Source organism: Clinocottus analis, unplaced genomic scaffold (assembly GCF_023055335.1).
Source record: "Clinocottus analis isolate CAN_PGR_092001 unplaced genomic scaffold, fCliAna1.0.p SCAF_25, whole genome shotgun sequence".
NCBI classification, from domain to species: domain Eukaryota; kingdom Metazoa; phylum Chordata; class Actinopteri; order Perciformes; family Cottidae; genus Clinocottus; species Clinocottus analis.
The window spans coordinates 6,790,534-6,933,471 of record NW_027175987.1 but is presented as its reverse complement, the minus strand read 5'-3'; the positions used below and the strand labels follow the sequence as shown (position 1 = coordinate 6,933,471).

Sequence of the window (142,938 nt, the reverse complement as noted above, 5' to 3'; positions counted from 1 at the left end):
CACACCAGTACCAGTTTTTGTGACACAGGCTAAATGGCAACAACTGATCTGTTTTCCCTGATTGAAAGCAAGTTCAGACTCTTTGTTTTTTGTTATTGCCTGATTCACTTCAGCAGTAGTATTTATTCGGTGACGTGTACGGAAAACACAACACAATAAAGCTTTGAGGTCCCAGCGCTGATGTCAACGTATAATCTCTCCGACATCCCGAATGCTGTGAGATCTTTAGAAGTCACACTGAATTAACACAAACCTCCCAAGCAATGTGTGTGTGTTTGTGTGTGTGTTTGTGTGTTTGTGTGTTTGTGTGTTTGTGTGTGTGTGTGTGTGTGTGTGTGTGTGTGTGTGTGTGCGCGCGTGCGTGTGGGAGGGAAGTCAATGAAATTACCAGATTATTTTATTTTTCCCTCTTCAGTTGTGCCCTTGTTGTACTTTTACTGACAGATGTGTCAGCTCCCATTGATGTTTCTTAAATGCGCAACCATAAAGCGACGCATTAGGAAACACAGCCTAGCGTGTTCACCAGAAGAATGCATGAAAAAGCACCGTGCTCCAAGAAGGGTTCAGTCCAGCAACAGTTAGTGGTAGAACTTTCAGCTGAGAAGGTTAAAAAATAAAATTGTATATATTTAAGATCATTAAATATTTTGCACCAATCAGGATTCAGCGGTATGGAGCTAGTGGGTTGTTTGCTTTTTGATGACAGCGCTGTTAATCAAACGTAACGCCCACATACGTTCTCGATGGAGAGTTTCTGACTCTTATTGTAGAATACATAATTCATTTGTCATGATGATTTAATGTTACAGATGAATCCTGTTTTCAGGGTCTTTGAGGTATTCTATGCTGTTATTCCTCATGCAGTACAACATCGAGACAAAAACCTCTCAAGAGAGTCCTGCAGTTGCCGCAGGTGTAACGTGTCGTAAATGACGAAGCTAAATGAAAAGAATATCCTACAATGCTGGTGAACGAGTTGTTTCCTGAGCCAAAAAAAAAGAAAATCGCCTGCTGACCAGATGCAACATTGAGCACAGAGTAACGCCCCTCTGAGCTGAATAACGAGAGCCTGAAAACTGAACTGTGGACGAAAAAAAACAGAAAAAAATAACTAAACAAAAAGTCACAGAAGGTATAATCCCTGTACTGTAGGAACGGTGGATTAGCGGATTTATGGATTCCTCACAGTCTTTGCCATGTGCTGCTGTAGCTACACCTTTACAGTCCCTCCCCAAAAAGACGCTTAAATCCTTCAGTCAACTAAACCTCATCAGAGAAAAGAAGAAAGAAAAAGGCTCCTTCAACCCTCGGTGAGACGATGTCCACCTCAAACATCAAACCTGTCCCCGCCGTGCAGTGGATGAGGACCTTTAGTAAAAAATAAATAAACTTTTGCCAATCTGTGATTCCGTGACAGCAAGTGGACACGTCTAATATTCCCAAACCTGTTTTCTGTGTTTTCATTCTGTATCGCAGCTATTGAGCTGTTATTTGAAAATGTTGAACACAGCTTATCCTCCACTGCCGCAATGTGCGCCGCACGTCTATCCCCTCATTCAAACTTCTATTGGGTTCTGGCTCGGGGGACATAATCCCTCTCCCCGGCTCGCTGGCTGGCTGGCAAAGCCAAATAGAATCAGCTCATCAATAACACTTTGTTTACCGAGTACAGATGACTTTGCCCGAGAATCTCCTTAGCGCAGCGCGAGCTGCAGAGGAATGAATGAGTGTAAGCTTGTGACGATTTTCATCTGAAGCCTGTTTTTAATACTTGAGCTACCATTTAAGCAATTGCAGCAGACAGAGATTTTGTGCCATTGTGTCCGAATCATTTGGGCTCGGCCCCGATGAGGGAGGCGGACAAAAGAGTGTGTTCCCCCCTTTTGTCTCGACTTACAGTTATTGCTGCAATTGTGCACTCTTTTCTTGTGGGACTCAGTTTGCTGGCGGGCACGGTGAGCGCTTCCTTCACCCTCCTCTCTATGCTTACTGTGGGACCACGGAGACATAACAGTGAGCGGCTTCAGGTGCAGAACTTCATCGTGCCACATCGAGCCGGAGTTTCCTAATGCTCTCTTTAAAGCGCTCACAATATCAGCGACTAAGCTCATGGCAAGGTTTTTAGCCGCTGAGGGAGTGGGTCAGTATTCAACACAACTATCGGCGCGAACAAGATGGAGATCGATTACAAGTTTATAATCTGCATTTTAGGAGTCGTGGAAAACATTTCCACGACATGTCATGCATCAATCGTCCATTAGACCAGAGGGGACCTTATCAAACTCCCCTCTGATCTATGTATTGATGCAAGAGATGTATTGTATTAGGTGTATGAATGGGTGTGTAAACGCAAAAGTAAGCACGTACAGATTTCAATTCAGTATTACAATTAGCATCTTACATTATGATCCTTGATTACCAAATGTTTTCTATATCAAAAAACTAAAACAATGGACATTATATGGACGAGGAGGTGGAAGAACCCGGTGTCTCTGATGGGAAACACCAGACTCAAGCAAATTAATATATATATATATATATATATATATATATATATATATATATATATATATATATATATATATATATATATATATATATATACATACACACACACACACACACACACACAAACAAATAATCAATAAGTATATTTTGTGCTCATTAACACACTGTATGCAGATCTGTTCATGAAATAGACATTTTCGTCTCGTAATTTTAAATAATAATAATTACTACAAAACTAGTCACGGAGACATTATTACAATATCCGTCAAAATGATGTTTGACGGAAAGACACACCTGAAAGCTATTATATGATCTATAAAAAATATTATTAAACTATTAGTCAGGACATTCTCATTACATTCTTGGTCGACTTATTACACGACAGAGTTTTATTACATTTTCGATCAGGTTAAGTAAAATGTTTCTCATGTATTTGGCACCTCAAAAGGATTTTAAGACCTGATTCTTGTCTCCCTAACTTTTCCAGTTTCAGGCACTGAAATCTCTCCAGACAATGTGCTCCAGGTGTTTAGATCAGAGAAAAGAGGGAAACCGTTGTAACCGTCATCTGGGTCGCCTTTCCTTCACCACCGCCTCTCTGTTCTGTATGCTCTGTTAAAAAATACTGGACAGATATTTGCTGACAAATGCAGGTGCACGAGATTACAAACAGCAGATGTCCACATGCAGCGCTTCCTACTCAAACCATCAGAGAGATTTGCTTCATTCCTACAGTTAACAGTGTGATTTGATTATTTAGATTCATCACACAGGGATTTTCCTCCACTGCAGATGAAGACATTAGCTCAGGGATTTCTTACAGATCGCTTTGGCAAACATATCACCGCCCAGATGTGTGTTGTTGTTTTTTCAATGTTGAAACATTCTTAAAAGGCCTTGGTATAAGAACAGAATAACTGTAGGTGATTGTCTAAATCTCAAAGATTGAACACATTTGGACTTCCATGATTCAACTGCGGATCACTGCTTAAAAAATAAATCAGATCTTTGTCAAACCCCTGAAGAAAAACAAAAGTGCTAAAATCCTGCTTGGCCAGCCGTATCTGTGCAGCGTCAGCGGGCCGGGCGCCTCTCCACTGTTCACGCTGCTGCTCCGTGACCCTCGGCAACCCCCAAAGACAATTATTTGAGAGGCAAAGTTAAACTAGTTGTTTTTTTGCAGGGCTTTATCCTTAATTGACTGATAGCTGTTGCTGTTTACGTGTCTCTGCAGCTTAGAAAAAAAAAAATCCAAACACGTTCACTGGTCCAGCTAAACATCCAGCCAGGGGTATCTGTGTCGGCCTCTTAATCACTCTGGGGTCGCCTTAATCTCTCCATCTTAAGCGTGTCTTATTTACTTGTTTTCGCCTCCTCACTTTCCTTTCAGAAACTGATCGCGGGCAGCTCAGCTGAGTATCATCCCGCGCTGTGGTTTGTCATGGAAAAGCTGTAGTAATTGCCCGAGAGTACTCCTTCATCCTCAGTGTGTAAACACGCGGCCTGATAGCCGCACATCAAACATATCTGCCGAGCTGCGAACAAAAGGCTACAATTGGTCCATCATGTGCCGGTTCAATACACCATTATCTTTCCATTGCCATTGTTAAGGCATGTGGCACCGGCTCGGGCGACAGAGCAGCATTGATTCAGTGGAACAGACTCACGCTCAGTGTTTGCGTTCTAAAAGTCCCTGCGCCAGACATGAAGGACCCATGGATCTGCTTCTGGATGAAAATATACTACGGCTACACAACTATCATGTGAAAGACAATCCGAAGATTTTTTATCATTTTTTTTAACCTTTTCTAGAGACTTTAGGAGTTTAAATCAGGTCAAAAGAATTCATTACAAAAAGCTCAGAAATTGTCCACATTAGGTTCATATTAAAGAAACACAATGTGAGCTCCAAACAGAAACAGTGTCTCAGGTGATGTTTTGATGAACATATCCACAAGAAGTGGATTATGTAATTGGACTCGGCGAACGCATTCCACCGTAAAGGGCCAATCACACAGGACGGGACTTTTTAAAGCGCTGCCGCTTAAAAAACGCCTTGACAAAAACGAGGTGGTCATTTTTTTTAAAAAATGTGCCGGGTGTTATTTTTAAAAGGCCGAGTGTGACAGTGATGAGCTGCGCGACTCCGCGCAGCGAGCTTAAAAGTTGAGAATATTTTAACTTTTGAACGCGCTGAAAAAACGCAAGAAAAACGCGTCGCGCAGCGTTTAAAAAGCGCGCATGAAAGGCACGTCATACCATGGGGAATCAATGGTTTTGCTAGCAACACGTTTTTTAGAGTCGCGTCTGGTGAGGAGAATGCGGTAACTGAGGAGAATGCGGCTGACCGCAGCCTCAGCCGGGATAACTGAGGACAGGGGGAGGCTTTTTTGGGGATTTTGTTTTTGTAATCACTTGGATTTTCATGTAGTTTATGTATTCACTATTTATTTAACCTTCAATTGATACTTTCGTTTTGAATGTTTTTCCTAAACTCAAAGCGCAGTTCAAAGTCTTTATAGAGTCATTATTTCAATGTATCACTTGAATATTAAAAGTTAATTGCAGTATGTTTACACTGTTTTAATTGTAGAATTGTATGAGTTGCTTAAACAAAAAAACAACAAAACATGCCAATATTTTTAACAGCCAAATTTCAGGCCTCCAAGGAAAGTGGAGTGTTTTTAATACCGAATGTTTTTTTTGGAGGCTGGAGAGTTTTGGGGGACAAAGAAAGACAGTATAGAGAAGGAAAAAGAAAGAAGAACTAGGCAAAAAAGAAAAGAGACCCTGTGGCATGACTGCACTATCAGCCAAATGTGATGATGATAATGAGTCACAGTCCCGTGATAAAAGATGGCACGGCGCAGCCATCCGTCCTCGGCCTTTGTTGTGCAGTGCTAAAACTCTTCACCTCGTTGTTCAGCATCATTATTATTGCTTTGTCAGTCATTTGTTCGAGACCGTCTAATCAGGCCACACGCGTTAAGTTTGTAAGACGCTGTAATCACTGAAGCTATGTAAATATGGTATCTGAATCACAACACTCAAATCAGACTCAAATCCAAAGCAGCTAAAATTGTCTTCAAACTCATGACAACACCGCCAATCTATGCAGATAGACATTGTGTCTGAGCACATTAGCTGAATCAGTTCGACATCCTGGACACATACTTCAAACATATATGGTAGACCCTTTCTCTTTTGTGCAAACATTTTATAATTTTCCTTGAGGAAGTGCAGTTAGTGACAGTGTGGGCTCCAAGGTAACGTAGCTCAGACAGCTTGAAGGCGTAGCAGCTAGACGACATGGTCCTACACAGCGTCTTTATGATACATCACGTGGGTAAATGTTAAGAACTTTGAAAGCCATTATAGCTTCATAGTCACGACACAGAACAGAGCTGGATGGCAACTAAGGCCTTGGACCGCCAGAAACATCTGTAATGTTTAATGTGAAACTGAGAGTCACGAAACAAGACGCTGGAGGATTACCTATCATAAATCAATTTTTTTTCTCTTTTATGCGAGCAAAACAGACAACATTTAAGATGGCATTTTGCAATGCAAGCATAAAAACAAATAAAAATAGCTTTGGATACAAATCTACGTGGATCTTTTCTCTCAGTCCTGAAAGCCGTTTTAACACCAACAAGCTGTTGAGATTATCAGGTTGGAAAAGCTCTGAAGAAAATGTGAGCTACACTGTGAATCATGAATACCTTACATATAGTGTGCTGCTATTGGGTTGGACTTAAATGCATGACTATTGAAGACAATATTTCCTTAAAACATTTTTTTTTTTTTTTTTTTTAAAGAGGCCAGGATTGAATTTCCCTGACAGTCGAGCAAACATTGAAGGATTTGTCCACTTACATGAAGCCCTTATATGACGAAATGAGTCAAGGAAAGCCTTTTGGCCACAGCTCTAGTCCAGCAGAACAAAGAGTTAAGTATTTTAAATTCTACAGTGAAGCTAAACTGTTCTTGAAATTCAGCTGGCAGCCAGTCACGCGTCGATTTGATGTGTGCTTCAAGAATCTGGCCCAAACAGACAAACCGTGAGCCAGGAATCCAAACAAACAGTGTGAGAAACCGAGAACCATCCTTGGCAAGTGGAGTTTATACCATCACTGTGGCCCAAGCATGAGAGGTTTTCCCCCGTCAGTCCCCCTCTGTGCTGCTGTGATGTTGACTGAGGAAAACCAAACTTCTGCGTTCTACTGCCTGACCTTAAAATGCCTTTGCTGTACACGTTCACGCAGCACGTTTGTGCACGTTGCTCGTGAATCAGAGGAGGCGTAGACTGTGTGAACATGCGTACAAGGATGTGTGGTGTGTAAGGTTGTTGGTAAATTGTTTTTTAAGAGCTGCTCACATTTCTTCCAGCTCAAAAGGTCCCTCAAGGGTTTTGGAGTCATTTAAAGAGCAAATAAAAGATGGAACGTTTGAACCTCACTGAATAAACAGCTTATAAAAAGGGCGTCGCCTAGGCGTTCAGTTGACAAAGTACAGACAACGCTTCGATTGGTTGCCGATGACAGGATTCCGCATGGGTCGCGTTGAGGGTGATGTCACGGCAGTTATCCAAACTAGACCGCAATGTCGCCTCACACAGCCACTGAAAAAAAGCAGCTGAGGCGCAATCACAAGAACAACCCGTGCTCTGATAAACACAGAGTTTTGCACCCCAATCAGTTCATAAAACACGCTACGGTGGGGTGTTTTTTTTTGGTGGTGGTGGTGGTGGTGGTGGTGGTGTTGGCGGAGAGGATTGTGTCTAATAATACTTATCAAGGCCACATTTTTGCCGACTCTTTTGTCTGCCCTATATCTCAGGGCACAAGTAAGCTGATTATTACTAGAAGAACTAAAGTGTGCTAATGAAAGCCGTAGCAGGGAAGGAAGCTTCTTGTACCACCTGTTCAACATTTTCATATTCAGCGAAGAAGAGCTCAGGTTCCCATATGAGCACCCTGCCATCTGTTTTTCAAAAAACATATCACATTTTGGTTTTCAACCACTGGGCATGCTTTGCTAAACTTAAGTGCCTCAGAGCGCGGCGATTTCAGCGTCTGCCTATACAGTTATGAACAATGTGCTGTATGTTAAATCTTCTGTGTTTAATGCAAGAGAAGCAACTTCAAAGAGGGAAAGCCGACTAAGTGGAGTTGATCTAAAAAGGTGTCCGTATAAATGTCAGGGAGGGAAAACAATAATCAAGTCTACCCTTCATGAGAATTTAAAATTCATGACTAGTATCTTAAATCAATTATAGCAAGCACCATTAGTGCTATCGCGACGCACAAACACAATTTTGATCCCCAGTTAAGGGAGTTCTCAGCATCTTATCAGAAATAATGCCAACAAAGAGTCTGCTAATCAGAGAGAAAGACAAAGGGATCGCTGCAGGCTTAACTAATGAACCAAATGCATACTTAATATGCAGCAATACGCTCTTCAAGTATGAATTCATTACAAACATACATTTATTTTGATAAAGTCTTTCTTTATACTTAAAAATGTGAGTAGTCGCTCCCATTTTATTTTATTTTGTATTTGGCATTGACAGACCACCGCAGCATCAACCTCACTCAACTGGTCAGTGCAATCTGATCAGGTATGAATTGGACACAGGAAGTGGCTGTAAGAGTGTGGAAAGACACATTTCATTTCCTATAAATGCTAACAACGCATTTGTCTTTAAATTCTTCGCGATCAAAGTCGCCTGTTATTTTGTAATTTAAAAGCATTTATTTTGAAAACCCGGTAACGTTGAAGGGTTTTTTTCGGGCTTTCCACATTTTTTGAGCCTGCGTCATAATTTCTGGAGTGTGTGAAGATCAGAAAAGGTCCCAAATAGTTGACCGTGGCCCAAAGCGCATCACATGACCTGGATTTTTGACTTTCCCTTTTTGCAACGAAATCACGAGGTACAGGGTAAAATGTACCCCGCACTCGTTTAGTCTTGAAGTTCAAAACCTACGTTCCAAACAATAAAGCAGCTGCGATGCTGGGGGCAGCAGGACTGTGGGAACACTTCCACAGAGCTGCAGGAATCTGGCCTCCGTCTATCAGCAGAGGAGCGAGCTGCACAAAGTTGTATTTGATTAGAGAACTGTTGTGTTTTCCCCCATGTTCAATCAAAAACACATGGCTTGCTTTTCTCATAACCGAGCCTAATTGAATAAATTAAGAATGCATCACGGAAACACTTACTGCACGTCATTAGGACAAGCTCCAGCCCTTTGGCCAACTTTCTGTGACGCAAATGCGCCGCAGAGGCAGAGGAATTCAAGCTGCAATCAACTACTATGGATTTAAAACAATATGGATTCAATTCCCACAGGACAGAATCAAATAAATACATAATTATATAATGAAGAGGTAAAATACCAATTCATTTTGGGCTAAGATTCAATGAAAAGGGGTACTGTGTTTAATTATCATAATCAGATACACACAATTTCAAATTGTGCAGAGCCTGAGTATTATGTGTGCATATTAAATTCACGGTTCACTTCCAGTTCACTACGTCAGTATGGCGGGATTTAACGACACTTTGTCGGTAGTAGCAGCCAGGAGGAAATGACTTTCAAAAAGGGACCTTGAAATCAGAACAATACTTCCCATTCAGCAGCCTTTGACGATGAGGGAAAACAGATTCTGGGTCAAAGTGATCTGTTTCTGGAGAAACGTCTGCACGGCACTGCAACATCACAATGTTTTTTATGGCCACCGCTGACATTAACGACCCATACCATTGTGTTTAGTTAATACGCGTTCACACACAAACAACTGAGTCAAAGCAACACGTCAAAGCATCAAATAGCATCAAATGAATGTGATCACTGCAATATTGAAAACAATATCTAGAATTTTTTCTTTTTACATTTTGGTTCTCAAGTGTTTTTGACAGAAGTCAAGTGGAATTGTGTTAAGAAAATGTTTTGTGATTACTAGTTTATCTGGGAGACGTGAATGTGAGGCAGCCCAAAAAAAACGTCTTCTTTTATAAAAAGGTAAAATATACATTAATATTGTCTACGAGGAAAAAAAACATGAAGAAACTAAAGAGACTTAGAGGAGTTGCAACAGCAGTGTTCATGGCCTGTGAATATATACAGTAACCTGCTGTAGGATGGGAAATTAGGTCGAGTAACTCACCCAAACTGTAACACTAAGCGATGGCGGGAACCACAGGATCAGACACCTGAAAAGAAACACAACATGGTCATACAAATGCGAAAGCCAGGCAGCAGACGGCCTGCACGAGGACATCCCTTTGGGCCCAACGGGTCCGGACGGGTTCACTCAAAGCGCCCGGTCTCCGGCTGCGGCCGCCACTCAGCACCGCTTACTTCCACAAAAGTTGGCATTAAAAGTACAGCTCCGACTCCCAAAGTGAAACCCCAACTTTTGACTGCAGGGGATACATTCAAAAATGATAATTGTGAGTGAAATTTCTATTTCTGGTGCTGTGAATGTCCTACATTCTGTTTAGATATACAGGTAAGGGTGGGGGTGGAATGATTCCCGTCTCCAGGGCCCCCGAAGATGTGTACTCCTCTTGCTGAGGAATTTGTTTGTTCTGATAAATTGACATTGTCAGCTTCCCCACGTTGCCACAGTGTGGCATATACTACGGGGAGCAGTGGTGGGAACACAGATGCTACATGCGACTGGCGTCAGTCAATGTGACAGTTCTTGTTTTGTCTTTTCTTTTGAGAGAGGGGTGGGGGTTCTATTTTTCTAAATCTGAACTTCCAAGTCGGGGGAAGCAGGAAGGAATAGGAATTAATACACCTACACTTCCCTTCTCCCTTTAGAATGGCAAAAATCTCTTTGTACCCACATCGTAATTACTGGTGGGCGCCAGTTTGGGATTGTTATCTATGCCTCCTTCACACTTTTTGGTTGTTTTTTTTGTTTGCAAGTATAATCCAATGTTTTGAGAACATGCAGCCGACAACTAAAGTCTTTTCTTAACTTCACTTCAGTTTCCTTGCGCCACGCTAAGTTAAGGAACCAGTACAGCTTGAAGTGGCATCCCTTGTTCTAGCATATGCTCCCCTATTTCTTTATTTTTCAGAGTGTGGCGTTTCAAAAAACGAGCACAACGAGATAGCCAGCCGCGCAGGGAACCAGTAACCAGCAGCCGGGGTGCTGGGGACACGTTCCTCCAGAGAGATGATGTTGATGTTGAGACTATTTTGGTGTCGTTTCATGCGGTCTGACACTCTTTTTAAATGCCTCAATTACGGAGTGATTTTTTTATGTGGTTACCTCGAAAAAAGGTTTTACTTTTTCACTCATAATGAGCAGTTTTAGTGTCGAACATTATGTTACCACAGAAAGAGATGGAGATGTAGTAGTAGGTTCGTAATAATCCAATAAAGTGCAAACTATTTCTTGAACTTTTCTAAAATCTAAATGATCAGCCGATAATAGAAAATTAATCTGAAATTAATTTTGAAAATCAACTAACAAAGTGTTCTCTGCTTTGGCTTATTTTTTTGTCATTGTTAATTGAAAATCTTTGATCACACATGAGAATATATTTTTTCTCCCATTCATTTTATGAATCATTACTCTGTTTAATGAAAAACTGAATTCAAAGAATATTCAACAATAAAGAGTCTAGATCTTAAAATGAATAAAATGTGTTTAAATTCAACAATCAGTGATATTTAGCCTGAACAACTCTGTTGATGTGTTGGAATATAATGGAATTGAATTTGTTGTTCACAAAGCACATAAAAGGTGACAAAACTAGAAAACTCTACAGAAACATGCCTCTGCAGGGACAAAAGGCCTCAAGCAGGAAGATGTATACAAATTCATGTCCTCTTATGTTTGTATCCAGGATGTGTTCTCCTTTTGTTAGTACCCATTGATTTCTAGGATTGGCCAATGTTCTCTTTCTTTCGGCTCCTCTCTGAGGGAGAACATGTTACTTATGGTCGAGAGCGCTGTTTCCAAGACAAGGACAAAAGCATCTCCTTTCCACAGCCACATAAATTTGTCCAATACAATTTGAGGAACATAAAAAATGCACGATCATCAACTTAGATTAAAATGTTTTATCAGAACAATTATTACGAGTGGATTATTACATCTACAGGCAAAATAAATGCTCTGAGATCACTGAAACCTTGTTTAGCTCCTACTTTCACACTGGTCTTACATTTTGCTGGAACGCCAGTCACAAGTGTACTGTACGTTTATTTAACGGTGCTTCAATTTCAACACTTTTTTCTTCTTACAGCCTTCTTTTTTTCTTTTTTTGGTGGCATCGCTTCAATTCTTGGGCTTGTGCCACAGTATTTACACACAGCACAACAGCTGCTTGTGTAGAGTATTTAAGGGCCATACCCAATGCTGGTAATAAACAATCTCCATCACGCCTTCAATTCTTTTAAGCAGTGGGATTCACCATTTGGCACACCTGGGTCAGGCCCAGTGCGGGGAATACTTCACAGAGCTCACGGCCAATAGTCTTCATTGAGACGCCGTGGGAATCTCCACTGGGGAGCGAGACACAAGCGGCGCAAATGCACTCTGTCACCGATCCACACTGGCTCCGCCAAGAGGGGAGCAGGCAGCAGCCCGCGGATCTACCGTCGATCAATCAACGTAAATATGGTTGAAAAGTCGACTGACGTTTTCAAGCCTTGAATTCAGCATTTTGGCCGACACCATCTTGGTACTTGTTCCAGAAATGACACAAGTGGGTGGAGCTATCTGTCCAACTTAACGCTCAATAAGACTTTTGAAGCGATTCGAATGTTTACTTTCTTAAAGAAAAAAGGACCACTGCCAGAAGGGATGCCAGGGTAGTGACCTGTCAATCACAAGGGGGGCCCGCCCTGAAGCATATCTATACTTCAAATTTCACCCAGAGTAGATTTAGCAACTTCTTAAGCATGCATGTCTTGCACATGTAGTTCCACAGACCCACCCTGGATTCCTCCTGATGCAAACAGCATTCAACCACCACAGCAAGGTGAACTGGCAAGCATTTATAATCATAGAAATCTGGGTATTAGATCCAGCAATTACCTCTCCAGCTACGAAATCAGAGCGAAAACGAGTTACCAAACCAGAAGAAATATCTTGATACACAGTAGCAGCAATATCACTTTAATTCTCCTCCCGCCTCCTGAAAGTGAAACATATCTACTACGTTTGATTTATCTTAGTCTCACAGTCTCTGCACTACATATCCAAACACAAACAAAAGGGCTCCAGCACATTCTGTGCTACAACATCTGGGGACCGAGCCCATGCAGAAGAAGTTGTGTAATATAATGATCCAGCCAGAAATGGTGGAAAACACAGGTCAGATGAGCTCATGGTTTTGTGTTCGCCTCTCAGTGGCCAACTGCAGCCAACCTAATGAGTTAAAAGCTGTTTTTTCTTTCTTTTTTTTAAACCATTGATAATGCCGGTATTCGCATGGTGCCTCCAAGGCAGCGGTAATAGCAGCTGTGCGAAAATCTGGCACTGCAGCAAAAAACATTTTTACTTTTGAAGCAAACACCAACATGTACATGTTTTTACATAAATCTACAGTAGATTAAGTAAATCCCAATGAATCTGACACCTCGTGCTGCCCCAAACACGGAGCATCTACACTGGAGCTGCTGTACAATCTAATGAACTCACTGAAAATATAACACAACTAGCTAACAAAATTGACTTCAGTCCATTTTAATTCAACCACTTGAGGCTATTTAATAGTCACAGATTTTTGTCTCATGAACACAAATATCAGGCAGTGTAATGATTCTCAGACATTCTGGTGTTAAAGATGAGCATCTTTTTTCCGATGATTTCCAAGCAGATTTATGAACATGCATCTATTAATGATATCCCTGGAATATGCAGGTCATATTGAATCTAAAACCTTGCTTATGTCGTCTCTATGTTTTATTAATTTAGAGGTTTTTTTGTTGCAGATTACGGCCATCAGGCAGTCGCAATCGACACGTTGTGTGCAGACACTGCTGCAGCTCCGACTTCTCACAAGTTCAAAGCGGGCCACACTGGCAGCGACGTTTCTAGGACACCGGCATGCACCTGTACCTTCCCCCTCAGCATTCATCGCTATGAATTCAGCTGAACCAAAGCCACTTGTAGCTTTCTTGAGTAGTTGAGTACAGACCTCATACAACTGCATCTAAAGCGTGAATTTCCTGCAGACGGCGCATGTATTTCACGTTACATTAAAGTGGATATTTATAAACATTCATCGGCAGTGCTCAGGCGTGTTTTTTAAATTTTTTTAAACAGTCAAATAAAATGAGCCAATTTCACTCGATGCCAAACCCATTACGATAACTTAGGTTCAGCTACTTTCAGCCACACAATGAGTTAAATACCCAAATTATCAGAGCTATTAAACATTCAGATGGAGCAATTTGCTATCAAACACAAATGATCATCCAAGTACATTAGACCATTAACACATTTCTAAAGACCCGCAATCTGTCAAAGAAACGCAATTTAGGCGCTGAAAGGGGTCTTTATTTATCAGGTTGTGATGGACAGGCTCGAAAGAGACTAAACACCAGAGAACAGGCCCTCTCTCTCTAACCTTCATCCTGGTCCTCATGCGGCTATTTTTATAGGCTGCATATGATGTATTCGAATACTCATGTTTTTTTCTTTTACAAGAGCTGACCCAAACATTACTCTCATACAGACCTGCCAGCCGAGGAGCAGCGGGGTCCTACTTCCTCTGTGGACGCATGCTTTTTAAGTGCTTCTACAATGGACAGCTTGATTGGGCCTTGATGTTTACAGCCTGAAAGGGGAGTCCAAACCAATGAAAAATAGATATCCCTGAAAAACATCTCACCTCACCTCCCTCCCCTTCTCGGCTTTATAGTGTATTTAAAACCACTCCTTTACAGCGGGCGCAGCAAAGTGAAAGGCGCGCTTTGAATTAAATTAGTGCGCGTTACTTTTTCTGAGCGTGGTACAGTGCAGCTCCACTGGGCTTAAAGGAATCTGCCCAAGGGACCGGCTGGAGTGCAGGAAATACCCTCGCCAGGAAGCAAGTGGCGCCTCCGGTTTACACCTGACCTGCAAAACGGCTCCTGAGAGCTTCACCCGGACCAGGAGAAAAAACAGCCGGCTCTCACTCAGAGGTGAGCGGGGTCCCGGGCCGAACAAGGCAGAGTAACTCTCGGAGCCCCCAGTTTGAATTCTTCGCAACGCCTCTTGTCGATGTGAACGCACGCGCAATTTCATGGCGGGGAGAATGATCCCCAACATGTACTTTCTATGAGAATTCAAAATGCCCTAATAACACACCGCACGAGTCGTTGCATTAGCCTTCTGGTCAGTACGCGCTTGAAATATGGAGCGGAATTAATTTCTTCTTTTTGTTGAATAAGCTATAAAAAAAACGGATGAAAAAGAATATTTTAAAAAGAAAAGGGAAAAAAATGTACAATGCCATCATAATCAATAAAACCCATTACTGTAAATGTACAGTAGTAAACATTGCTTGTGCGAATAAATGCATCCGTTGTACAGTTCATTTGGAACGGCATTAACAAGGCATCCAGAGACAGCCTCTGAATGGGATGTATTGCACATTTGCAGCACACAAAGATAAAAATGAAGCTCCTTGCCAGTCAAATGCTCCGGATTCAGGTTTTAATCTCCCCACTGCAGGAGCACGGTACTTGTGTATCATCTGCCCAAATCCTTTTCGGGTTTTATTCTTCAGGGAGTCATTCCTCACCTGGCCACAAGTTGCCTCGACTGAGTTTCCCCTGACCCAGCCACCTCACCGCCCGGCCTGTACAACGGCTGCTGCAACAGTAACACACCGGCCTTTCCCCATGTGCCTGCTCATGTCCCAGCTCTGTGTTGCCTGCAGAATTTCCTCTGTTCACTCTGTTCCGTGGGCCAGTTGCTCCTCGGTTGACCCTCAGACTTTGACATTCATGTCTGATAAGCGTGTGAGGCACGGCGGCTTGTCCCACGGTGAACACGTTGAGTCTTTGAGGGCTCTCGTACAGACACTTTTAATAAGTCTGCAGTACTTCAGGTGTCATCTGGGGCTTCTGAACCCTCTGGCACTCCAGAAGAGTCTCTAAGAGTTCGACGTCACTCAGTCGGTTTGTTACTTTAATACGTCATTGGCTTTTATATTTCAACACCATAAACGTAGTCGATGTGTGTTTTTGTTCGCGGAGACCAGGAGACCTCTCTCTCTCTCCCTCCCTCTCCCCCCCCCCCCCCCCCCCCCACACACACACACACACACACACACACACACACGTTGACGGCAGTATCACAAAGAGGAGAAATTGTGAAATATAATTAATATAATAAATGACATTTTCCAGGTTTTAGTCCTTGTGTCGGTAGTAAAAATCTGACATTCTACAAAATCCTCATTTTTTCCTCTTAGTTGAACTGATGAAGCATTTTTGATGACTTTTGATCCCGCACTTGATACAAATTAGTTTGCTTAATCCTTGTAAAAACCACACTTGACCAGCAGCTATCGGCGCAACAGCATGACGTGTCACGATAACGAAAATGTTGTTTACAACATGAAGTTCAAGTAACTGTGCTTGTGTTGTATGGTTACCTTATTACCTCAGTATATGGAATGAGAAGATATTATATTCAATTAGAACAGATTCATTCAAAATATCTCGATAATATTGAACTGATGCACTTCTAGAGGAGATCCTCAAGAAAACCATGTGACAAAGAAAATAACAAAGCATCACGCTTAACGAAACAGCAAAGTCTCATCATGACATAAACTGAAACCAAGACTCGACAGTCACTGCTTCTCATTGAGATCTAGTTACTAAGTTTCTAAGTGTGATAGAAAGACATGCCCGGGGCTTCTTAATGCTTTTATCATTAGTGCGAGGGAAGTGAAGGACTACAGCACGGAGCACGGCTCTGAGATAACAAACGCGCTGCCTGAAAGGTGGCAAAAACAAATCCAGGGCTTTGCTTCGGATGTTTCATCGTAATTTAGATGCTGCAACAAATGAAAGTTGGGAAGGATTTAAGAGATTAATGTATCTCATGCACTGGATCTGTCAGATATTACCACAAGTGACCTCAAACCTGACACGTAAGGTTCCCTCAGCATTAAGCCCACATATGCAAACCAAAACAAAAGCATGCGTGGAGCTCAAACAGAGAGTGGTTGCACTATGATCCACAATGCACGCCACATTGTGTACAATTGGATAACCCGGTAATAAAACAGATTCTGGGGCAGAGTGCTAAGATCTAGACCGCAGCCTTCAACCGCCAATGTACATCGACGCGACATGAGAACAGTGCAAGTAAATGCACATGTGGAGAACAAAGAAGCTTTTTCCTCGATGCTGTGACAGACAGTTTGCAGCAGTCCCCTCCACCTCTTCCTATACACTTGGATTTAAAGCCTTACCAGTGCTTTAAATCGTACTGCATTAGTGCTTTTAACGGCACAAACAAAACCTGAAGTTAAGCCTCTGCATTTTTATTTTTTTTGTTGGGATGTTTGGGGTCCTATACCCTTCTTGGAATCACAGACAATACAATGCAAGAGAAAGGCTCTATGTCGAGGTGGCTCTTCCACAGCAAGCCTCACCTCTGGTTCTCCGCACATACTGTGTATTTCTCTTGGTCGGCACATTGTTAGGAAACTGAAAAATCCGCTGTTTGTCAGGCTGCCGAGGCAACAATAGTTAAAGCTGAATGGACATCCGTTAAAAGATGACGCTGACGCCGTTGTGTTAGCTTTGTTCATAAGAGACTCAAGCTTTGAGAATGGACGGATGTGTTTGTACAATATTATTACATAATAGAACTTGATTTTTCTCCGAAACACCAGAGCGCTTGCTTACAAACAAAATGAACTGTGAAGAAGAATCAAAAAGACGACAAGTGTAACTTATAGATAAACTCATTTTAGTGAAGGGGCCACATGCTGTTCCTTTTGATCTCAAGTGGGCTGGATCAGTAAAATCACAGGATATTAACGCATACATAACGATAATATTTCTCTATGTTTAAATTATTGGTAAAGGTTTTTGGATGATAAACTCTATTTTAACGTCTTTCAACAATAAACTAGAAACACAAAGACCAAAAATTAGCCCACATGTCTATCCTCTGCCGATTCCCTCTCTTTGTGACGTGTTTGTGACGCCACTTTCATGATGTGATCCATTTTTAACGACTTGAAACACAATGCCTAGTGGTGAAAAATACAGTGAAATGTCCAAAAACTTTATCCTCCATTTGCAGCTTGGACTTTCTCCCAGAATTTCGTCCCAACGTCTGTTTTTTTCCCGATCATTTATGGAGTACTGTTTGTAGCTCCACTGATAGCACGGGTCCAGTCCACACTGACCAGGTCCAGGTTTGTAATCCTCTGGAAAATCATATCTCGTATTCTTGGTCTACTTTATTGTCTTTATATAACCCCTGTAAGAAACATGTCAAGAATTATATGCATTATAAAAGACACAAAAGGTTGAATATCCTCTAAACCACTATAGATAGATAGATTTACACATACATATATAGATACAAATATATATTTTTATTTTTTAATACCCAATGAGGACGGCGCGGGCTATGAGCGAGGCGGCTCGGGATACATCGTATTCCATCATTTTGTTATTGTGTCGTTAAGACAGAAGTGAATCCTTTCACACACATGTGCCTTAGATGCTGAGAACAGGGAGCTTTGAAAATATGGAGGACCTGGAAAAGCTTAGCAAAGAGGTATGTGAGGAGCCTTTAGCTCAGGGCATGTAAGAGTTAACCGGAGGCCTGTCTCCACTTTGACCTGAAAAACTTGAGCGTTTGGTATTCGAGCAGCCTGAGGAGCCTCGTCCGCCAACGCCCTTTTAAAAAATAGTACTTTTTTTGTTAGTTTGTTTACTTAAGCAGGTCACTGGGGTCTAATCTAAGCTTTGTTCTGCTCATTACTATAAAGAGTGTCTGATTATTTGTGAATTCTCTACAGCACTAAAATATACTGGAATCTTTTTGTATCTTTAATCTCGACATTCAAGTCACTTTCCTTGATAATTCCAACAATGGAAAGTCAATGTATTGAAAGTGGTTGTAATTCCTATACGTCTCATTGGTAAGTGCGTCATTTTTCTTCAGGACACAGACCACGACGAGAGTGCTCAGAGGAGTGTTTGTTCACATCCTCGGCGTCATTGAAGACGATGATGCGGTCCACATGACCAAACGTGGCCGTTGTGCTACAAGGCTGTGAATGTTAACGGGAAAGCAAGGTTTCACCCGTGCTACAGCATTGTTGCTCGTGTAAAACTCATTTTCAACCCTGAACGGCCTTTTCCGGAAAAGAGACTCACAGAATTTGTGAACATGTTTTCCGTTCACAATAGGGCAATATGCTGCGTTTCAGCTATCCAACTATCAATGAACTATCAAGTTCATTGATAGTATGGTCACTGGCATGCTTAGAATGACTGCATTTGCATACACTTTTAAAAATGAAATAGAAACTGATCTTGATATTTGTTGGGGGTACAGAATATGTGTCCTCCATTTGTGGCATTATGGGTATCTCACATTGTTTTGAAGTGGTTGAGGCTTCGTAAAATGTATTTCTATAATTCAGTCTAGAAGAAAATCTTTTTCATATATGTTTGAAATCAAGGACGGATGGATCTCATTGTGTACCTCATGTTCACAAGAGGAAGAAACAACGTTTGAGCTTACTTTGAGCTGTGTGCCCTTTTGTATTTTTTCATATGCTTACTGAGGATTATTTTTAATAATTTTAGAAAACATACAGCATTGAAGCAAGAATTTCATTTTTAGCCTCACAAGAATATTTAAGTCGGCAGAACTTAATTTCCTTTATTTGTAAAAAAAAAAAAAAAAAAAAAAGAGAAAAAGTTGCATGTCACTGAATCAATAATTATGTGTTTGTTCAACACAAATAACTCTGTTAAAAAGGTAGAAATACATGGCATTAAAACAAGAATTCTCAAAGCTATTCATTTATGTTTTACATAATGTGCAGTGTCCTTTCTTAAAGTTTACTTTTGCATTTACAGCACACTTGTAATTCACTGAAAAGCTACTAATGTCACCCAAATACAGGTATTGAAAAGATGCAGCTTTTTATATGAAACTTGTTGTAGCCTGATTTCTGAAAGCACCTTCTCGATAAAAAGTACTTGAGATTTATCTGACTGCTTGTATCAACAAGACACCCCGAGGCAACAACATCTTTTTTCACGCACTGGTCAATTTAGAGATTTTGGACTTTTTTGCTTTCATGACACGTCTTCTTTTTGACTAGTGGAATGAAAACATCCAAAATACACATGCAGGTATTTATTTCTCTACTTTGACATTTTGCATCTGTAGATTTTTCCAAAATTCACCAAAGGTTACCATTAAATAATTCTTATATTTAAAACATTATTTAAAAAAACTTGCAGTGGTGAGCAGTGGTTGTCGCTGGTTCGATTCCTAGTAGGTTTGCAAAGTGGCGGAAATTTTCCGGAAACTTTCCACAGGAATTTTGGCTCGGGAATTTTGGGAAGAGTAGAGGCCAAGAGCGGTATTGCAGACAGACAGAGATTTCAATTATAGCTTGCAACATTTTGAAAAAAATAACTGAACTAGTTCATTTTTCAGAGCTGTGAACTTGGTTCAAAATTTTGAATTATGAACTTTGAACTGAACTAGTTAATGTAGAAAGTGAACTTTCATTACCTAGCATATTGATTACTTGGTTAACTGAAGCTATGTTCATTTTAATACCAAGTTTATTTGTATACAGTCCTTTTAAAAGTTGTATTATAAATGTTTGCCTGCATGTCTGAATACAGTTAAATTACCCCAAAATTTCAAGTTTATTCCTGTAAATTCCCGTTAATTCCTGTGGAAAGTTTCCAATTTTGAATAATCCCGGAATTTTGCAAGCCTAATCCCTAGCCCCGCCAGCCCCCATCGATGTGTCCTTGAGCAAGACACTTAACCCTAAAATAGCTCCGTAGCGACAGTGTATGACATTCAGATAGTCCTGATGTGGCACCCTGCATGGTAGCTCCTCTCATCACTGTGTGAATGATTCCTATGCAAAGCATCTTTGAGTATTCAGAAAAGCACTATGTAAAATTAAAGTATCATTATTAGAAATCTCCACTTCAGCTATTTCTTACACCAGACGTTTCATTCCTCTTAATTCTGAAGTTCTTTACTGAGGGCTTTATGCATATATCATTCAGTCTGATTTGTAAAACATTGTATTCCTAAAAACATGGTAGAAGTTCTGTTTTTTAATTCATTGCTGTTAAGATTTTTTCCCTATTTATATTGTCATAAAAAGAGATATAACAAATTCTTTGAGTTGAAACCTTTGACTCTAATAGGTCAACAAAATGAAACAAGAATGAACCTAACTTCATCCAGTGTTCAGCTTTCTGTTCTGGAAATGTATGCATCATTCACATATTCAAACTCATAAATTGTTGTCTTCATGTTAAGTTCACAAGTTTCATGGCGATACAATTTAGTTTAAGTTTTTACCCTCTTCACCTGTCATGTCTCCCTTAATCTGAGCAGAAAAAAAATACAAAAAGTAGCCATGTACTTACTGAGAAAACTTCTCTGTAACATCTTGTGTTGAAGACAACACCCATGATGTATGTTTTCACAGTTTAGTTGTGGAAGTTTACGACACATTACATGTTTTCTACTATCCAAGAATATTGAATCCCTCTCACAATTTAAATATCAAAGTTTAAAAGACTTAAAAGTGTCTCAGTTTTCCTTATTTGAAATGAATAGTTTGAATGAGAAAAGCCTCTGTACCAACTGGACTCATTCAAAGTAGATCTACATCTATTCCTGAAAAGAGGATCTACCCCTTAAAATCAGAGGCTAAATCCCTGAATGTTTCGCACACACATCAAATCCAGAGACTGCCCTCCACGTACGGCTTGCATGGAGGGGTGAGCGCGAGGTTAAGTGAAGCCTTTGTCCCAGGTGTAACGCTGCCAGAACAGACAGTGACTTTCAGCCAAGAGGATGATTTGGGTCAGTAGGTAATTGCATTCCTGGACCACAGGGGACTTGCTGGCAATTAATTCTGCCAATGAGCCACGTAAAATATGCACTTGTATACAGTGTGCCAGGAGTCTAATGAATGCAGGCACTGTGAGCACGGCTCCTTCCAAGAGTGATGGGGTAAAAAAAGAAAATCTGCCGCTAACACCGGCAAGTGTCACGGCTACAATGACGCAATAAGATCGTGGCAGCACAAAAGTGTGTTGTGCCTGACGTAGCACAAAAATCTAGAGCACAATTTAGCACTACTATAACATGTTGAACGCCAGCACGAAGCTCGGAAAAAACACCACCACCACCATATATCTAAATTCTCCAAAAGCACTACCTCGAAACATCTGCTTTCATAAACCCACATTGTATCTGACCAGGAGCATCCCTTTTCTTTCATCAATCAAGATCAAGAGGAATCGCTGCCAGGTTAAGAGTTAACTTCAAGGTGACAATTCACCCCTGAAGTCAAATAGCAGCAGTCCTCAAACACTTCTCTGGTAATGGCTGATATTCCATTACAGCTCAATTTACAGTGTAGCTGTTCTGTCAAGAGTACTCTGTGAAAGCTTCCTGTGCATCCTGGAGACTTCTAAAAGATTGACGGATACATTTAAGAGTTTTTTAAGTCTTAAAATAAAATGGAAAAATATTAATATTAGCAGAATTACTTTACATTCAGAATTCAACATTATTGACCTTTTCTCCTTAAATCTTAAAAGATGCACAGATGGTTCTGCAGCCGATCAAAAACCTCATATGTCCTCATCATTTTGTGCCCGTCAGTATGAGTGAAGAAGACACAAGGCTGCCATTTTTTACGACTGCAATTGCTCGATAAGCCGTGGAGGAACAACCATAAAAATATCTGAACCAACTAACTTAATCAAACACTTAATTTATCCAAGTGTGAGACAGCGAGCCTCTCCTTTACACACAACTGCTGGTAAAGCAGCTTACAGCTAACCCAGGTTATCACGACGTGTTTAAGCTCTATTCAGCGTCAATTTTCTCAAGACAAACTATAACTACCATGACGTGTTCAAATGTAATATTGTAAAATGAACTGTTTAGCGAGAAAATTCAGTAAATAAAGTTGCCTGAAGATGACGTTTCCACAGCAACATAAAACAGACATTAAAGAGGGATTTTATTACCGGTTTGAACTTCCTAACACTCGCTCTAACTAAGCACCTTATAATATATCTTTAAAACCATGAATGGTTATTAATTAAAGCAAACATTTCAATAAACTTAATTTATGTAATGTCTGGTAATGTAATGCCTAGTAATTATGTTATATAAAGTTTTTGTTTTTAATGCAAATAACCACCATAGCTGATAATGATTAATTAAAAAGATAACATTTGGAATTTGTGACTCTTCACTTCAATTCATTTTTCCGGGGCGTTGGTGATAAAAAGTGTCGAGCCTTGCTGTCAGTTAATGAAAATTGGAATCTGCAGGTCAGACAGAAAACTGGAATCTACCAAGAATGCTGAAATCCCTGCATCCCTGATAAATACACGTCCATTGATGGTTTCACTACTTGCTGCTGACACCCTAACCCAGAGAGTGGTAACGCTAACCATGTCCACTGACATCATCCTTCTGCCATTCTAAATCGTATTTTTATGTGTTTGTTGTGGTCTGTTTGTTTTGGCTTTGTGTTTTTCCAGCAACATGCTACAGTAATTTGACCGCCTTTGGATGCTGGCATCTGTCACTGCATGCCAAGTAAGTGTATCAGTCACATCGTGTGAAGTGTCCCATTAGCCTCCCGCTTGTGCCTAAAATGAGATTAATCAGTGAGTGGCATCTGATCCTAAATGATAGGGGCATGGAGGAAATGTCACTTTGAGCACACAATCACTTATGACAATGTCCAAGGATTACAGTTGTTTACTGTTAAGTGTTGACGAGCAGTCAAGAGAAATGTCCAACTGCCAGAATGTAAAAAGTGATGATCGTTGGGGACCGCAAACACTCAATGCAAACAGATAGTCTGGAAATTCCCCATTACTTCTACGGAAAGCAGAAAAGTAATTATTTTAGTTTTATTCTAGTATGCCTCCCCATGTCCTGCTCCTGAGCTGCTCTCTTCTGAGAAAGTACCAAAAAGCTATGGACAGAATAATTCTACTCACTAAAGAATACAAATAGTTTGCTTATTGTGTCTTTTCAGACATAACAAATGGAAAAAAACTACTGTATTGAAAAATACCTAAAAACTAACATATTTGATCAGAAAACAGACCTCAGCTCAACATTAAGCATGACTTGAGAGGCCGTATCAAATCTACAACCCCGTTTTAAAAAGATTTGCAGAGTAAAGCAGCTAACTGAGCCACTAATACTGATACAACCTGATGAACATATATCTGCACACATTCTGTTTTGTTTTTGCCAAAAAATAGCTTATTGTTTTCTACAATACGCTTTTTAGTAGTAACTAACTATTAGTTATTTTTTGCACGGATATAACTTTATTTTTATTTTACTAATAAAGTGATAAAACATATTGGAGATGATCGATCTTTGTGAGGTGGACCAACTGAAACCTGCTTTAAGGGAAGGGACCATTGAGTTCTAGAAAAGTTTGCCAATGGAAAAATACCCCAATGTCAAATGGGCTGCGCTTCAGATAATGTTTGGGTCAACATACGTCTGCGAGTCTGTGTTTTCTACCCTGAAACATGTGAAATCAACGCATTAATCTGTTCTGACACCCATGTGAAAAAATTGCTTCGAGTGGCAACAACGGAATACAAGCCTGATTTGAAGAGGATTGTTCAAGGCAAGGAATGCCTGAAGTCCCACTAAGCAACATGCATAGTAAAAGAAAAACACTATTGTAAATTATTATATTTTTGTTTGTGGACTTGGTTGAACTTAAGAGTTTGTGTGTGAGACAGTGCACACAATGTTCTTTGTTAAAAAAAAGACTGTTCTGTGGTGTTAGTACTGTAGGAGTCCATTTCTGTCATTATGTTGGTGTGTGACATTTACAATGAATCTGGCTGAGCAGAAGTCTGTGTGTGTGTGTGTGTGTGTGTGTGTGTGTGTGTGTGTGTGTGTGTGTGTGTGTGTGTGTGTGTGTGTGTGTGTGTGTGTGTGTGTGTGTAAGGGATGGGTTGATGTTCATGTGTGCCTATGTGTATAATGTGACTCTTTGCGGAAACAGTAAAAAATGTGGCTCTTAGTCTCTGACTGGTGGGCCACCCCTGTTATAATGTTTTAGTAATATCAAGATTAGGATCGGAGATGAGAATATTGGGGGTGGGGAGAAGCAAAGCCATAAAGGCAACAAAGAGAAAAATGAAATGAGATGTGTTCATGGATTCAATACAGATATAAAGGCTCCTAAAGCAGAAGAAAACACCCACAAAAATACCCACAAAGGTTTAAGACAATGAAGACTTTATGGACGGATCTTTTTCCTTTCTGCCTGACTGCTCGTCATACAAACACGTAAGCCGTGGCCAAGTCTCTATGTTTAGGAACGTCCTGACTGCATCACCTAAGTCAGAAGTTATGGTTCCTGACTTGCTTTTTCCGAGTAAGTCACCAGCAATGAGACCATGTACACAAGTTTAACATAGAATACGGCTGGCAATATTGCAGTGGTTTGGACAGAAATTCAGCAATGGCGGACGGAAATTTGTGGGGAGAAAACATTTTCGGCTGAACAAAGTTCCTCTTATTTTATAGGGTTTTCAAACTGATTAACAGGAGCTAAGGAGCAGACATAACTACAGAGTTCACTGGGCATTCCAGAGCCAAGTCTGGGCTCCGTGTAAGAGATAATTTATTCCTATGAAATAAAAAGGCTGAATTCTTCAGACATGACATAAAGTGTCTGGCAGAGGCCGTTGACATGAAGGATGGTCATGACATCATGCAGTGGTTGTATTGGGAAAGTGAATAACAACGCAGGCAAAGGCTGGCGGTGGATCTCCTTCAAAGTGGAGAAAACCTTCAACAGAGGTGTTGAGTTATACTGGCCACCAGCAGGCGGCCAGATCAAAGCCAAAATGACGGACCAAGCCAAAGAAATCTGAAATCTATTGGAAAATAATGCGTCTCAGATTGTTGTTTATGGATCAGACATTCCAGCTCGACTGGGAAAGATAAAAACAAGTAAGACAACTAAGATTGTGAGAAAATCCCAAAAGCCACAATTACATAGTAGATAGTGCCATTCAAAAGGAGTACTACAAGGTGTCAATGTTGACAAATATGCTACCTTTTTTCTTTTTCCTGAACAGGGTACTGTTCAGTAGTAAGGGTCAGGGACAAGCCACTCCTTCTTTTGTCCATGTTCAGTCTGTTAGTTACCTTAAAGATGCATGTTAAAGACCAGCAATTAATTAACTTTATACAAAAGCAAAAAGTGCTTTTCATGTTTTCCAGTTGAGTTCAGTTTTTCATCCTCAGTATAAAAAAAAAGTCCAGCTTGTGTTGGCTTGAACAAGTGCACTGAACATCTTTTGATGTGAGCAAAGTTCTCCTCTTTGAGAAAAGAGTAAAGATCCAGAAGTGATACTGACTTAAAGTGCTCTGCCATAGTGGATCAGACCGCGGGGTCAGGAGCTTTGCGCATGCACGATTAACTTTCAATCTGGACGCTGTGCCTGCTGGTAGACTGCCCGTCTGTTGCAACACTCGCTGCAGCACTCGATGCTCGTTGAGAACTCAATTGCTAGCCTGTTGGTGCGGCTACGGAAGCGCGCGCGCGCCTACATAAATCGCCTTCAAAGTAAAAGCCATGTCGCCATATTTCATTCATAGCCGCATCTTATTTATTTATTTTTCATGTTTGATTGACCTCACGCGGGCCGGACTGGGAGAGCCATAAGACGCCCAGGTCTGAACTACGCCATCTGGCAGAGATTTAAAGCAATAAGCCCCTCCCAATGCAAAAAAAAAGGAATGCAAAAAAAAACCAAACATGCAGTTAATGCATAATCAAATAGTTAACACCGTTAATGGATTGCCAGGTTAATTTTGCGTTAACGCAATTAATAAATAATTATAAAATAAGCACCTAATTATAATACATTATTATAATACATTCCAATATTTGTGTATTTTACATTCCAATCCACAAGCAATGATTCCCAAAGCTCTGATCATCATTTCAGTGTTAGTACTGTTAGAAAACAGACGGCGCCTGCACATGTTCACAATACGAACATGTGCACTATTCGACCTGTGTTCAATCCGCACTCCAAAACTCTCAACGGTACGTGGAAAAGAAATAGCTGTTTCGAAAGCATCATTAGTTAAAGAGTAATCAAGAGTTACCAAAACAGAAAGTAATCAAACCCCTGAAAGTGATTCTCCTTAATAAAACAGATAATCTCCTCACCCTTTAGCTTGATTCTCCTCAGCTCAGTAGGATTCTTTGTGTAATTGCTCCTGTTAATCATGCCTTAATTTGTTGACGAGATTCATTTAGGAGACTTGTCTTGAAAACATCCCAATCTCTCCCAATCTGGGGATGGCAACAATCTTGAAATTAAGGAGCGCAAAGCAGAGTGAGACCAGATTAAGTGATTTGAAGAGCATTGGAGAGGTCGCAGGGGACCAACGTAACCAATGATCAGCAAAGCCTATTGAGCTCGCAGCGCCAAGGACGTGCCTAAAAAACTCTTGTTGATGGTGTATTTGTTAAGAAACGGCTCCCTCCAATATTTTTGATACTGTGGTAAGAAATAAAACTGGTATTGAGTTTCTTTAATTTATTATCCATCCATCCATCCATTATCTTAACCGCTTATCCTCATTAGGGTCGCGGGGCGCTGGAGCCGATTCCAGCTGTCAAGGGGCGAAGGCAGGGTACACCCTGGACAAGTCACCAGTCCATCACAGGGCAGACATATAGACAGACAATCATTCATGCTCACATTCAAACCTACGGGCAATTTAGAGTCCAACTAACCTATAGAGCATGTCTTTGGACTGTGGGAGGAAGCCGGAGAACCCGGAGAGAACACACGCTGCCACGGGGAGAACATGCAAACTCCACACAGAGGGACCTGCCAGATCAGTATCCGAACCCCACCCCGCCCGGGATCCGAACCACAGACCCTCTTGCTGTGAGGCGTCAGTTCTAGCCACTACACCACCGTGCAGCCCCCTTTAAATAAAGGTATAATTTATTATACCATTATTTAAAAGGTGCCATATGAAAGATTGCAAGCCTTTCTATTGCTTCCCAGGGGCCACTCCACATGGCGAAGCCTGAGCTGGTGGCTAGCAGCTAGCAGCGCTAACAGGACAAACAGCAGTGCGGACAGAGATAATGGTGTTTACCTGAAAGGGAACCGGAGGGTGGGCTTCAAAAGAACTGTTGAGGTATACTAGCCACCAGCCAGAAGCCGAATCAACGTTAAAGTGATCGACCAAGACGAAGAAATCTGAAATCTCTTGAAAAATAATAAGTCTCAGATTGTTGTTAGAATGTCGCATTCAGCGCCTCACCAAGTAAACCTCATTGAGATTAGAAGATCTCTTTTCTAAGGGAGCCCTGGCGAACTACGACAATAACTAATGAATTTGCAAGAGTTTAATATTAATGTTAAATAGTAAACATACAAATCTGATCTTTAAATACACACAGACTTTAACAGGGTGTGTAAAAAACAGCAACAGCCTGATTAACTTTGATGGCTACTCAAAGGTAATTAGGTCATCAAAGCACTCTCCATGTTTTCCCATAGGTTTTATGATAATCAAGTCTGACAAAACTCCTCCTTACTTCCTCTCCTCAATCTCTTCCCAATGAACCATCTACAGTGTTGCTTTCCCTGGTGCACAGCCGTCTGGCACGATACTTTAAACTGAGACAGCGTCATTTTTGTAAAACAATTGTGGGATAATAGTAAATAATAAAACATAATGTGGGTCAGAGATCTGAATTGATTGAGTAAAGTCAGTTACACACTTATATCTTCCTCAGCTGTGATGAAGTTTGGCACCTTTGTTGATTCAGGCCAGGGGTCAACAACCTTTCCTCTCCAAAGAGCCATTTTGGCCTTTTTCCCACCAAAAAAAAGTGTCTGAAGCCACAAAAGCTAATTGATATCACAGCTTATAAAGTTGTGTGTGTGTGTGTGTGTGTGTGTGTGTGTGTGTGTGTGTGTGTGTGTGTGTGTGTGTGTGTGTGTGTATATATATATATATACACACACATATATACACACATACACACATACATACATACATACATACATACATACATATATATATAGAAAAGGGCTGGGCAAAGTTGATAAAAAATTAACTGATTAATCGCATCATTTTCTGTTTTATTATGCGCCAAATTCAACAATGAAGTAAAAAACTAGTGTATTGCAGCTTTTATTTTGAAGTAATGTTATCAGAACAATATAACAGCACTCTGGAGCAACAGCAAGTTTACATACATACATACATACATACATACATACATACATACATACATACATACATACATACATACATACATACATACATACATACATACATACATACATACATACATACATACATACATACATACAGAACAGGTACTGTTTTGTAGTAAGGGTCCCTGTGAGGGACAAACCACTCCTTTTGTCTATGTTCAATCTGTTGCTTAACTTAAGGATGTATGTTAAAGACCAGCAACTGATTAACTTCATACAAAAGCAATAAGTGCTTTTCATATTTTTCAGTTCAGTTTTTCTTCCTCAGTGAGAAAAGTCCAGGCTGTGTTGGCTTGAACAAGTGCACTGAACATCTTATGATGTGTGGAAAGTTCTCATCTTTAAGAGAAGAGTTAAGATCCAGAAGTGATGCTGCTTTAAAGTGCTCTGCATGGATCAGACCGCGGGGTCAGGAGCTAGGCGTATGTGCGATTAACTTTCAATCTGGACGCATATACATGTAGTGTATTTGCCCGCCTGTGAGCCTGTGTGAAGCGGCTCGCGGCTGCACCGCTGCTTGTTGAGAAGCTGTTGTTCAGAAGCGACAGAACAATGTGCTTTCACGTCAGACTCACTTCGTCACGCTGCCTGTCGGCGAGGCTGCGGAAGCGCACGCGCGCCTTCAAAGTGAAAGCAGTGTCGCTGTAATGCGTTCATGGCGTTTATCTTATTTATTTATTTTTCATGTTTAATTGACCTCACGCGGGCCGGATTGGGAGAGCCGTAAGACGCCAGGTCTGAACTACGCCGCCTGGAGTGATTTAAAGCAATAAGCTCCTTCCATGCAAAAAAAAAATGCAGTTAACGCATGATCAAATAGTTAAAGCCGTTAAAGGATTGCCAGATTATTCTTGCGTTAACGCATTATCGTGCCCACCCCTAATTATTTATTTTTTATTTATATATATATTTTTATTTATATATATATATATATATATATATTTTTATATATATATATATATATATATATATATATATATATATATATATATATATATATATATATATATATATATATATATATATATATAATAGTTTGTTGTATTTATGAAATTATAGAATAAGAATAAAGAAAATGTTTGACATCGTATTGTTATTTTACGTGTTATAACTATCAAACTATGGAGAAAAAAATTGTTACGTCAGCTACATTAAGGTCAATTAAAAACATGAGTATGCGGAACTTGAATCATATCTCTAAATGTGGCTAATGTGGTAGAGTGTTCAAAGTGTAATCACAAGGTTGCAAGTTCAATACCTGTCCTCTACAATGTTATGTTTCCATTTGAAAACGCATATATTTTAGCTGCATTTACACTAAGAGTCCTCACTACCCCAGACTTTTAGATCACCGCAAACGGAGGAGGTTGTATACGTCTTTACTAGCAGACGCCTCACTGTCTCATGAGCTGCAGAACCAGCAGCAGTAGTTCAGTTTGGAGACGTGATCCACTTCCTAAAAGTATATTTGTTTCGCTCAGTTTGAAGCATCAGTTAAGAAATAGCTCTTCTGCAGCTTGATACTGTTCGTCAGATGCTGTGTGTTTGTTCTGGGAGAGTATTTCAACATTAAATGTTTTGTTGTTTGCTAACCACATATCAGCAGACAGGTCAGCCAGCGACGTTGGCAGTGAAAGGAAATTATTACGTCCACGTAGAATTAAACGCTCTACTTTTCTCCATAACTTTTCTTTTTTTGTATTTATCTGTTGATAGTTCTGCGAGGGCAAGGCTCTGTGAATCACGAGTAGCCACCTGCAGGGGAAGAGGCTTGACAGTGACATAACAGGATGTGATGCACATTTTAGGTAAAGAAATATTTAAACATTTATTTTCAGTGGCCGAATATCACCTCAAACTCCAAAATAAAAAGAATTTCCTTTGAAAGATTTTTCACTGGGAAAAAAAGAAATACACACACACACACACACACACACGCACACACACACACCTCCCCTCTTTCTTCTCTCCTTCTGGATAAATTATTGTCTTTCAATGTGCATTGAAAGACAATAATTTATAATACCACTCATTATATGAATGTTTTTGTCATATTCATGTAATGTGCTGACACTCTGTTACGTTGCTCATTCTGGTCACATGACATCTATTGATTCTGTCCATCCTGGGAGAGGGATCCTCCTCTGTTGCTCTCCCTCTCCCTTTTCCCTGTGAAATGGTTTTTACTATCTTTATTTGAGGGAGTTTTTCCTGATCCGATGTGAGGTCCCGGGACAGGGATGTCATGTGTACAGATTGTAAAGCCCTTTGAGGCAAATCTTGTATTTGTGATTTTGGGCTATACAAAATAAACTGAATTTTTTATTTTTTGTCAAAGCCTCTTGTAGCCGCAACAGAGGGGCTGAAGAGCCGCATGCGGCTCCGGAGTCGCGGGTTGCCGACTCCTGATCCAGGCGGATGCGAGAGATACTGGAAAGTCTGGTCGTGACTGTCATTGCTGATCTTTGTGAGCTGGACTCATCTTTCACTCAGGCTCATTTGAATAGAAAGGATCCAATCTTGCACTAATTGTCTGCCTGTTACCTCATTAAAATGTCCAAATAGCATAGAGGCCGCAAGTTACTACTCGCTTGGCAGCACAGTTCAGGACGAGTTTCACACTTTGTGGCGGCTTTGTGAATTACAGTGTCTTTTTGTCTTATTTGTGCTGGTTTACGCAATTATTTTGTGAATTCGCCCCAAAGTGTACTGAACTTGGCGACATATTATTGCTTCGGAATTTTTTATGAACTTTTTTTTGTTTTGTTTATTTAACTCTCCACAGAGGTCAACCAATCGATTTAATATAATCTTTTCTATTGTCTGGAATGACCTGATGAAATTTTGTGTACCGAAACGTCAAATATCTCGAAGGGGACAGTGTGCGGGAGTCAAAACTTTTCCATTTCCATCTCCAAATGTTATAAACTTTTACTTTAAGGCCAATGGAGACCAGCACCCAAAGCCAGAGGCATGTGAGATAAAGTCAGCGTGCTAGCGTGCTCACAGTGACACCGCTACAGACCTATATGAACTCTGGAATTTAAACATGTTTATAAGTCTTTGCAGAGCAAACATGGATTTATTTCAAAAAGACATGTTGTGGGTGCCAGTTTAGTATTTGGTGAGTACAATGAAAATCCTGAGAAAAAAAAAAGGAACAAGCATGACTTAATACCAATCTTTACCGAAAAATGGCTTATAGATTATTATATTCATAAATGAAGTTGAAAGCAATACAGAATCCAGCATTCCAATAAAACAATATGTGAAAAAATAATTGACACTGGGACGCAATTGGGGTCAGTAGCTCTGAGGCTGATACAGTCCCAGCATCATTTTAAGATAAAAGTGAGCAATAATCACAGCATCACTGAGCTGAGCGGCATCAGCCCTTAGAGCCAAGAAAAAATAATTTACCTCTTCCCTCTACTGCTACTACAAATACTACTGCTTCTGCTGCCGGGCACCTGCCACACTGAGTGTTTGAAGTGTGCGAGTGAGAGCCAGGAGGAAGGTCAGACCTGTTAAGGTGTAGATATCAGTTAGAGCGGATGTTTGTAAAAAAAAAACTGACCCCCTCATATTACTGACAGACAGTTGCATGCAAGGTCAGTCTCGCGGTCAAATATGTTCTCACAGCAGTGCCGAGTTTGTTCAAACTTTTAAAACAATAAGAAGACGAACTTTCCCAAAATATCTGGTGAGCTAGTTGAATATCAAGTCCCTGTCTTTTCCATTTTGAGAACATGCATGGGAACATTGTGTGTCTAATGCAAATGAAAAGCAACGGAATCTCCTCAATACCCCTTAAACTTTCAATCAAGCAGTGACAAAATATATCATGCTAATATATATGTAGCACTTTTAAAACAAGAGGCAAGTACAATGTCTTGTCTGACCTTCTTCCAGTTTAGGAACATTAAAAAAAATATTTAAGCACACAAATGATTAATAGTCAATATGTATAGAGACGATTTTGGACAACGCAGAGAGCTATAATATTAAATAACTTTGACAACCAGTCGCTTTCTCTCACTTCACAGATACAGGAAACTAAAACATCAAAAGAAAAATGAAGCATAGAGTGATACTCACAGTTTGTCTTTAGATCACTGAAGCAGGGAAAACTAGCTTGACTAAATGGCAGTCACTCGAAAAGGCTGCTCTCACCCCTAGAAAGCCTTATGCAGCTGAAATGACTCACATCCCCTTCTCCCAACCTCTGTCAACCATCGTGAGGAGGTAAACATTTCCAAATATGGAGAAAGTATGGAGACAGTATTGAGGGCAATATCAGTTTGGTTTGCTTTTTAACTTGGAATGCCATACGCTGCAGAGCCAGAGTCACTCAGCAGAGCCAGTTCTGTGGCGCATACCTTTCACTGGGAATAATAATAGTAATAATAATAATAATAATAATAATAATAATAATAGAGAACTTTTTACCGTCTCTTTGGGTACGGTCTGACCACAATGGCTAACGCCATGATCCTGCCATAAACAAGCTCCAGTTTTACACAAGGGAAGAGAAGTCAAAATAAAGACAAAATTACTAAGCTTAGAAAGCTTTAAATGTGTATCACAATAAATTGGCAGAAAAAAATAATGAAAGAAATGGAGAGAGATGGACGCAGTTTACTTTTTTTTTGTTTGTTAATCAGGCGTCCGGGCCAGATTAGAAGGTAAAGATAGCCCATTTACTGTGAAAAGCCATCTTGTCACACTGATTGTGCTCAAGTGATTAAGAAGGTATAATTAAAGTGTGATTACTCCCCACCAGTGCCATGGGTCAGAGGAGATCACGGTAACATTAACAGCTGCTCGCAGAGAGAACACTTCACCTCCCTGCCTGGACTGGAAACGGTTTTGAAGAGCAACTTGGCGCCAAAGTGCTCGTTACGACCCAACTCACTTCATCCCAATCCCAAAAGGACAGACTACATTCAGGCGACTGAAACTCTCACATGGTCATAAAATATGTTTTGAATACTTGTAACTTATGTAAATATTTTATTGATAAAATAGTTTAATTTATTATGTGGTTTTCTGACAATATTCCGTGATACAGTCAGGCCTAAATCTGGAGCAAATCTAGTTTGTAGCAATGTCAGTCTGAACCGTCATACGAATTTGTGCAGCTTTTGCGCGACTATAACGCAACCTTTGGCATTTCAGAAAAAAAGGAGAGAGAAGTCTGTTGAGGGTAGATCTGTGACAGACGAGCGAGGCATTTCAATTTGTGGAAAGTTATTTAAATTAAAGTCATAATCGCGGCCAATCATGCTGCAACGTCTATGCAAAAATAAAATCCTTAAAAAGAAAAAGAAGCTAAAGTTGAATTAAAGCCATGGCTACATAATGTGAGCTTTTTAAGTTGAGTCAAACCATATTTAATGCAATAAACCAAGCTATGTGTCAGTTCATGGCAACCACCCTCCACCAATTAGCGTAGTTTTCTTCAAAAAGGTATCAAAATTGATGGAGCAAAACCAGAGATATCCTCTTTTGTGACCATTGTAGCGTAAAAGCATTGTGGTATTAGCAAGGTAGCCAATTTATTGGCTTGATGTCAATATCTCCTTTTTCCTCCATATGTAAAAAACCCCAGCCGTGATTGCTGAAGAGGTTAGCATAAGGTTAAGCTAACCTATTAGCATGATTTTCTCTCCATCTCTATTGGATAAATTGTAGCTGTAGCAGCTCAAATGTTCGCAGTATCAAATCTGGCACACAACAAGGGGACACAACTTTTTTCTACATATAACTGTAGCCCACTGCTCTGAGCGTTTTCTTCGTTTGGCCTCCACCCAACACTGTGACGTTGGCTGTCAAAAGGTCTGTACAACTTTGCTCATATGCAGTTACCCTTTTTCCTCTTTAAGGATTAAAGTTTGGCCTCAAACTGAAAAGGGCAACATTGCATTTGCTGCGCAGAATCTCGCAGAGATATTATAGCAAAAACAAGTTGATAGAGATCCTCACTGAACGAAACATCGTTGATACACACAATGAGTCGCTCAACACTAATGAATAAAACAGACTGAAACATTAGTAAATATTAAAAACAAAAGCTATCTCACCTTGTCTCCTTTCTGGATGTACGGGATTCCTGGAAGGTTGCTGAAGCGATGCCCTTTGCCGTGTGTTGAAATCTGTTGAGATTGAGAAACTCTGCATCATTCCAAGGGATTACACAACTGTAATTTAGAGATGCAGGACCACGGCAAGGTAGTAAGTGGGTCCTGTCAAATTCACAGAAATGTGTTCCCATGAGTGTGTCGTTCATCAGAGGACAGATGAGCCATAGGCAGCCTCCTATAAATCCTGCATAAACCCAAGTGTAAGTTTTCTATTTAAATTTTAGTCTGTCATTTCTCACCAGGCATCTGTCACGGCCTGTTGGAGTAATGTTTCACAGCAAAGACACAGTTCAGGGTGTGGGGGGAATCAATGCTGACAGGTTGCATTGCACAAAGTGTTTAACTACGGTGTAACAATTATTCAGTGACGAGAACTAAGACTAAAATAACAGTTGATATGAAGTTGCCGTGGGCAACGAGAAGCTCACAAGATCGAGGCGGCCGCAGGTTTTAGAGCCAGCGAAGCAAGCTGCTCGGCACCGACTGCAACACCCAAGGCATGATGGGAAATGCCTGGCTGTCGCCCGATTAAAGAGCCATTTGGCTCTTAGTTTTGATAACAAACACCACGTTCTGTGGAAAACCCGAATTTGTTCAATTGGAATTTGGAATACTCACCATGAGATTAAATTATCAGTCTCATGTTGTATGAAAACATAACTTTGGTGGTTGATCATAGTAAAAGGGTTTTATATATATATATATATATATATATATATATATATATATATATATATATATATATATATATATATATATATATATATATATATAGACGCACACAACAGTACGCAAAAACAAGAGGCTAAGTGTTTTACAAGGCTGACATGAGCCACATTTACAAACAAATCTAAATAAATCCAAAACATGGTCAGTGTGATCTAGTTTTGCGGTCGCCGTTTAGTGTGGGTTTGGACTTAAATCATTAATATACTTGATTGGGTTGGAGTCTAATAATCATGTGAGCTGGCTGTGTACATAATTATTATGTCTCGTCAGAAATTTGTCGCTTTGTTGTTGATAAATTTGTTTTGCACGATAGCTTGCATCAATCGACGAGACATGAAACGACTAGAGAGGAAAGCTTCTTGAGACGGTAAAGCACACGAGGTAAGTCTTTTTTTGCAAGTCGATGCTCGCCTTTACTCAGATACGGGACAACGTATTGTCCAGCAGAACTACTGTTTTTTGTTATCATATGCATTCAAGGCAACAGTATTGTTGTGTAAACCAGCCCACCACATGTCACACCCTACCTGACAGCACGGCAGGTATCTTAAAACGGGCACCGACATGTTCATGTCCTGCGTGTTGCCTCAAAAGTCTGGTGTCATAATCTCAATACACACTTGTTTTCCTCTGACAAGATTATGTCGCCCTATTCAGTGGCTGGAGCATATTTTCATGTGCTCTATAACCCTAAAAAAATAGCAAAACCATGATTCAAGATTCTAGGGTCAGTCACCAACCCTTTAGCTGCGGTCCAAACTGCATACTTTTTGGTTGTTGTTGCTTTTAGTACATACCTGCAGCTGCTCTTTCAAAAGGTATACTGTTGAATGCAGTACGCATTCAATTGAGACATACTTCTTCCTCATAACTTGACACCTTGAACTTTGACTCTCTTGTTCATCTATCTGATACGCAAAAGATTGTGGATGGGAGCAGCCAGAAAAGTTGCTGGCTTGCAAGCTGTGAAATATGACCAGATTTAGAAGAACATCATTTTGGCGTACTCCATTTTAAGTATTAGGAAGTACTAAATGGTATGGTTGTATGGGTACTGGCAGATACAGTTTGATTCCCAACACTTACACATTAAAGGCTGCTGCACTAAGCAAACAGTATGACTGTCTGAGAAACACACAGGTATTGAACAGGTGAGTAGTCACTAATCCAACATGAGGCTTTTGGGATGACCAGCCCCAGATTGTGCCTCTCTTTTGTCAGTATTACATTCAAGTCATAGAGATAAGCGTTGTTTCAACAGTTGTTTTCAACATACACGATGTGGTCTTTAAAAAACACAAAAGGCTGTTAAACCCGCTTGTCCTTTTGGTAGTTCCAAAGTTTTCGAACAATCTGGGTTAAAAATATATTTGGTTTGTTGTACATTAAATACAGATTTTGTTTAAAAAATTGAGCAAGCAGAGGAGTCCTTTCCAGCTACCATTTTCATCTGGTTGAGTTCTTCTTTTTTTTTAAAAGGAGTGCAACCTCGGGAAAACGATTAATGAAATATTTAGAAGAGTCTTTGAGAGTTCTTGAAATACCTCCATCACATCTGTACTTGTTGTTAAATAACCCTGTGGCAAAGATTGACAGGTATCTGCAGATCAAATCTAATACAGGAAAACACCAAAACCAATAGTCAACACCTAGCATAGATAATAGAGAGATGTACACTAGTCTCTGGTTGTGGAAACAGGTGACACTTTGTAAAAAAGTCCAACATCTTAACATCACACTCGGCTCTAAAACGGCTGACTTTGAGCCAAGGGAAACGGCTGCTGTTCCTTCCAGAAAAAAAGAAAAAGAAAAGGACACCCTCATTAAAATAACACAAACAGTAGAGTAACTTGACTAAACCTACCAGGGGGGCCTGGGCTCAAAGGCGGCGGAGGCACTCATCTTTTAACTTTAACATCATCAACACTGTCAAACGAGTCCTTTTCAAACCGGAGATTTTAAAGACAGTTCCGTTTAATGTTGCTGGAGTCAAAATGTGTCGGAGCGACGCAGATGTATGCGGTTTGATGGCAGCCCTCTCGGGGGACCTTGGTGTTATTGATTTGAAACATCCAAGTCAAAGTTAGAATTCAGTCTTTTGGAGAAGAAAGTAAGACTTATTTTTCACGTTAGCGACATTTTATGGCAGAACAATATCTATAGTCTGGACGAGGTCTCTTATTTCTTTTTCACAAAAGACGAAGGCAACTAAAGCGACATTTGGGAGGTATTCAGTTAAGTCATCTGTGTGATATGATGATGAATGTAATCCTTCAGAGAGAATCTTAAATGAGACGCCTGTACACAAAACTTCTTAATGCGCGTGGTGCACAGATACACATTTGATGCCAGTGAACAAGGTATGAATTGTCCTTCACACAGAACTGAATGGGATTGTGAGGTTAAAGTTATGTCTCCCTCTAACTAAATTATGGTCTTGAATACAAGAGGACGTAGTCGCCAGGGCGGACAATATGGTAGGACACAGAGTCGTCATTTTCGGAGACTCTCAGATAACTGATCTACTTTTTTTCTCAAGGAGGTAGAAAGTCACTTCTTTCAGACCTGTCTTTGGTCACATGTTGTTGGCAAAGGGGTCACGGTACAGCACCGGGCATGGGCTTTGTCAGGGGGTCACTGAAGTACATTAAGACCTGAGGGGGTGCCAGGTCTGACCCGCTTGGACATTGTTTAGCTACGTCACAAAGTCAAGGCAGTCATCCAGACCCAGGTTCACAGTAGCATTAGCGTTACTGTAGTAGGTCAGCACGGTAACGTTATTCACACTTTCACGGGACTCAATGGATGCAGAACATACAACCATTCCAACTTTATGTTAAAACACCACCAACGAAACTGTTTAAACAACGTGGCGAGTCTTTACCGTCGTAAACCAGTCAGTTCATACGCTTAGGGGGAACCTTATTTTTGAGGGTGGGGGGATTTAACGACGACGCCAACAACTCTTAAACAGTTACTTTAGCTAACAGTTAGCGGTGTTCCTGTACGGGACAGAGGAACCCCTTGTCCCGTACAGTCAGTGAGACTGCTACGGTTAAACATTTAGCGACACATTTCACAGCAGAGAAGGGGCTCGCTCGTGTTTTCTCCGGTGACAAGTCGGTCTTCCGCATTGCTCAGCAGCAGAGAGCTGGGCTAAAAACAGAAACACCAGAGACGCCCAGAGTCCCTCTTTGGCCAAAGTTGACGGCTCACAACGTCGTATATATACATATATATACGCATGACTTGAGTCCGACTCGAGCACGAGCTACCGACGAGTTAGCTTCGTTAGTCCCAATGTAACATTAGCACCAGCCGAGGCTACCGTGCGAGTCCACGCCCTCATTGTGAACTCGGTCCGAGCTACAGTAAAATTCATATTATAGCCCAACAAGGCCGAACAAATTGGAGACGAGCTGCTCCCAACGCCAGTTTTATCAGTCATACCTCAAACTTACACCGGGTATAAACTCTGCCGAAAGTCGCAGACACGTCCGAAGCGCCGCAAGAGTGCTCGGTGGTTTCGCTTACCTCGCTTTTTGGGAAAATAAAACGAGAGGTTCAAATCCCACCAAAAAAAGTGAAACTTCTTGATCCAAATTCTGGGAGAGTTGTAGGCGGTGACGTCACGCTCTGAAATTCCAGCCGTCTCAATGAGTTGAGAGGTTTGCCCATGTAAGGCAGCAGGCCAGCGGTGTCACGGAGCCAGAATGCCGCGACCCCAGGCCCCCGGGACGGATCCTATCTGTGTACACAAGGATGCACATAGAACAGGGGAAGAAAGAAATGCATAGATAAATGGATAAAGTTTTCTCTTTTTTTTCTTTTTTTTTTTAAGCTAAACCTCATGATCCTCAAAAAGACACGTGGTGATAACTCATCCTCATGAAGGAAACATATCAAGAAATTTATTTTCAAGTATGCACACCTGCAAAATGCCATCCAATTTAACAGCCTTGCAATAAATAAGCCTAAAATCGGACAATTTCGACACAAAATGAAACAGAAACACCTTATAACTCATAGAACATAATAAACAATTCTCTGACCCTGTCAATAATGAACCATTAAGGGTCAACTCACATACTGCAAGGAAAGACAAGCTACTCCTCAAGAAGGCACACTCCTAAATCTAATTAATGTCACTTAATTCAGATTAGGACTATTATTTTCAGCCAGGAAAAATGCCTTTTGTTGAGTGTTATATATTCAGATTGTATTATAAACGTGAATATGACAGGACTTTTACAATTTATAGAATTTGTTTTCACTCAGGTATACTGCTGAACACGAGGCGTGATAATTGGACGAAGGGCTTTGGAATTACAATGTGCTGGGTGAAAAGGAATCAGCTCAGCAAGTGTTTCAGCACTAACGGAGCATTCGGAGCATTGTGAATGGGCACATGCTGTAATTTGAACAGATTCAAATTCATACACGAAGTGTTGCATGCCGTGCACTGTCATGCATCGTTATGCACCGCCTGTCTTCTGGAACCATTAGAAAGAGGGCGCTTGTTAACTTGGCAATGTGACTACTTCAGTGACAATAACCTGAAAATACTAGGTAGCTTTGTTTGTGGTAAATATTTCAATAATACTTATAATACATACACTTACCTTAAGGATAATTAGGAACACATGTTCAATTTCTCATTAATGCAATTATCTAATCAACCAATCACATGGCAGTTGCTTCAATGCATTTAGGGGTGTGGTCCTGGTCAAGACAATCTTCTGAATTCCAAACTAAATGTCAAAATGGGAAAGAAAGGTGATTTAAGCAATTTTGAGCGTGGCATGGTTGTTGGTGCCAGACGGACCGGTCTGAGTATTTCACAATCTGCTCAGTTACTGGGATTTTCACGCATAACCATTCCTAGGGTTTACAAAGAATGGTGTGAAAAGGGAAAAACATCCAGTATGCGGCAGTCCTGTGGGCGAAAATGCCCTGTTGATGCTATAGGTCAGAGGAGAATGGGCCGACTGATTCAAGCTGATAGAAGCGCAACTTTGACTGAAATAACCACTCGTTACAACCGAGGTATGCAGCAAAGCATTTGTGAAGCCACAACACGCACAACCTTGAGGCGGATGGGCTACAGCAGCAGAAGACCCCACCGGGTACCACTCATCTCCACTACAAATAGGAAAAAGGCTACAATTTGCAAGAGCTCACCAAAATTGGACAGTTGAAGACTGCAAAAATGCTGCCTGGTCTGACGAGTCTCAATTTCTGTTGAGACAATCAGATGGTAGAGTCAGAATTTGGCGTAAACAGAATGAGAACATGGATCCATCATGCCTTGTTACCACTGTGCAGGCTGGTGGTGTAATTGGGCATCGTGTAAATGCCACGGCCTAGCTGAGCATTGTTTCTGACCATGTCCATCCCTTTATGGCCACCATGTACCCATCCTCTGATGGCTACTTCCAACAGGATAATGCACCATGTCACAAAGCTTGAATCATTTCAAATTGGTTTCTTGAACATGACAATGAGTTCACTGTACTAAAATGGCCCCCACAGTCACCAGATCTCAACCCAATAGTGCATCTTTGGGATGTGGTGGAACAGGATCTTTGTGCTCTGGGTGTGCATCTCACAAATCTCCATCAACTGCAAGATGCTATCCTATCAATATGGGCCAACATTTCTAAAGAATGCTTTCAGCACCTTGTTGAATGAATGCCACGTAGAATTAAGGCAGTTCTGAAGGCAAAAGGGGGTCAAACACAGTATTAGTATGGTGTTCCTAATAATCCTTTAGGTGAGTGTATATTCCAGTATTGGATTTCAGAACAGACATTACACTTTCAGTAAAAACAGCTCATGACTCTATACCTATCATATCAGGACGAAACGTCAAACAAGACACAGATGTGATTCTTTTTTTTCTCGGTTTGTTTGTTTGCTTTATTAGTATCAGTGGTATCTCCACTGCCCGGCCAAAAAAAAGTCGCCACCTGGATTTAACTACTACTGCCTACTGTACAAGCCTGTGGGGCAGTGCTATAATCTGGGGTTGCTGCAGTTGGTCAGGTCTAGGTTCAGCAACGACCAGGTTCAGCAATGACCATGTTATTCCATCAATGGATTTTTTCTTCCCTGATGACAATGCCAGGATTCATCGGGCTCAAATTGTGAAAGAGTGATTGAGGGAGCATGAGACATCATTTTCACACATGGAGTCCAGACCTTAACGTCATTGAGAATCTTTGGGATGTGCTGGAGAAGGCTTTGCGCAGTGGTCAGACTCTACCATCATCAATACAAGATCTTGGTGAGAAATTAATACAAGACTGGATAGAAATAAATCTTGTGACATTGCAGAAGCTTATCGAAACGATGCCACAGCGAATGCGTGCCATAATTAAAGCTAAAGGCGGTCCATCGAAATATTAGTGTGTGTGACCTTTTTTTTGGTGGCGACTTTTTTTGGCCGAGAGTGTATTTTCCCCTCTTTTTATGGTTCGCTTTCTTTGCATGCACATAAACAAGGTGTTGGTGCTTGTATTGTTATTGTCACAGTTAATGGTTTCTATGTTGCATGTTGAGGAAAGTGCAATGTCAATATGAGCTGAAAGGACAGTTATTACAGTAACACGTCAGTGTTTTTATTCTCTGTCTTATATATAGATTTAGGGTGATTTATTAGGGGATCAAAAGTGATTGAACACATGTTTTATAATCAAGTTTAGTCACCTACAGATCGACTAGCTATATAAATATGTATTATAGTGACACCAGTTTGCCATCATTTGCAAGTGCCTGCATCATTTTAGGTGTTGATTGTAAAACAAAAAAATGTTCTTTGTAGAAACAGCATTTTAAAGAAACAGTTCACCCCTAAAACAAAAATACATAGTTTTATACCTGTAGTGCTATTTATCCATCGAGATAGTTTTGGTGTGAGTTGCCCAGTTTTGAAAATATCAGCCTTCCCTATAGAATATAATGGGACTATATTGGGACTTATGGTGTTCAAAATGCTAAAAAAAATATATATATATAATTCAGCCTTCGTTCAATGTATAATTTACATCTGTGTTTTTCTCCACTGTGACATGTTCAAATGTTTTCTGTGAAAACAGCTTTTACTACAGTTATAGTATAGTAGTTGTTCTTTTAGTAAACAGGAAAATAACTTTATCATTTTGCACCGATAGGAAATGATTTCATATCTGTAGCGCCAGATGTCACGTCAAACTGGGACTTTAAAAAAATGTGGCAGGAAATTCAACGTTGTGAAAATGTATTTTTTTAAGTTTAAAAGCAGCATTAACAAAAAAATATTTAAATAAATGTATTTAACCCTAGAACACTGTCGGGTTATTTTCACCCGAGCGATTATGGTTATGTAATTTTCATTGTGTTGCTTTTGTCTGAGTTGCGTGGGTCCTTGTGTAGCTTCATGCTGCTCACAGACGTTAAAAGGTAGACGTGTTTATTTTTAATGTTAGTGTTCTGAAAAGTGGGAGCCATTTTGGGGCAGCGAAACAAGCTGTTAATGTACTTCCACTTCACACATTCAGCAAACAATGGTATGTATTTGGAGGCATGTTCGTATTAGACCAATGTTCAGTCTTCTTTTAGTTTAGTTTGGGGCTCCGCTAACTCCTGATTGAAGTAGTTAGCACTTAGGCAGCTAAATCCTACATTGTTAGCTAGCCTCTAACAATATCTGGTACTAAATTGGTAGCATGCAGGGCTTTACCAGAGCATCTTCACTACAATCAGCTCTCTGTTGCGACTAAAATCCAGATTGAAGAGCGCAGTGAGGCTGAACCGAAAAACATTATAACTAGGGGCGTTAAAAACAAAGACAAAAACAAACAATGAGCTGAAAGTCCCTAAAGTGCTCCGTAGAACTGAAGGAAATACAGTCTGGTATCTGTGGTTTCATCACTACAAGCAACCCCTTTCCTATATACAAATAGTCATTTGATCCATTGTTAACATTAATAGTGATTTGTGTAGCTTCATTGCATTTTTATGTATTTATTAAATGAGATTTGTTTTGGCATTGTCTTATGGAACAATAGTGTACATCAACCACAAATAAATTCAAATCACTTGGTAGTCTGCACTTCAATATTTTTGACACTAGCGGTGTGAGCACACTTCATTCCCGGAACGTTAGTGTTATTACACATCTGCCCCTCCTGCTTTGGGCATGTCAAGATTTCTGCAGTTGCAAAGGCTGTGAAGGCACCTTTAATCAATATCTTGTTACGAAAGGCATTTCACATTTACGGCGACACGTTCTGCTGATACTTCGTTTATTCAAACACCTTTTCTGGCTCACATTGACTGAGCTCCTGTACTCACACCATGTTCGCTTCACTTCGCATTTTAAAGTTTTTCTGCTGCTTCTCCTTTGTCAGAGCCGCAAACGCTCAATACTTGGAACCATCGTCTGATGTCCAACGGAGCTGTTTCATGTAGGCTTTTATTGGCCTTAGCGCTCTTTGCCATGCAAACCAGACAGTTAGAATGTGTGCTTGTGATTGCATGCAAATACGATAACTGCTCTTTTTCACCTCTGATTCTGCTCCTATGGTTTTTTATCGCCTTCGTGTTGTCATTCATGTCACTGATATTGTGTGTGTGTGTGTGTGTGTGTGTGTGTGTGTGTGTGTGTGTGTGCGTGTGTGTGTGTGTGTGTGTGTGTGTGTGTGTGTGTGTGTGTGTGTGTGTGTGTGTGCGTGTATCATGCGTTTGTACATACAAATACGTCCAGACACTGTTGCTTTTATCTTTTGGACAAATTATATATTTACTGATTACTTTCTATAATGTAGTTTCATGAAGATATACACAATAAAATGAAATCTCTGTCATTCTTTTTAGAGGCCAAATTTAATAAATAAATCAATTTTTTTTTAAAAAGATGAAGAATTCACTCTGAGCACTATCTTTTAACCAATAATTCTTACCTTCCTGCAAACTGATTACATTGTGCTCCAAGCTGTGAGTTTACTGATTTTTTTTCATCGTGCATGAGGAAAGAACACTTGCAGATCAAGCACGCTGATAAAAAAAACAAGAAAAAAACCCTGAAAAAACGATTTCTGCTATTTTAGTGTCTTACTCTGTGCATCCTCTGCATCTCCAAGTTCCAGGGCACACAGAAAAAAGGTAATCTCATTTGTAATGTGTGACAGCTTATTTGCAAGTGTGCACACTGGCAATTTTTTAATGGGCCCGCAAGTGATTCTTCTTCCACTGATTTTGAAAAAGACACCCTGGAACAGTTTAGGCGACACATGCCTTCGCCTGTGAACTTCAAGTTATCAATCAAGCACCAATTAACATGCTCGGTTAGAGGATATCAGGGGCCCTTTGATGTTCGGCAGTTAGGCAGCGCAGCTATGCATGTCATTGATATGATGGGCCTCAATTTTATCCTCGCTGCGCCGGAACATATGAAAAAGAAATACGCTCACAGGGTCCACCACAACAAATAGCTCACGCCGGAAATATGTTTGGATGTTTGATCTAACTTTGTCATGATTTCCTTTGCTCATTTAAATCACTATGGCGGTCGACACGGCACGGAAAGGAGGAGAAAACAACCTCGTCTGTCATGCTTTTTCGTGTTTCAATTGTTCCAGCATCGGATATCCTGTTTTATTTGCTGGTTGTAACATAGCCTTCTCCCCCACACCACTTCCTCTGAAATAGGTAAACCTCAAACACTACACAGGAGCAGCTGCACGAGTCCATGTGTAGTTCCTCATTAACCTGCGAGTGCAAGCACGCGTTTTTTGGGGTTATTTTTGCACCTACATGCCTAACGAGAAAACAAAAACAGCGATTGTCTCTCGAACGCAGTTTTGAAAAGGCCCTTGTTTTCAGGAATGAATGGAGGACAAAGACACCGCATGTGACACGACGACGGGTGGAGAGGTGAACTTGTAGGTAACATCGTCTCACTGTAACCACTGCAGCCAAGTCCAGGTGCTTTGTACAAAAACAACACAGAAATCTCTTCAGAAAAAACCCTCAGAAACAACAAATGTGGGAACTATGTATGCTCTGTTAATTAGAGCCGAGATAGCACAGATTAGTCTTCAAGCACAACCATATTACAGAGAGTCATGCCAAATAAGGGGAGACAAAAGTAGGAGAGAGGCAGACTCAGTACAAAAACAATGTCCCTAAGCTACTAATCAAACAACTCCCGATCTAGATCTGGCCCTCAGATTACACTAATGAATTCTAATTCCTATGTTTTAGCATGTAAATATGTATCAAAATGGTCGACAGAGACAATCCCTGCCTGCAGCAAAGGTTTCAGCCGGAATGAGCCACACTTGTGAGCTCTCCATCTTGCACCTTTGAAGCGTTTAAAGCGGCAGGATTTTGCCATTGTGTTTTTATTTAGGAGGGGGTGGGGGTGCCATTTATCATGGCATAGTTATTTATCTTTTCAATGAACATGATCAACTTTCTTACCTCTGAGGAAAATGGATTGAGCAGCCTCTGTTTCTCAGCAACAACAGACTGATGAAGCGCTCCGTCTGGTTGATGTTATCGACCAGAAACCTGGACGACATGCAGTGTAGCGGTAAGCAGATGAGCAGCATCGTGTAAATATCAGTCACATCAGTGATATCAGGCAGAGAACAATATCCACCCAACGTTTGCCGACACCAGCCAGCAATTATCCACCATGAATAACTGGTCAGACCAGACCAAATAAGGTTGGAGTGACAAAACCCTAAATGAATTAACTTGAACAAGGTTGAGTTTTATTGCTTATGAATTCAACCTTTTGAATTTTGAATAAGAAAGAATGTGTTATTGCTACTCTCAAAAATGAAACGGCCTCACTTTAAGCATTGTGCTGACAGAATTAAGAGTATGTCCATACTGTGGCGCTCAACATGGCGACGGCTGAGCAGCTAGCGACACAAACACTCTTAAACGTGGCAACTGTGGCGAACGATTTAGCGAAACTATGGGCGCAGTACAGAGCGTTACAGAGCGGCACACAGCAGCACAGAGCGTTACAGCAAGTTACAGAGTGGCACAAAGCAATACAGAGCTGCACAGAAGAGCACAGAGTGGCACACAGCAGCACAGAGCAGTAAAGAGCAGTAAAGAGCAACACAGAGCGGTACAAAGTGGAGCAGAGCAATACAGAGCAGCACAGAGCAATGCAGAGCAGCATAAAGCAATACAGAGCAACACAGACGTCAGCTAGCCAGTGGGCCACATTAAAGACTACAACACAGACAATGAGGAAGGGGGACTTCATTATATATATATATATATATATATATATATATATATATATATATATATATATATATATATATATATATATATATATATATATATAATGGTTGACCTCACAGTGATGAGACAAGAACAAAATGTTCATTATTGAGAATGTATTTCTTTTCCTCTATGTCACAACATAATCATTACCAATCCGTCTTATTCATACTGAAGACACACAAAAGAAAGAGGCAGGTAGGAGGGAGTTGCACAGCCCAGACAAGTCCAAAAACAACAACAACAACTTGTTCAAACAACAACTCCCAATACGATCATTTTCTCCAGCACAAACTAAGGCTTTGAACTCAGTGTATAAGTTCCTGAAGGTTTGTTTTTACTGCTCAGGATGCAGACATCCGAATTGTTTCCTTGTTGGTTCTCCGTATGAAGGTTGGGGGCAGAGAGGGGAGGAGGTGGGGGGGTGGGGTGGGGGGGGGGGAAGTGGACCGGCGTCTTCGAACCATAAACCATGCTGACATTCCTGTGTTGTGAAACTACAAACATCCAAAGCGGAGACATTCCTAAAAACAAGAGGCGCCGCGAGACTGCACTCGACCTACAGAGACAGAGGCGATGGATTCCTGCGCAATGGCTGGAAACAGAGAATTCAAAAACAAAAACGAGTGTAAGTGGGATTCACGAAAAGATTGTCGTCGCCTACCTTTAAAAGGACAAACAGAAGTTAATTTAACAAAGCCTCCTCACAAGATGTCACCGTTTGTTTATCATGTCGGGTTAGAAAGCCTGTAAATATGTGATGCTTTCCTCAGAGCAGCAAACATCATTAATTATTCATACACTGTTTGTCTACAGTAAAAGAATGGCAGAGCCAGAACAAGTATGCAAAATCAAGTCATTTGCAAATAATTGATAAGAGTGTACTAAATCAGAAGCGGTGTGTATGTTCTTTAAAGGCTTTGAGCGTAAACGATCCCTTTTCTTTCTTCTCCTGAGGGGACAACAGTTGGATAAAGCGCACATCATTTTATATACGCACACGTTAAAATATCTTTCTCAAGCAACTTTGGAGCCAACATGAGAGTTTTAAGTTTGGGTGCAAAAGGTAGCCCTGGTGTGCACGTGCTATGAGAGACCTTTCCAAATGAAGAGACAGCTTGTGGAGTGTTTGTGGAGAATTCCCTCCATATTTAAAGGTTGCACAGCCTCCTCCCCACCCAGAATGTTCCAAGAAATGTGAAGTTGATAGTTGGAGTTAGGTGGGGGCAAACTTTATTTTTTTTTGTGTGATGTGGCAATGGAGAGGCGGGGGGGGGCAGATGTTTACAGTTATGGCACAGCGACAGATTGACACGGCTCATGCACTCACCGCCCCAGAAGGCCGTGCGGTTCGGTTCATCAGAGTGTCTAATGGCGGACTGAGAGGCTTAAAATAATTACACGGTTGGGTAAAATAATTAAGAATGATAACAAATATTAAAATAAAGCACCAGGTGTTTTTTTTTTACTAATGATGGCAGAAGAGTGACGTCGATACACAGCTAAGAAGAAAAAAACCGCTGGACCTCACATATATAATGCATAAATGTTAATAATTCTCATTAGCCTTAAAGCTACTACAATGAACTTTCACTCGATTTTGGTAGGCCCCGTGGACAAAAGCCTCTTATTTTATGGTCCTTCCTTCCCTCAAGCGGGGCCTAGCGATACGGCCTGGGCCTCCAGCAGTTTTCACGATGGAGATGCGAAGTTCAGCTCATGGTAGGAGGAGGAGGAGGAGGAGGAGGAAGAGGAGGAAAAAGAGGAGGAGGAGGAGGAGAAGGAGGAGGAGGAGACGTGTCACCCGGCACAATACTCTCCTCCTCCCGCCGCACCTTATGGTTGCAGGTCGAAGGCGGCAGTTAGCGAAAGGTGACCATACATTGGCGTCATTGGCGTGCTGATAAGAAAAAACATACACACCCTTGTCACAAAGACACAGAATGTGATCTTTCTTTCTTTGAATATTTGTTCTTGCATCTATTAACTTTCCATAGATGATCGGTAAACTTGAAAGATCGCACCTGAACGCCTCAAGCCCATTTCCTTCCTGATACTGAAGATCCCAATTTCTGAACGCCCACAGACCGTAGACGATGCTTCGCTGAAGAAAGACAATCCTGGAACGCCCGTGACAAAGCTGTCACTTTAAATCATCTGTTGTGCAGTTTGTCTCTCTCAGAAGTGCAGTTTCTCTTCACTCCATAAATGTCAGCTAATGCAAAGCACAAGATTAGGCACTTGTGACCTTTATTGGAGCTGATAGCAGCCGCTGTGGGTACCGGGAAGCTACGTGTTGGCACAACAAAGGGCTCGTAGGGGAGCTAGATTACAGATCTACGTGATAGCAGGTAAGTGATAATGACAAGGAAGCATTATCCTCCTCTGATGTGATAATTACCTGCAGTCGACTGCCTTGCAAAGGTTATCGCGCGCACAGGCGACATGGAGACGCTCCAGGAAACTGTACTGATGCAGGCTGTTTATGGGAGGTCCTGGATGTTGGATCCATAGGTGTAGCACAGAACTAATTGACTCACTTAATGGATTAATTGATTAAACGATCTATAAATTCAGGCTGCATTGCAACACTCACGAAGGGCCACACTTTTTATAAAATGTTTTTCCTCTTAATAAAAAATAAAATAAAAAAAACAGGTGTTGAATTCCTCTGCAAACTATGGTCACTATTTTCAACTTCCTGAAAAAAAAAAATTTTTTTTTTAAGACTGTTGTTGTGAATCGCTCTATGAGGCATGCTGTGGAGACCGAGGATGCTGTGAATCTTTTATTTACAAGGGGGAAAAGGCCAAACCAGAAATATGAAGTGTGTCTGGGCTTTTGAAAAAATACAAATAAAAAATAAACACTTTCATGACATCAAGTTTGTATCTGGAAATTCCCTTTTTTTCATTTATTTATTTTATTTGGTTGATCCCTCTTTTGTTAATTTAATGTGGGCCCGAAATTACATCAGATGACAGTATTAATCCGACATCGTTATCAACATAAAAAAAAAAGATTGGTGCTGTTTGGCCCCCGGGGGCCGACGGCAGCGCAGCCTCTGTAACGGGATGATATGGATTACACCGACCTTGACCCCCCCTCTCCTAAAATGATTTTACGATGACCACTGCAGCCGAATAAAACCCAAATATCCCTTTGATGATTAAGGTCACTCATACGCTTCTGCATCCTATAAGCCCCGCAGGGCAGGAGAGAGTAAAGGGGACTTTGAGGGGGGGACCAGTCAGTCTTGATTTCTCTATATTTTCATTGATCTTCTGGTTCCTCTTTGCCGTGGCTGCTGGTGACAGCAAGAGAGAGGCAACACACAAGTTTTGTGCTTGTTTGTGTTCTCTCCCCCTCTGAGGTGTGTGACCTGTTGTTGGCTTTCATTTGTGTGTCAGTCCAGAGGTCTAAGCTTCTTCACTGGGAGTTTATCCCTGGATCACACGGATTCCAGGGCTCACCGGTCATTTGCCCCCCCTCCCCGCCCCTCTCCTGTCCGCCCCGTTCCCATCCCAAGAGCTCGGATTGTTAGAGGGGCGCTTTATTCTCAAATATGATGGAAATGTGTTGGACCTAATTTAGCATTTGTGGTGGGATTGGCTGACTTTTAGTCCCACTCATCCATATGGATTATCGCCGTGGCTGCAACGAACATACTGTACAGAGCTGTCATACACCCGTAAAGGCATATATATATATATATATATATATATATATATATATATATATATATATATATATATATATATATATACACACATAATATCTCCCCCCCCCCCCCCCCCCCCGCAGAGCACAGTGCCAATGCTGCTGCATCTATCTGCAACGGAGAGGCTTCACTTCAACATCAGTGATGACGAGCGACTACACTGATACTCTCACATTACCACTCTGGATTCACGTGCAGAAAAAATACATCATTACTGGTGCCATTATTTTTTAACGATAACATGCAGCTTCACACTAACTATTTGATATTGCCACCAAAAAATAAATTTAAAAAAAGCAAAACTGAAATAAGTTTTCCAAACAAATGTTGCTTCCCTGTTTTCAGGATTTTCCTCCCTAATTTACTCTGTGGCTGCCACATTGCTGACCTTCCTATTGGCTGTGCCAGGTTGAAGTGACAGCTGGTGTGATGTAATAAACCCCCACCCTTCCAGCAGAGAAGTTATAAAGAGCAATATCTAGTTCCATGGATTGAGATAAGCTTAGGTAGATTAATGCTCCAGGACACTGAAATGTTTGTTGTATAAAAGCTCTGTTTATAAAACAATGTGTCATTGCCGTATATAAAATAAGAGTCTAATCTGGCAGATGGCACGAGCTGCAAGAGTTCCTCCACATTGCACTGCTGGTCTATACGCTTGGTGCTCCTGTGGCTTAATGGGATTTTAGACTCTTCGTTCAAATGAATTATATATAGGAAAACTAGGATTATTTTCCAGGCTGTTTAATCTCTTCTTCCTCTCTTTTTTTCCTCTCCCCTCCATCCTCCAAAAACCAAGCCTGCCCCACGGTTTTTAGCATTCGTGGAAAAGTGGAGCGCCACAATCAATGAACGCTAGAGCGCAGGCGGCCTATCAGCTCAGTGAACCGGAGATGCCCTGTGGACCCGGCTCGCTACCGTCGACTTGACTCTCTCCATCCCGCTGCCGTGCCCGCCTTTCCCACGAGCGCTCCCAATCCTGCTGAACGCTGACAGACATGAGGCTCCGGCAGATCTGCTCCGCCACCACCAGATACAGTCTCCGTGCCCTTTTGCACTGAAGGCAGCTTTGCCCAGCCACCACCCCCACCCCCTAAAGCCCCCCACCCCTCCTCCTACAGCTCTGGCTGCCACTCGGGAGGAGGAGGCTCGGGTACCAGTTCAGACTCTGCATCCTGGAGCATCCAGCAACTTGCCGGCATTGTGTTGTGTTGATGCTCTGGATCTTGACATATAGAAAAAAGTTGATTGATCTCCCCGAGGAGGATTTTTGGATCTGCAGGAACTGAACTGGGCTTCCGGCTTTTTGAGTTCAAGGCGCAGCGCATTCTTCGGCTTCCCCACTACAGATCCCATCATGCCTCACTCCTTCCAGCAGAAAAAAGGTGAGACTTCTTTCTTCCGCATCTCAGCACCTGCGCAGCTCACGACGAGCAACGCTGGCAAGATGAACGAACGTGGAACGTATAGAGAGGAAGAAAATCAAAAATTAAATCTAACAATTTCAGAAACTTTATATAATAGCGATTTGGAATTTCTGTATTTCCACTTCTTGTCATATATCGTCACAAGGACGCGGGGCTTTTTCTTTGCGGTGAAGCAACTACATTAAAAACTACACAAATAGCCTATTACTATTTGCACAGTAATACAATAAATTGAGTATATCAAACATTTCATTATATTTGGTGTCACTTGTTCAACATTCTTGTGTACCACACAAGCAAACTGCCTGCACAGGATGAGTGACAGCTCAGCACACTCCTCCACAGACAAAGGCCAGAGACACTGACACAAATCATTATAGTTCCACGCTGGCATTACGAGGGTCAGCTAATCTCGGAGGGAAGGAGGGGGGGGGAATCACGATAAAACAACGGACATCTAATAGGCAAATGCGGGAGGAACACAATAAACAATGTCATCACAAGTTTATCTAGAGTATGTAAAAAGTCAAAACTGTTCAACTCGAGCCAAGAAAAGGGAGCCGAGTGATGCGAGGGACCTTTTTTTGATTGAGTCCTTCCTGAATCCTTACACATTCTTTGCAACAAAATGTCATGTTGTGTTATGTCACACCAAAAGTCTCCTAGAAATATAAAATCAGATCATTAGTGCACAATATACAGATACACCACAGTTCAATTAACATGCGATCGTAACTAGAAACGCCGGTGGTCCTGTACACGCGCCGTACAAACTATGTCAAAGTGCAGCAGATATCAAGAGTGTGTGTGCGAGATGCAGAACAGATAACAATGAGGCGAACACGTTGAGCAAAGGAGGTGTCGCGCTGCTTGCTGTGCGTCGGCACTTCCACCTGCCATTCCCTGGGTCTTTCTTTTGATGAAATCGCTCAGAGTAAGCAGTGGCTGTTGACTGTGATACATTACTGGGAGTGAATCGAAACCAAAATAAATATATATATAAATATTTGCTCATTTCTTCATTTCAAATGTGCGTAAATGCAGATTAATGAGGCCCGGTGGTTATGAGAGTTGATTTGTTTTCGAGCAAACATAAAGAGTGGGAGGTTTTCCAGAATTTAGAGGGAGAGAAAGCACCGTCTGGCTTCTTGAAATAAAAGGCCGTCGGCGCTGACAAGACAAAGGAGAAAATTCAATCAGAAATTATACATTTTAAGCAAAACTAACACAGATTATGCAGTAATTGTGCTAAAATAAAAGAGGGTAAACGGTATTTTTCTTATTTATTTATTCATAATATTTTCTTTGTTTGTCATGTACTTTTTTCATTTGATGCATTATGCATATGTTTTCTTTAATATTTCATTAAAATGTTTGAATGATCTCTTTCTGAATCCATGTCAGTACCCAGAGTTTTTTCTTATTTTGGTAAAGCAGTTGACTTCTGGGGCTTGCTTTCATCCTTTCCAATCCCATGTTTCCATGTTGGATTTAAATCCATTTACTGCTTTGGCTGGAGGAAACCCTCCGAAAAAAAACTGACATAAAAATACACCTATATGCTAATGGAGGCTGTGAACGCTTGATGATGACGATCTCTACTGAAATGCACTATGGCCTAGTGCCAGATTCCTCTCGTGAAATGAAACTATGAAAATCTCGAGCACCGTTTGTATTTTATTTAAAGTCTCGGCTGCGCTGGATTTAACCTCTGGTGTTATCGAGTGTTTAAAAAGACCCTTTATGCTCTACCCAGAATCCTGCTACAGATGTCTGGGTTTTTATATAAGTTATAAAAGTGCTGCATGTGTTGGATGTGCTACCGGCCCCGCAGACCGGTATCAGCAGTTGCTATTGTAGATGCAGGTGTCCACTTTGACCCGGCAGTGGGTGCAATGTCACAGAGGACAACTGATGTGGTTGAAAGCGAAACCAGGGCCAGAGAGAGAAGAGAGAAGCAGCAAGTAGAGGGTGAACTGAGTGGAATGACTTTCTCCAACCTCTGATGATGTTTTACCTTTATGTCTCAGATCCATATGGTGCTTGTGAGGAATCAGTCCAGTGCACCTGATCATACGAAACAAAATGAAATTGGTCCGGTGGCCTTTATAAAGTCCACGTCGGCGTAAACATGTTGACATTGGCAGATTCCACCTGTGCAGTGGAAATACAGAGGAAATGTTCCCTGTATTGCCTAAACAGTGCAAATGAAGAGTTTATACGTGCTCCGTTCTTGCACAAAGTCTTATTTATATGCGTCACGCCCGCATCGGTGGCAATCGGAGACCCTTATAAGTCACTGGGTGGAAAGAAAGAAGAAGGGGTGACTGGTGACGAAGCAGAAGGAACACAAAGCACTGAACGGCATCCCAATTGTGTTCAATCACGCATGAAAACAATCTGCTAGAACATTCTTTGGTCATCTGAGCAGGCCACTTTACATATAGATACTACTCAGATTCAATTATTATATTACTTTTTTTTTTAAAATATTTAATTACATTGTTAGTGTTCAAGTAAATTTGGTCGAGTTTGCACTCCCCACTTGAATCTTTTCACCATGTATCTATTCAGCTCATGATTCTTTTGTTGGACCATTTGAGATATCAACACGCTCTTGGTGAACTATTCGAAAAAGGACGGTTCACCCCCAAACTACAAACATATGTTTCCTCTTCCCTGTCATGCTGTTTATAAAGCAAGATTGATTTGGTGCGAGTTGCCTAGTTTTGGAGATATCCGCTTTCTCTCCAATAGAATGGAACCATATGGAGCTAAGCTTGTGGTGGTCAAAGCGGCAATAAAAAAAACACAACAGCAATGTCTCTTTTCAGAAATCATGACCTGGTTACTCAAATTGATCCACGCACTTTGTTGTGAGCCGTTTCATGGACAAACTATTTTCTTTCAACCATAGAGCCTCTCACTAAGTTAAGTATATTTTGCCGTGAATCGTCCCTGTGTAAGTCTAAGTATTTAAAAACACCTGTCCCTTTAAAACACGTATCCATTAGTAAACTCCACTGCACCCCTGTGTCCTAACTTCTGCCTACACGTGTAAGCAGCAGAACGCTTGTTCCTAAAGCGTTGAAGGAGGCAACACACGCCCTGACACATCCAGATCTACAGCCTGATACCAACTAATAGGTGTTGTGACAGCATTGCAGAAAAGGGGGTGTTGGTTCAGAGAGAGGATTCTCATTGGATCATTACTGAAGGTGGTACAGAGAAATAAGACCCACTTGTTTACTGCTTGAAAGCTCCCTATCACCGAGAGTGGAAACACCAAGCTTAAGATGCTGGTGCAGATGCACAACGGGGCTTTGAAAAGCAACAGGCCCCAAAGTTCAACGACGAAGATGATGAAGATCTGTGTGCATTGGCACTTTTACGTGCACCACACAAGTGCACACCCGCCCAGCATCCAGCAGATGGCACAGTGGCGAGCAACCATTTTCTGGAATGCGTGGAAAATTCCACAGAACTCCGCAACAGGCTGCATTCCTGGCCGCTGCTCTCAGCTGGCCTTGAGAGCGTCCCCGAATCTACATGCTTTGATTTCTACCGAATTGGAATTCTAGCCCATGAACGCGCCTCTAAGCTCAGTGCGTTCAGCTTGCACAAGCGAGCCGCTCCAACTCAAGGTTATCCACTCGGGCACGCAGCAGAAAGTTACTCCAAAGTTATTGAGTTATTTTTATTTTCTTATTTGGTGTGTATTTTATTTTATTTTTTGAATGAAATAATACACTGCGATACACGTCGTCATTGACCACTGGAGCTGACGCTTGCGTTCTTTTGAGTACACAATGAAAGTAATAAGGAAGAGGGAACGACCTAAAGAGAGGGCATCGCCCCAAAATGTTCACACAATCCTATCGACAGCAGGGCAGGACTGCTGTTAGATGAGTGTGACCCTCTGTATTATTCACCACTGCTGGTTCTCTTCCTGTGTTGGCCCAAGGAGACACCCAGGTGAACAGGGCCAACGTTTCAACTCACAGATCTCACCGGGAAACTTCCCCAGTTGTTTACTTAAGTGCAGGCATTTGCTTTTTGTATTACACGTTTTCTGAAACGGGTGTGTATTTATGCAAATGAGGAAGTAGCTCATTAAATATGCATTAATCTGCATACATTTCCAGAGCAGAAGTCTGCACATCGGATGAAGCCAGGTTCAAATGTATTGTTTCATTGTGTCGGCGTATTGGAGATTTGGGATTTCTTTTTGTATCACTCGATGATCAGAAAAAAATTGTCAACAGCCATAAAGAAATTATAAAATTCTGCCATGTTTTTAGGAATAAAATGTTGTACAAATCTGATTCGTAAGTAAAAACCTTCAGAATATAGAGAAGAATGAAAGTGTGAAGTTTGGTGTATTAAAGAGCTGAAGTGGAGATTTCTGGCTCAGGGTCTAAGAAAAACTGATTTAGAGAAAACGGCCTTTAAAAATATGTTTTGGAAAACATGTTGAAGACACGTGTAACCAGGGTAAAATAATGATCTAATAGATATCACCATGAAACGTCTGCAGTGGATTACTCACATTAAGAGAATTAGTTGTTATATTACAAGTTTCATAAAGGTTATGTTTAAATATTGAAATGAGGCTTTATTATATCTTAAGTGTGTGGTGAATTTAAGAGGAAATCTATTGGTGCAAACAGACAAAGCAGTAAACCAAACAGCTGAATATGTATTTGTGGTTGTTTTCTTTCCACTAGTCTGAGAGAAGACGTGTCACAGAAGCAAAATAGCCCAAAATCTCTAAATTGACCAGTGAGTGAAAAGAAGAAAAGCAAAGTTCTTTGCCTGTCGTGCCTCGCCTTAACTCTGTCAAGCTGGATGAAAGACATCTTTCAAACCTGGAGTGTGTCAGCGCAGAGACACGCAGCAGCAGCTTTGTTGCAAAACAGACATGATTTCATGTCAGAGTAGAACTTGCCAGTTTGCCTGTTAATTAAAAAAGAAAAAAAAGAAAGAAAAGAAAAGCAAGAGGCAAGATTCCAAGTAAAATGCGCTCATCATTACCTGCTTGGAGAAAAAAAGAAATCTTTTGATGTGGCATCAGTGAATTCTTCACCGCGTCTATTTATTATTACACGTCGTGTTCTTTAACTGACATTATAAATTATGCATGTCATTTGTCTTCTGCACAAATAGACGATCAAGGAAAATGCATAAATACATCCAATAAGACAGAGAAACATTTTTTTTTAAATAGGCAAATTTTCACAGATTTCTTTCAGCCGTGTAGACCTGCAGTAGGGAAAGGTGTTCGACAAAGGCCGACTTTGTTGTGGACAAAGGGGAGAAGAAAATGCTTCTAGGATGCACAAAGTAAAAAAAAGAAGAAAAAAAAGTGAAACTTAACAATACAAGAAGAAAATTCTTTTAAAGAAAGGGAACTAAAAAAGACCTCTGTAGCTAACAGCATTATCTGTTTGGTGTTACAGCGCGGTTGCATCATGCCTCTCAGAACAAAACTCCACACTCACATCTTTGCTGACAATGAACACTGAAGTTGGCAGAAATTTGCTGTGAAACGAGACAAAAGTGTGCAGTTTATGAAGAAGAAGGAAAAAGAAAAAAGAGAAAAAAGAAGTGAGGCAACCTCCGGGCCTCGGGGCTTTTGTCAGTGGGCATTTTCTATTCAATGACCCATCGTGCACCGAGTGTAGGCAATGATACGGCTTTAGAGACGTCTTCACACTCTATCAGGCTCTTTTTTTATGTGCAGCTGGCGCTGGGATCACTGTCACAACCTGCTTTGGCTGGGATTGTCCCTGAACGGCGACCCTAATAACGCTATGACCCCGCTGGTTAATCATGCAGCCTGTTTCACAATGAGGAAATGTGCCGATCAGTTTAGGCGGGCCGATATTGATCAGCTGCCCCGCTTTCTTCCTCCTCTGTCCTCTCTGTAAGTGGGTCATTTATTTTTTCAAGCAAGGGATCGGTTGCGTAAAAGTTTGCCAAGGATTTAAGGTAATTATCTCATCTCTCTATAGCCGGGCACAGCATGGGGCCTCGGTTAAATTACACATCTCTCTCCCAACTCCTGGATGCTTTATGGCCGTGCATTATGCATAACCGCGCCGGAGCCGCCTTAAACATCCCCCAAGTGGATTGGAATAAAGTTGACGCTGCTCTTTGTTTGGAGCTCAACACAGTCTTTATTTGGCAGTGCTGAATCGGATGGTTGCTGGGAAAGCATGCGTCTTAATTATTTGAGATTTTTTCTTTTTTTTCTCCTCTCCTCCTCCCAATGGTTTGTAAACACCTGGAGTGTTTTTTTTTTTTTTTGTGGGATGCCGGATCCAGATGGGCGGATGCTGAGGCGATCCGCGGGGGGAAATGTGGGTTACATTACAGTGGCGTCACGTAAAGGGTTAAATATTAAAGTCAAACAAGGGCTGTATTACACAGTGTGCCGTACACCGACTAACAAAGGTAGCAGTCTGCTCAAAGGTGCCTCATCAAACTTTACATCACTTCTATCATTTTAAACATCTCTCTCAAAAAGCGTGTCTTGTGGGGAAAAAATGGAGGAACATCTCCATGTTGATTAAGAGGAACATAATGGAACATGCACATTCCTGATTTAATTCCACATTCTTCTTCCATCAAAACAAAACTATGCATTCAAGAGACACATGAGACTCAAATATATAAAATGATCAATAGTGTGCAGTTATTTAAAGGCCCAACGTGGATGTTTACCAAAATAAAAACAGAAATCCAACCCAGAGGACAAGACTGATCTTTCCATGATATGAATATCAACCTAATCATTACAATACGTCATTGATACATAGCCATTGGAGCATTTCAATCCAGCCAGAATTCCCGTGTGCCATTCCCACTACCACAGATAAAGGAAGGGTTGTAGGAGTGTGTCCTTTTCCTGTTGTGATGTGCACTAATATACCTTCTAATGACGTGTATAAACTTTGTCTTTGTCGTGTGCCACCAGCTCAGCAAATGTTCCTTCTGTGCCAAGGGGTGAACGGGATGAGGAAAGACGGGGAGTCCGTGGTCTGGAATCACCACAAGCAAAGTTTCCAAGGTGAGTCACCGACAGTGAACGCTTGCACACAAACTCATGAAATTAATACAGCCTTTCAGATGCTGTCAAACAGTACATGTCCCCCATAACCAGGCACCACAAACCGTCTATGAACAGAAAAAGAAAAAGCAGATATGCATATTCACACCAGTTCTCATTTACACGCAGGGAAGAAAGAAAACTACGGCTCAACTTCTCTTCTGTGCCACAAAAAAAAGAGCCTGGCTTGTGAGACTTTTCAAACTAAAAGAGCATGAAGTAAAACACAACACTAGTAAGTGTTGTTTTAGTTTTTGGAAATATTCTCACCCAACTCTGAGAAATGATGCAACAGGGTACTCATGCCTTAAATGAAATGGTGAGGAAGGAGTAAAACATTTAAATAAATAAAAATCACAGCAATGCATTCAATTAATTTTCCAGGAAACTTTCACTTTGCATTTAAATAAGCAACGTTTTTGTTGTTGTTAAGTGTGCTCAGCATCTGACATGGACAATTACACAGGCACCCTCCCCCTTTCCAATCAAAAACATGTTCTAAAGAAAAGTCCCAGAACAAGAGGCTGCCGTCTGTCTGAACTGGATTACAAAATAGAACAATATTATAGCACCAAACGCTACATCAATAAGCAATACCTGTAATATCATGTTACAAATTAATAACCTAAAATATTATAACCAGGACGAGACTGCAGGCTGCACATCCTTTGCACATGTCATGTTTTTAGATTGGTGATGCGCTCCCTTTCATGCAACAAGTTTCTTATAATCATGAAGGACTGCAGATCGCGCCAACAATTAGACAAAAATAAATGTTATCTACTGTATGGCGAGAGACGAAAAGCAGTCGCTTTAACACAACAGCGGTCACTAAGCTCACGACATAAACCGTTATATGCGCAGATGAGCGTTTACATTTGGCCCTAACAAGTACCGATCCCACCATGCATTGCATTAACCAAGCCGCTTCACATCACATCCACACGCGCGCTCAACTGACTGCCTACAATAATGAACCCATTAAAGCTTTGCTTTTCCAACAAACCCCCGATGGTGATTCGCAGTATTCTCCATCTATGAAGTCAGCATACCTGCAGGAAATCTGGCTATCAAAAAAAAAGAAAGGATTCTGGATGAGCAGCATTGCTCGCCTGTCACATCGACCTGTCCGCGTGTGCCTAATTAAGATGTCGGTCTGTGTGCTGTAGGCAACATGTAGGGTCGTTGTGTTAAATGCGACGAACAAACGGCAACGCGACGACACATTGCTTAAATCACGGAATATAAATTAGTTCTCAGAATTTCGGGGGCTGGGTTTAAGGAAGCCGTGACGTCGACGTCCTGTGACTATGGATTCAACCAAAACCAAGGGGTGGTTGCATCACTCTTAAACAATTCTACACATTATTTAAAAAAAATAATTCATATTTATTTTCTCAGAAACTCTCGATTTAAGCAGTGTTTTCCATAAAACCCGCTGTTTGCAAAATGCGTCCGAAAAAGAGCTTTGGAAAGGAGTTGTTTTCACCGCCGGGAAAAAAAAACGTCGCACCCCTGCTACGGGAAAGTGGTACGGTCTCGGGCTCAAATTCCGAGAATTGAGCTCGTCTGATTCTTAGAACTGGGGTTCTTAGAAGTGGTGATGCAAGAAGTTTCTAGGAAAGCGCTACCAGGTGATTTTTTAAATTCATTTTTTTGCCTCTAATTTGGCGCGAAGTTATTATCTACTGTGTTCTGCTGATGTTATAGACAGAGCTATTTGTTGGTTTATTGTGCCGTTTGAGTGTTTGTAACGCCGGGGCTGTCTGTGACTTGTGTCTGCTGGCAGTTTGAACAGTGCAGAGCCCAAACTCTGAAGTGGCTCGTAGTGACAGCCGGCGCGCGGCTCTCTTGACAGATCATCTGCCTCGCGCGCTGGGCTGCCGCGTCCGAACCAGCGGCACGGAACTGCAGCCTCCCTCCGCTCGCCGGAGCAGCTCCGTGCCGCACCGACACAGTCATGTTGTGAAGCTGTAATAACGCTCTGTGTGCAGACGTTTCACTATAGGGGAAATGAGGACTCGGTCTGCCCGGAGCCCGCGCGCACGGCTCTCGTGCGGTCAGAGTTGTCGGTGTCAGAGCAGCTTTGTACACGCGCTCTGATTTTAATGCTACTTTGTACGTTCAAGTGTCAACACAGCCGTGTGGCGGCGGCGGCGGCGGCGGCGGCTCCCGCGTGCTGTCAGAGAAACTTTGCTGGCAGCGTGGCAGCCCCGGGTTCAGGATATGTGTGCTTTTACTTTGCGGTCGCTCCGAAGCTAATTTGCTCCACTGAAGCTGCGCCGAACCAGCTGTCTGTTAGCGTAACATTGTGCCGGAAACATAAGCGTAGACATATGTATGTATGTGTGTGTGTATGTGTGTGTGTGTGTGTGTGTGTGTGTGTGTGTGTGTGTGTGTGTGTGTGTGTGTGTGTGTGTGTGTGTGTGTGTGTGTGTGTATATATATATATATATATATATATATATATATATATATATATATATATATATATGTATATGTATATGTATATATATGTATATGTATATATATGTATATGTATATATATATGTATATGTATATATATATGTATGTGTATGTGTATATGTATATATATGTATATGTGTGTGTGTGTGTGTGTGTGTGTGTGTGTGTGTGTGTGTGTGTGTGTGTGTTTTCCACGGGAGAGCCTTGAAGACACGTCGTCGTGTTTCCACTGTGACAGTGCTCCGTGATAAAGCTCCTCACTACACTAAGTTGAACGGTGGTTGTTTTTTGTTTTTTTACAGAGATGCGCTCAGAGTTGGCTTCCCGAAAAGTGTTATTTCAGTCGCGGACTCTGAGGTTGGGTTAGACCGTGCTCGTGTTCAGGAACAAGGTCCCGCATCAGACTGTGTTTCGGTCCATAAAACGACCGGTGTATCGGAGGTGTGACGAGGACCCGCTGTTTGGGCAGCGTGCTGTCATTAGATGAACTGTGGTGGGGCGGATTGAAGTTGAAGCTAAACTGACAGTCCACTTCATCAATTTATCTGAAAACGTAATTGTTACTCCAACTGACTGGAAGATCATAATGCGCCACCTTTTGTTTGTTTTTTGATCAGAGTATATTGATCTATTTAGGCTGTTCTCTGCTTGTATTTTCGGACGTGTTCCGTTACAGACTTAAGTTTAACTTGAAAATAGCGTCATACATCCGCGTTATAATTAAGCCAATTCCGCCTTGAGTTAGTTCAATAACACTTTTCAACCAGCGTAAAAGTAATTGACCGAGAAAAGGGCAAGACAGCGCACGGCACGCTGCTGGCTTCACAACAACACGCTGTCCCGGGTTTGATGGCAAACAAGGAACCCATCACTTCACTGCAGGATCAGCTGCACCCGTTTACAGCGGAGAGCTTGAGTTGGAAATGAACATTTAGTTTGGCCGTTATTTGTGTGGCAGAAGAAAATAATAATAAGTGAGCTGCTTGTTGAAACTGTTTTTTTCTTTCTCATTTCATCATGTGGTTGTCAGTGAGCCTGTGAAAACCCGACACCGCCGCGCTGAAGGCAAACAGACTAAACTTTTCTCCGGTTGGACAGATAAACAAAGTGGACAGCGAGTTAATGCTCGTTCTCATGTGATGAATAAAACCGCAAAATAACGCATTTTAAAATGACACACAGGACATGTAACAGCGTGTTTTACAGTAAAAAAAAAAAAAAAAAAAAGAAGTGCTATTTTATGTAATTAAAATTCGGTTGGAATTTTTGTATTTCCGTAAAAAGAAAAAAAAACGTTATTACAATATTATATCACGAATACTTTGGTATGTTTTGGTGTGTTTTGGAATATGATACAAATTTCCCCTTCATATTCATTTACTGTATTGACTCAACCGGTGGTTTAAAAGGAAAGAAAGTGAGGAGGGAGAGTAATGATTCCAAATGTTTGAAACATTTAAATGTCTAGACAGTGTTTATCTAATAAATGGCGCCGCCTTCTGGAAGAACGCAAGTATCTGTCGTATAAAGTCTACCACATTGATGAAGACCTTGTGAGGTTCAATATTACATTCAGCCCAATGGACTGACTTGAATTACCTGTACTTACTTACGTCAGCATTGACACAGAGGGGGGAATTGTGGCGTTGACTTGCCAGGGCACTCTTTTGTGTGTGTGTGTGTGTGTGTGTAAAATAATAATGTTTTTAAATTTTGCAGAACTTGACAAAATGGCTTGCGCAGCAGACAGCTGCATACAGTTCACACGCCATGCAAGTGATGTCCTGCTCAACCTGAACCGGCTGCGTAGCAGAGACATTCTCACCGACGTCACCATCGTGGTGAACAGGCAGCAGTTTCGCGCACACAAGACTGTTCTTATGGCTTGCAGGTGTGTGTGTTATTCCGTTGTAACGTGAGCCAATTTGTCCTCTTGCAGTTTAGAGATGAAGTGACTAATCTTTTTTCTTTCTACTTCTGTGTGGCTGCAGTGGGCTGTTTTACAGCATCTTCACCGACTCCCACAAGTGTAACCTCAATGCCATCAGTCTGGACCCAAAGGTGGACCCAGAGGGCTTTGCCATCCTGCTGGAGTTCATGTACACTTCCCGTCTCACGCTAAAGGAGAGTCTGATCATGGCGATCATGAACACGGCCATCTACTTGCAGATGGACCACGTCGTGGACACCTGCCACAGATTCATCAAATCCAGGTTGGCAGAAGAAGCTTCCGTTGCGTCCGTCATATTCACTGTTGTCAGCATCCATTGTGTTATTTCTCATTCTCCTCATTCTTTTAACAGCGATCCATCCGTTAAGCTGCCCAGAGACGAGTTCTTGGTCAGTCCCTTAGTCTTACCTCAGGATGTCCATGCGTACCGGCCCCACGATGTTGTCGACAGTTTGCACAGCCGCGTAGCTCCGTTCAGGGACGGGAGGCCCTACAGCTCAAACATGTTCAACGGGGTCAACACCCCCAGCAACTACCATCTCTACGGGCAGTTTCCCATGCCCGGATTCCCCTTCCCTCTCTGCAAGCTGACCGATGCCAAAAACGCTTTTGCCGACCTCTCTAAGAGCGGCATCCACCACAAGCACTGTTCTCCGCATGACAGCGCCAACATCATCCGGGCGGAATACAGCAGGGCAGTTGGTGCCGGCTCCTCCGGCATCATTCACTCCACCACCTACGCTTCCAGGGAGCTTGGGCGAGACGACGAGATGCGGAGGGAGAGCCACGAGGGGGTCAGCCAGTCCATCGCCCTCGGCACAAGGAAGCGCGCGTTTCCCACGCTGACCCTGGAGCACCAGAGAGACTCTGTAAAGGATCACGCCCCTCAGGTAGAGGAGGACCTGATCCATCACCACTACCCGCTGGGGATCTCCACCGCTGGACGCAAGGGCCTCATGAGCAGCCCGCAGAGCCCTCTGAAGTCAGACTGCCAGCCCAACTCCCCGACAGAGTCGAGCAGCAGCAAAAATGCCGGCCTCTCCCAAGCGGCAGCCGGCGGGGGCGTGCAGGGTCCACAAGGCTCGCAGGACCCCAAGTCCCGAAACTGGAAGAAGTACAAGTTCATCGTGCTGAATCAGAGCGCAAAGGAAGAGGAGGCAGGGCTGCGGGACCCCGGGCTTCGATCCCCTCAGCGCCTCGGCCTGCAGTCCTATCTCCACCCCAGCGACTCAGAGAACCTCGACCCGCAAGCCACAAGCAAGAGCAGCGATCACAGCGAGGATCTGCCAGTGCCCCAAACCAGCCGTCTCAACAACATCATCAACAGGTGAGGGCTTTTTCTCCCACCCTTCCAAGTACATCGCTGCATATTTCTGCAAGTAAAAGTTTTGAAGTAATCTGTTAGGAGGAAGGAAGGTTTTTTCTTTATAATTTTTTGTTTTCTATAATCCAGGGTAATTTTAAGAAATATGTTTGGAATTGCATTTGATTATAAATATCTGTTTACGTCTGACTTGAAGTGTGCGTTGTTTTCCTTTCAGTGCACTGGAGGGCTCACTGAGGAACGCTGACGGTCCCCCTCCGCACTACCTGAGCCGGCTGAACTGCTCGTCCTGCGGCACGCCGTCCGCACAGCACTCCGAGGTGTGTCCCAAGACCCCCAGGTCCCGCCTGGCAGAGGACATGTCGGAGCTGCACTCGGAATATTCCGACTCCAGTTGTGGTGAGTTTGGACGGCGGCTGTCAAAAGACAAATTGCTTCCGCATCGTTCGGGGACGAGGGGTTAACCGCTTTCTCTCTTGCTCCCGGACAGAAAACGGTACGTTCTTCTGCAACGAGTGCGATTCCAAGTTTGCTGAGGACGAGGCGCTGAAACAGCACATGCTCCAAGTGCACAGCGACAAGCCATACAAGTGCGACCGCTGCCAGGCTGCTTTCCGATACAAGGGCAACCTGGCCAGCCACAAGACCGTCCACACGGGTACGTCAAATATGCTCTTATACCGGTTTGCAAGTCTGCTCCTTTTCACTGCCGGATTTTAACAGGTGTTTTTTTCCCCTCTTTCTTTTTTTTTCCTCTTCTGCAATTTGCTTGTTGTTTCACAGGAGAGAAGCCGTATCGCTGTAACATCTGTGGTGCTCAGTTTAACAGACCAGCTAACCTCAAGACTCACACTCGCATCCACTCAGGAGAGAAGCCATACAAATGTGAGACGTGCGGAGCTCGTTTTGTACAGGTACTAACACCCCTCCATAGAAATGGCCTCATCTAAAAACATTACATGGGCACAAATACTCCTCTCTGAACTCTAACTATGGGTGTGTTTAGTCATTTTTGGCTTAACAGAACATACTTACCTAAAAGAACATCCTTGAGGGGGTTTTAACTTATACAATGGATAACAAATGTACCTGAGGCGGTCTGTGCGTGAAAATAACTCCTTCCCTGATAAAATTTTGCGTCTGTCTATTTTTAATTTTTTTTGTTTCGCCATTCAGGTCGCTCATCTGCGCGCCCATGTGTTGATCCACACGGGTGAGAAGCCATATCCGTGCGAGATATGTGGAACGCGCTTCCGTCACCTGCAGACGTTGAAGAGCCACCTGCGCATTCACACGGGAGAGAAGCCCTACCATGTAGGTTGACCCACTGTATTCCTCTTCATGCAAAAAGCTCAAGTAAATAATTCAATAATTCACACAGTGGCAACATTTAAATAACGCCGCGCCGCTTTCCTTTTTTAGTGCGAGAAATGCAACTTGCACTTCCGCCACAAGAGTCAACTGCGGCTGCATCTCCGGCAGAAGCACGGTGCCATCACCAACACCAAGGTCCAGTACCGCATGTCGACGGCGGAAATGCCTACAGACTTGACAAAGGCGTGCTGAGCCACAGGGAGAGGGCGGTTTTCGGTGAGGCGGCAATCTTGACCTTGGCATTTAAAAAGACCCCAACTTGTACAATCATCCAAAATTGTAGTGCCACACTGTGTTCATTAGACGGATAAATTGGCTGTGTACGCCATTCTAAACGGGTTTCCACTACATGTGAACGTAGAGCCACTTACGGCGTCTTAGTCACTTTTTTGTTTCCAAATAGATATAAATATATATATATATATATATACATATGTTGGGAGTGTTTTTAAGCTTTGAAGGTACGTATATAAAGCTTTATTTTGTTGAGGACGGAATGTAAACAATCAGCTTTTTTGAAAATACAGTATTTTATATCAGAGAACTTACTTTTCTGAAAGTATTGAAAATTTTGATCGACGGGTGGTACATATATTTTGAGATTCCCAGATTTGCGGCCGCACAGTTGTTTTTTTTATGTAGATGTACGTACATGTTGCACCATGTCAAGTTGCCATATTCATGTGAACAGGTAGAGAAAAAAGAAGAAACATTGTAATTAGATTTAGTCGAAAACATATCAGAAGACTGCTGCTGTCTGATGAGGTTCTGCATGAGGTACTTTCTTACCGTTGTCGGCGCACATGAAGTGAGCAAACGGCATAAATATTGTGACATAGTGTAATTATATCTGTGGGATTGCTCTCTGCTGGCGGAGCCAATCCAAGTGTTGAAATGCATTTCGAGGCTTTGTTATGACCAAGAAAATATTTTGCTTTGAGTGTATTTGTATAGCTGTGACTTTTGTTTTTGTTTGTTTTCCATAAGTGAAGGTTTACAGTTTTGCTCATTGTTCTAGCTCCTACAGTAAAGATGTGTACCTGTTAACTTTTTTTTTTTTTCTTTCCGTTTGTACATACACTGTGTATTCAATGTGCCTTTCTCTTTGGTGTCTGAATCCTTCCCCGTTCAGCCCAGCTCTATTTAAAAAGGTACAACTCTTGGACACCACTTGTCCTAGTCCCCTCACCCCCATGTGTGTGTGTGTGTGTGTGTGTGTGTGTGTGTGTGTGTGTGTGTATATGTATATATTTTTTAATGCTTGTCACCGACCCTGAAAAGATGCAAAATTCATCATTGTAAATCTTCAGTACTTGTTTTTTGGATTGGGCTTTTAAAAAAAAATAATAAAAAAACTGCATTGAAGTTATTGTAAAATGTTCTAGATGTATGAATGTAAAATAAAGGTATTGGATTTCTATGTATTAACACCAGGCTGAGTTTATCATATTAAAAACGGGGGAAAGGAAGCTGGATGCAGTTTCAACATGTGTCCAGAAATCTTGCTGGAGGGCTACAAATAAAACCAGAAGACATCACTTATACTTAGAGCACGAAACATAACTGAGACAGTTGACCTGCAGGCACAATTCTACGCAACAGATCATTCGCTCATCTATCTGCAAAATAGTTTTGTTGCAAAAGCGATGTTCTGCGGAATAAAGCACCAGTACAGATGGATCCATCCGGATTTATACCGGCGCTGCTTCCAAGTGAGAGAAATGTCGTGTACTCATCTCACCACTTCTTTAAAAAAAAAAAAGGTCTGCAAATACACCACAGCAGCAAGAGGGTGGAGGGGAGGCGGAGGCGGGTGGGTGGGGGGGAGAAGCCACCCTGGTACTTCTCCACTTTAATGATAACAGCAAGAAAATGGGGCTTTTTACAGTTTCTGCTCCTGCTCTTATGAACTGTACCGCCATTCCACAAAATCTTGTTAAAAAAAAGGGTCGCAGCCTACTGACGAGCCATACACTCATTTATAACATACACATTGAAGCGAATGCACGCAACTTTGGCTGAATAAAAGCCGCAGAGTTCATAGGTAATAAGAGGGAATCATAACGCAAGAGAAGTGAGTCAGTAGTCAGGTACACAATAATGTGTTTGACACTTTGCCAACACAATCTACTGGTTACACCAGACCAAGTAAAGCTGGAGCAGCCAATACGCCTGAGTCTGTCCTCTATTGTGTTGCCGATAAATACGACTTGTGGGTTGTAAGCGGAGGAACGTTGTCTCTTCTTTGCTTCAAGTGGTCAAGTGGGGAAACTGCAACTTCAACTTTAACAACACACAGTGGAAAGGTGAGCTGAAGCACAACAGCTAAGACGGCGACCCACTAATGGTGCCGACAGCGATGACGCATGATTGGACTGGTGCTTGTATTAATCATCCTGGTGGGATTTTCATGTTTATTTCTCGTAAATGCAATAGTGTACAAAATAACTTCCTTCCGTGATTCCAGAATTCGTGGCAATAAAGCACTCCCCATTTCTCCGATCATTTAAAAAACGCTAACTAAATAAACTAGAAAAGCATACATACAAATGACAACAACATTATCAACATGATCAACGTGTAAATAAAATAGCATTTTATTTTGAAGTGGCCTTAAAAAAAAAACCAAGATAGTTAAAAAGGTAAGCAACAATACTTGTTTTACGCAACAGAAACACTACAACAGATCGTTACCTCTTACTGGGCTTGAAAAATTTGAGTTTAGTCTCATTTCTTTTACAGAAAACAAAAAAGGCAGTACAAATGCAGCCTTCCTGCACAGCTAATGACGATCTCCAACAATTACTGCTGATATCAGGAATGCAATTGAGTTCCTTGTGATAGCCCAGGAACATGCTTAAAGCACAAGTGCTGCACAAATCGTATCATCTTGAATGTAACTCAAAACTATATAATAATTCACTGTCACAAATCCCCCCCCCCCCTCCCCACTCTCCAGTCCAGACTCAACCCCATCCTTCAGGTCGATCACTGCTTCTGCTGCATCGCTTCTTTTCGTGCGGCGTCCTGCAGGAGCTGAGTGTCCACCTCATCCGCAGGCAGCTGAACGTACCGGACCACCGATCCACGGATGAAACAGTTTTTCACGGACAGCTACGAGCAAATTGAAACAAGACAATGCAGAGTTTGAAGAGAAATCATCACATCAAAGCGGCGGTGCAGACAGATACAGAATCTGTCCAGATAATATTCTATAATATGGCATTTAGCGGAGTGTTTAATATTCCCCCCAAAGCGTCTAATTTAACGCAACTGCACAAGGTTTCATGGAGGTTCTGTTGACGGCTTTACATTTTTATAATATTAATAACAAAATTCACCTCTCTTTCTGACACTATTCAAATTAAGTATTAAACATGTACACGTGTTTGGGATTTGAGAAAGATCTATTGTCCGTAGTAGTGTTTTTACAGCCGAGGACTCTGAGAAAACGTGTTTAAAAGCAATTCTGACAAAAGACATGAAGCATCACGCCGATAAAACAGCGTTAAGTTTGGGGATTTCTCCGAGCTGTTAAGGAGCCGGGATACCCTCCATCTCAAACAATGGGTTTTCACATTGAGGGGTTTAGATAGACATAGACCAAAGTTAGCCAACACGGCGCCCGCGGGCGCCTTGTCGCCCGCAGGGACCACGTGAGTCGCCCGCGAGACATGTTCTAAAAATCAAGAAAAAAAAATTGAGCTTTATCAAAAAAAATAAAATGTTATCAACCGACCATGGTCGCGTTAAAACTCTTCTCTGTCTCGCAAGCAGCGGAGTTCCGCCACCAACACGGGCGCAGACAGACACACACACACACACACACACACACACACACACACGTAAAAATATGTTGCATACTTTTCAGAATGGGATTTGCTGCTTTAAGCTATCACTATTTTAAGCTATCAACACTTTTAAAGCCTAACAGTTCATGTATGTGCAGGTCAAGACAAACAACAGGCTGCAGCCTGGAGCTCCATAAACGGACGTTTCTGACTTCGCATATCGAGAGTCTCTGGGCGCAAGAGGAAATGCTGATTTTAAATGTTCACCGTACGACGTTAACATGCTGCTCTGCACATGCGCGACTCGCCGATTCTTGGCATTTTGCCAAAAGCCGATCTTTATGAGATCTCTGTGAGGTCTTTTCTGCTGTTGCCTTTCATCAGAAGATGGACCTCAGCTCAACATTAGGTATGAATTGAGAGTCTGTATCAAATCTACAACTGTGTTAAAAAGATGTGGAGGAAAGCAGCTCACTGAGCCACTAATACAACCTGATGCTCACACATCTGCACTCATTCTGTTTTGTTTAGCAAAAAAATAGCTTATTGTTTTCCACAATGAGCTATTTAGTAGTTACTAAATATTAGTTATTTTTTGCACGGATATAACTTTATTTTCATTATTCTAACAAAGTGCTAAAAACATTTTTTCCTACCATCATTGTTGTGGAAATTGTTAATATGTATCGTGAGGAATAATGAACATTGATATGTGATCAGACACTTCACATATATTATTATTAAAAGGTGATCTGTGCAACTTTGTTATTCAGGAAGTTTGTATCAAACAAGTATCCCTTCGTATTATTTTGTACCTCGAAGTATCTCCCTGTTTCAAAAAGGTTGGTGACCACTGACATAGACCATAGAAGAAATGACACCGGATGATCAGTGCCAAGACTTACCATGTGTGGATATTTCTCTGGATCGGTGACACTAATGTCTGTGAGCTTGATGTTAAGGTACTGAAATACAAACACACACATACAAATCGATTAGAAGTCACGACTTGGCAGTCGGATTGTAAAAGAAACAGCTAATTGGCCATGAGTCCAATTAATCAGGATTTCCAACCTGGTCAACAGAATGAAGCGTTCCGCAGATGCTGAAAAGAAAGAAGACGGTATTACAAAGACTGCAGGAATTGATAGGCATCCCATCTTTACATCAGAGACAAATAATAATGAATTATCCTTGATCTCGGTGGTGGACAAAATAACAAGAACACCTTGTATTGTAATATATTACGATGCACAACAACCCCATTGCATTGCACTGCACGAGGTTTCTATTATTTTGGACAGGTAGAGCACTTAAATGACAAGCGCTTACAACAGTTTCCCCTCTTCCTCTCTTCACACAACGTTAACGCGAGCCTCCGTTCTTCGTGACTAGCTAACGTTAATTAATGGCGGCTAAATCAAACAGAGGGAAAGTTATTGGACAAATACTAACCTCAAGTCGTTTTTGAGCTCCACCACCACATCCTTCCCCACCAGCGACTTAAAAAACGAATAGAAAAGCTACAAAACAAAAATAAAATACGACATGACAACGTGATGTTAGCATCGGGCTAAAAGTCGAGCACGATACCGGTTTACAGACAGCGAGCAAAGTAAACCTTTATTAGGCGACACAGCGAGCTGTGAGTACTTTGACGCCTCACCAACTCTTCAAATATGACATTTATTGTAAACTAAAAACAAATTCAGACGTTCAAAATTGAGTTCTTACCATTATTGCAGGTTGTCTTGCGCCCGTGCGTCGAGTGTTGATGACGGGTTATTGTTGCGCGCCTGCGACGGATTGGGTGCAACTGCTAACCAAGACAACGCGAGGGCGCCAGAGGTGTGCTCGGTGTTTACGAGCGTGAAAACACTTTGAATTTTCGAGCTTCACAGAGTTTTTTTGTGGTTTGTTACTTGAACGATGGGAACATAACGCGTTATAGCGTCGACGTGAAGTAAAACACTTATCATAGTGTCTCATTAAGTCTGTGGAATGACTATCTGTCTATCTGTTGGGCTTAAGGCACAGGACCTACAACTATAGAAACCTTAAAGGCCTTTGCACTCTCCAGGATTTACTATACTTTTGTGTCGCAACTTTTTTGGCATGCCCCCTTTGAAATGAGGCATTGTCGACTTGGAACCCATTGTGAATGGTTACATATGGCTATAGCTCAGACCAAAAAGTAAAAAGGAACTCATTATGTTTTATAAATCCTCAGTCACACTTGTTGGGATGCCTGTAAAAAAAAATATGTAGAAAATGCAAATGCCCTCTTTTTTCATCTCACAATCTCTGAAATATATATTTTTTTCTTACCCCCTGGAGGGCCCCAACTCCCGCATTGAAAACCACTGAAGTAAATGATTAAACTGTGTCCAACGTAGCATCCTCAGTCGTTTACATGTGTCATGATTGAATTCGGGATACAAAAATATGGATACAATAGTCATTGTAATTATTTTTTGTAAATTCAAGAAATAGCATGAAGGAAATTTGCGTTTAGAGGTCTTCTTGCTTGTGCACATGAGCAACCATTATGCAATCTGTGAATCTAAAGTGCAGCTCACATTTGTACACATCTGATTGAACAACATTAGATTAAACAAAATGTAAGAGTTGATGGCCAGATATGTTTAAAATATTATTAAATAGGATGTCCTCTATGCTTTAAATATTTAAATATTTGAACATTTTGGATTCTCCCTCTGCAGTTCTTTGAGGCAACAGCAGATGGAAGCAAACAATGCGAGTGTTGCAGAACTAAATTGGGCTTTGCTGCAGCCATTGTGATAAGGTTGTGATAAAGATCCCAAATTACAAAATCAAGCTGCTATTTCTTTTATTTATTTAAGCATTTATTGTAAATCTTAATGGAAAACATGTAACTGTCCGTGGAGGATAATACTGTGCAGTACACATTTGTTAGCTATTGTATAGTGTAAAAGTTATAGTTTCGTAAAAACTTGAGTCTAAAAATGTTTACCTAATGTTTATATCACATCAAAGGAAAAGTTTCACATTTTAGAAAACACAGAGTTTTGCGTTCGTGCCAAGAATTGGATGAGAAGATCGATGCTAGGCTCCTGTTAGTACACAGCCAGGAGACAGTTAGCTTAATTTAGCATCAAGACAACATATGCTAGAAAAAGATGCAAGAAAACTGTCAAATATGTTAATGAACAAGCTTTTCATTGTTTTTTACCACATTGCACACAGAGCCATGCTCCCGTTTCCGGTCTGTATGCTAAACTATACTAACCGGCAGTGGCGTCACATTTCACCATTGAACGTGATAGTGGTATCACTCTTCTCATCGAACTCTCAGCAAGCGTGTGAACTGACACATTCCCCCAAAATGTAGAATTATTTCTTCATTAGTCACTCATAGTTGAAACATATAGCGGGGGTGAATAGCTGAAGATTTTACTCAGTTTTAATGTTTTCAATAATGCAGAGCATGAGCCTGCAGCCTGGTCTCACTTCATACAACGCCCCATCTTTGAAACTTCAGGATACACTGCGGAAAAACAAAGAGAACCATCATTTGTATTATATTTGATGGGGAAGTTTTACAACTAATTGGCATTGGCGTAAAACAGCATTCCTTACTGTCTTTGAGGCTGTGGCTGGCCAGGTCTTGCTGGCGGTCTGTGTTTGCTGGGGGCTTCAGAGCTCTCTCTGTAGTCTCTGGGGTTCTGGGGCTCCGGCATGCCCGGCCGGGACTTGGAAGGCAAAGGAGGCCGGTTGGACGCCATCCCACCTTCCGAGCGTGACGGCACCACTGGTTTCTTGTGCCCCGAGGCACGCGAAGGGATGGAGGTCAGAGGCTGAGGTTTGACCTCAGAGCACGTGAAGGAGCGGTTGCGCGGGGTGGGTAGTGGGGGGCGATCAGGCTCTCCGTCTGCTGGTTTGGAGGTTGAAATGTTGGGATCTGAAGGCGGGAGGAGGTCCTTCTGCTGGTGGTTTTGATCCTTGCACCGTGATTTTCCCATCGCACCATATAACGGATTGTCGAACATCTCTGACACCTTTTCTTCCTCACCCCTAGGAAAAAAGCAACTGTTTCACTTTAAACTGAATCTTATCAGATATTTTTGATTGAACACTGAGTTTCTGCACCAGAACAATACCCTTACATGGGTTTTCCTGTGGGACTGCGCGAGCCGCTCACGTCATAACCCCCCTTCTTGGCGTCTTTACTCCCTTGTCCGGCGATTGGAAGGTGTTTTGGTGGCATGCTGTAACTCCAACCTTTATCAACCACTTTCCCACCTTTATAGGACATTCCCATGTAACTGGGGTTGGAAATATCATACGTTTGGGTGGTGGAAAACCTGTCAACCAGAAGACAGAAATATCTCATCCCCGAAGTCATGTTTAAGATATTTTGAGAGGTAACCACTAAGCGGAAAAAAAATGCCTTACTTGTTGGGGTCGCTGCCTTTGCCTTTAGAGGCAACAGTGTCATCCTTTTCAACTTTAATGAAATCTGAAAGCAGAGTAAAACATTGATGCTACAAGAACTGCAATAGAAAGTGTTTTATAGGTAAGTCCTGAGTGGATTTCTAGGCTCACCGTATAACTTCTCGGTGGGAGTGCCCTCAGAGGTGCGCAACTGGATGCCACCTGTCAAAGTGCCCGTCTTCTCTCCATGGTGAGTCAGTGTGATTTGAAACTCGGTGTAGTTGAACTGGGCAGCTCGCAGCGCAACACAACCCTCCCCTTTGGAAATAAGACACCATTTGACTGTTAATACTGCTCAGCTCAACGCACCTGCATTGCATCACCGTGTGTGAGTTCATTACCATACGACTCGTCGCAGTCCGTCGACTTTACACAAATGAGGATGTGCTGGTCCAACAGGTACTCTGGGTCAGAGATGATGGGGGTAAGCTGAGGGGACAGAAGAGACAACACACCATGGTGACTTACTGGAACAAGTCATTGTCCAGACTGAAAGCTCCTGTCCTCATTTTACCTCGACTTGGTTGCCAAACCAAACTTTGATTGACCCGTCCAAGTGCTCCATGTTCTCTCCCTCTAACGTCTTGACTGTTTCTGTAGGCATTTAGAAAGACATTCATTTTGATCATCTCATCCCATTGGAAAACCACAATCCAATGAGACGTGGGCCGTCATGTGAGACGAAACATACTCTCCAAGCAGCTGGAATGGTATTCGATGAAGAACTTGGTCTTTGATTTTGTCAACAAGGTGGCCACACAGTTCATGATTTGTATCCCACCTTGAGGTGCACTGTTTAAATCTGAAAAAAAAGGCCGGTTACTTTGGAGCAGACAACATAAGGTCATCTGCATAGGGTTGAAGATGGTGATCATACCTTGCTTGGAGACAAACTGTGAGGCTACTCCAACTTCAAACGAGGCAAAAATTGGTGAGTGGTCACTTGTCATGATGTCATTGGTGCATCCTGCAATTTGGAAAACCTTGTTAGATATCATTAAAGGGGCAATTTGAAGCAATTTGGCCTAATACTTTCACTTCGGTCCAACGAGAAACATTCAGCGGACTCTGATATAAATTGAATAATGAAACATAACTATGTTTATACTTCACAGGTCCATATTTTCCTCATCAATTATTCATTATATTATTATTTATTATTTTCCTGGAAAATATAAATGTCTTGTTCTGAATAAATAATTATTATATTTGTTGAATTGTAAGCTTGTCTGTAGACAAATATCATACTTTTCTATTGCTGACCAAGACTGGATGTACCAATATTCATTATTGAGCGTTTTAAGAATTGAAACCAAGATGTGTGGTGAGTGGGATATTATACAATTGGAAAATTACATTTTCAGTGCTTTCTGGTGAACAAACTATCTACGTATCTACAACCAATATGTCTGCCAGAGCCCCAATATATCTGCAAAAAACTATCAGCCAAGCGGATTCCCCTTCCGCACACCAACTAAAAGACAATTACTTGGAATAATTTGTTGGACGTGTTAATGAGCCCAGCTTCTACTTTCCTTTTAATTCATACTAAAACGATAGAGTGCATTCTAGAACCCTTGCGAGGAAATCATAGGAAATTATTCAGAAGTCATGGACCCCGTAAAATAAAACACTACAAAAAAATGCTAATTTTGAATGACTCACCATATGCTTGGCAGACAACATGAACCAGAGGGTAAGACTTCCGCAGGACACGATCGCACCATGAGGGCAAATTGTATTTGGTCTGTCGAGTTAAAGACGTTACACAAACATGAGTACTGAATATGGTCAGGAATTAGAGGCGCAGTTCAAGCATTGACATGCAGCTGGGAGGTTGGTCTAAAAGGGACATTTGTTGAACTGTTCCTGGAGCTCATAGATGAGTTGTATCATACATTTACTAAGAGCCACAATATATATGTTCACATGGACCCTTTGACAAAGATGACTAAAAGCAAAAAGCTTGTTCCGTGTCAGCTGAGAGTTGTGTTTAATGTATTTGCTTTTAGTGTTTTTGCACTATGGGGCATGACAGGAGCCATACAAGAAAAAGACATCTGACTAAATATAAGCTTACCCCCGTAGCTTTGGCCTTTGTGTAGGCATACTTATCTCGCGTGTCTCTTTCAAAGCGATACGTGGGTGCAAACGTGATTTCCTCTTCGTCTGAAATCCAAATAAAATCATTGTTAAAAAAGACATGCTTGTATTTTAAATGTATTCTGACAATGTGTGAATAGAGAGCTGAACCCATACAACATAAGCTAAGTTACACACACTTTGCTGCATGTCTGTTTTGATCAATATTCTCCATGCGCCCGAGGCTCACCGAAATGCAAGAAGACCTTTCCATCATTCCTCTCCATGTTGAGCTGGTCTTTACTGAGGAGTTCCTGGTACTGCTGCTGTTTGATCTTTGTCACAATGTACTCAGCTTCCTGTGAAGGGAAACAGTGCAAAGTGGTGACTTATCCTGCCTCAAAGTGTTAGCAGCTGAGAGCTCTGACACCTGACAACTTATAGCTTCCTCTTTTACGCAACACTCACTGAATGACAAAACACATCTCATGAAATGTGCTACATAAAAAAAGACGCAGGTCATATATTTGTGAATCTGCATGTTGTTCTTTTAAAAACAATAGAAGTCCGTAGAGTATGGTATCACATTACATCATTTGGGTGTCCTCTCTACGCAGCAAACTGCATTGAACAACAACTTACTGTCGATGGGAACTCAACGCGGTAGTTCAAATCACCGAGCCAGAAGAGGTGCGTGAACCGATGTGTTATGTCAAATGGATTGAGCTTTTTGTCTCCCAGATTCAGGAATCGCAGGATGTTAATGTAGTTTTGATTGCGCCTGCAAATACAGCCGATGTTATTGCAAGGACATCAAAAGTATGACAAGAGAAAATGAAAACAGTTGAAAATATAATGACTTTGTGAAAGATTAGAAAAAGAAGAGTAAAATAAAAACGGCACCTGAGAGGCAAACATCTTGGGAAAAGAAGTGCAAAAACAACCTGCAGCTACTACTAAAGCTTATTGTATTGCGAGTGCAAACTAATAAATAACGGGGACCCTGGTATCATATTCTTTACCAACTAGATAATGTTTCAAGAGATTTTAGAGTTAATCAAACTAAACTGCAAAAGTGGTCAATCCCTACTAGAAATTACAACCTTGGTTCCATACATGTACAATGTTACTAATTATATAAACTGTATGGCTTTGTTGAACGGGAAATCTGTTGTTCACCTGAGCTTCTTCTCACTTCCAGAGGTCAGGTGACTGTTGACAAAGCCAAACGACGTACCGTTGAACATGAAGGACACTCCCACTGCTCCCTTGTTTCCTAAAAGACAAACATCACAGTGAGTGCTGATGGGTAATTGCTCAATGAACTTATATGACAGGTCATCAACTGGCTTGTGGAGAAGTGGGCAAGCTAACCCAGAGTGTTGGCGATCCCCGTCTTTACACTGTCCGAAAACACGTGGGAGATCCTGTTTTCGTGCTCAGGCTTTGCCAGAACCACGATCCGAATGCTCCACAGGGTGTGGATCGCCACCTGGATGTCAGAAGACGGCATGATGCCTCAGTGCTCCGCACCAGCAATCAGTTGTAACTTTGCTATACTTTGTCACGGTCACTCACTTGTTTAAAGCTGATGTTTGTGATTTTCCTCAGCACACCTTTAACTGTGTCTGCCCAGTCCCTGTCGCCCAAAGGATCCTCCTGAGTCCCAATGACATAAAAATCATGCGGGATGTGGTCCGCCGTGTCATCTCGTGTCTTCCCTTGGCCTTTACACTGAAACCAGGAGTCAGTGTTGTGGGGAGGTCCAGCATTTCCTGCGGGTTTGTGGAGAAGTATTTCACTTTGCGGTTACATTGTAAGACATGAATTTAAATTTAGTGAAACATTTTATGTATTAACATTGTTACCCATGTTCCAAGTGCCAACAAACACTGTGATCATGTCTGGTTCAAGCTTCTCGGAGTGTTTGTTCTTCATTTGTTGAAGAAGTTGGCAAAAGCCCTCCCTTTTCTAGTTGGACACATTTAAAAAATAAAAAACGTAATTTTGGAAAATGAACATATTTAAACATCACTCCTCAAGAATTTTCTTGTGACTGAAACTTAAAGCCCCTAAAATTGTATTGTATTTTCTCAAATGAAATCCACGGTTATGTCGCCATACCAGTGTCAACAAATCTGATCAATCAATAGTGTTAGAGAATAATGTTCGAGATAAATATTTGATTACAAAACATGTTTCCAGGGGCCTCAAGGTAAAATCCGGACCAAAGCTAATGATAAGATGTGTTTTTCACCTTTGTGTCGTCAAACGTGAACTCTTTTCGCAAAACCTTCTCCTTCTCTGACTCCGCCACGATGACAAGTTTTGAGTGCATTCGTTGGGATTTCACCAACTGCAGGACTAAAAAAAGACCACAGTACTCAGTTCAGCCACTTCAGCATGCTAACAGGCTCCTAAACAGTGAAAATAATGACATTTAGCGTGAATATATGTCTTTTATTTCAGACTTGTGAGTCCATATAGCAACAAACAGAACAACAACAATATATAAAATACAATATAAAACACTACAATACAAGGACACAGGTATAATCATTAGTTAAAAGTCACTCATGGTTAAAAACATACAGACACTTGTTCCAATGCTTCCAGAGACAAGAGCCACACCCCCTGTCTCTGGAAGCATAAACTAGAAGCATAAACTAGGGTTTAAGCCTAGTTTATGCTTCTGCGTCAGGTATAACCCCTGAAACCACACAGCCACACAGCCACACCCCCCTGGTGGCATGGCGGTGAATTGCAGAGCAACGCGGTCCCTCGACGCAGAACTTTGAATGCTCAATGACGGCGTCACGTCAACGGCGTGGGTACGGCGTCGACATGACGCTTCGTCAAATGCCATTGGTCACTAGGAAGGGTGCAGATACACTCTTACCCCATTCAGCTCATGGTTTGACGTGAATACCAAAAGTGCAAGATTCTAATCTAGTATGGAGGGACCCCTCGCTCTTGCAGTTTGACAAATAATTTAAAATGATTTATTTGATAAAAAGCTTTAGATGCATCTATGAATAATGTTTACCATGTTAATTTAGCAAGTTACAGAAAACTATTGCAAATTGGCACTAAACACACCATTTCACGAAAAAAAAAAAAAAAAAAGGGTTATTTCTTACTTTTGTTGTGCACAAAGAATTTGTCATCAGGCCCATCTTTTGACTTCTTGAGAAAGAGCCTCCCACTTTCAACATCCACTTTCAGGAACATCTTTGTGGGAATAGCCAGAGCTTCTTGCTTGACCTGAAAGTGAAAGAGGAAACGGCTCAAATAAACCAAAAACCTACAGACATTTTATGAAATGTAATTTCATAAATGCATTGTTATATGGTAACTCATTTCAAGGAGCACCTCAAAGGTGACGAGCGGTATGAGAGATTTCCTGTGACCGCCTTCATTTCCAACAGACTCAAACATAGACATTTTAGCCTGAAAAAAAGTAATAAAAAGCGCTTTGTCATTTGTAACTGACCAAGAATAACCAATATCGTTCACGGTCAGTCAGTAAAATGAGCCACGTTACCTTATCTTCTATAGAGTAGAGCAGTTTTGTCAGCCGCTCAAGCCTAAAAGATACAGATTGACCTGAATCGCCTGAATTCTGAAATTCAAGCAAATAAGACATGATTAGTGCTTTTTTTGTGTGTTAGTTAATAATGCAGCAAAGGCTCAAGGGAGCCACCCACTTGTTTTGGAAACTGTCCAATCCCTGGGGAGAACTGCTGGTCAAACGCTCGATGGAAGACCTCCAGAACAGGCAGGATGCGGGAGATTTCACTGTCTCACAAAAAAAAAGGCCAGCGCATGGTTCAATCGACCCTTTACATTGTGATCTATATAATATATTTTTGTGACTGGTAAGCATACCTGTTTAGATTCTTGCAAATTGTCATTGTGAGCTTCTTTAGCCCAGGGAGGTTAGGGCAACCATACTGTACTTGTTCAGCATCCAAGCAGATTGAGTTCCTGAAGTATTCTTGAATAGCCATATGATGCTCCTCTGGTATTCTGGAAACATGGGAAACCTTTTAACGCTGATATTTCCGGGAGTGCCGCAGGAATGAGCCCTAAAACCTGGAAATGTCTCTGAATTTTTGCACTTCAAGTTCCTTTGTCTCAGGCGTAAATTGAATGGGTTGTTGGTCAATACTAACTTTTGGGGTTGGTCTATAGCAATAAGCATCCCTGCAGCATTTATACACCAGGTTAATCACATCTCGGTGTCAAACCACTGCACATAATCGTGGGATTCAACACAGTCAGTGCGTTTACATGATGGTATTAATTCGAATTTTGCTTTAGTCGGACTGTGCTCTCTTTCGGGGCAACTGCTATTATCCTAATATACATGGCTGTGAATAAATCGAATCATTGGCCGGAAGCGTGTCATATCCGATACAATAGGTGGCGCTGTTTTCATTACATCTCGTGGTGATATAGCCATCTCCGCTTGACCTCTTCACTCGTCATAATGGAGAGAACTCCGCTACCTTCGGTGGTTGTCGGGGAGCTAGCGCAGAGCAAACAGGGAACTAGCAGCAGCGCTAGCTGGCTACATCAGGGAGCTAGCAGAGACACCCACCGAAGGTAGTATCGGCTCGTAACCCGACTTTTACGTTTGTAGTTTCTGCGTCGAGGGGGGCGGTGGGATCATGAGCATGCGCAAAGGCGCATAGTCCAGTTCCTAATCCGATTCACCGTTTACATACCGGGATGTCCGAATTATCAACCGAGTCGGATCGAGTTATCCATGGGTGTTAATCGGATCGTAGTCGGACCGCAATTATTCAAACAAAGGTGTTTACATGAAAGCGATAATTCGATTTCAGTCCGATTAAGCCAGTAATTCGAATGTATGTAACCGCACTGACTGTAAACACTGAGCACTGGCTGGGTATTAGAAACTTTGTGTGGAGAATTCTCTGGCTGAGGTGAATAAGTGCAAATGTGACCATACATAGACAAGTCCATCTGCTGCAGTCTCATCAGGTAGGTGTCTGATAAGGACTTGCAGGCCTGCTCAGAAGATTTGGGGTCACTGTCTTTCACATCGTTGGCCAAGAAGTTCCTGGGTGGGAGCTGCGGTGGAAGATTATTGGATTCTGCAGGACAGACAGGTACAGTATAGGGTTGTTTAGGAAGTCAACATCTTCAACAGGCACATTACATTACAGCCACTATTCAAATGAAGTGAAGTTGTTTGACCTGACTCCTCGTCCGCCTCCTCCTCCCTCTGGACAGGGTACTGCAGATGTGTGATCAGACCCATGTTGGGACTGTAATATGCCTCCACCAGCTCAGGCAGCATAGAGAAGAACCTGATAGGAACTCCTTCAGATGCCTGAAGAGCAGATCACAGCAAACACGTAATTGTCCTCATGCCTCAGCAGAACTGAAATGTCATGTTTTTGCTTTTCTGAAAGACGTTTCTATCTTTGGTTTTGTTGTTAAACCAGGTGACATAATGTTTCGGTTCTACTTCCCTTGTGATGTCGACTTCCTCCTGTAACCCAGAGCTGCATGTCATCATCTATGTTCCCTCAGCAGCTGTATGATGCTTTTCCAAAAGATTTAACAGTTTTTTTTAAATTTTATTTTGTTTATTCTCATTAGCCTACTGATAATTGGTTATTATACTGGTACTCCATTCTAGCACCACTAGCAGGACATTTGGTTGGTTTGGTCTGATGTGCTGTCATGTTCATTTACTGTGCGTGGACACCAGGAAGATATTTTGCAGGAAAAGAAGTAGGTCCCTTTTAGTGGTAAATGTTTATGTTCCCATATGATCCTACTTTCTCATGCTTTAATTCTACACCCATGATACTTAATTGCGTTTGCCAAAATTAACTCACAAGCACCAACTACTTTCACTTCCTGCAGGTGGATGTAATTTTACAGCTAACATTATATAACAATGGTAACAAACGGATATCAAGCAAATACAATAGTAGCACTAGTACTTTTCATTAGTCCCTGCCTCAGCCAAGAGTCCCTGTACACCAGTCACTAATCATTGAACTGGGCATTTTCCAGGAAAGCATGACAGACTTGCTATTGTAAGCTCATGCAGGAAGTTGTAGCTTTGTCAGCCATGGAAAGCCATGCTAGCCACTCTGTGGGGATGTTCTTCTGACAGCCGGTGCTTTGAGCTAAATGTCAGTGTGCTCACAACAGCAAGGTTTACATGCTGATTCTTCTATGAAAGTACATTGTTAACCATTTTAATGTAGTGTACTAGCATGATAACATTTGCACTAAACATAAAACAAAGTAGGCCTAGAGCTGAGGGTTGATGGGAATGCCATACATTTTAGTAGCCTATTGTATTAAACCAGTAAGTACCAGACCCAGGTAAATTTGATAAAAAGTGACTCCTATAGCCATTATTTTTCTGTCTATTATAAATACATGAACATGAACAGCCGTCAGAGTTATACTGGTCTATGGTTAGATGTCTACTTAACTTTCATTGACAGCCAAGAATTTGTTGTGTTTTAGCCTCGACAGGTCTACCTCTAGTTGACACCAATGGTGGTTTTACAAACATGTCTGTAGGCTAGAGCATGTTTTAAATTGGCTTTCAGCAAGTAGGTGCACGTTTGAAATAGCTGCGCACCAGCATTTAAAGTGGATATCAGAAGCCTGTTATCTTCATTATGTAAATACTAAATACCAAGTCTACAACCATAATAATTTATCTATCTTTGGACCCAAATAATGCTGGCTTGTGTAAACAACCCACCTGGACAGAGAGCTTCTTATCCTCATTTGGCAGGATTCTGTATGTGTATACACAGTTCTGGTATCTGTATTCAAAATAATGCAAATAGGTGTCACTGAAATAGAGAATGTGTGTCAGGTAAAGAATCACGCTGACTAGTGTTTTCAATGTCTTCCGCATGCAAACAGGTCAGGTGACATATTAGATGGTGGCTCCCTCTTGAAAAACGAAAATGAGTTTGAGATAGCAAAGGGTGTTGCTTTGTGGTAGCACAGTATCCAAAAAAGAGGAACTAGTCCTGCATTGCAGTGCAGAGATATATTATACATTTAAAGTCTTCTCATGCTATATAAAAAATGTCAAAAAGATGATGTTGACTTACGTTTTCACCTGTTGCCTAAAACATTTATTATAACAGCCATGTCAGGTTTTTCTTCCATTAGTTAGGATCATACACAACTCATGTTATGAATGTTTTTTGAACATTTTAGGAAACTGCGTCACAATAGACCGTCAGTGCAATAGTTAGAAACAAGTAATGCCAACTTACAGAACACAGAGGGCATACGCTCCCTGTATGGACTCACTGGCCCGGATAAGGAAGCTTCCATCTCTTGCTGCTTTGGAAAGTAGATCCTCAGCTTTGGATCGAGTTATAGTACCATGGCACCAAGGCTGATAACTCGGCATCCTGTTTCTTACCCAAGCGCCTGAGCTCAAGAGTTTTGCATCTGCTCGCAAACTATATTCCAGCGAACCAAAGTAGATTCAGTTATTCTCTCTGTCTATTGTCAACTTTTCATGGTGCATACTTTTAAGTCCTTTCTTTCACTTGTTCATCCCCTGCCTCCGAAAGCTGCAAAAGGAAGCTGCTACTAGCTCGCCTTTTGAACTTCCTCATTTGCAAAATTAGGAGAGGAGGGCCCTGCTGCTGCCACTCTGCTTGTTGCATGACAGATCTGCAGAGCTGTAAATGTTAATACAAATGTTTGCTTGCTGAGTAGAAATCTATCACACTACTTTAATGATTAACCAGTATTCCTTCAGTGGTGCACCTGCTTGTCAATGTGAACTGTGCAAAAAGAAAATGAAGCCATTTGTGTACAGTTGAAAGAATTGAAAAGGGGAAGTAACACAAAACAATTATTATTGTCAACTGATCTTCTGATAAATGTGTTCGTGAATACATAATGTCCACCCCAGAAGACCCCACCTGAGTCTGATTACTAACTGTTCAATACGAATCAGGAGAACTAGGGTTTTTTTCTAAAGGAAATATAAGTTTAAAATGGCTTGCCCTGTTCATGTGATGGACAGGAAGTCTTGCAGAAATAAGAGGAGGAAAATGAGCTGCACGCAAACCACAACACGGGTCACATGATACAAAAAGAGAAGTACACAGTGACAAGTCACTGCAGCTCGGAGGTTTCTGTCCTGAGCTCGAAATAGGGTTCCCACTTTCACAAAGAGTAGGTCGAAGTATGAGGTATGCAACAACAGTGTAGAGAAGACACATCAGCTCAGAGGGCGTGAAATCAGACGTTTACTCAATTATTATTTACAACTTGGTGTACATTTATAACTCACATCTTAATTACAAAGCAGTGTGAATCATGTCTGTCTGTCACAAACACTTATTTTGCAGATCAAGCTAAACTGACTTATGATGAAAAAAAGGATTAATAGTTTGTCATGCAATAGTGCAATGTCATAAAAATGTAGAAAAAAACTATAAATGCATAGCATAGAGAGTAAATGAAGAATGTATGTACAATTAGGATTTCTCTAGCAAAAGTACAATACACATGATACTGGTGTCAAAAATACATATGTAAGTGGGTTAAAATACACCTTATATTAAAACAAGACAGAGTCTGCAGCCATGCTAGCAACTCTCTTTCTTCGGCACAATGGCACTTTTAGTATCAACATGCTAACATGCTCACAACGTCAATGCTAACATGCTGATGTTTGGCAGGTATGATGTCTACCACGTCCCCATACTAGCACTGGTTGTGTCGGCATTGTGTTTGTTGATTAGCACTAAAAGCTGTCATTAGCTTTGCATACAAAGCTATTGCTATTGCTATAGCTATTCATTAGCTATTGTTCATACAATCCAATCAAGTGCCACATATTTTTACATATGTCAGATTGAATTGGACCAATTTTAAGAGCTTTGATGCTAGAGTAGCATCCCATCCAATAGTTTTGGAGATATGTCAGTCTGTACAAAGTGGTGGACTCACTGACTGACGTTGCCATCCCAAGAGCCACACAACGCAAGCATGGCTAACGACACCCTAGATAAAAAACAATTATTATTAAAAGCTAACAAGTATTTATTACATTTGGCATAGGATACAAAAACAGTAATATGAAATATACAATCAAAGTTAACTAAGTATATTGATTATTTGGTGTTTGACACAAAAAGCTTGTAGAAACAGTTGACTCAACTTCTTCTTTGTTGAGGTCACAGGCACTTGGAGCCTTGTAGTCTTACAGACTTTGATGGCTTTGATTGCGAGGGCTAATGATGGGCAGGTTCTCTGGTTGACTTTATGCACACTTTCCGGGAAGTCGGCAGAGTTTTGTCTTATGATGGCGTTAAAGTAACTTCCAAATATTTTGATTTAAGGTAAAAAATAACTGTATTGATTTTAAACAGGGGGCAATCTAAATTATCTTCAATTGATTACCTTACAAATGTGTCTCACACTTTACTGGACACATGAATGTCCATGTCCGGGTAAAGTGCTGTCCCAGTCCTCATATGACGTCTGGAGTCCTCACATTGTCCGGCAGGGTGAAGGAGGCGTAGGGTTGACACTGGAACTGGGCCTTTAATTCAAGTTCAGGGGCCTACAGTGTAAATTAACAAACCGATTTCATGTTAGAAATGCATCTCCATCAAATAGCGAGTTTAAATCTCCCTTCTTTAGAACTCAGACTTGGCGCTCACAGAGCTTTCGTGTGTTCCCTTCAACTCTCCGCTGGTTGCTCCAGACAAGCCCATTGGATCTTTGCAAAACAAACGCTTCAGAGTGCCACGGAACTTCTCCGCGCCGAACAGGTAGATCAGTGGGTCCATGGCGCCATTCAGGCAGGTGAGGGAGGAGGTGAGGCGATTGGCCAAGCTCAGGCCTCGACGTGTCTGGCACGAAACGCCAGGGTGGCTGTAGCCTAGGATGAAAGTGGCCCTGCTCACGTGATAAGGCAGGAAGCAGACCACATAGATGAGCATGACCAGGCCGATGGTGCGCAGGGCCCTCAGCTTGAGAGCCGGCTCTAACCTGGAGCCGCGATGCAGGCTGTGGATGATGAGCAGGTAACAGGACAGGGTGGCGAGGAACGGCGGGGTGAAGGCCACAGCCAGAGAGATAAGTGCATTGCGCGAGGCCTTCTCTCTGTACAGCTGCGAGCACACCACCATGCCGTCCACCTCCGCAGTCTGGCGGGTGATTAGCAGCGGCGCCATGGAGACGGTAACCAGAGCCCACAGTGAGAAACTGATGATGTGGGCGTAGCGGGCACGGCGAACCTTCAGCGACCTCACAGCGTGCACCACAGCAAGGTAGCGATCGCCTGCCACGCAGGCCAGGAAGTAAAGGCTGGCGTACATGTTGACGTAAAACAAGAAGCCTGCCAGCCTGCAGGGCACCTCACCGAAGGGCCAGTGGCCCCCAGTGAGGTGATAGGTGGCCCTCAGTGGGAGGATAATCACGTAGGACAAGTCTGCCACAGCCAGGTGAATCAAGAAGACGTTAGCCGGGGAGGAAGCGCCCCGTTGGTGAGAGAAGATCCAGAGAGCCAGGCTGTTGCCGTTCAGCGCTAGGAAGAAAACCACGATGTAGAAACATCCAAACAGTGTGTTCTCAACTGTTGTATCCACTGCTGCACAGCTCTCAGATGACTGGTTGGATAGCAGGGAGGGAAGCTCCATTGTAGCAGACTCCATTTTGTTTACTGAGGAGACAAAAAATAGTTTTGAATGAATCCTAAAAGCAATTTCAGGAATAATTACTAGAACCGTCTCTTTTCTTTGGGAGTATTAACTAAGCAACTAATGTACATTTGTGGTATTGATACAACTAAAACAGTTGTGGATTAGGTCTTGGACCATTGGAGTCATGACTTTTCTAAACATGTGCTTTTGATTTCCAAAATTGTTCATTGCTCGTATTCAGACAGCAAACTGCCCCAGTGACAGGAAACCCAACCCCTGTCCACTCTACTCTACACACATGCACATGCACACGCACGTGCACACACGTGCGCACACACACACACACACACACACACACACACACACACACACACACAGACAATAGGGAGGGAGACTACTTGTCACAGTGCCAGTATTGCAAGGTAACAATAGATGTCAGTGTCTCCGGCTAATGTGCACATGCTCTTGGAGCGGATAATTACTTCATTCTGACCCCTGCAAGAGACTTCCTCCGCACACTATTACGTTCAGGAAGTTGAAGTCATCAGATCGTCTTTGTACAGCGTATTTGGCGTCACAGTCTGAGTTTTCACCAGTAATGCTTTCATCTAGAGTGAATTGAAAAGTCTCAAGGGGAATGGGAGCGTCTGTGCAAGCTAATACTATGCAGTACGCACTTATTAGCTGTTATATATGTGTAAGGATGTGGTCTAAAAATTGATTTCAAACTTCAAATGCAGAGTTCACGTTCAAACCTAATGTAATGTTAGCTTAGCAGACAAGAGAAAATGCGTCTCCATGCTTTAATATCTTTTTTAGAATTTAGACAATATCTATCTTTGCATGCAATTCATTTCTGGTTAGTGTAGCCTACATTTGAGTTTAATCTGACCAATATAACTTTTACCATTCCTCAAAAGGATTGCATCGTTGTTTTTATTTTTCAATTATTTAGACACACCTCAAAAATCACAATCACTCCTCTGGAAAGTTCCAGCTGTCTATTCTTTATTTTGTTTTCATCTCCTCCTACTCTTCTGTGACCCCACACCTACACAAACATCTGTGGGGCGTGAACAGCAATAATTAATCGCAGTAAATGCTTCTCTCGAACTTTCACTTTGAAATTTGTGGAGAATCCAAGAACAGCATCAAAACATGTGCAGCAGAGGATGAGCTTGTCAGCCCACATATGTTTCAAGCTAAAGGGAGGTTCCCCAAATACACAACGCAAATAGCTCACCAAACAGTGAAATGTGGTAAAGTAATGCTGCACCATTACAGGGCTCCTTAATAAAAAATGGAATGGGATTGTCTCTTCTTTTATCTGACTGGGCTAAATGTCCGTTTCCCCAGCTCACTGATCGGACTTTTGGCCCATTAAGAACCAGCCAGATGTAGCAGTGTAGGTTTTTTCCAGTGTCTGCTCTACGCTCCTGCACAGACTGTAGCTGTGAGACCCACAACGGAGGGTATTTCTCAGCCAAGTCTCATTCAGGAGCCTCAAAGAAAAAAAGGGTTGCAGTCCCAGCAGGGATAACAAACCAGGAGCTGCGCCGCTCAATGGAAAAGCTCCCGTAAATACGGATCCCCGAGGGATAATCCTCAAGAGAGGCAAATCCTGAAATATGCGTTCATCACAATGATCTGGGTAAGCAGATCTGTGCGAGAGTGTTGGCGGAGAGGAGACCGAGCATCCTGGCACCGGTCCTCTCCAGGGATTAGTCGGCAACAATTTGCTGTGACAAAACAGTGACAGCTGTAATGTGCACAATCTCCTTTTGTTAAAGCTCGTCACAGTTAAACCCAAAGTAGAATAAAGTCAATGTGAAATTTGGTTATTGGATTAAATGCGGGGTACACTTGATATTCCCCGACTGGAAGGATCTTGAAAAGTAGATTGTCATCACTGCAAGCTTCAAAAAAGTGTGTCACAATGCTTAACCGTTTTGGGATTTACTTTACAAAAGTGATACATTCACAGAATAAACTCTGATACACAACTGCACAGTGAACTTTGATACAGGATATATTGTTTTACAGCAACAATTTGTGTCACTTAAATACAGTGTGCACTGTGGAGCCAGACTTTTAATAAAGTTTTAAAAAAGATCTCTACCGCTTCATCAGAATCTGAGGTAAAAATAATAAAGACTTACCTGAGCTTTAGATCTTCACAGTAAATGGACGTCTCGAAGAGAAGCTTGGCTGCTTGGGGGAACAATTCCGCCGCTAAACAAAGCGCAGCAGCAGAGTGAAAGACTGGGAGTCGGTCCGGCGAGCCCCTGGAAGAACTGAAGCTCTGACACAAAGAACGCTGTCCTATAACCCCCTGCACTCTCCCTCAAGATGTTCTCAGGAATGAGACTGTAGCTCTTTTTGTGTCTCGACAAAATTTGATAACAGCAAGGGAGTCCCAATGGGAGCCGCTCGTTTGAACCTTGACCCCACCCTTTCTTTCTCCATCCCCTTCTCTTCAGAGAGCCACTTGTGCGCTCCACAATAGCCTATGTCAGAATAAGCGCCACATTTTAGCAGAGGGGAGAAGAATGGCATGCCTCAGTCGCAACGAGACGCCGGGTATGACTCCATGGAAACAAGGCCGAGTGGTGCGCCGAGTGCCTTTAGCCGTGAACTCCCACCCCCCCACTGATAGATAGAAGATGGACTGTGTTGTTCATTTAGAGGTTTATGACTGAAGTCTCAAAGATGATCTTTTGTAGCTGGTGTGTTTAGCTCAACAGAGGGCCCCGTTCCCTATGGAAGAGCGGGTGAAAAACAAGAGCGGGGAGGATTGTGGGGGGTGGGGGTACGCTTGAAGGAAACAGAGGCCCTTGTTGGTCTCTCGCCTCCTGGGGGCATCCTGAATTGGAATGCCCAAAATAATCAGTCACATAGCCATCGGACAGATGTGGAGAGAGTACCCGCTGGCTGAGGGGGAATAATATTTCTTTCATACAAGGAGATCACAGCTGTGTGTGACACACATTGGCTCTATCATCGATATGCAAATAGCATTCTGTAGACTTGAATGGAGGCTCTATCTTTGCAGGACGGCGGAGAAGCTTTGACATCAACCCCCCCCCCCCCCCCCCCCCCTTAATCTACTGACAACCGCTAATTGGGACGGCCCCCCGGCTTTTGTTTTGGATTGTCTACTTTGTCTGCTACGCGTCTCGTAACCCCGGAGCAAAAACATTGTCTCGCTATCAGAAAGGCATCGTTCTTCTTACTGCGGGAGGAGCGGCTTATGGAAAACAAGATACTCTAAACAGGCTTTCAGAGGGAAACTTTTTTATTTGAAGATTATAGCAGTTGTTTTCAACAATGTTATTAAATGGTTTCTTTTCAGGAGCAAGATATCATTTGAAGCAAATTAGAAACAATTTCAAAAGACGGATTTATTAGAAGTTAGTCTGTGGAGTTTTTGAACACTATTAGCACTATGATCAATGTTTTGATCAGTGGATCCCTGTTATATTTGTATTACACAATGATGCACATGTACTATGGTTGTATTATAGAGCTGGATACGGCCTGTTTTTCTTCTAGTGGCCGCTTGGGGTATTGCAGCGATAGTCCTCATGTGGCCCAATCTTCCCCATTGACCACCATTCTAAAAGACATTTGCAAAATTAAATTGTTGACAGGACACCACCTTCAGCTATAAACAGTCAACTTTTTGTAACATATATTTGAGACAAGGGGGTTTAATCATTGTAAAACTTTTCCAAAGCCCAGAAAAGTAATTTTTATTTCTGAATGGCGGTACCGCTGTGAACAAGAATGCTCCGTGCACTTTTGTTGCGTCTTGGAACATTCACTGGGCCGCTTAACACCGGAAGTAACCCGGAAGTTAGGAACAATTTTGCTGCATCCACCATGCGAGAAATTCTCATTTGACTAAATAGGCACCAACTTGGGGGTCCTATATCCAGAAGTGTAATACAGTGGTTCTCAACTTTTTGCTGTTGCGACACCCCAGGATAATCAGGTTGGTGTTCATGACACCAACGTGCTGTCCAATGATTATTTTTTTGCGTCCCACAGGAGATTAGACCCCAAAGTTAAGCACTACTAGTTTAGTACATCCACGACATGCGAACACGCAAGCATCCATGTGATTATTATTCCAGTCATCAACAGGTGGTATTGATAACTCACACTAAAATATAGCAATGCCCTAATTCTGCCAAGAATTTGTCTACAAGCTAGCAAACATGGCTGATTCTTTTAAATATTTTTTTTAAAAAGGGATTTGGTGTTTTATGTGTTTTGGTGAGAAGAAACATAACTTTTGTTAGTTTGCAAGAAAACTCCACAGAGCACCTTTAATGTTTTTAAGGCAGACAGATGAATACAGAGTGGAATTAGTCTGCACAGTCTTGACTACAAATAAAAACAAGGTTTACAAATGTGTATTGTGCGCACAAATAAAGTTAATTGCACTTTCAAAAACAGAAATCCTTTTCCTGTGCGGCCTCTTTGTATGTGTATGAGCTCCATGTTGAATGTGCTGGGTTTAAATCAGCAGCGACAGGCTCAAGCTGCGCCGGACCCCTGCTGCTAAGGCTCACATGTCAAAGCGCTGGTTCCTGGTTTGCACTGCCCTCCTCTCTTTGAGGTACATTGTGACATATGAGGTTATGAGGTCGTCCATCTTGTAACCCTTCAAAAAAAAGAGAAATAAACAAAGGTAAAGGACAGACTTTTAATTAATATTTTTTTATAAATCATTTAAAGCACACGTATCTAGTGATACTTTACCAGTGAGGTTTCACATAGGAATTTGCTCCCCTTGACCAAACTGCCAATAGTCATGTGAAAGTAGGTGCTTCCACTGCACCAGTTAGCGATGCGGTTGAATGGGTGGTTTGCCAGCACGTCCTTTACAAGAGAGAATTGTTAACAGTAAAAAACAGCAGCAGCATGTCGAAAGGGGAATAATGTCACATTATATTTATTTTTCACCTTGGTTTTAGGGTGGATGATGGTGAGCCCTTCCTTGCTGACAGCTATTCGCACAATATCTGGGAAACTTGGTTCTGATGTTTGCTGAAAAGAAAGTCAGAAAGGCAAATGGGAGAACAAGTCAAGATTATTTGCTTTCTGCAGACGTGCAGTGACAGAGACAGAGCAGAGAGATCAGATAAACAAGACACCCACCCACCAAACCACAGATTGCAAGATAAAGCACCATTCGTGCTGCTTTCACTGCAGCCCTTACCTTCACATCAAAGAATGCACAGCCAAACGTAGGCCAGCGACAGACCACCTTCAGAAAAGCACCCTTAGCTTCTTCAACGGTCATACCAGAGTGTTTGTTAAAAGAGGCAGCAACACTCTGAAAATAAAGGATATAATACACATCACAGTACAATGCAATGCTCTTGTTTCGTAGAAGGTTTTCACAGTGCTTTTAATGAGGAAAAGTATTTTACGATGCTCCCACAGCCCTTTAGGCAATATTCTCTGAACTAAGATAGCGATCACAGGATTAGGCATAATGGTGATATTGTTCAAGTGGGCAATTGAAAGAAGAAGTCTGGTGATGCTCTTTAGGCGCTTATGTGAATCCACAGACTGATATACCGTTGTCCTCTGTGCCACTGTTTCATTGTGGTCCAAAACCTAATACAAACACATTTATGAACCACACTGTTGTACTGGGTGAGACGCGTTTCTCCAGAAAAACAGCCTTCGAGAAGCAAGTCAGCCAAAACATTGCGGTGCAAATCAAATGACATACTCAATATTACCAAATGTAAACTAAGATTATGAACTTGGTGCCTCTGTCATTCATTCATTAGATCAACCACCTTCTTTAAAAGGTCGGTGTTGCGAATATGTATGCATACCCCAAAACCTATGTTTCTTACTTACGTCCAGAAATGTGGGCTTTTTCTTTTGGACATACTGCACATCGCTACCTCAGTCTTGCAAACCGACCGCAAACAAGGAAGAAGCTATGTGTTACAATCTAGACGCAGATATATTGTGCTGTTAATATGTCCAAATATGTTCCTAAAACCTTGTGCTAGCATGCTGACATTAATGTTCACTCAGAGTCTGCATCCAGCCTCAATAAGCCGCTGGCCTTCCCGTTGAAGGTGTACGTCTTTAGAGGGAGTAAATAGGGTTGAAGTGTCACAGATAGGATAAGGACGTTGGAAAGTATTGATAGAAAAGCTGTTGCATTGCTGTTTTTTTTTTCTTATCATGAGATGTATTGACAATAAGAAAAAGAAAGTGAATTAGACACACCTTCTTCCATTCATTTTCCGACATGGCCTTCAGTTGGTCGCTGGGCACCAGCTCCTTCAGCATCTTGGGAATCATGACCAGCTGGTTCTTGTCATTGCTGACCTTTACCCTGAAGAGCAGAGCTGCAATGTTGACCATTTCCTCTTTGGTGCAAACATGATAGCCCCTCAGGTACTTTGGTAGCTCCTGGAGGAGAGAAAGGTATCTTAAAAAGTTGTTCTGAGTTGTTCCTGACCACATTGTTCATCATTAAGAGAATACTTTCCAACTAGACATAATGAGACCAGAAAAAGCAGTCCGGAACTAGTTTTGATACCTAAACATCAATATGTCATGTACATTTATGCTCAGGGAAATGTTTGGCTTTCATATCCTGTGGAAAAACTTAGCAGCCTGGAAAATGTGATGGAGGCTGACTGGCATCATTCAAATGTACCTGAGGGAAATGGAAGATAAGATCAGCCTCTGCATCTCTGCCAGGGATCACATTGAACCACAACTTCCTCATGAAGAACACAAGGTAGGATATGTTGACTGGGCCGCCTGCACAACAAACACACACGTTTTTTTGCAGGCAAATGCAAAGAACTGTCAAAAGTGTGACTGGGCCCCCCATCAGATAAAATCTTTTTACCATCTTTGCTCCTCTTGGCTTTCTTGGACCAGTCGGTGATTTGTCTCAGACTATCGAAGAAGTAGTCTGTGTCATTCAAACTGAGAAGCTGAAATAAACCCAAACAAACTTCCTTTTACAAACAGAAAGTGGAAGTTCATGAAAGAGGGTGTTGTGAAACGCATAGAAAAATAAAATCTAAATATAATGGTTTGAGAAAACACACCTTGTCCTGTGTTTTGACAAAAATGCTGAAGCCATCTGCTGAAGACAAACTGAGCTTCTTGGTAATGTTCTGGATGAGATCCTTGATCCTGGTGTTTGTTGCAACCTCAAATATCTGAAAAAGGGTGAGAGGAATCACTGGTATTACTGTGGGAATATTATGTTAATAAATGTTTACATTTAATTTAAATCAAACCCCTGAATACACTGCATTTAATTCAATTTCAGTTTGCATTTAATTTATCCTCCGAATACACTGCTGTATTTTGCTTGTTGTGTATGTTTTGCACATGTGTATGTGTATATGTATGCATGTGTGTATATGTGTATGTATGTATGCATGTGTGTATGTATGTATGTGTATGTATGTATGTATATGTGTATATGTGTGTGTTTGTGTATGTGTATGTATGTGTGTACGTGTGTGTATATATATATATATATATATATATATATATGTATATATATATATATATATATATATATGTATATGTGTGTATATGTATGTGTGTGGGCCACGGGTAGGTGTGTATGTGTATGTATGTGTGTATGTGTATATGTATGTATGTATATATGTATATATATATATATATATATATATATATATATATATATATATATATATATATATGTATGTGTATATGTATGTATATGTATATGTAGATATGTATGTATGTGTGTATGTATATGTGTACGTATATGTGTATATATATATATGTATGTATTCATTTCGCTTGCTTGCATGTATATATATATATTTATACTTATTTCTTACTTATGTATATATCTGTTACCCCTGTTCCTGTTATTATTTATTTTATTTTATTTTATCATCTGTGTGTTTAGCTTAGCTTATGGCATTGGGATGCTGCTAGTATGACAAAAAAAATTCTCCTTGGAGATTAATAAAGTACTTTTCATTTCATTCATTCATTTCAACCTCGTTTCTGTAGCTTTCTACATCTAAGGGCGTCAGCGTTACCTCCTCTGTGTCGTTGGGGAAGTGGATCTTGTGGAATATCTGGGTGCTGTTCTGCTGGATGGCATCCACCTCCACCTGGTGTGGTGGGAGCTTCCTGGACTCCATCCTACACAAGGTTATCAAATGCACAGTCAGACTGTTGTTGTTATTTTATGTTATCATTTTGGACACGAAGCCACAGATTGAGTGCAAATTAAGAAAAGAGGACGCATGCAAAAAAAAGGTCTCTTGGAGCTTGTCGGCATTGTGGAAATCACACTGAATGTCAAATGTATTGATAGAAAAGGCCCTGCAAATGGTGAACGCGGTCATGTCACTGTGAAGGCGCACACACACACACACACACACACACACACACACTTCATCTCGTACACCCTGTGTTTGAAACCAGGGGGATGCACGGAGCCGCGTGTTTGTGACGTATGCACAGGCTGACCTCAGAGAGCTCTGCAGACGCTGCAGGCAGTCGGCGGCGAGGGGCTCTCTGCGGCGCGACTCGAGAAATCGCTGAGTGTGCCTGAGAAGAGACTGGCTGGGAGGAAACAGGCCGCAGGCGAGCCACAGCAGCTGCCAGCCCTGCTCCATGCTGAACCTGCGTGATGCAAAAGGGAAACAAAGACACAAATGCATGTAGGACACTAAAAGGCATATGATGAAATGGAGTCTGGAGTTTGTGTTCAAAACCTCTCTCGAACACTGAAACATGAGGGAGGGGCGGTGGGGTGTTACACTTCAGTTTTCCTTCTGAAAAGTATATCTTCTTTTTTCTTCCTCATGTCAACGTCACTTTAATTAAGCTTAAAAGCCTGTTTTTTCTTCTTTTTATAATTAAAAGGTGTCATTATCAATGAATATATTAACAAAAACATACTCATTACATATAAGCAACTGCAAGGGATGGAGAAAAGTGAGTAGAACATAAGCGCACCGGTTGTTATTGCTGCTCATCTGCTTCATAATCTGGCAATAGATCTCATCCCTGAGCTCCTCGTGTTTGGTGGTGGGACCAAAGATCTGGTCGGTGAGCTCCAGAGGGCTTTGCATCTGCTTGGTGGGGTAATCTCCCATATATTTCAGGATCGGTAGACAACAGTCAAAGAGGAGCAAACATTCGGGTTTCATTAACGTCGGAAATATTGTTGGTTGGTGACGCTATAGATAGAAACGTTTTCATCGTCGCTTACTAAGGTATGGTAGCTGAGGAGATTTAGCCTAGCTGGGTGAGTCATCTTAGCTATTTTTTGTTTGACAAGTGTATGGCCATGCAAGCCTCTACACAGGGTCAGATTCAAGGGCAGTTTGAGGGAACATTATATCAGGGTTAGATAATGATGTCTCCAGAGGGCTCTTTAGACACTGTTGAGCCTACTGACAGGTAAAAACACAATTTAACATTACTACTGCGACTCCACAAGAATGGTCAGCCAACTTCTGGCACATTTCTTCTGGGCATTTTTTTTATATTAGCTCCAGACAGAAGAAAACTAAACCCCTGAAGGAGGCCCATAGTGGATTTATGGGTTTAACTTGTGTGATAAAAGGTACACACGTGAAAAAAAAAACATATTCTGGTGTGAAAAGGATATCAGTGAATGCCAGACAGGCTTCGTGGCTGAGCTCTGGGTTGCCCACCAGTTTCTTGAGGAGGGGCTGTCTGATTGGCTCTCTGGAGTTTGCCCACAGCCTCTCGGGAGCGGCGTTCCTGGACATCACCTGACGGTTCACATCCTTAGTCGGCTGCCTGTGGGATCAAGGTATTCCGGCTGTCAGTGCTGTTCCAGTAAGCATTTACCTGCTGGAATTAAAGAGGGCATTTCCAGATACCTGAAGTACTCAAGGGAGAATTCTCTCAGCGTGACAGGAGCTAATCTCTCCACCGTTCCCATTTCTTTCTGGTTTGCCTTTAAGATGTTCATCCTCTGGTTAGGAGACAAGTTGATCATGCTCTGAAAAAAAGAAGAAAAACATTCAATATTCCTCAGATCCTGCACACAATAACTCAACTAAGAAGGGGGCATAAAAAATGTCTCCATACCATGACCTCATTGGTGGGTTTTCTGAGTGTTGGCAGGATTAAGATGGCGTCGGTAGGGACGGCTCCCGTTTGTTTCGACATCTCGCTTTGGCCCTTTATCCAGCCACGCTGCTTGGAAAACTCGTCATCTTTGATTATTATAATGAGCTCTCCTTTCTTGAAGCTGAGTAATGTGGGGTCATCTGTAGAAGAATGGAAGTGAACCCATAAATCTGTTAGCAATTAGCAGCAATGAAAAACCCTAAAAGAGATAATTCAGCTGTGACCACCACATAAGAAAGACAGAATACGATTCTCTGACCTTGCCCGTCGGCTTCCTTCAGGGTCACAGCATACTGAGATCTCTCTCTCAGTCCACTGAGGAACATTGTCACCAGCTCCGCCATGTCCTCCGCTGTGCCTCCGCTCAGAGTGAAGTCTCCTTTCAGTGTCAGCAGGCTCACCGTCTGGCCGGACGCTTTACCCTCCCTGGAAATCAAAACATAAGTAACACCCCACTGTTTTAGTAGACCATTCCTCTTTGTCACCTGACATACTGCGCTGCTTCCTCCTCTGATCCAGGCTCTACCTTACGGTGTGGACTGCGGTGACTTCTGGGAAGGAGAGCTCCAGCAGCCTCTTCTCTCGCTCGTCCAGGAAAGTGATACCGGTCCAGTTTATGGCCACAATGAACTTGCTCTTTGCCAGTGGAGGGCCTTGAAAAGAGTTATGGAAGGAACAAGCCCATTAAATCAGGACTCATGGGGGATATGACAAATAGTCATGAGCAAAAAAGTCTTTTCTAAATCATTGCAACCACCCTGAATGAGGGGGGCAGGGAATCATAAATTGAAAAAGAAAGAAAATAAATAAATAAACCAAGGTCAATGTTCTTCCAGTTCAGTTTTGCATCATGTGAGCAACGAGACAGGAGTGGGAGAGGTTCGTAGCATTCTATTTTGGGATTGGCCTCAAATAGACAAGACAAATGAGACAAGAATAAGCTGGCACATCCGGCAGTACCTTCGCCGAGAGGAGGGTGGTCTGCAGCTTCACTCACTCAGAAATGTGTTTTATTGACGTTTTAGATTTATTTCCAATGAGATATTAATTACTTTTATAGTGACTTTGCTGTTGTAAACAAATATGGTTGCTGCCCTCAAAACAATATTTAGATATATTTATGAACGTAAATACATTCTAATCCTGTTCTGAATTTAATTTGTTTAAAAGCAATGATTCAGTCATGTAGAAGAATATAGGATTGATAAGAGTACTTCCTTGTAGTAATAAAATCCTAAAGATAACTATCCCTACAGGAGGGCTGGGGTGGAAACATTTCCTTATAAGAAGTGAAATAAAGACGTGTTGCATTTATTTAAAAAAAATATAGCACACCCACACACATAGAGAACAACAATTACTAAAAACATTTCTTTCACACTTTCCATTGTTAACATAAATTGACATAAGGGCCACATAGTTTTCTGACAAGCTTCAAGAGGGAGGGATCAGCTGATGGGCATTTAATTGGTTGCAATCTGCAACACACCACTAGATGTCACTAAATTATACACATAGTTCCTTTAGGGGAGAAGAAGTCAAATCTAATTTAATGTTTTCTGAAATACTTCTGACAGGAGGTGAGGGGCGACATGAACTATCGGTTTCTGTTGAAATGAAGCATGAAGATCTAGAAATTGTTCACTCCAGGAGCTGTGTTCTACTGAGGGATTGTCTAATGGAAGCCTGCATAATTACTTTTATCTCACCAGCATGTTGCCACTTGATCTGCTGAGTTAATCATTCACTGTGTCAGTGAGTCAGAGCTCATTCTCATTAAACAGCTCAGATGTATCGCTTTGCAAATCGCTGGTTCACAAGCTAAACAGCAGCTAATCTGAAATCCAAGGAAGGAAGAGATGCTGTTCCTGGCCCACTTCGCTCTTAATCAACTACTTTGCTCGAGTCTTATCCCCAGTGGGGCAGTACATCTATAAATATCTTTGTATATTACAGTCTGACATACATACATACAAAAAGCAGCAACAGAAAATTCAACAAAAAAACACACACACACACATGTTCACTGCTGATCATTAAAAGTGTTTGTCTTTACATTCCAAAGGAATGTGGAGATATGTCTGTTATACTGTACATGTTTCTGCAAACTTTTGATATTCAACATTTGATGAAGGAAAATAGTGCAATATTGGGACGTAAGATAACCAATAACTCTAAATACTGTTTTTATGTTAGAGATAGAGAATACTAGAAACATTTACAAGCTAGTTATAGCTAATTCTGTAAGACATTCAACATCAATTCTTGATTGAAGGATTTCTAATTCAGCACAAAACCCATTGTGACTTCTTATCATCATATATATCATTATATATATATATATATATATACTTTCCTGACTTGCTTAATGACAACGGTCTATATATATAGCGTCTATATATATATATATATATATATATATATATATATATATATATATGTATATATATATATATATATATATATATATATATATATATATATATATATATATATATATATATATATATATATACTTTCCTGACTTGCTTAATTTAAAAGCAATTTAAGATTTGTCACTACATAAACATTTGAAATACAGGACAACATAGAGGGGGGACATAAAGATGCCTACCTGACAGTTTAACAACTTCAAAAAAGCGAGAGAAGAACATGGGCCACTTCTCTCGTGCGTAGTCCACCATCTCTGCCTTCACAGACTCTGCCTTCTGTCTTGAACTCAAATACGGACCCTTGTGTGGTTCGAGAAGAAATAGGAAACTTTACTTGAAGGCCACTGCAGAGCCTTTTTATGTATGTCTCTCCAGCACTGATATGAAACTGACCTGAGAATGAGCAGTGCAGACCATTTGCACCAATTTCTCCTCTGACTTGGCCTCCAGCAGAGGGTTGTTGATGCAGTCCTGTACAGCCTCCTTCACATGTTCTGGGCTGCTGTCGGAGCCGTGTTGGATGTACAAATGTTTCGCAGCCAGCTGGACAAGATCATCCTCCTGTGAAAGTGATAAGGTACTCTAACTACTCTGTCTGTAGTCAGATAGAAAATCCTCTCTCTATCTACAGATAGAGGATATTCATCCAAATATAAGCCCACCTTTTCAGTCTGATATTCGCCACACTTCAGACCGTGGACAAACTGTTTGTAGATGAGTTCTGTGCTGATCTTGTCCTCCTTGCCATCGTGCCAAGGGGTGAACACTTCCTTGCGGAAGAAGAGGCGCCAGGGGGCGTGCTGTTCCTGCCCTCCTCTCCTCTTTACTTCCTGCTCACACTGGGAGATGGCGTCCATGACGTGCTCCCGGCCGCTGCCCAATGCCCACACCTTAAAGACCGTTCAGCAATTCAAATTATGGCTATCTAGGTGTCCTAAAAGAAGTCTTTAAAAAGTCGTAACGGTGCAGCTCGCTCAGTGTGCGAAATACACCAAAGACACCATGATAACTTGCCTTTGCTGATGTGCAAACACAAATAGGGACTGAATTTGTATTTTATTTTGAATAAATGTATACAGAGGAAGCTCTTAAACATCATGTTATGTTAAATCCTGGTGTGAGAAGCTTTAAATAATAATCCACTTTTAACTGGGAGGTCACGTTTACCTCAGCAAGCTGCACGTGTCTGCATTGCTTTTTTAAATTGTTTACTATTAATGAAATGGCTCTGTGCTAAGCTTTGCGGGTTATTTTTTTTTTCATTGCAAAACTGGACCTGTGCATGACTCAGTCCAGATCTACCCATCGCCTACTGTACTAATGGAACAGAAACACACCCGAGCGGATGTCACTGCGTACCTTTTCATACAAGGCGACGTAGACAGAGAAGCCAAAGGTGTCCTTGAGTTTGACCTTGGTAGAGAGGAGCTGGCAGATCTCTTTGGAGGTAGATGCTGAGTCGACGGGCAGGTTAATGGAGCGTCCGTCCATCAGACTGACAGTAACAATCATGGGCTTTTTTGTCTTGGTTGCCTATAACCGCACAGAAAAAAAGTGACCACATTAGTTAAACAGAAATTAAATCTACTGTGCAAGGAAGTTCATAAGTGTTCAAATAAAATGTTGCATTGCTGAGATTGTAGCTGCCACCACAATTTAGGGTGATAGCATTTTGTTTGTGGTGCTTACAACATAGAAAAAATAAATTTACAAAATTCCACTCTTTTCAACAGCACTACTTTCTACTCAAGAAATAGACCCTATGAAAACTAAAATGATTAGGCTGAATGTTCTTGAATGGGTGACATCACAAATCTCAAATTCTCAACCGGACCTTCTTCCCGACCCATTTCTTATTCATAATATGCTACGGGGTCAAATGCACATCAATACATTTTAGACATTTGCCGGAGCATTTTCTGTCAGTCTCAGTACCTGCAGCTCCAGCCAGGCCGGAGGCTCCCCTCGAACTCCGTTCATCACCGTGCGCCGCAGCCTTTCAGCACAGTGGGAAGCGTAGCCTGCTGGAGCGGAACGGATAAAACTCTGCAGGTACTGCCAAGACAGGAGAGAAGAAGAGATGAGTGAAACATCACTGCGTCCTGCACACCGTTCTCTCACCGAGCTCTGGAGCAGCCGGTGGAGCTGTTGTTCTTACCCTAATAAAGCGATCACTTGGAGGGAAGACACCCAGACACAGGGACAGCAAGATCCATCCGCGGAAGTAGCTGTTGCGATTCTTGTTGTCTTGCAGCTGCTTGCAGATCTGACAGTAAATTTCATCTCTGGACAGACAACATACATACTTATTGCATTAGTAGAGAATAAAGAAAAATACTTAAGATACATGTGATTTTCAAAAGGAGCTTGAGTTACCTTAGGTCACATCTGACGATGGCATATCCCACAATGTAGTGGAGTTTTTCAAGCGCGGTCAGCGGTCGGTCCAGGGTAGGTCCCTCTCCAATCATGAGGTCATTGTCCTCTTTCACAGTCTGCAGAGTTGGAGGCTTTGACACTTCAGTCAGATCATCTGACTGTAAGAAGAAGAAGAAAATCCATCAATATGTTAAAAATAGTGTGATGGAGAACTTCACAGCAACGCTAATAGTTTTTAAGCTTATTCCTTACCTCCTCCATGATGATGGAGGCCTTCCGGAAGCTGGATTTGGGGATTGTATTCTCGAAAGTAGTGGATGCTTTTCTGTTTCTGGACAGTAGGTCAGTGAATGTGGATCCCTTTCTCGTCCGAGGGCTCCCCTCTGGCACAGTGTATACCTTTGGGTTTTGGGCTGTCTCACCAGGCACAGCAGAAGCCTTCCTGTTTCTTGTCAGAAGGTCTGTGAAAATTGAGCCTTTCCTGTTTTGTGTCGGCTCCTCCGGTACTGCGGAGGGATTCCCTTCTTTCTTACTCCTTAGCACCCTCTAAAACAGTCACAAGTTATCATTTGAAATACATGATTAATTCATGTTAACCTACAAATTGAGGCTGTTGTCAAGAGTACATTTACCTGATCCAGTCCAACCATGTGGCTGAGACGTCTGTCCTTTCTGGAGATGAGCTCCTGCGGCATAAAGCGGTCCTGCGTGGAGGCTCCCTGGACCTGGACCTGGACCTGCTTCTTTGGATCAGGGAGGTCACCCATAAACCTCAGGATGATCCACCAGACAGTAAGCGAAGCCTGGTGATATAATAACAGAAAAAAAATAAAGAAGGATATTCCTCCTGTGGAAACAACTAATATGATAAATATAAGTGGTCTGAGAGAAGCACCATGACATCTCCTTCATCTTCGTGGTACAGGAGGGGCTGGCGAAGCCTCTGGCGGATGTGGGTGTAGGTGGCCGCACCCTGGAAGTTTACGGAGGCAAATTTGGAGAAGGAGTACTCATCCAGGTCATCATCATCGTCGTCTATAGGAATATCCTCCGGGATGTTGTCGATGTCTATCTCTTCTATGGCTGTCCTTTTCCCCTCAAATTTCTGAGAACAGATCAACAGGCATGAAGCGACTTTACAAGGACTTTAACATGTGCAGTGTGTTCGCTTCCCAAACCTCAAATCCCACAGGTGCTTGGCCCTCCTGCCCACCGACCGTAACAGGCAGGAAGTTAAACATGCGGTCTACCAGCTGCTGGTCGTTGAAGGACTCAGTCTGAGCTTTGGCCTCCATCTCTTTCTTCTGCCTAAGCACTTCCTCCAAGTGTTTCTGTCTCGCCAAAATGGCCCGCTGTTCTTCTTCTTTCTCTTTAGCAGAGAGGTACATCTGAAAGAAAACATAAAACAAGACAAGATCAGGAGGGAGGGTGGGGGTAGGGGAGGCAGCAGCCTGAACCTCAACTGCAGGGAAAATGTCTTTTACAACCCAATTAACTATATAACCATGTATATGAAATATGTAATTTAAAAACATGCCAACATATTTGTGTTTCGGAGGACAATAAGCATCCAAATACAATTTTAAATTGGTGTAATGGTGTCATGCTTACATACTTCATACTAGATGTATCGTCACAATAAGCAGTAATCCTCCAGCAGCTACAATAACTAGCTACAAGGCTAACTTCACAGTCAGTGCATTTATCAACCTGAGTGTGTTGCCATTGAGAGTGCAATAAAGCTAGTTAGCAAGCTAGCAGAAGTTGAAATAGTACACTAAAAGTAAAAGGCCTAAAGCATTGGAGAAATAGATGAGATAGTTAGCTTAGAGAGGATAGACATTTTGGAACAGCTAGCTGAAGTAATGAAAACATGGTTGAAATAGTTAGCTGAAAGTAATAGATGATTGGTTAACATGGTGAGCTAAAAGTAACGGATAACCAGTTGAAATAATACGCTAGGAGTAACAGTCAAAGAGTTTAAACAATACATTGAAATTCTTGGATCAATAGGTAAAATAGAACTAAAATAGCTAGCTAAAGTAATTCATTCACAGTGGAAATAAGAGATACTTGGTTAAAATGGTTACCTAAAAATAACAGATGAACAGGATTAAACTTTCGTCAAAAGTAATCTATAATTAATGGTAAAAATAATGGATGAATAGTTAAAATCATATAATAAAAGTATGGATAAATTAATGAATCAGTTAGCTAACAGTAATAAATAAATAAAATAGTGAGCTGAAAGTAATGGACATAACGAGTGGTGTCCTTGAAAGTGTACTTAGGTTCATCTGATAGGGATGTCATTATGGTGTATAAAACTGGTCGGGACTTTAACCGTCTTTATTATTGTCATTTAAAGAGCATTTTTCGTAGTTCTGTAAATTTAACTTACATCTTTTTTTATCTTTTTGACAGCCTTTCTTGCCAGTCCACCCCTGGTGTGTGCCTGCAGGAGGATCACAGCGTTTCTCTTGCGCTTCCATTCCTTTCTGGCCAGATACCCTCTGATTTGGGCCTGCAGCACGAAGGCTGCCTCACGCTCCTTCTTATACTGAAAGTGGAGCTTACGAGACCGAACCTGTGCCTGCAGCCTTGCAAAGCCCAGCTGGACCTAGAGTTGAATTAGATTAGATTAGTTCCATTGCATGCCAGTCCTATAGTTTCACTTTAATAAATACTCGTGGTAAACAAAGACTTACCACTTTATACAGCTTTCTGCCTTTGTGTCCTCTCCAGCATTTCTGAATGACAAGAGCACCTGCCTTTTTCCTCAAGAAGTCTCTCCTTTAGAGTGCAAGAGTCATACAGACACAAATATGTTGGTTACATGAGCAACAAACAAGAGAAAATAAAACCAAGTAGCAAATGTTTCAGCTTTTGTCCCATACCTGTATTTGAAGCCTCTCAGGACTTTCTGAATCAGAAGTGCTTTCTCATTTAGTTCTTTCATTCGCTCCACTTCCAGCATGGTGTCATGAAAGTCCTGAGAGAAAGAGAATGGATTCTTTTTGTTAATTCACTGGTGGAAATATTCACTTCAGATTCATATATTATAAGCAACTTAATAACTAATTGGAAAAATTAACAAATAGACAAAGTTATGTGGTTTGTGAGGCTGGTGCAATGACAAAACATTCTAACATTTAGCAGGTACAATGTTCATCTTAGTTCAATGTGTTAGTATGCTAACATTTGCTAATTTACAATTTAATAAAAGTACAGCTGGCTCATGTGAATGTTATTAGTTTTGCAGGTATTTAGCCAAATACCGCCTGACGATGCCGTTACATGAAAAGTCAGTGGAGTTGGGTTTATGGCATAGTTTATGAGACAATTTCAACCTCATGTTGGCACTTCAGGAAACGTCAGGAGATCACCAGTCATTATACTCGATTTTCAGAGAACTCTAAATGTCTTAACAAAATTATTTTAGTCAAAACCAAAGTTGTGGATTGAATGACCCACCGACAGAACAAACACAACCAAAACTAGAGCGAAGCTGCTAGCATGAGCTTAAGTTTTGTTTTTGAATTTATGAATCCTGAAGTAAACATTCAAATTTGATTTATTTACTTAAAATGTCTAAATAAACATGTTAAATAGTACAAGTTCAGTGGTATTATAGTTTCCTAGCTATTCAGCAGTGTACATTTCACAATTAAGTTTTCTGTTGCTTAAAACATTCACAATATTGTGTCGATTGTATTCCTGCACCCATATTCATCAGTAACAAAAGACTGTACATAAAGATGTAAGGCAGCACCTTGAGGAATATCTTTGTCTTGCCAGTCTTCCAGTCATCCTCCCCAGCAAGCACAGACTCACAAATGCTTTCGCAGCATTTCTCTTTACTTTCCTGTTGTAGCAAAAAATAATGACCACACAAAATTATCACACAAGCACAGCATTGGAATATGAGAATAGGAACAAAATTATCACTAATTAAATCCTCCAACTTACTGTTTTGGGATCACACAGGGAAGTTTTCAGCAGGACGCGGTAGCGATTTAGAAACTCGTTGAATGTGTAGCGTATGGGATACCCGGCTTTCCGGATCTTGATGGTCTCCATCATACCAGAGTAACGGAGCTGGCGCATGCACAGCTCTCTGTCGAACAGCTGAGACACAGAAGAGATGTGCTCTCATTTACTCTCACCAAAATATTTCATAAAATTTTGGCACAGATTTAAGTTTTATATTGGTTTTGGTGAATGCAACTTTTTTTTCTTCACACCATCGGCTTCTTGAAGTCATTGGGTTTAACACAGCGTATGAAGTAGGGCTGGCACACAGTCAGTGTTTTCATCAGGGAATCCAGAGACTGACGGAACTGGCCAGTCAGTGTTGGCATGCGCTTCTTGCCATCCGTCGCTTGCTGTGGAACACAATCAAATTTCACATAGTGTAAGTAATGTTTTTTTATTTTCCAACTGATCATTAATGTGTCTAATGCCGAAGGTAAAGGGTGCACTGACCCGGAGGCTGTTGTTGGCCGTGGTGATGATCATCCTGGGGTTGACGCTGCTCTTGATCGTACTGGCAGACAGCACATTGTGAAACGCCTGTTTGAGGAGTTTATTGGTGGAGGTCTCTACCAGATGAATCAGATCTGAGCTGAGGGCGTCACGGTTTTTCTCAAGGAAACCTCAAAACAAGACAGATACAATAAGATCATCACGCAGGACTCGCGCTAGAATGATTTGTTGCTTTTTAAAGCTACAAAAGTACCATTTGAATCATAGTCGACCTTTCCAGCAAAATGTTTGACTCCAAACTGTGTCTCGTAGTTGTTCTTGGGGGGAATATAGATGTCCCCTGTCCCGTGGACCTGGTTCAGTTTGTGGAGCAGGGTGGTATCTGTGCCCTGAAAATTCACAAAAAACGGAGTAAAAAAAAAATGCTTTCTTTGGTACATTAGATTTCATGAAGTACAAGGAGGACATAGACCTTTGGGAAGTTGCTCTCCTCATCAATTAGCGCCATCATGTTCAGAGGTTTGTTGGCCAATACGTCCAGGGTGCCCTGGTTGTCTTTGTAGTCAATTTTCTTCCAGACAATGTTCTCGCGGGCATACTCATCCTGCTCCAGCTTGAAAACGTGCCTGACGAAGAACTGCTGCAACTGCTCATTGGCAAAGTTGATGCACAGCTGCTCGAAGCTGCAACAGTTCAACAAATGAAATAGCACAGGAGGAAAGAAAAATGCGTGGTCTTCAGTCAACGTGTCAATTAACAATGTGTCCAGCAGAAGTAAATGCTCTAATGCTGGGAGAGCCAACCTGTTTTTGTTGAAGTTCTCGAAGCCAAAGATGTCGAGCAAGCCTATTGACTGTTGGACCTGTTTGGAATCCTCAGGCGGCTTGTAAACTGCAGCGTTGATTTTGTCCACGACCAAAATGAAAAGTCTTCCATAAATAGCCTGGACAAATAATACAGAGAATAAACAAACAACACATAAGAACCAGAGATCCAACGCAAACACTCATGTCATTACCACTACACTATGTTATTGACTTTATTGTTAACTGTCTCTGCTCTTAAACTATTTTCAGACTTAATTTAGGTTTCTTATGTCATTTTAGTAATGAATTATTTGTTTTAAGCTGTCTTGGCCAAGTCTCCCTTGCAAAAGAGGTTGCCAACCTTGGGGAAAATCATATAAAAAATTGTTTTAAGAGAGTATACATTTCTTTTCATTTTGTGTTAACGGTCAAAATGTCAATTTGTCCAACATTTTTAATCAGAAACAACTAACTACATTTCTGTTAGCCACTGCTATGCTACTTGTTGAGCCTAATGCTAACATATCATAACGATATACACACATTGGCATTAACCGTAACATATTAACATGATGAAATGCTAAATGTTAATACGCTGCAAATGTTAACATATTATAAATTAGCTAGTAGCATACTAACATTAATACTAGCATGTATTCTTGCCTGTGTAAAGTTAGCATGTTTGTTAACATGGTGAAACACTAAACACTGCTGTGTTGCTGAAAATAGAATATTATTAGTATCATGACAGCTTGTGATTCTGTAATACTTTGTGATTCTGTTTAGGCCAGCAGAGAAGGCTTAGCAGGCCCTGACGGCCTGCCACTAAGTATACTGCTCAAATGAATTTGAAAAACTGAGGTAAATTTGCTTAAACTGATGATGTCGAGCTAACTGCCACAATACATCAGTATTATTTTTTTATCTTATTGGTGGCAAGAATTTAAAAGGTTACTCCATCTATCATCCATACATTTTGTTCTCCTGTGTGTATGCATTGACTTCTGAAATACACTTTTGCCTTTTGAAAACAAAAATCAAGTCAGGTTTTACCTTGACAAAGGCATCCCTCCCGCCCACCGCCTGGACAGAGGTAAGAGGTTTGGTCACACTCTCTCTGGCTGTCATGAAGGAGCGTTGAGTCAGACTCTTCTCCAGTTCTTTGGGTTCCACCTAAGATAACAGGACAATCAGACAAGATCATATGACATAATCATTATAATCATAATCCTTTTATTTGAATTTGTAAAAAATGTTTAAAAAAAAAGAAAACACACATACCTCCAAAAGTTGACTGGACATTTCAAAATGGGATGATGCAAGGATCTCACAGCCTTCTAGGTTATTTACTATGGTACCTGAAATTATTCAAACATTGAGCTTAATGGCTCAAAAATATCTACCGTATATGAATCTAATGGCTGTCCTTACCCTTAAAGTCCACATTGCCCAGGTGAAGGATTGCAGCGAGCAGTTTGGAGATTTCCCAAGAGTCACTCTCAGTGAACATGAGGATCTTCAGAGCTGAACGGAAGTGGGCGTATTCCTTAACATCATCACGTCCTTCGCAGCTGGTACATTTACCCTAGTGATACATTCACATAGTTTAAAGCTCGATGTGAACTCTTGTCCCAGTCTTAGTTTATCTTCAAAAATCTATCAATAAAGACAATGTTTTATTCTCATTTCACAGTTTGTAGAATAATTTCAGTACCATGGTCAGATAGTTGTACTCTGCAGGGTTCCCAAGGGAAAGAATCTTTTTTTGCTCAGCTGGCATGCCCATCAGCATGTAGTAAAAGATGTGGTAGTTTCTTTCCTCAGGTGCCTGTACAAGGATGCACATGAGCTTTACCGCAAGAAAATTTGTTACCGCTCTTACAAATATATAGCTAACCAATCTTCCCACCTGACGGCAAACACGCGACTTCTCCAGCAGGTACTGTTCAATGCGGGCCCCTTCTATGGCCCCGCCCTGAGTGAAGTTGATGTCAATGTACTTCCCAAAACGACTTGAGTTATCGTTGCGAATGGTCTTGGCGTTACCAAAGGCTGAGAAGAAAAAACAAAAACAATAATGCATTCAGAAGATTAAGTGAAAAGGGGGGGGATTCAGATGATTATGAGGACGGTTCAAAAAGGTTATAAAGGAGTTCTGCTCATACCCTCCAAGATAGGGTTTGCTTCAAGAATCTGCTGCTCGATCCAGGAGTGCTGGCCGCTCACTGCGGCCAGGAACTGCAGCATGAGCTTGGTGCTCTCAGTTTTCCCTGCTCCCGACTCTCCACTAGCGGGGAAAAGAAAAAAATAAGCATGTGTACAGACAGTTGACTGTTTTCCACCTAAACCTCTGTTTCTAAGCCCTAAAAATTTGAATACAAATGTGTCAACATTAACAAAGGGGCTCAACGATAATCAGTTTTAGGCCGTGTTCTTTTCACAATCAATAATCAGAGTCAGCTTTATTATATAATAATAACCACCATCACCCTTTACTCTAATCATTGTTGGTTCACTTGTATGCAGATGACACTATCTTATATGTAGGCACCATTGAGCTTGCAATTACTACCGTATAGCACAGTTTTTAAAATTATTTTACAAGAACCCCCATCAAAAAGAAAAATAAATATTCCTTTTTTCCATTTTTTGGTCAGAAAGTAATTTACTTTCTAACCAAATGTCAACATCCTTTTTCATTTTTAGAATGATTTTATTTTTAGATTAAAAAGTACTGCGAGATTCTAAGTTCAATATTCAAAATTATTAAGAAGCTAAAATTTGTTCGATGACAGAAGCTAAAATTTGTTCTATAATAGAAATAGGAAATACTTCTCTAAAAACAGGAGAAAACATTGGGTCAAATCTAAATTTCTTCCAATTGTGTTGCAGGGTAAAATACATTATATACCTTTGTTTTCTTCAAACCAGCTTCTTTCCTGAAGCTACTAGACACCTCCATCACAGTTTCATTACAGCAGTGGTTCTCAAACTTTTTCTGTCACACCCCAGGAAGAAAAATGTTCGGGCCCCACTGCTCCAACAACATTGGAACAAATTGGTGCAACTCTTTGAGACTCCTCCATCCGTGCTTTTTTAATCAATAGATTGAAGAAAATTTAAATCACTTTCAAGTAAACCAGATTGCTCCATTTGAGAAAAACTAATAACATGTGGAATCACTTTGTTAAAACAATGCAAATAAAGTTATATGTGTGCAAAAAATAACTCATATTTGGCAAAAACGATTACCAAGGAAGCCGGTTGGGTCCCTGTTTGCTCCCCATAGTTTCATGTTGAAGTGTCCTTGAGCAAGACACTGAAGCCCCAGTGCTTCACAGCAGCACAAAGCTCCTTAATTAAACTAATCATGGGTAAAACGCAGAGAATAATTCCCCCATTTCTTTTAAGAATCTGCATCTTCCCCTCCGCCCCACCTGTAATATCTCCGCGCCCCACTAGAAGGTTGCGCGCCACAGTTTGAGAACCTCTGCATTACTGTATCCTCTAAAAAATATGAACATCTCTATTTAACACAGGTGAGAAACACCGCCTCCTTTTTTTTATTGATAAACCATTGTTTTAAAAGCTACCTACACATCTATCCAACCCTCTAAGTATTGGGATTCTTTAACCCACCCCCCCTCATGTGCACAGTGCAGTCAGCTTTTCATTTATTTGAAGTTTGCAGAGGGAATAACCTTCAGAAAAGACTTGGACTTGGGAAACCAACAAAATTTTCACAGTTTATCTCCATCATTTAAACACTCCCTCCACTTTAACATTTTAATTGGTCATTCTGTCCTTGTTTTCATTTATTCTTCTGTTTTCAATATTTTTCCTATGTGGCATTTAAGGCGTACTCATGGTAATGCTGTTGGGCTGTAAACTATCTTATTTTATCAATCATTTCTCACATATAAATTTGATCCATACAGTGTTGACATATTCAACGGTCGAGGTTTGTCCAAAACCCATAAACATTCAGTTCACTTTCATAAAGAAACCAGGATATATACATATTTGAGAAGCTGTAACCAGACATTTCTTTTTTCATTTTGATTTAAAAAATTTAAATAAATAACCAATCTTTCCACACTATTGACATAATAATCTGAGATCAGCCTCAGACCAAAGCAGACCTGATCACGCAGCACTGGTTCTTTTGGTTGCGGCGCATGTTGAAAAAGCAGCTGTCTGCGATGGCAAAGACGTGCGGCGGCAGCTCGCCCAGCCGTCGGTCTGTGTACATGTGCACCTGCTCCGTGGTGTAGATGGGCAGCAGTTGGTAAGGGTTGACTGCCACCAGAATGGAGCCTGTGTACGTCTTCAAAACAGAGGGCGATTTTAACGATCACACAGTAGTAGCACAGTTGAGGACAGAGTGTGAGTGTGAATGTGAATGTGTGTGTGTGTGTGTGTGTGTGTGTGTGTGTGTGTGTGTGTGTGTGTGTGTGTGTGTACATAAGCATAAACCAGTTATTGTGTTAGAAGTACATCATACAACCAGTGACCCTGTTTGGTTGTAGCTGCAATGCACGAGATGCATGTTATTACGACTTATTAGATCTAACGATTTCATGGATGGATTATAATCATTAAAAGCTGTGTTTATGATATATATAAAGCAAGTCCAATACAAAGGAATATCAGCCTTTGCTCATTTTGCCCCATAGCCTTTAGCAGTGCTATTTTCTTTGTACAATAGAATGATTCATAATTGAACACAGACACTGCTAAGCTCTGGTGACAGAAACACTGGGGCGGTCTCCCTCAACAGAGGCTCATTCGTCTCACTGGAGACAAACAGCAGTGTGATAAACGACAGGGCAAAGTCTAAAGAAAGCCAATTCACAGCTCAGGAGGACACCGACGAGTAAGCATTTCCGCAGCAGGTTATGGGCATCGTAAAACTAGGCGGTTCAGTGTATATCAAGGGAATAGAAACCTACGTAGATGGTGCCTTCTTTGTGTCGCACCAGGAGGTTTCTGAGCAGCCCGGCCTCATTGAGATCCCCGAGCCGGATCATGTCATCCACACCCTTCACAGAGGTGGGGTGCATAGGCCGGATGGCGCCCTCTGTCTTCTTGTTGATCTTGTGGTCCTGTGAGTATGTTATAAAACAGATGATCCATGTATACATAGAGTGGCACTCCTTTTTTTTATGTACCTAACAAAAAGAAAAAAAAGTAATCTCTTGTAGGGTTTCGTACCTTTCCTTCATCATCGATCAGCTTCAACTGTCCGGTGTCGGACACCTTGACCTCTGCCCCAATTGGCACCCCGACACCAGAGTCCACCCATACAAAATCCCCCTAGTTGGGGGGAAAAGCAGGAGTTGCAATGAAAACAAAACGGCATTCATAAATATCATAACCATTCTCAAAATGACTGTGGGCATCGTGGATATGTGTAAATAATATTCATTCTTACCTTACTCAAATGCAGCATGGCAGAAACCTTGATTGAGTCTGTTAAAACAAGTATTGTATTTCAGATTCAGCCCAGTTACTGTAATTACAATTAACTGAACCGGCTGCCAAACCAATGTCAGTTAGTTAGGTCTACTGAGACGGCTTTAATAGAGAACCATGCCTCAACTTATTCATAGCAACATACTGTAGAGCTCATTTAAATATACATTTCTAATGTATACACATTTCTATAAAGTCTCATTTTAGCATGATAACACAATAACCTTCACTTCGATGACACTTCTATTAATGACTTCCGATATAATTATGAGACCACAATGGATGTCATATTGAAAAAAACAACACATAATAAAGTTACCTCTTTGGAAACAGAAGTCACTGGTCTTTGGCTGGAAGCCCTCTCTCAAAAAAGCTTTTCTTTGAATGCCTGAAGCAGGAAGCATTCCCAGCTAACACCTCTTTATGGCCCTTTGACTTTGCTCCTGTAAGAGCCACCCAGCGTCACCAACCACCACACTCCATGCGTCATCGCAGAGTAACAACTTCAAGTGTATTTCATCACAAGAACGGTGATTTGCGGCCCAATATTTGGTGGTGATATAAAGATGACACGTTCTCTCCTTTTAAAATATACAGACGTGTGGCTTCTGAAAAATCCTGCCGGTAGAGACACAGTTACAGTAGAAACATACAAAATAAAAGCTCTTTTTAGAAATATAGAATGATGATAATCAATAGACGAAACAGTGCTCTTTGTCGATAGAATTATTTTAACTGGTAATAACGCTCAAAGGGGACAGTGGATTACCCAATCCAGTCACAGGTCAGTGCTACGACTGCGTTATGCTGTATGTCAAGGCAATTACGTTGTAAACAGCAGATAGTGAAGAGGAGTGACCGGGCTCACTCTGGAGGTGTACGAATGTGATCATGCTGGATTAAGCAGCTCATACCATCCATTTAAGCCTATGGCCTGGGACAATATTGACCGAACAGCTGGAGCTGCTAAGATACAGATTTGCAGATGTACAACATTGCAAATCTGTTGGGCTACACTGTAGGTTCTTCATTTTTAATACCAATAGAATATAATCACGTGAGGATCAATGTCCAAGCGTGCGCCTTAAGGGGATCCATGATAATACTGTAAAGCAATTATCTTGCAATCTCAACGTCTGTCCTCTGGCGTGGTCAGTTTATCTGGTTTGCAACAGATTGTGATTACATTTCTTTCTTGTTTTAAAGCATGCACACTTTTAATGAGAAAGATGCACTCAGTAGAGAGCACATTACCAACAGGTGAATCCCCACTGTTTTGTGTGATTGAAGGATTGCAACCTATAATTGGCTAACCCCACCTGGCTAAACACCATTGTGCTATAAGGGGTTGTAACACATACTTCATTCAAATTGAGAAACAAGCCATCAAACAGATGATGCAGGTTGCTGCAGCAGAATTTGAGATAATCCGTTACAGAGGTGCACACTCAATCACACACAAATGCATAATCCTCATGGCGTCAAACTTTTTTTTTTTAAATGTATGTGTGTGTACATACATACATACATATACACTAGCATGAGCAATTAAAGAGAAATAAGGCAAAAACATCCAGTCAGTTTCAAGTGTAAAAGGAAAATGCCCAAATTAAATAAAACTGAAATATACAGACATAACAGTGTATCTGGTATGGTTTAAGTATCTTTACTATAATTACACAGACAAAAAAACAATGTACAACAGCAAGATGTTTCGGGCTCACTTCGATCTCATAACGTCATTATCGTTACACTCTACAAAATGAGGCGGCGCACACCACACCACACAGCACAAAATGTTTCGAGTACAAAACTGGAAATGAACCAGGTCAACGGAAAACCAAAAAGCACATTTACAGTGATTTACATGAATTCAATCCACCAGTGTGATCGCGTGAGGATACTCTGCTCTCTTTCGTTCACGCGCTTCACTTTCTGAAAGCGAATCAAAGTCTTGTTTTTATCACCATGGCATCCATTTCCTTTGAATGAAGTAGATGACTCATGGAAGTTTAAACGTAAACTTGGCAATATGCAGTGTGTTGTCGCTTTCAGATAACCTTTGCAGGACACCGTTTCCTTTAAGAGCATTTCTATTTAGATATTTGCCAAATCAATTTGCCACATTTAGGTTCATTCCTAGTACTATTTTTTGTTTTACCTCAACCAATGTAAATACGTAAGAACATATCTTGTAGATTACAGCTCACGTTGTGGCTGGTAACATTGGATGGGTAAACAATTACCAGCTGGTGATTGTTTACCCATACTAGATGAACAAATCTGAAATAGAAAAAAAAGCAGTTGCAGGATGTTCGGGGGGAAAAAATGAGAAGCAGTAAAACTGACCTGACGCTTTCCTTTAAACGATATTTTCAGAATACATATTTTGACAGCACATGGAACGGCTTTCACGTGCCCCCGTCCATTTCACATACACCGACCAAATGAAGGCACAGATTAATGAAAAGGGCAGGATTGAGATCCGTCAGCATACACACAGCTTACTAAAAAATGGACTTCTTTTAGAAGATTTGGATTTGAGACAATCTATCAATACCTCAGACTGAAATACATCTATCAACATATACTGCAACTGCGATTAGTGCCAAATATCATACAATAACACAATGTGCCAGTTCAAACATGTTCTTAAAAGAAGAGGCAGAAATGAAGTTAGTAAGAAATGGTCTCTGGGGTCTTCAAAAATTGACACAAAAATAAGAAGAAGAAAAAGAAGAACAAGGAAGGGCAGCGACGGGGCCGTCCAGTTGGCCACTAATGCAAACTAAAATGCTCCACGCTCAGTATGTGCGTTGGGTCTTGGATGAGAACCTATTCCTGATGGGCTGGTCTGCTTGTTGAAGTCCTTCCGCAACTTCTCTCCGTCTGCTCTTGGGCAGATAGGGAGGGTGCGTGCGATTGTATGCAGCAAATCATAGCACCAATTTCTGAGCAGCTCCTTCGCCCCCTTTAGAGAGACAGGGAGGCGGGGTGTTGACAGAGGACAAGGTCCAATCTTATGCCCGCTCTTTGCGCTTCAGTTTGGAGGACTTCTTGACGGCGCCGTTCTTATTGAGAAGCTTCAGCACTTTCTCCTTGTGGTCGAGCACCTTCATCATGGTGTCTCTGGCCTCGGTGACCTGGTCCATCACCAGCTTGCAGCGCTGCATGTTGCCCTGGAGACAAGACGCACATGGGTAAAGACAGTATGTGTGTATATGTGTGTATTAGGGTTGTCACGATACCAAAATTATGACTTAGATACGATACCTGCCATTAATATTACGATACCAATACTTACGATACTAGAATTCGATACAATACCATAAATACGATACTGGCATATTTATCTATAATATCTATAATAGTAATAAATAAAACAGCTGTATGGTTCCCTTTTTGACCAGCTTGTTTCTGATCAGCTTTTTGAACACTTGACAAATGGCATTAATATTAGTAGTAGCATACATCAAGATATTAATGAAAATTACATGGTGCTATCATAGCATTGATCATACAAGGCTATGTGGGTCTATTGTCCGGATGACAGTTATTTCCATAAGTGTGAGCAATTGTAGATAATAATACTTCATACTACTACTACTAATAAATTTACAGACGTGTGTTGAGGTAAAAAAAAAAAAACAACCTAAAGCTATCATATGGGTACATTAAAGATTGACACATAATTAAGGGGTAATTTCTCCCCTTTATTGAAAAATGCACTAATGCAATAATCTTGAACTAATTAGCTCAATATCCACCCTCAGGCTCCACCAGCATGTCACCGTTTTGCATCAATTGTGTTTCATTTGGTACACTTTTGTGTGCATTCTGACCTCACAATCATAAATGCTTGTGGTCAAACTAGGCTAATGCTACTCGTGGCTGTATATGGATGAGCTTGGGGTTTTTCATGTTTATAATCACATTTGTTTACCTGTCGTTGGTTAAACTCTTTAAAAAGTTTGGGCTGTCTGCTTGAAAAGTGCTTGGCCATGTCTGACGTGTTACTTCCCTTTGTCTGTGTTGCTTTAAAAGCATCTTTTACAGATGGGTCTATCCGTGTCAGTGGGCTTTCCCTCACAGTCTGCACTGTATGCAAAGTATCTCCAGATTACACCATTGGCGTCTTTTTTTTCTACAAGCAGAGGACAGTCGGCAAGAGCTCCTGAGCTTCGGCCATGTCTCCCCTGGTCACTGTCTGTAAGTGCTGCTGCCGCTCCTGAGCCGGAGCCTTAAGCCCCGCCCCCTGAGCTCCGTCTCCATGCACTCTCTGCATGCAGCATGAGAGAGAGACAAAGTGGAGCAGTTTTAAGGAAGCACTATTTTGAGAGAGTACTGATACTTAAAATATGCAATAGTGTATTGTTTTTAACGTACGGGTAACGCGGGACTTTTTCAGTTTCGGTATACTGTGCAACATTTATGTCTGTATATGTGTGCATATGTGTGCTTCCAAACCTCATCAAAACCTGTACCTGTATGAGCTCGTTGAGTCGGTGAAGGTCGTCGTCGGAGCCGGCTCTCTTCTTAGGAATCAGGCCCTCTTGAAGGGTGGAGAGCCGACTGTACACATCCTGCTCCAAACTCGACTACAGTCAAGACACCGTGCGTTAACAAAAAGGTCCAACTGAAAAGGCTATGATCAAACTTAGAATTTCCATGAAGATAAACAATACTACAGAGTTATGCGGATGCTGGTCCAGGACCAGCTGAACTCACCAGCTGCCTTAGCTGTGCAGCGCACAGGTGGATTTTCCAGCCCTGTGCTCTGCATGCCACTCCCCTCTGGTTGGCCATATCTTGTAAGCTGCCCTTCTTCTCCTCTGAAAGACAAGCAAACAATTGTTGTTAGAAGAAAACGGACTCCACCGTCACTTGTTCTGTGCATGAAATTTAGGCGAAGAAAGCCACTGACCTTTGACCCGGATGTCGCTGTACCTCTGGAAGTGGTGGTAGGCAGCTTTCCAGGGGTTCCTGTAGTGCCGCAGAAGAGTAACAGGCGGCCGAGGCCTGACTGGCACATAACGTACTCCTTCCTCATCTGGAAGACAAAAAAAAAGTGCTGACTACACAACATCATCATCATCATCATCAACATCACTCTGACAATGGTTGGCATCGCATAACGCACCAACATATTCCCTCGGAGGAGACTCGCGTCTCTCTGCCCTGCCGGTGATGGGCCTGCCTGGGGCCTTCTCCTCATCCGTGCTGTTGGTCTCCACCATCTCACTCTCCTCTGTGGAAATAACATGCTGCTGCTTGCGGGGCTTTTTCCTCGGGGAGGCCCCGGGTATCAGATCTCCCGTACCAGGAGTGCTAAGGGTGGAGGCCTGGCTGCTGAGGGCTGGGGCTGACGACAAGTTTGCGTTGGGATCTGAGGGAATAAGAAAAACACATTGCTTACTTGTGTGGGTGTTTCAATTTCCTGGAGTTCATCTGTTGCTCGTTTGATTCAACATGAATCGATTTCACTTTGATGACTGATGCACTCCTCACCCGGCTGCGAGGTGTCCATGGTATCTATCTCCTGCTTGATTTTCAAATCAGGAAAGGCGGAGCTAGCGGAAGAAGCCACGGTGCTACTGGCCGCGGGCTGAGTCGGGGAGGCCACGGTGTTGGCCATTGAAGCGGGAGCCGGGGGAGTCACGGCCATGGCTGAGGGCAGGGCCGAGAGGACAGTGGAGGCCTGGGAAGGAGGCGCAGGCCCCGGCGTGGCGAGCATGGCGGGGATGGCTTGAGCGAGGTGCTGGGTATTTGAGGACATGGCCTGATGCTCTCCTCCCTGGGAAGGCAGGGCCTCTACTGTAGCCATGACAGGAGGGGCCACGGCCATGTGCACCTCAGCTTTTGGTTTCACACTGGATGGAGGAATCGGAAAACAACGGGTTACAGACACATAACAACAGGACGAGAACACAAAAGGGGCTGATGTGACGGAGGCTCACCCTGCGGGTCGGGGAGATCCGGCTCCTCTCACGCCACTCTCCATTCTGCCGCTACCGGGTTCACTGGGCTGGGCAGGGATCAGGTTTTTACGAACACAACTGAAACACAAAGACGAGCTGGATTGGTTTGGTGAAAGTGAAACATTTACAGATCCTGTTTGGAGCTTAACAAGTTTCTGTCAAACTGCAATTGGTGAATCTAATGCTGACAATCAACCTGCTATTAAGTGACACTGAAAAGCCAAGTCGAAAACAGACTTGACTTTAGGTTTAGGTCGAAAAGAAAGTCAGGGTTAGAGTAACCACAGTCTGTCATGACTCAGCAGAAAGGCAAGAGATACTCTGTAGAAATTCAACATATTGTTGCTTTACACTGACTTTTTTTAAGCATAGAACTCCACCATCAGGCGGCTGGTACTCACCCTTCATTAGCGGGCTTCTTGCGGAGGATGCTGGGTCTAGGAGAGGAGACCAGGGTGGGGGCTCCTCCTACCCCTCCCTGGGCGTGAGCCTGCACCATGGTGGCCACCGGCTGGGTGTTGCTGAACGTGCTGCTGATGGGGCTCGCTACAAAGCCCTCGGCCAAAACAACCCCTGAGAGAAAAAAAAGAACACACAAAAGTTACCAGCAACTCAGTGACGCACGGCCAAACGCCATGCTGTCTTTTTTTTTACTGAAGCAGTACAGGTTCAGTAATTACCGGGTTTTGCTTCAGACTGCACTTGTTGCTGCTGAGAGACTAACGGCGCCTGCTGTAGTCCCTGCGTGCCGATCGGCGCAGACGTGTGCAGGCCCTGCACTCCCATCGGTGAGGACTGGATGCCCTGTGCGGCGATGGCTGCTGGCTGGATACCCTGGGTACTGATTTGCGGAGACGGGAGACCAATCCGGTCCACCGCCATCAGCTGCATGTGGTTTAGATGGACAGTTGTCGCCACGCCGACTCCAGCTTGAGTGGTCAGCGCTGAGCTCGGAGCTTGAGGAGAGCCTAATGGGGGCGGGACAGTGAGAGTTAATAAAACAAGATCTCTGTGCTACCGGTTTCATAAGTAGATTTTATAGCTTTGATATGTCAAGTCAAGGAATAAAAGGTGTTAGCTGTGACCGCCAGTAGAACAGCGCAAGTTAGCAGAGCTTACCAGGATACTGGCGGATGGTTGATACAGAGCTGCTGATAGGGGTGTACGTGTGTGTCAGAGGGTATGATGAGGAGTATGCCGGCAGGAAATACTGGAACTGCACAGGCACCGAGGGCCTTCAGAATAAAAACGTACAACATCAATCCAACACTCAACATCATCTATAAACCTGAGATTAATAAATGTTGATCACATTTGATGTTGTCATTTTACAAAGGGAGTGATGGATTTAAATGTAAGCTAATACACCAAACTATGATGATGAACATAATAAACACAAACCCCAGCACATTAGGATGCAGACATTGGACACAGTGTTGCATTTTATATTTATTCCCCCTATGTATGTGTACAACTCTGCTGTTTCTGCTTTACCCACAGTGGCCAGTAACAAATATAAATAGCACAACTGACTTTTTCCAGAAATATGCATCTTCATCTGTTTGGTAAAAGAGATACAAATAGGCAGAGAATGCTATAACCGAGTCAATTGACAAAATTGTGCACTCACCTGTTATCACTTCTTGCTTCCATGGTGACAGGGTTAGGAGATGACCGGTGGCCTGGGATGGGAATAAGGTTGGTTCTTTCCCCGGGGTAGTCAGACTGCAGACGGGACGAGGAGTGGGCAATGGGCTGAGGGACGACTTTAGCTGTGAACAACGCAGAGGAACAGTTAAGAGAGACTTAAGAGTGTTAAGCGATAATGCCTCCTTCTTATGAAGCACCCAGCAAAGCTCCAGCCACGAGACCAAGCGCCAGCTTACCAACAGGTATGGCAGAGGTGGTCACCGCTGCAGCATGAGAGGAGTGCGAGGGCATTGTCATGGTGACAATAGTGTTGCTGGACATTTGGCTGTGTGGCACAGAGCCTAAACATGAAGAAGACGTATCAATCATTTCTGTCAAAATAAAACAATTTGCATTTGCAATTCATGTTCCTTTCATAATAGCTTGAATGCAGTAATGTACCAAAAAAACATTACCCATTGTGGTGGTTGATGGCACAGTGTTGGTGGCAACGATAGGCGCCACAGTTGCCGCGGCTACCGGTGTTACGGGACTGAAGATGGGCTTCTGTGGGGGACAAATAAAAACAGAGGGGTTATTTTAGTCACTTTATAAAACAAGTTGGACTTTTTTTCAGAAAGTCACTAAGAGGCAGTGACCTGTGACATGTGCGGAGGCTGAGGCTTTTGGGCGCCGATTGCTGGGTGGGACGGCAGCGTGATCCGCGTGGCGGTGTCACGAGATGTCTGAGACCTCTGAATACTGACAGGGGGGTGAATGGTCAGCCCTGGGCGCCTGGGGGGAAAGAAAAGAAAAAAAGACTGCCATTTAGTGCACAAAATCAGCCACAGGCATGGCTTGATGAAGGTCCAGAGGGAATGGCCAGAGTAGAAGGACACGGTCATGTTACACAAAAGTTAATTGAGTTTTACTGACTAACTTAAGATTGTGTTGCCCTCGCAGCACATCGTTCTATCGTGCCTGGACATGAACTTACACTTATGTTTCCACCATTACAGTTAGCTATGCTAGCCTGTTGACAAGTTAAGGATATAATGAAGTTTGTTAGTGAGGTGTTTCAATCAGACCAATTGGGCTGATGTCATACAGCTTTACCAATTGCTTTAATCATCACTACATCTCTATTCTCGGGAATGCGACTTACACATGCGTCACCTCTGCAGAGTGTGTGACTGTTGGGCTGATGACCGGGGACTGAGTTCTGGAAATGGGCGCCACCACAGTTGGAAGCACGGCTGTGGACGTTGTCACGGCAGGGCGGGACTGTGGACGGCGGGAGGAAGACACGGTCACACACACAATCTTTCGAAGCATGCAACAAGATAGGAGCAATGCAAGAATGAGTCCTAAAACCCCAAAATTCCCTTCGCTCAAAGTCAACGAGTTCCTGAACAAAATGTGTAAGCAACATGAACTAGCATTTGTCACAGAGCTTATTTTCTGCAATAATCCAAAGTCCAATTGGAAATATCCCAGTGTTATCCCTAGGTTTACAGTTTCAGGTGGGGGAGAAAGGGGGGGGGGGGTCGTTGTCAACGACACCGACAATGACACAAACACCAAAAGCATTGCTTTTTCTGTAAATAACATTATTTTGTGACTCCATCTGTGCTTTTATAAAAAACAGAATAAAGAAAATTACAATAACTTATAATTAAACCAGATTGCCCCACCAGACCAAATTTTTTTTTTAAAATTGCAATCACTTAGAACAATGAAAATAAAGTTAATAAATAAATTTAATAATATGTAGTACTACTAAATAGCTCATTTTGGTAAACTAAAAGCTAATTGAAAAACAAAACAGAATGAGTAGATATGTGAGCATCAGGTTGTATCAGTGTTAGTGGCTCAGTGAGCTGATTTCCTCTACACATCTTTTTAAAACGGAGTTGTAGACTTGATACGCGCGTTCTCAGTTCACACTCCATGTTGAGGTGAGATCTTTTTCCGGTTTAGAGAGACGGAACAGCAGAAAAGACGACTTCATGGAGATTGGCTTTTGGCAAAACGCCAAAAATCGCCGAGTCGCACATGCACAGCATAATCTGTTAACGGCGTACAGTGAACATTTACCCGGAAGTACAGGCATTTCTCCATCTATTTATTAATTAATTAGTTTTATGTGTGTGTACTTTGTAATGTGGGAAGCCAGCAGCTCACTGTTGGGTATAAGACACGAGCACTTCGGCTCGTTTCACTTGGAGCAGGAGAGCTGCTCTGGTGCTCCTTGCAGGAAGGCTACTGTTGCCATCTTCAACCTGGGAGCATTTGAAAGATATAGTTGTCTGCTTTTTACGCAACATATTTTTCTACGCTCTCTGCCCGATGCTAGGTGCTCAGTGCTCACCTGTGTGTGTCTCTGCGCATCGGGACGAAACAACGCCGTGCGCGATACAGAGCGCAGCGGAGAGGAGAAGTGTTTACACGCGACCGTGTAGCAATAGAAATGACAAGCTGTCGTGTAGATCCGATCAATAAAATACGGCCGCTAGTTTGTTTAATAACAGAACAAGGTGTAGACCTGTTCTATAGGAAAGAGAACCGTAAATGACATTTTGTGATCTGACGATATAGAGAAAATTACAGGGGGGCGGGGGAAACACTGTATCCCATCGGCTTTTCGTTGTTGCCAGCGGAACACTTGAAAACGATGCCAACTTCGGTGGTTGGCCTTCAAAAATATGTCATCCCTGCCCCCTTCTATACCAACACTTCTTTGATAACCGTGCATCCTGGTACCTGAATCGTCTGGTGGATGATGTGCTGCACTGTGGGCTGGCCGGGGCCCGCATTTGCTCCGGTGGCTGGCCGCAGGACAGTCTTGGAGCTGGACATAACAGCTGCTGCAGCAGCCCCTGCAGGGAAAGCAACAAACTGATGTAGAGGAAAGCAGCTGGGTGGTAAATGGTTTACTGTTTCAAGGACATTTCAAACATCGAGCCTGGCATGCTGTTCTTAGTACATCACACCTACCTCGGGGTAAATGGGAGGTGAAGGTCTGGGGTGGCACCACAGGGGCCCCAATCTGCAGTGCAGGGGCACTGCCCCTGATGATCTGAATGTTTGCTGGCATCAGGTGGTGCAAGTTGCTTGAGTGACCCTGAAACACAATAAAAAAGGAGCTCATAATTTGTAGTCACCAGCTAGAAAGAGACAATAAAGTACACTAACAGCTCACTGACAGAGCACTCACCTGCTGACCACTGATGGTTGCCACAGGAATAGAGGGGGTTGGAGCAATACTGCTCTCTAGGGTGACAGTAATGTGACCAGGCACCTTGGGAGGTATGGGGATGTGACCCTGGTTGGAAGCTGGTGCTGGGGCAATAAGACGACTTGGCATAGGTGACTTCAGGACAGCCTTAAAAAAAAAATGTTTTTGCCGGAAAAGAAACAGTGTTAAGAGAACACATTTGTAACATGTTGCTGTAAAAATTGCTTTTTAAAAAAAATAATATATTTCTAATAAGTACATTTTTGTAGGTCTACCAATTGTTGAGCACAATGATTAACTATCATAGTCCTTCCAGTTTCAGGACTTCTGGAACAATTTTAATTATTAATATTTGAGTAGACGGTGTAGTCCATAAGTTAACACAAAAGAAGAAAAGCTATAAAACCTGATTATCAAAGTTTAAAATTAAAACATCAACTAAATCTTTATAATGTTTTTACTCCAGTTGAATAATAAAATAAAGATGCTGCTTTTGAAGATAAATAAATAAAATATATTTTAGTCACAAGGTTAAAGAATGAGTCAAATCTGTAAAATCATGAACAATTTAAACAGTTATTAACAACTAGAATAAATCAGATGTCGTCAGCTTATTGTTTTCCCACAACAGAATAAAAATTCCTATCTCTGCCAACTCAGGTATGATTTAGCTGTGTTCATCCAACACTAAAGACATTAAAAGACAAGACATGCTTGACTATTGAATTGTGTAAAAAAAAAACAGTCATGGTCATAACCATCACCTTCATCTGTCCTTCAGTGAGGACAGCAGGCTGGCCCAGCGGGAGGTGGACAGAGGGGACCGGTACAGTAACTGGTGTGCCGGGCTGAATGGGCATGGTCTGGGCCATGGCCTGCAGCTGTCCATGCGTCTGTACTTGTGGGTAAGGTCGGACCACCATGGTCTCCTGCTTCTCATCTCTGAAGGCCAAGGTTCCCCCACCACTCGAGGGTGGATGATCCTGCTGCCCGTGGTCGCCATCTCCACTGGCTTGTGGAGTAAAGAAGAAAAAAAAACGTTTAATTATAAATTTACTAACAGGCGTCTTCCGCACCATCAGTGAAATTTCAGTGACAGCAACTTACCTTGTGAATTTGACGGCTGACTGACGGACAGCAAGTTTCCAGCTGCAGAGATCTGAGGCGCGCCCCCGCTGGAGACTGGCAGCCCGTGTCGCGGGAATTGCTGGGAGCTCATTTCAACTAATTATGACCTAAAGAAAAAGTACCAAGGTTGTACATTAATTGTAGTAGCAGACATACTAAGGGCATCGTGAAGGTTTAAACCCTGCTAATGCATCGTAGTAGTAGTAGTAAACACGACTACAACAATAAAAGCCGACCGGTTTAACCCTTTACCGGCGGCGCGGGGAAGTAAACAGGCTAATGGAACGTTAGCGCTGCCGATTATTGATATCGTTAACCAGGGGCAACCCTATAACGCTCACCAAACGGTGCTGATAGAACCACGGTACTGTTATGGATCCATTTTTACCATGAAAGACAAGACAATATAATGTTGTGGACCTTTGTTTCCCGTTATGTGGCCAAAACACAACGACAAAAACTGCATCGTAGCGAATCAAATATCAAGTTTAAGCACAAAAAAAAGACTTTACTACTGCGGACGTCAATGTAAGCAAACGCGCCGTCTGCTCTGCAGTGTTCCCCGTTGACACTGCTTCTGGTCCGGTAACCTTAAACACTAATAACGCTACCTTGTTAGCCAGCTATTTAGCTAGCACCAGGCTAACGTCGGTTCACCCTGCCGCTGCTTGCCTTTAGTACTAAACCCTGAACTTTATAAAGAGTACAACGGCGGAAACTTCAGAGGGCGAAACAAACAAACAAGTGTGTACAAGTGTGCATATGTTACCGTATTACGGAGGTACTAGGCAATGGTCGTTTTGTGGATTACAATTTTTTCCATTCGTCTTTTCTTTTTTCCAACATATACGCCGGAAGAATGCTCAAGAGGAACCGGACCTCCCTGTTTCGTTCAGCCAATCAGAGAAAGAGAACATCAGATCACTGGCCAATCGAAGCTCTGAAAATGTTTTGACCACCCTAAATCTGCGCCAGGGAGGGAGACTCGCGGGGGTGGGGGACTCCGACCTGCAACACCAAAGTTAGCACTGGAGCTAACCTGGTAGCACTGCCAGTTCCTCTCTTTACTCATCAGTGGGTTGCAAGTAAAAACCCTGCATTGAGATTATACTATGAACGTCCGAATAAGTACACATTCAAGGTAAAATGTAGGCTAACAAGTGCATAAACATGTGGCATTATTCTGTGGTGTTTATTATTATTGTTCGGCGGATTGTAATGTAACGCTAGCTGATTGGTGTATTTGTGCATGAACTAACTATCATGTATCATCAACTGTATCATGCTATGTATGCTACAGTATCCTACATTAGCTGGCATATGGGCTCTCATGTGTCACGCATTGAGCGTGACTGTCACGCATTTCGGTCTTAAATCACGCCCTCCCGCCACACATTGTATTTCTCACGCTGAAAAAAACCTCCAGGCTATTTAATGTGACGGCTCCAGGAGATACATGTCACGCTTGTCTGTCTTCAAAACTTGAGAGCCCTGTATGCATGTAGGGGAGTAACACGTACAATATTTTATTTTGAAAGGTGGGGGAGTGGATATGTACAGTTAAGTTAAAGTTCCTCCGAGTTTATCACGCTACGTGTAGTCAACTAAACGTTTTTTCTACCACTGGCATTAGCTGACTAATTTGACTGTGTTTCAATATTAAAGTTCCCAACAATCAAGAGTTTAAGTGTACCCCGGTGAAACGCTGGTGCCGGTGCCATCAGCCAGAGACGGTTCGGCAAGGTCCATCTGTCACGTGAGCATCGCCCTGCCTGTGGAGACGGTGCCTCTGCAGCGGAGTCTCCCGCTTTACAAACTGATTGGAGCAGCCTGCCAGTGGACGAAAATTTAACCCTTCCAGTGCACGAGTGCACCGCAATACTTTCAGTGGAACACTAGAGGGCAGCAGGCAACTACAGTAACGTCTCTGGACGCTTCCACTATGACGCGCGAGCGACTAAGGAAGAACGATCAAATTAACGAGAGCCGGGCTGGATTCCATTTAGCTGTCTCTGTTTCAGAGCTTTGCTCGCGATCAACACTGTCTTGGCTTACAACAATTGAAAAGAATGGTCCTATCATAATACTAAATATCATATGTGTATTAATTTTGTGTTCACTTTACTGTTGTGACATTTTAAAATGTTGTAGGTGGAGGCTTCAAATTCCTTCCTGCACAATGATTTTATTTATGTTGTTATTTATGCTGAACAATGATGTTATTTATGTTTGTGTATTTTTTTTGTGGGCAGCTAAGTTTGTTCAGAGGTCACTTTCCAAGACAGACCACTTCATGGTTTGCATTAGATTACTTGTGTAAATCTATATGAATGGATGTCTGGATGTCGAGGGCTGCGTGTAGTTTATGTTGTCAAGGCAGTCATACAGTGTGGCTAATCGTGTGCTTTATTAGTTTACCTGTTTTTCTGGGTATTATTCAAAGATATTAAGCTAATGCGTGGCTTTTAGTTTCATCATTTTTCCAGTCATTCAAATGACTTTATCTGTGACTATCTTCCCATTTCCAGCTAGCCACAGCTACTCCCCTATGGAGCATTGGAACCTCTGTCACTGAGTTTCATGTACACTCCCTGCGGCTACTCCGCTCTTGAGTTGTTAACTGGTGGCATTTTGTTATGACATGTAATCAATACTTCACTGTTTTTCCTTCGTCTTGTCCATCATCGAAAAATTGTCTTTGGCTTCAAAGAAAAAAGTATTATACATACACAATTTTGGAAAGAACAAAAACTCCTACATTTCATCTCTACTAAGAAGGATTTCTCATCGCCTTCCAGATGTGGCCCTGGAAAATGATGAAGCTTGTTCAAATTAAAATGTTGTCGTCGAAGATCTTCTACTATTGCATCAAGAAGTTACTAGGTCAGTTTGTTTAGGGTTCATCCCTGTACATGTGTTTCTGTTTTGTCATATATTTGGGAATTTTTCAACATTCAATACTGGGAAAAAGAAGAGCGGTCTATTGAAATGCATCACCTTTTACATACACCTGATCCACACAGGGTTGTATCAAACATTCCTGCATGTTGAGACACAACCACTAAGTTTCCTCAGCTGCGCACACGCACACACACACAAACACACACACACACACACACACAGTCAAATACACCTGTTTTAAGTGAGAACTTCTCATGACAAGCATTCTTTGGATATTACTGCTTACTACTTAAAATTATGTGAGTTCAATGGAATAAATTTCCCCAAAGAAGTAAGTAGATACAAAATACTGCAGGAGTGGGTCCCAAAACCAGGAAATGAATCATCATTTTTGCTCTTCTGGTCCCCTCATCTCTTAAGTCAATGGATTTTTTTGTTAATAAATAAAATAGGTCAGTAGATTCCCCTCAAGTAAGTTTTGAAGCTTTCATGGTGTCTTAAAATAAGCGTTTGCTAACAAGTGACTAACACCGATTAGTCCGCCTTTACAGCCTCGTTGTGTATACTCATGTGACCGAGGTGTTGTTGGTTTATAGCCTGAACGTTTGCTATTTACATCAGCAATTGCATTCCATAATCAAAAAAGTGGTCATCTTTTTGAAGACTATCTTGCTGAACCAAACAGAGCAGATTTTCTGCAGTAATCCACAATCCAATGGAAAAGTCCTATCACCTTTTTTTGTTTAAGGAAACCAGTGTTTTCCGGGTTGTCCTAAAAAAATATGTCATTGGTGCAACACTTTAAAGGGAAATGTCAATAAGAAGCTAACAAAGTCGTTATGAATTGAACGGAGCGAGACAAGCTGGGACAAACCTGGTGTGACGTTCAAGTATTAACATGTGTTGGCTGATGGGGGATTTTCACAGTTATGCTGATTTATCCATCCCAGAACTCATCGCCTTAGCATGAATTCTCTCTCATAAGCGCTTCCATTTCACACCCAAATGCTCCACTTACTCATTCGTCTACACTGTTAATTACTCATTGGAATTATAGACTGAAAGAAGCAGACTTTTCACAGGTGAGCAGCTTGCACCTGGCTACACAGTGTCTGATCTTCACCGCTGACTCAGGTGCCATTGTCTTCATTTAGGCCGGAAATCATTCTCCACAGCGCGTCCCTCTCTGCGTCGTTTCAGACATAAACCATCTTGACTCATCCATTCCTTTCCCTTCAGTTAATCAGTCTTTCTGGGTTGTGCAGCTCCGACGGTGACCAGCCACGCGGTCGTGGTGAACCTGGTGCCTCATGCATGTTTCATGAAGAACATTGGCCTGAGTGTTTTTATTTACCTAGATATGGGAACGGCAAAGGCCTTTTTTAACAAGCCCATGTCTTAAGTCTTTCAGGGCGAGTTTGCATGAACATATGGCAAGTGAAGAATTTTTGATCATCAAAATGACATTGCTTTTGACAATAACATTTTCCTTGCAAAACAGTGACAATGTTTTATCTTCAAATAGCTAATCCCAATTAGTTGGAGCCGTGTGAGGCCTGTCTTGCATTATCTTATGAAACTATATTGTTTTTGCCAAGTATTTCAGAATACAACCCTCCCTGATAGTTCTTTCGGATTGCAATTAGACCCAACTTTAAGCAGAAGGGTGCAGCAGAACAACCTGTAAACACAACAGTGACATACCATAATCCCCGAAAGTCATCATGGCAAACAGGTTAGCAAACAATGGCATCTACACACCCCTCAGAAACAGAGCAACGTTAGCGTTTTTTTTAAATGAAGTTGTGTTTCACACCACCTGATTCATGTTGAACAATCACAGTCTTTTAAGCTCTGTGCTCGAAGAATCCTGAGGGGAAACATCTGGCTCTTTAGCTGCCACTATGATCACCAGTTAGCTGCAAGCTTTGGATGTCTGGGACTGTACCAAATTTGGACGAAGTGTCTGTGACATTGCACATAGGTTTCTAAAGAACCATTGTGAAGCAGAGCAGACCGCTAGCGGCTAGCGATCTGAGACAACACCCATCTGTCATGGAAAGTGGCCACACCCTCAATTATGCCCAACTTTAAGCTTTAATATAATCTAAATGTGTGAGTTGTATAAACATACACGCCCCTTACAGGAAATTAGCTGAGACCAAAACTAGGCTGTAAACATGTTTATTTCTGCTGTAAAATTGGGCCCTTCAACATGGAGTTTGGTGGGGACCCTGCTTCAAGTGGTCATTTGAAATTAATTTCTCAGTGGCGGAGGTTTCCACTCGGTCACCATTTGCTTGCTGTCAAAGACTGAACCAAAACAGTTAAGGCCGTGAAAACCAAAACATTAAGCCAAAAGAAGCTAAAACACTCTGGCTTGTCTCTCAGAATGAGAAGTGGATGGAAGGGTTGCAGAAAAACAGAACAGGTTTGGTTCTGTCGACGCTGCTGCTCGGCCACAGTCAACAAAACAGCTTCATTACTTTGGCCCACCAGCCACACAATATTGCATTTGATGTGGCCCTAAACAGTTTGCTGCAAGTGGCCTGCTATCTGAGATTGTTTGCTTCATCTCAGTAACAGCCCTGAAATTAGAGGACGGTGCCCTGATTTATGTGGAAAAGTTAAGGGGGCGGGTACACATTCCATAACTGCTGCAAGCAGGAAGTTTTGGAATCTCCATGGAAATTAAGACAAAACACAGAGCTCTGCAGTTATTTCTTTTCCAAATATTTCGCACAGGCTTTTAGTCCTCCAAAATCTCCAAAAGGAGAGAGACAATATCTTGCCAATTGTCCACTCTATCACTGCCAGACGCAGAGATTTATTCACATTTCTATATGGCATGACTTGAAAAGTGCAATAAATGTGGCGACAAGACAAATATCAGCAGGGCACGTACGTAAGGAGAGCACGTTAAGAATGCACATTATTTCCACATGACTCTACAGTTTACCGAGCACAAACAACTTTATCTTCTTTATCTCAGAACAACTTCATTGACATTCTTTTCTTGATCCGCCATGACTGATGCTTTGGCAGTGAGACATAATCATGGTGGCTGGGAATCAAAGTGATGAAATGAAGGCAATAAATACATGCAACAGTCATAATAAACAGTCATAGTCATTCCTGCAGGACTGCTAAATCGGTGTGTGTGTGGAATTAATTTAATTTGTCTTTCTTTTTGGACACCTTTTAGGAATGATTCTCCCCGTGTGGCGCTGTTCAAACTCTGCACTGCACGGGAGTCACGTCATCATAACCTTTCACCTACAGAACCCACTTACTTCTCTCACGGATTGGCAGGGGCTCTTGTCTTACATGTGCCGACATCAGTGGCAGAAGGAAACGTCTGAAATGTGATCTGTCTGAGCACAAACGGGGGACTAAAATAATAGTACATTACAGACGCCAAGGTGCCACATGTGTCCCAGCTGAAAAGAAAGAAGAAAAAAGCCATTCAGCAGATGGAGATTTATTATTGCGGCCTTTCCGAGCTGAGAAAAGTGGCACTCAGCTCCAACAAGTAAAGGCAGCAGGAGGAAAATGTGTGGCATCTGTGGAATGCCATCCCAAGCTCACTAGGTGGGAAGAAGGAAGGCAAAAATATAAACATTAAAAGTTTACGTTTACAGGAAAATCTTTGTATTAAAGGGCATATCAAATTCTTGGAAGTTGACTAGACACATTAGACACAAATATAACCTGGGCAGGTTTGAAAGTCTACATCATGTGAACGAAGATCTTCTGTTTTTGATGAGAGGATTTGATGTGCAGACCACAAAGTACAGATCATAGCACAACGCCAATGTTGTTTGTCTGAAAACAGACCACGGGCGGTATGTTCCGTTAGTCAGATGAGGATGAATGTCATGAAGATATTGTGTTTGTGGCGAACAACATGAAGGGATCGTGATGAAATCGTAATGTTGGAATTTACGATGTTTTAACCCCACCGTAATAGTGTTGTCACAAAAATGGTGCTCAAAGGTTACAGCCAACCATATAGATAACAATGTGGTCACGCACGTCCAAAAGCTGTCGCAGGCAGGTGCTGTCCCAATGAAGGCCGCACACTGAAGCTACAATTAGCTACGTTTCAAGTGAATTCTTTTCCTCAGACTTAAGTCTTCTTCAGTGAAAAGAAGCCTTACTTGGTCTGGTATGGCCAGTTGCTCATCGTGGCTAAAGTTAGCTAACTTTAGAAAGCAGTGTAGCTTACAAACTTTACATTAAACGTGACGAGTTAGATTGCTCATTTTGTGACTCTAGCACTCCGTTTTAGCTCTGGCTTTCCCATGCGTTATCCAAGATTTACACAGCCTTGCATACCATCTAAGGTGCATTTACATTTACAATTCATACAGTTTATTTAGGTTTTCAGAAGTTAGTCAACTGATTTGTTTTGGATTAAGTGAACTCTGAACTTCTGAATACTGAGGCTGATATTTTAATAGAGCGCTTACATGTTAGCAATTAACATAGAAAACCTGTTGGATCTTGCTATAAAGTCAATATATTCTCTCAAAAGAACAGTATTGTGGCATAAGGTGGTGAATATCCTCTACTTTGGCTCCTCTACAGTGGCCTTCAGGCGACGTAAAAACACGAATGGCTCTCTCTATTGGCATTGTTTGGATTGTCCATTCTGGGCAACCGTAGAAATATGGCAGTGTGACATGGCACACACCGTGAAGAGGACCCACTTCCTATGAAGATGGTATGGATAATTCAAACTAATAGTGGTACTGAATAAACTGTGATGGTCTTGAATGGTGGTGAGTCTTTACATTATATTTTTGTGAGTCTTTCATCATCTATCACATGCCTCAGTCGTTAAGGTGGGTTTTTGTTATCAATCTGATGCAAACTAAACCAGTGCAACAAATCTTAACAGCCTTTTATCAGACATATATTAAGAATTTTAATCTATTAAAGTGAAATGTTAAGGCATACATGTTTCCTTTACAAAAGTTCACAGCAACATCAAAATGGGTCAACCAGCAGAAGCAAGGCACCTAAACAGGACCTTTTGTATTTGTCATCAGTTATAACTTAAAAGTAGAGTACATCTTTGGCACCAGAAAACAAAAAGGTATATGAATGAAAAAAACTACAAAATATATTAACCTCTCTCACTTCAAATAGCCATTTATGTAAACACATTAAAAAAAAACAGGGAAAAAGTGAAGGGGCATTAACTTAAACGGTTACAGTCCATTGACCAGCAAATGCATTGCAACGGGAAATGTGGTGAATAAGCATCATGGGGAATACCAGTCAAATGTCAGATTCCACGTGTTGTTTGTGGGACTTCAAACAATACTCCCGTTGATAATGTTGTCGAGACAGAACCTAACAACTCTAATATAAGATATTAGCTTAATGGTATTCCCCCTCCAAAGATGAGTTGTGGCACATTCCAGTTAAATATAAAAAGGGGAAACAGTCTGGGAAAACAGGAGTCTACATTCAGCAGTGTTCAGTGATCTGACACTATGCAGGGAGAAATAAATAGAAGATTCCATGGTACAGACACAGTCAACTCAGATATGTGGGATACTTGAGCAGTGATGGGGACAACAAATAGAGGAGCAAATGCAGGCCAATTATAGTTGACTGTTTCGTGGTAGAACCAGCTACCAACGACTCAGGCGAAATAAACGGGCCTAGAAAGAGAATCATGTGGAGAATGCGTGCCATTTTAACAAGGGCGAGGGGTCAGACTTTAGATAGCCTTTTTCTTTAAAGGGAGCATTCCCTCAGAGAGGGAATGTGAGAAGATTAGCTCCGGCGTGTCAATGGAGGGGAGCTAAAATGTGAGGCCCTCGAACATTAGCCCGGGATCTGGAAAAATTAGACCCCCATGAAACGCCCGTCAATCCTCGCAGGTTTTTTTTAAAGAGATTTGAAAGTTTCTAAATCTTCCTCTGAGGCGTGAGCAGGGCCCCCGAATGTATTTTAAAAGAGAACAGCAACTGTGAATATAGGTTTGAGTCGTTCTGTTACACAGCATAATCTCCAAACATGGCATGGACACACAGAGGATGCTTATATTAGAAATATGACTTTCAGAGGGCATGGTAATAGGCTCGCTACTGGAACTTCAAAATTAACCCGAGCAAACATAGAAGGGTTGCACAATTAATCCAGATAGGAGAGCATAACCTTATATAATTTAAGTGGAGCGTAGCATAACCTTATATAATTTAAGTGGAGCGGAGCAAAGCAAGTGATTCTGGTTCTTCTCACTTCTCAAACATAAAAAGTAACATCACATTATGAGCAGCGTTTACAAATATAAATACAATACATAAAACAGTAACATGGGAAACATCAAACATCCAAAACAATTTGTCTCACAGTGCAGAATACTGGCCAGGTACCTTGGAGAATTCAGACTCCTGAGGCAAATGTAAGAGTTTGTGATTTGTGGAAAGCTCAGCTCTCCTCATCAAAGACTGCACCACACCCTGGACTCTGCACGTTTGAGTCTGCTTGAAAACTGCTCCTCTCATGTCGGACGACTGGCCCTTCTTTGCTCAAATGAAGAGGAAGGCCTTCGTCGCCTAAGCCAAAAGTCTGTGTCGCCATCATATTAAATGAGGATTTCAACCACCTCTGCCTCCGAGCTGCTGATGCTCCTGAATGTCTTCAACGGCTCCTCCGGGGCGTCTATGGGGAAGATAAAATTAGCAGATTACAAAAACAACCATGGTATGCCAACGCAAATACAACTGCAATGCTGGCTATTTGCAAAGCTGTACGCCGCCTTGTTTAATTTAAAGTCATTAGCGACAACAGTGCATCCTCAGTGTGTCCTGATCCTAGGTCTGGTTACACTTTAAATAGTGGTCAAATAGGACACGGATCAAAGGGCTGCCTGTTAGAATGAACAGTTGTTTGTGTGGTGGTGATTGGGTGTCGAATGCCAATAAACCCACCAGTTGTAGCTGCTGAGTTCCACTCAGACATCTTTAGCTTCTCAGGCTCTGCCGGGAGCTCAGGCTCCAGCAAGGCCTCATCACTTTGGGTGCTGGAGTCTCGGCTCGGGGCCCTGGGCCCCACGAGGGGCCGGGGTTGCAGCGCAGCGACGCCTGTCTGGTCATCTGAGAGGCTCTTTCCTACAAATGTGGACAAAGAGAGGAGGCCGCTTAATTTACCCGCTCCTGAACATCTGCCCCGTCGGGTTCTTCCCATGACTATTCTGGATCGGGCTATTCTGGAGTGAGAGATGATATGCATTCCAATTTAAAAGCACGTTGTCCATTCGAGGAACAGGAAAAGGTTGTCCCCGACTCGATACTTGTTTTTTTTTAGGAAGCGCACCAGTTGCTGACCAGTTGTCGCTCGATAGCATGCATTCCTCGGATGTTGCATGAAGCGAGCGCGGGTCAAACATCTCGAACTCACCTTTTATCTCGGTGCTGCTGGTCACAGTGTTGATAGAGGGGACGGACCTGGCGAGACGAAGCCCCTGTTTCTCCAGCTTGCCCTGCTCCCATCTGGAGCGCTGCTGGATAACTTTGATCACAGCATCCTTCTCCAGGAGCTGAGCATGAAGCGCGCGGATCCTAAAACATATGGAAGCACCCAATTAGATCAGAAGCCCAAATAAAAAGAAGCAGGCGGTGTCTAAGAAGGACGCAGAAAGATGTTTACCTGTTCTCCATCTCCTGATGTCTATGACTCGCCAAAGGCAGGTCGTCATTGAAACTGCTGTTTGGTGAATGTCGAGGCGAGTGATTGATGATGGTTGTATCTCTGCAAAAAAAATAGAGGATCGTTAAAAATTTAAATATTTAAAAAACTTCAGAGAAACTTAAATGAAATTGTAATCCAACCTGTCGTACCTCTGTGCTGCAGCAGTGGCAGCTGCGTCCATTGCGAACTGCCTCATGGTGCTCTCCTCCAGGTACTTTTGCTCCCACTTGGTGATGTCAGCCTCCAGGGCCAGAACGCGCTCCTCTTTCTCCCTCAGCTGCTGGTGCAGTGTGGAGGAGCTCAGTTCTGAAGCTGTGGGGTCAGCTGCCTGTCTCTGAGACTGAGATAATAGACGGTCGTCGTCAACATGAGGAAACGAACACCTTTATTTTAAATCAATAGTTTGATATTTCCCAAAATACCTTTCGTTGCTTTCTTGTCGAGAATCACATCTATCTCACATTTATGCGCTAAATAGGAGACTACGTACCTGCTTTGATTACCTTAGATTAGCATAAAGACTGAAAGTCAGGGCAAACTGTTAGCATATGGATTAGATTAACAAGATATGAAATGTAAATTAGGACAACACCCGTCTCTAGCTTCATATTGAGCGCACACACCTGCGAGTGCTATCAATCTTCTCACCTTCCTCTCGACAAGAAAGCAAGTACGGTTATTTTCCAAAGCGTTTAACTCTTCCTTCCTCTTCCAACAGAAACATGTAATCTAATGACTTCCTCCCCTCACCTGCTGTGCCCGTAGGCTTTTCAGTTCCTGCTCCAGTCGCGTGCGCAGTCGCAGCTCCAGTTCCTCCCTCTTCTCACATGCCGTCTGCAGCTGAGCCAGCGCGCTCTGCAGCCGCTCCACTTTCGCGACATAGGCCCTCTTCCTCTGCAGCTCGTCCTCCAGCTGCCGGTTGCGGGCCTGCGTCGAGGCCAGCGCCTGCTCGAGAAGCTCCCGCCGCCGCTGGCCCTCTTCCCCGGAGACGCGCAGCTGCTGTATCTGCCTCTCAAGTTGTTCGCGCTCCCGCTGCTGCTCTTCATCTAAGACATAGAAACGGGGGGAAAGAAAAGGTTAATGATGGTAAAAGTAACAGTGACATGATCCTGGAATAATATATGAGGTTGAGGGTGGGGGTTATCATCTACTATTGTCCTGCAAAAGCTTTGTAGAAGAGGTCCGATGAATGCAAAAGAAGTGTGTTCTGTATATTAACAAAGTGGCTCTTTAGGTAAAGTGAATGGAATGTGGCCCAAAAAGAGACATTCACACACCGCCGTCAAAGCATACGGTTCAACGACAGACAACTTGTCACCAGGTCTTCTGCAATAAAAATGAATCACAACCACTTTCTACAAAAAACTCACAACTATCATTTAATTAATTGCATTTGCAAATTAAAAGCCAGTCCGTGTTGTAATGAGGGGAAAGCCAGTTTATCTGTTGTGCCACTTTAAAAAGGGAGTTGATTACACAACACGAGTGCATGCCTGTGGAGGGAATGCAGACTTCCTCTTATCCACTTACGCACACAGGCATAGCTTTGTACTGGGGGAAAAGCTCTGGAATGCTTCTAGGGACGTGAAGTAAACAGGCAGCTCTAAATATAAATCGAAGGGTCCTTGTAACAAAAAAACATATATACAGGACACATCCCACTATTGTGATTTAACCAAGGCTTTGCCCCTGTTGTTCCTAGATAACCGTTTCCAGGAAAAACAGCCGAACAATCGATCTTGATTTTCAGGCTCCAGACAGTTGCATGGCTGTTTAAAATACCCAGGAAGTGCAACCACCGTCCCAGCAGCAAGGGCGTGTATGATGGAACAGTATGGCTCTTTATGTAACTAACGTTTGTCAGAAAAGTCATTCACAAATATGTCCGAATGAGAATGGTATTTGGCAAATAAAGAACAGAGGTGAGTAAACATATTTGAGTAAACATAGGACAGTTGGGTGTACTTGGCAGCACATCCCTGTACAGGACAAGGAAGGAGTAAAGAATTAGTCTGGCCGATTATGGTGAGACCATGGAGGTAAAGAAATGCCCAAACAAGGAGAGCGAGCTGGCCAGAGGTCATCTTGAGTTGGGCTGGGATGCCCCGGAGCCCCAGACTTATTAGTTCCCCTTGAGGAGAGAGATCAGCAGTGATGGGGGAAGATTCCTAATATCAAGACAGCTTTAAATACCTAAAAAAAAAAATCCTGGAATCCAGCCCACATTTACTAAAGGTGTGTAAAATAGCTGGAGATAGAGCCATTTGAGTCCTGACATGTGATATTACACTCCACGCTCCTGCACAGGACCGCACAGTGATTTTTTAAAATCAGATCAAATTTAATTTATTGAAATAGATCCTTAACTCCTTTCAGTCATGAGACAGGCTGTGAGAAGACAATGTCAGAATTTCTTTTTTTTAAAAGACTGACACAGACGTAAACTCACTTTGCTCCAGCAGCTTGACAAAGACATGCTGTCTCTGGTCCGAACACTCGGCCTCCCTGGCCGCCCGCTGTCTGGTGGCAGAGTCGAGCTGATCTGCACAGATGGAAACAAACAAGCGGTTACACACACTGGGTTACATTTGAAAGGCCGGCAGCGAGTTACGGACACATGAACGGGCCCGTACCTCTCAGATCCCTGTTGAAGTCATGCATCCTCTTAATCTCAGCCTCTAGTTTATTCCTCATTGTTTTCTCCAGAGTCTCCCGCTTGGCAGAGCCTTTCATCAGAGTCTCATACGCTTCAGATATCCTTTGGATCTCCAGCTCCAACTGGGAAGAAAACGCAGGGAAGATGATTAGTCCACGGGAGAGGCATCCCCCTTTATTGTCTGAAATGTGGTTAATGTTTCAGTTGTTCATATTAATAAGGCCAATTAGTCATCTGTACAAATGACGCCCTTTTTCTCTCTCTTTCTCCTTTTACTAATTACAGCCAAATGTCTTTTTAACACTATGCGCAACTGAAAAGCGGGAATCAACATTCCTGAGCGAACACTTGCGAGTCCCCAAGTGTTGAAGGCATTTATCTCCATTCATGGCAATATGCCAGCGTGTTTGACGGACAAAAGGTGAGAAAACTCCCAACATCTAACCAACAGAGCACATTTCTGAAAACCTTACAATCAATTACAATAAATATGATTTCCCCGTAGCGAACTACACTGGCATCTCTCTCCTGTGCATGTCCTCGCCCTGCCAGACAGCTCATCAACCCGACATGTACTGGCAAGGAAAGAATTGTTTGTTTTTTTACGATTTCCACACCCTCTGGGAGCCAACAGCTGCGTTTCATCGCAACCGCATCGTTCCCTCACCTTCTGCAGCCTAGCGGCCTTCTCGGTGTGGGCCTCCAGCTCCTTCCTGAGCCGCTCATTCTCCCGAAGCAACGCGTCAACCTGAGCCGCTCCATTGCCGGGGGCTGCGACGATGACATTGGGGGCCATCTGGGACTGAGCCGACGCGTACCTGCTGAGGAGAGACACAGGGAACTCATTACCATGCTGCTGAAAACCTGCGAGGCCTCCGGGAACGCTTGAATAAAGCTGTTTTATCTGGCATCCAACCCCAATCCTCTGCAGTTACCTGTGATGCTGGGAGTAGAAAGGGGGAGGAGGGTCTCTGTAGTACTGCCCATGCTCCTGGGAGTGGCTGAGCATGTATCCAGGAAGTCTGGCGATCAAAGGGTAGTCCGGGGGCGGCCCACGCTGGTCAATGCACTGTTGGGTCGCCTGCCTGTTGGCTGCCGCGTTTGCAATATTGTCATGCAGCCGTGGATAGCTGTGTGAGGAGCTCATGGCCAGACTGTCTCTGAGGCCGTTCCTCTCCAGAGAGAGCTGCATGAGCCTCTCGCTGAGGGATCGAGCGTGCTCCCTTTTCAAATCCCACTGCCCCTCGCCGCAGCTAACCATAATGTCCATGTTGGGCACCTCCTGCACCTTCTTGGAGATCAGGTACTGGGAGTGGGCCTTTGCCTCCTCGTACGTGGGAAGCTCCTCCCCATGAAGCTGGTACAGGCGACACACCTGACTCTCTGTATGCACGCAGTCCCCCTGGTGTTCCTGACCCTGGGGCTCCTGGCGCGTGGACATCTGCATGTACTGGGGCTCCTCCTGAGTCAGGCTCTCCAGAGAGGAGCGAGGACTGCCGGTGCCCCCGCCGCCGCTATTGCTGCCTCCACGCAGGGCCTGCTGCTGGATAGCCAGGAGTGTGCGCGTGTCCGTCAGGTTGCCGTAACGGAGCTGCTCTTGGATGAGACGGTGCAGGACCGTTCCAGATGAGCCTTCAGCGGTTCTCATGTCAGTCAGTGGGAAAAGGGCAAGAACAAACAGCCTAGAGGTGGCAGTTTAAGGGCACGTCACAAACCTGAAGGAAAAACAAGAACATACATCTCATTAGATCAGGATTTTTTTCCCCAAGCTTCCTCCTCAAAGCTGTGATTATCCTTAAAACTACTACTAATGTTACACATTTCAGTCATGAGCCACAGGCAGGAGCCAACATCTTCTCTTACACGCTGACTTTAGCTGTAAGTGCATGAGCTGCTGCTGGAAATACCCCTGACAGTGATGTCAGCGCAGATCCAGTTTTATTGCCCACACACTTTAAGGCATAGCTTTCTCCAGACAGACACAAGTGTAATACCAACAGTTACTAAAATCACGGAGCTCTCACATACAAACAGACCCATATTTTTTACATAAAATAAATTATATTTATGAAAAAAGATGGGTAAACCAAGACTATATGATCCACATGAAACATGCTGGAGTATATGAAATATGGAAGCAGAACAAAATCCTGCTTTCTTAAAAGCACATTGTGGGAATTAATATAACAATCTATACTGGGAGGCTTTAAATCCATCAGAAACTCAAATTTTGAGATTCACTTTATTTTTATATTTTGCGTAAAAATGACAATCCGGTTCAGTGAAGGTAGCGCTCTTCACTAGACACAAAAAAAATGTACATTTGATTTTCCAATCGGGATTCAAACACAACTTCGCAACAAAAAAAACCACTGGCACGGTTAATCTGCGGGTCAAAGCCGCGCACAAAGCCGCGCGCTGGGGCTTCTGGTGATCGGCCATCCAGCGGGATGAACTCAGGAGAGCAACCGCTAGAAACTCACCCAACGTTCGGCTCATCGCACGGGGAACGGGACACGGCGGCGTGATCTCCAAAGTAGTCCCGCGCTCAGCTCAACAATGTCCAAACGTTCCTTTTCCTCCGTTTTCCTCCATGTAACGTAACGTAGCGTAACGTGTGCGTTCGTTCGTGCGTGTGTAGGTGTGTGCGCGTGTGTGAGTGCACCGACGGCCAGCAGCAGACTGAGCGGACCGAAGCTGCGCGCTGAACGAATAAATAACTGAGGGCCGATTGTTCGCTGCGGCTGGAATGACTGGAATGTAAAGGCTCCAAGTCCCTGTGGGATCAAAAGCGGAGCATAGGGGAGGAGAGAGGAGAGGGGGAGGAGAGAAGAGGGGGAGGAGAGAGAGAGGGAGGAGAGGAGAGGGGGAGGAGAGAGAGAGGGAGGAGAGGAGAGGAGGAGGAGAGGAGAGAGGGGAGGCAGCAACACACAAAAAATGTGATTGTGAGCAGCAGCGTACTATCTGGCTGCTTGTATCATGTAAAAGAGCTTGTTGTTGTTTTGTAGTTTTGCGAGAATATAATGTCCGGCTGCTCCTGTGCTTAAAGTTTCAGCTCGGGAGGAACATGTTATAACTGCAGAAAAACATAAAATGAAAAAAAACAGTAAAACATTTAAATCTTAAAATGTGCAGTTGAAATACTTTGGTTTATATCAAGACAGATGAGGATTTATGAGGATTTTGTCAGAGAAAAATTGTTCAACCATGTGATTTAGGTCAGATTTACTAACATTTAAAAAAGAACACGAACATCTGACAAAGTATATACAAAGTCTAAATCCCCTCTTACAAAAATGTGGTAACATCTAAAGATATTCATTGTGAAAACATCGATTAATTTATCTTTTTTTCTAAAAAAATTCATAAAATTGTGAACAATGCTCATCTCAATCTCTCCCAGGTAAATATTTAAAAAAACCCTCAGTTTTATTTTCCGTAAACCCAGAAAATAATTTGCATTTTAACAGAGAAAAAAACGCCAATTCTCACCTTTGGCAAGCTGAAAAAAGAATGCAAAAAATAAATTGATAAAGGTCCTGTAAGATCATTCGGCGTTCAAAGTGGTTGGCGATTAATATTCTGTGAGTCGACTCCTGGGGTAATTAACTGATAAGCGGCCACTAATAATTATCAACAGAAGAGCTGTTGAACTAAGGTTTCATTATCATTTGCATAAATTCAAGTAGAGATGTACATTTTATGGTGGACTTTTACCTGCTGAACATGACCAAACCAAAAACAATGCAGTCGTATCATCGAGACGTGGATTAATCATGATTTCTTTGAGCGCCCTTTTGTTTGCGTGTGCCTGGTAAATATTTAAGCCGTGGCCCGTGGCAGTTAATTGCAGAGTGTGTGTCTGTGTGTGGACACGGAGGGAGAGGGGAGGGTGCGAGGCACACTGCCTGCCAGCTGTCCGTGGACCGAAATCCCCTTCCCCTCCTTTAATAAGAACTCTGAGAGATGCATTGTTCTCCCCCAAAAAGCAGACATGACGGGGGCAGCCCCTGCCATCTGCCGTTCAACCCCTCCACCACAAGCAAGCTATACGCCTCATTCATGCTCACACAAACATAGACACACACACACACACACACACACACACACACACACACACACACACACACACGTATGTGGATGAAGGGACCCTGGGATCAGCTGGTCGTTGGGGGTTGGATGCTAGCGTTGGATAGTCATGTCATTGATTGCGGCCGTGAAAAGGATCATCCTAATGGTGGCGCAGGCTGTTGGGTGTAAACAAGTCTCGTCTTGTCTGTCAGCATGAAAAACCTGCAGGTTGCTTTATCTCAAACGCTCACAGG

At 42.1% G+C, this 142,938-nt stretch overlaps 8 protein-coding genes across 13 annotated transcripts in view; 1 reads left to right on the top strand and 7 right to left on the bottom strand.

Moving 5' to 3' along the window:
- Positions 1–39,649, bottom strand: part of lpp (LIM domain containing preferred translocation partner in lipoma) — a 144,615-nt gene extending 104,966 nt beyond the window's left edge. The window contains exons 1-3 of one of the 2 annotated variants that reach the window (XM_068591496.1): positions 39,391–39,649; positions 35,141–35,212; positions 9,676–9,721 (exon numbers count right to left, since the gene is read on the bottom strand). The gene's annotated coding sequence lies outside the window, so the exon portion shown is untranslated. The remainder of the gene's footprint in view (positions 1–9,675; positions 9,722–35,140; positions 35,213–39,390) is intronic. The other variant, XM_068591495.1, reaches the window with a different exon arrangement.
- A 19,704-nt stretch (positions 39,650–59,353) lies between these two features.
- Positions 59,354–68,012, top strand: bcl6aa (BCL6A transcription repressor a). Of its 2 annotated transcripts, none has more exons than XM_068591781.1 (9): positions 59,354–59,438; positions 63,663–63,834; positions 63,935–64,156; positions 64,247–65,221; positions 65,436–65,617; positions 65,709–65,876; positions 66,002–66,132; positions 66,395–66,532; positions 66,641–68,012. In XM_068591781.1, exons 1-9 carry the CDS (start codon positions 59,354–59,356, stop codon positions 66,782–66,784), a joined length of 2,217 nt encoding a protein of 738 aa, XP_068447882.1. In that variant the 3' UTR covers positions 66,785–68,012. The 2 variants fall into 2 exon arrangements, with proteins under 2 accessions (XP_068447882.1, XP_068447883.1); XM_068591782.1 differs by lacking the exon at positions 59,354–59,438 and adding an exon at positions 61,074–61,111.
- A 1,153-nt stretch (positions 68,013–69,165) lies between these two features.
- On the bottom strand, positions 69,166–72,194 carry smx5. Its single transcript, XM_068591468.1, has 5 exons — positions 72,118–72,194; positions 71,839–71,906; positions 71,458–71,488; positions 71,289–71,348; positions 69,166–69,706 (listed from the first exon to the last, which is right to left on the bottom strand). The coding sequence occupies exons 1-5, from the start codon at positions 72,118–72,120 to the stop codon at positions 69,581–69,583; spliced, it is 288 nt and encodes a 95-aa protein (XP_068447569.1). The 5' UTR covers positions 72,121–72,194; the 3' UTR covers positions 69,166–69,580.
- A 1,081-nt stretch (positions 72,195–73,275) lies between these two features.
- On the bottom strand, positions 73,276–84,518 carry inpp5d (inositol polyphosphate-5-phosphatase D). 2 transcript variants are annotated; one of them, XM_068591613.1, is made up of 27 exons: positions 84,237–84,518; positions 83,708–83,771; positions 82,168–82,303; positions 81,920–82,064; positions 80,830–80,970; positions 80,649–80,739; positions 80,486–80,563; positions 80,314–80,391; positions 80,082–80,205; positions 79,199–79,305; positions 78,810–78,912; positions 78,520–78,716; positions 78,316–78,433; positions 78,121–78,217; positions 77,584–77,722; positions 77,192–77,300; positions 76,940–77,028; positions 76,525–76,606; positions 75,737–75,826; positions 75,551–75,661; positions 75,374–75,453; positions 75,201–75,288; positions 74,971–75,117; positions 74,821–74,884; positions 74,532–74,729; positions 74,005–74,439; positions 73,276–73,912 (listed from the first exon to the last, which is right to left on the bottom strand). In XM_068591613.1, exons 1-27 carry the CDS (start codon positions 84,374–84,376, stop codon positions 73,903–73,905), a joined length of 3,261 nt encoding a protein of 1,086 aa, XP_068447714.1. In that variant the 5' UTR covers positions 84,377–84,518; the 3' UTR covers positions 73,276–73,902. The 2 variants fall into 2 exon arrangements, with proteins under 2 accessions (XP_068447714.1, XP_068447715.1); XM_068591614.1 differs by lacking the exons at positions 81,920–82,064; positions 82,168–82,303; positions 83,708–83,771; positions 84,237–84,518 and adding an exon at positions 81,672–81,744.
- A 1,127-nt stretch (positions 84,519–85,645) lies between these two features.
- gpr17 (G protein-coupled receptor 17) lies at positions 85,646–89,909 on the bottom strand. The gene is made up of 2 exons (XM_068591538.1): positions 89,795–89,909; positions 85,646–87,655 (listed from the first exon to the last, which is right to left on the bottom strand). Exon 2 carries the CDS (start codon positions 87,645–87,647, stop codon positions 86,628–86,630), a length of 1,020 nt encoding a protein of 339 aa, XP_068447639.1. The 5' UTR covers positions 87,648–87,655; positions 89,795–89,909; the 3' UTR covers positions 85,646–86,627.
- A 2,212-nt stretch (positions 89,910–92,121) lies between these two features.
- On the bottom strand, positions 92,122–113,350 carry LOC137794467 (unconventional myosin-VIIb). Its single transcript, XM_068591236.1, has 47 exons — positions 113,333–113,350; positions 113,113–113,214; positions 112,851–113,003; positions 112,041–112,225; positions 110,064–110,185; positions 109,808–109,950; positions 109,613–109,726; positions 109,330–109,483; positions 109,180–109,256; positions 108,952–109,071; positions 107,896–108,035; positions 107,565–107,775; positions 107,346–107,481; positions 107,093–107,262; positions 106,852–106,992; positions 106,577–106,735; positions 106,380–106,472; positions 105,505–105,599; positions 105,316–105,400; positions 105,009–105,227; positions 103,786–103,995; positions 103,503–103,712; positions 103,240–103,410; positions 102,860–103,153; positions 102,605–102,765; positions 102,387–102,513; positions 102,164–102,283; positions 101,588–101,761; positions 100,891–101,118; positions 100,622–100,789; positions 100,411–100,528; positions 98,323–98,449; positions 98,056–98,222; positions 97,755–97,936; positions 97,544–97,665; positions 97,306–97,460; positions 96,648–96,801; positions 96,156–96,311; positions 95,720–95,825; positions 94,739–94,852; positions 94,534–94,621; positions 94,336–94,442; positions 93,900–94,085; positions 92,863–92,979; positions 92,607–92,690; positions 92,403–92,522; positions 92,122–92,304 (listed from the first exon to the last, which is right to left on the bottom strand). Exons 1-47 carry the CDS (start codon positions 113,348–113,350, stop codon positions 92,209–92,211), a joined length of 6,699 nt encoding a protein of 2,232 aa, XP_068447337.1. The 3' UTR covers positions 92,122–92,208.
- Positions 113,351–115,018: 1,668 nt separating this feature from the next.
- sap130a (Sin3A-associated protein a) lies at positions 115,019–127,145 on the bottom strand. Of its 2 annotated transcripts, none has more exons than XM_068591602.1 (21): positions 127,040–127,145; positions 125,326–125,453; positions 124,983–125,230; positions 124,198–124,365; positions 123,978–124,104; positions 123,744–123,859; positions 122,146–122,264; positions 121,640–121,775; positions 121,457–121,547; positions 121,238–121,342; positions 120,982–121,123; positions 120,471–120,586; positions 120,032–120,319; positions 119,753–119,924; positions 119,331–119,429; positions 118,882–119,243; positions 118,514–118,759; positions 118,298–118,423; positions 118,102–118,205; positions 117,858–117,971; positions 115,019–116,552 (listed from the first exon to the last, which is right to left on the bottom strand). In XM_068591602.1, the coding sequence occupies exons 2-21, from the start codon at positions 125,435–125,437 to the stop codon at positions 116,394–116,396; spliced, it is 3,150 nt and encodes a 1,049-aa protein (XP_068447703.1). In that variant the 5' UTR covers positions 125,438–125,453; positions 127,040–127,145; the 3' UTR covers positions 115,019–116,393. The 2 variants fall into 2 exon arrangements, with proteins under 2 accessions (XP_068447703.1, XP_068447702.1); XM_068591601.1 differs by lacking the exon at positions 127,040–127,145 and adding an exon at positions 126,116–126,202.
- Positions 127,146–131,712: 4,567 nt separating this feature from the next.
- amotl2a (angiomotin like 2a) lies at positions 131,713–141,346 on the bottom strand. Of its 2 annotated transcripts, XR_011078327.1 has the most exons (12): positions 141,097–141,346; positions 139,549–140,328; positions 139,281–139,434; positions 138,591–138,735; positions 138,407–138,499; positions 136,708–137,003; positions 136,107–136,297; positions 135,916–136,017; positions 135,667–135,827; positions 135,198–135,377; positions 134,640–134,928; positions 131,713–131,834 (listed from the first exon to the last, which is right to left on the bottom strand). XR_011078327.1 is itself a non-coding variant. In XM_068591669.1 (11 exons), exons 2-11 carry the CDS (start codon positions 140,259–140,261, stop codon positions 134,852–134,854), a joined length of 2,112 nt encoding a protein of 703 aa, XP_068447770.1. In that variant the 5' UTR covers positions 140,262–140,328; positions 141,097–141,346; the 3' UTR covers positions 133,165–134,851. The 2 variants fall into 2 exon arrangements, 1 of the variants encoding a protein (XP_068447770.1); XM_068591669.1 differs by lacking the exon at positions 131,713–131,834 and having other exon boundaries at positions 133,165–134,928.
- Positions 141,347–142,938: the final 1,592 nt, after the last annotated feature.

Bases quoted from the DNA above. Each gene is read 5' to 3' on its own strand.
- bcl6aa (XM_068591781.1), top strand. From the start codon at position 59,354: ATGTTCCTTCTGTGCCAAGGGGTGAACGGGATGAGGAAAGACGGGGAG. The intron at 59,439-63,662 runs GTGAGTCACCGA...TAAATTTTGCAG, and splicing joins CCACAAGCAAAGTTTCCAAG to AACTTGACAAAATGGCTTGC. The intron at 66,133-66,394 runs GTACTAACACCC...TTCGCCATTCAG, and splicing joins GCGGAGCTCGTTTTGTACAG to GTCGCTCATCTGCGCGCCCA.
- smx5 (XM_068591468.1), bottom strand. The intron at 71,489-71,838 runs GTTAGTATTTGT...CTTTCTTTTCAG, and splicing joins GAGCTCAAAAACGACTTGAG to CATCTGCGGAACGCTTCATT. The intron at 69,707-71,288 runs GTAAGTCTTGGC...ATTTGCTCGTAG, and splicing joins CAGAGAAATATCCACACATG to CTGTCCGTGAAAAACTGTTT.
- inpp5d (XM_068591613.1), bottom strand. From the start codon at position 84,376: ATGCCGAGTTATCAGCCTTGGTGCCATGGTACTATAACTCGATCCAAA. The intron at 79,306-80,081 runs GTAAGAAATAAC...GTCTTTTTTTAG, and splicing joins ATTCTTTGTGCACAACAAAA to TCCTGCAGTTGGTGAAATCC. The intron at 75,454-75,550 runs GTATGTTTCGTC...AAATGCCTACAG, and splicing joins CCATTCCAGCTGCTTGGAGA to AAACAGTCAAGACGTTAGAG.
- gpr17 (XM_068591538.1), bottom strand. From the start codon at position 87,647: ATGGAGTCTGCTACAATGGAGCTTCCCTCCCTGCTATCCAACCAGTCA.
- LOC137794467 (XM_068591236.1), bottom strand. The intron at 107,263-107,345 runs GTACTTTTGTAG...TCTTGTTTTGAG, and splicing joins GGTCGACTATGATTCAAATG to GTTTCCTTGAGAAAAACCGT. The intron at 98,223-98,322 runs GTAGAGCCTGGA...TTTGATTTCCAG, and splicing joins ACCGCAGTCCACACCGTAAG to GGAGGGTAAAGCGTCCGGCC.
- sap130a (XM_068591602.1), bottom strand. From the start codon at position 125,437: ATGAGCTCCCAGCAATTCCCGCGACACGGGCTGCCAGTCTCCAGCGGG. The intron at 123,860-123,977 runs GTAGGTGTGATG...CTTTCCCTGCAG, and splicing joins CACCTCCCATTTACCCCGAG to GGGCTGCTGCAGCAGCTGTT. The intron at 118,424-118,513 runs GTGCGTTATGCG...TTTGTCTTCCAG, and splicing joins TCCTCCGAGGGAATATGTTG to ATGAGGAAGGAGTACGTTAT.
- amotl2a (XM_068591669.1), bottom strand. From the start codon at position 140,261: ATGAGAACCGCTGAAGGCTCATCTGGAACGGTCCTGCACCGTCTCATC. The intron at 138,736-139,280 runs GTGAGGGAACGA...TTTTCTTCCCAG, and splicing joins AGGCCGCTAGGCTGCAGAAG to TTGGAGCTGGAGATCCAAAG. The intron at 138,500-138,590 runs GTACGGGCCCGT...CCATCTGTGCAG, and splicing joins CTTCAACAGGGATCTGAGAG to ATCAGCTCGACTCTGCCACC.